The sequence below is a fragment of the Thermobia domestica genome, chromosome 15 (genome assembly GCF_964235325.1).
Source record: "Thermobia domestica chromosome 15, izTheDome1.hap1.1, whole genome shotgun sequence".
NCBI classification, from domain to species: Eukaryota; Metazoa; Arthropoda; class Insecta; order Zygentoma; family Lepismatidae; genus Thermobia; species Thermobia domestica.
The window spans coordinates 150,198,409-150,342,587 of NC_137468.1; the positions used below are offsets into that span (position 1 = coordinate 150,198,409).

The window sequence follows — 144,179 nt, forward strand, 5'->3', positions numbered from 1 at the left end:
AAAAAAAAAAAAAAAACCTTTATTACACCGAAGTCGAAAGCGGTGTCCTTTCCGAGTTAAGAGCGCGGGAAAGTGCTGAAAATTAAACTTCGAGGATTAATAACGCAAAAACTTATAGTATTAGAAGCAGTATGGTGAATTTCAGAGGAAACTCTACTTATTTTCGAAAAATGACACATTCAAGCTGCTCAGGAAATTACGCAAGATTTCATTAAACTTTGTCCCATTCAATCCACAATTATCTATGAGACCTTGACTTAATTTATGAAATTCTGTACTTACTGTGGCCGTTCACACAAATGTAAATTCCAATAATAATAATAATAATAATAATAATAATAATAATAATAATAATAATAATAATAATAATAATAATAATAATAATAATAATAATAATGTCAAGAAGATGTGAAAAAGTCTTTGCAGATCAGCTGTCCTGAGAGATTTTTTTTTTCGCATCAGGCAAATGTCGGAATCTAACTTGTAGGCCCCAAAGTAGTCTTCTCTGCAATGTCTTTAACGAAGGATGTTATTCCTCTGACATCTTTGTCATGAAACCGGACATGCCATAACAACAGTGGCGTAGCAATGGCCTTTGGCGCCCCTAGGCAAAATCCCTAGTGGCGCTCCTCACCCATCGAATAGGCCCAATGCATGACCATCTATAACTTAAGCGTACGGGCAGAAAGAGTCATAAACCTAAAATTATCAGTGGGAGGGTATTGACCGTTTTTCTTTTAAAAGTAAACTGGACAGGGTGTCCTGTTCATTAAAAATATACTCATGTAAAATACTGACTTCTTTGCAGTGGTAGTGTAAAAAAAACAGTAATATATCCAGAGCCGTAGCTACGAAGGGAGAGGAGTGAGACTGTTGCCCCGGGCGCTGATAGCAAGAGGGCCCCGAACGAGCAAGAAGAAAAGAAAAGTGTTGGAAATGAGTAGGTGATGTGTCGTCCCGAAAAGTATGAGCACCCTATTAAATCAATATTTTGTCGGTTTGCAAAGAAAGAGATTTCATAAATTTTCTTGCTCGCTCCGGTTGCAACTCAAACGTTTCAACAGGAGTCACAATAAGCTTTTACTTATTACTTAAAGCATGTTATTGTCAGGGGTGTAGCTAGCAGGTTTATGTAGGAGGGGCCAGTCGTTTTTCAGGGGGGGGCAGCTACAAAGCCAAAAGAAATTATGTTGCAGCTAGTTTTTTGAGGCATGAAAAAAAGGAAAATTTTGGTTTCCTTCCGGGAAACTAAAATACACTGCTTTCTAGCTTATTATTATTATTATTATTATTATTATTATTATTATTATTATTATTATTATTATTATTATTATTATTCGCTTTTTCTCCATAAATTATATTCCAGGTAGTTTTTATTATGTTTAACCAATAAGTACTGTCCCGCGCCAAACATACCTTTGTGCATAACTATTTCAGTTTAAGCCCTTGCACACAGGCCCTCAATCTACATAAAGCTAATTTTCTTTGAAATTTCACTTATTTTCTTTAAAATTTCCTGACAAATGTATTTATTTATTATTCGTGACTAAAAGGAAAAACATAATTATTTTATTTAATAGTTCATTTTTAAATCATTCAATTTTAACAAGTTTTCGTTTACATCAATCTAACTAGCTTATTTTAATCTAATCAAGAGCTGAGTAATACCGTACAAGTATAGAAAATAAATTATTTTATTAACATCTATGTCTCATTTCCTGTTCTAGGGGCCGTCCACATATTACGTAACGCTATTTTTGACCAATTTTTACCCCCTCCCTCCTGCTTGTCTCATTTCGTAACGCAAGGCCGAACCCCTCCCCTTTGTTACGTAACACTTTCTGATTTTTGTTTTTTCATTATTTTGATTATTTTAGGGGTTATTACAAAAACAACAACAACAACAACAAAAAAAAAAACTATTTGTAATGGTGGGACTTTTATTACAAAGTGCTTATATTATTGTGAATATATTTGTAGCCTTTTCGCCAACAAATCAAAGTATTAGAAAATGGTAGACTCGTAATAATATTTTATCAACATAAGGTTGTTTAATTAACCAATCATAATTCTTCAATACTACTGTCGTTTCCCCAAGGAGATCGCACCCATCATTTTAGGTCACTGGTGATTGGCAAGGAGAAACTACTGCAGAAGATGCAGTTAAAACAGGATTTAAAGAAATAACATCGACCTCTTCTTCCGAGATCCAGGATGCTTCGTGCATTTGAAGTTCGACAGTGTCAACGGTGCAAAGTTCTGTTCCTCCTCGACCATGGATTCGAAGTGGCTGAACACGTGAAGGAACAGAACATCTCGTTTGTGCACAAACTTTCGAGCATCTTCTTTGGACTTCGGACTTCAGTTTACCACTTTACAAATTCTTTTTTTCCTAAATTAGTGCGAGAATGCGAATAAACTATATTTCTTCAGAAATATTCAAATCCAAAAATAATAATAAAAAGTAGTACGACATTAATATCCGACGAATTAGGTTTTTAACATCCTTAGGTCTGCAAATCGTGCATCGTTCCGTCGCGGAAAATATTATTTCAGGAAAAAGTGTTTCTTCTGTTTCAAATGCAAAACTTCTTCGAAGAAAAGAGTGGGTAATGATTCGAATCAGAAGTTTTAAATAATATTATCAGAAATAGCGATACAAGTGGGAGCGCGAAGGAATTTTAAAGCGGTGGTTAGGATCACTAACAACTAACTCCAGAAACGCGTGTGGCGTGAATGCAATGCTGCGATAGCCACACAACAGAGTTTTATTGTATTGTAATACACACAGGGTTCTTGACCAGTCATGCTGGTGTCTAGTGCGTCTTCGAATCCCTTCTGTATGATTCAATTTATATAGTCTATAGTTCGCAACTTTTCAAAATAATGGAAATATTTATCTATCTATATATCTATATATACAGGGTGAACGGTAGCTACGTGGACGAACATGGATGGGTGATAGTATATCTTAAAAAAAGCAAAAAAGTCCTAGTGAACATGGGGGAAGTCCCGTCCCGTTTAGGAATGACAGTGTGTTGAAAGCGTGGGAACATGAACTTCAGAGGCCAACAGCCTAGAAACAACACATCGTAGAGAAAAAAAAGAAATATTTGAGTTTTACGTACCACGGTTATGCCGGTTAGGCTAAAGGAGACGGTGATTATGAGAAATGAATGAAATGGTGGAATGAAGAAAGTGGGAGGAAACGGGAGAACCCCGAGAAAACCCACGCACACAGCGTTTGTCCACCACGAAGCTCACTTAGCGGGAGCAGGGTTTGAACCCGATACCCCATGCACCAGAGGTGAACGCTCTACCACTGAGCCACCGCGGCCCCCCACACATCGTAGAGAGTGTGGTTAAAAACTTCACTTAGAAAGTCGTACCTACTGTATTGAAAAATACATATTTGAAAACGCAGCTACGTGTGCGCACGGAATTAGCAACGTGTGACATTTCTTTCCTTTACAGCATGTCCGGGAAGCCCTCCGTTCTTTTGGGGAATCCCGTGGGCATGCATAGCTATTAGTACCATTGTTTTATGGCAGTATTTATAGTACACAGGGCCGTGCTGGGATACTAATGAGGGATACTAATATATATATATATATATATATATATATATATATATATATATATATATATATATATATATATATATAGAGAGAGAGAGAGAGAGAGAGACTTTGAAAGAAAGTATGGGTGCCATTTTATATCAAAATTACCACCAAATTTGTTTTAGTGTTAACGTAAATAGCTAACCTCGATTCGAAATCCTCTTTACTACAGAAAAACTTTTTAGTTCCTATAATAACATTTCTGTCAAATAAAAAGATGATAAATGTATCAACAACTTAATATAGCACGCCTATGGACGCAGGTGGCTCATTGTCGCGTTTACAAAAGCTCTCCATTGATTTCTGTTCTTAGAAAACTGAACCCAGTTTCTATTTTATATTTCAATCTCTGCGAGAGCCATTTTAATATTGTTCTCCCATCTGCGCCTCGATCTTCCTACCGGTCATTTTCCTATTTGGATTTCCAGTTACAACTTCAAAAGCGTTTCTAATTTCTTCCATTCTGGCTACATAAAATGACCATTTGAGCCTCCTAGACTTGATGACCCTAACAATGTTTGTTAAACGGTATAAAATTATGCAGTTCCTCCTTATGAAGTTTCCGCCTTTCCTCATTCCCGTTCATTTTAGAGTTCGAATATTGGTTTAAGAATCTTGTTTTCAAATACTTTCAGTCTGCGATTTTCTCTCAGTCAGTTACCATGCTTCGCAACCATACAGCACAACAGGCATGATTATCGTTTTATATTTTGAGCTACAAATTCCTCAACAGAATTAGCGACAACAAAAGATTTTTAACTGAATAATAGCACGAAATCCCTGCTTTCAGTTGACATCAATTTTTTTAGTGATTATGGTTTTGGTCTGTTAATAATGATCCTAGGTATTTGAAAGTATCCACTTTGTCGAAAGAAAATATTATTTGGTATTTTTATGCATCAATAAAATGCAGTATTACGATCCCGACAAACTTCCATTTATTCAGTTTTCTCTGCATTTACTTTTAAGCCTATATCCCTGGAAGCGTTAAGATTTCTGCATTCCTTTCTATTATTCTGTCATTACTTATTAAATTTACATCATCAGCATACGCCATAACCTGGCAAATACAATTCCTGATTGCTGTCTTTGATTTTCCTTATCGTGTTCTCCAGAACAAAGTTAACTAATAATGACGACAACACATCTCCTTGTTTCAGGTCATTTTCAAACGTGAAAGCTCGTGAACAAGAATTTCTCTACTGGAACCTTACTTTGGGATTCATTTAAACATATCTTAATTAATCTACCTTTTCCGGTATTGCAAATTCTGTAAGCATGTTGTACAATGTTCCCTCCTACCAGAGTCTAAAGTCAATAATTGATGTGCCAGGATGTTGTATTCTCTCATTTCTTTGCAAGTATTAGTCTAATGGTAAATATTTGGTCGATAGTTGATCGATTTTACCAAAATCCGTTCTGATAATCTCTAATAATTTCATCTGCGTATGGAGTCAATCTTACTAATACAATGTTTAAGACGATTTATTGAATGTTGATAGAAGAGAAATGCCTCGGTAACTATTAAATCTGTTTTGTTGCTTTTCTTCTGAACTGGAACAATGATTGATTCTCTTCAATCTTGTGGTAATTCCTCCTTGTTACAGATAATGAGAATGAGTTTGTGTACCTTGCTCTACAATTTTTCCCCTCCAGCTAAAATTAAGTCAAGCAGAATTTCGTCTATACCCGGAGAGGTGTGTTTATTTTTTAAATAGCGATTTCTATTTCTGTCTGGTTAGGTTCTGGAATATACGGTTATGCTGCATGCATTTCACTTTCTGCACGCGCATTAGTTTTTGGCTATGTGTTAAGCAAATCGTCAAAGAAATCTTTCCATCTATTTAAGATGCTATCTGAGAGAACTGTTCCTTTAGGTTTCTTTAATATATAAGCACGAAGTTGATAGCCTTTCTTAAGTCCGTTGATGCATTTATACATGTCCGGAATGTTTTTATTTTTTACTATTATCTTCAAGTTAATTAATTCTAGCTTTCAAAAGTCGCGTTTCTTTGTTCTAAAAGTTTTAGAAGTTTTCTGTCAGGTGACAATGAAATTTTATGCAGTTATTTCGTTCGGATTTTGTAGCCAACGCAGTTTCATCTGTTTTCTCTTCTCTGCTACTTTAGTACATTCCTGGTTGAACCCTGGTTTGTTCCTACGTAATTCTGCGCGCCCCAATATTTCTTTTGCGAAAATTTTAATGTTATCACTAATTTCAACCAAGTATCTTGAACACTAGTGCACTCCGAAACTTCTAAACCGAGAATATATTTGACACTTCAATCTGGCTCCCCTCTCACCTGACTCTCCTTTATTTAAAAAAAAATTAAACCGCTTCGTTTTCAGATATTGAATATTTCCTTTATTCAACGATAGTCTCTCTCTTACTATCACAATCAACTCCTCTGAACGACCGAACATCAGTTGTGATGTGCAGAGTGTTCTTTTCTGTCTACTAAAACATGATCAGTTTGAATATGTGTTTTCCATCTGATGAAGTCCAAGTATATTTATGAATGTCGCGATGTTGGAATTTTATAATCTTCACGATAAGGTTCACAGTTCACGAGTCTAATGCCGTTGTCACAACCTTCCTTATACAAATATTTATTCCCTAAAATCGGTTTGAAAATACCCTCTGCTACCTTCGCATTGAAACCGCCTAACAGAATTTTCATATGGTATTGCAGGAGATGATCAAATACCCGTTCTATTCTTTCGTAAAAACTGTATTTTTTTAATCGCCATCTTTATTTTCTGTTGGGGCATGTGCATTTAAAATAATATTACACTACCGACCATTAAGAAAAGTAAAAGAAAATATATAATTAACAAATTCAACCTATGTAATTGCTGATATTACGTATTGGTTTGTGAATGGAAAGCCCTGTTTCTAGTTGGTAATTTTTAATTTGTTCCCCGTAAAAGAACGTAAAATTTCCCGACTTGGCTCCTCCATTTCCTTCTCATCTAACTTCCTGATATCCCACTAGATCCAATCTCTATTTCTAAACTCATTTTTTACAAATTTTAACGCTCCTGCCCTATAGAGACTTTTTACATTTCATGTTCCAAATCTTATGTCGATTTTACTTTGTGGAATTCGTGCCAAGTTATCAATTCTGATCCGAGGATTCTGCGAACTTATCTGAAGAATCCTTTTTTTACAGGATGAGGTTGTTAGCCTCACACCAAATTCTCAAGCTGGATTATCACCTCTTGTCTGTCGGCGACTGCTTATTCAGTATATTCGCAGCTAACCTCTATATCCCGGAGGCCTTCTCCTCGATCCATAACCTGAGGACGCGCCGTGCCGTGGTGACAGGAAGACCACATTTTACGGAAATTAATACAGCTATATTTCAGAAATACAACAGGTACTGATTATCCGAACACTGCTTTAAAACACAAAGGAACAATCAATATGCTCGCATATATGGATGCATGTTAAGACTGTGAAAGCTTCGATGCCGTAAAAATCGTAAATTAGAGACTAGTGTCAGTATAGTATTACATAAATGCATCGTACGTTTGACTATCCGAACTATTCTTGATGTATTACATTGTTTCGTTTTATAACTACATAACTTTATAATATTTTTGTAAGTGATTATACTCTTTACTGTTCTCTGCCAATAGCAACTATATGAATTTATAATACAAAACTGAAATATAGAATAAAATAAAAAAAATAATGTGATATTTCGCAGGGCATCTTATGTAAAGGGCGCCTTGCATTTTTCACATGTTCTGTACTACCAGTCAGTATTTGAATTTATTAAACAAAGCTGGTATACAGGATAAATAAAACCACTTATCTATAATGTGATGTTTCGTAGGGCGCCTATTGTAAAGGGCGCACTGTACCTTTCAAGGGTTCTTCGCCAACAGTAACTGTGTGTATTTATTGTACAGAACTGCGCTATACAGAAGAGTAAATAAAATCGTTCATCTTTGATGTGGTCTCGGAAGGGCGCCTAATGTAAAGGGCGCACTGCACTTTCACGGGTTCTTTACCAATAAAATTGTAAGAATTTATTACTAAAAACTTGTACCATTATTTATAGTGTGATATTTTGGAGGGCGCACCGGCACACGTCCCGGTGTCCCGGTGGGCCAGCACGGGCCTGATAGTACATTGTTGAAACGTTTGTCTTCAAAGTGTCAAATATGAATCGCAGTAAATTGTGTAATCTGCTGTAAAAAAATAATAAAAAAATAAATAAAAAATAAACCATACTGTTTGCTGATTGGTATAAGGAGGATATACCATACTATTTTTCGATTGGTATGGTAAAATAGTATTTTTCCATACTATTTTAGCGTAAATTATTAATTATATGTAAACGTTGTTATTTTTAAGTGACTGAAGAGAGGTGATCTTACAATGATGTTTTAAAAACTGGTCATTTGGCGGGGCCAGGAAATCATTTCGGGGGCCTGGCTCCGTTCCCCCCCCCGTGGCTACACCCCTGGTTATTGTATATGATTTCTTAATGAGAATGTGATATACAAAGTGCCGAGTGTACTTATAGTGTACGCAGGAGCACGTTCAAAATCACAAACGGTCAAAATGTGAAATATTTAGATGTTTTGATGGTGATGAATTTGATTAGTTAATCACGCTTTTCTACCCAATCGGATTAATCACGACGGTGAGAATTAAGATACGGAAATGAGAGGAGTGAATTGACACACACAAGCTGATGTTTGTGCAGGTATATTAAAAATGAAGGTAAACAAAGGGAATGATAACATCTTCGAACTTGAAGCAATTTGTAGAGTAGGAGCTTAAGGAGTCAGGACTTAACCCAATTTCGTCTTTTTCAAAGACTGATTTTTGAAATTCCATTGACATATGAAATGCTTCCAATTTGAAGGAATTTATTGGGATAATTTCTCCATACTTGTATCGCCAGGACCTTTTTTTTTTTTTTTTTTTTGTGCATCCGTATCTAGTTGTGTGATATTTTATCTACATACATACATACAAAATATAAACGTATTTTTAATATGTTAATTAATAATAAGTAACCTTAAATTCAGAACTTTCATTTATTAATAGTCAAGTAATTACTGTAACTTCAAAGATTTGTAGTAGCCAAGTATATTTTGGATTTTAAATACAAACATTAAACAAATCGTTCATCTCCATTGATCAATATTGAGAAATTCAAAAAGAAGACTCCTTCTGAATTTCCGTTACGTTTTATAAAATATTTTTACCGTAAAAGAATCGAAATTAGAATGCTATTTGTGTGGTCATTTTAATAGCACGTATTTTCCAATGTATAGAAATTTCATTTCTTATGGATGGTATGAAACGTGGTAAATAGTTGCAAATTTCCATAAGTGTTCTCCAAGTGGATTTGTATACAACCAAAGGTAGTTCTGTCAAATATAACAAAAAGTCCAAAGTAAGAGTCTTGAAAAGATCTCTTATTTGTGACAGAATACATGATGATCACTTTTGGCTGTTGCAATGGTCTATCCAAACAGCTAGATAAAAATTCAGCGTAGCATAACTACAAAAGCTGCTTTCATATATGTGTATAAAAAAGTAAAACTTGGTAACGTGAGTGTAGGAGCGCCGAATTCTACTTCGCCCCGGGCGCCGAAACTTCTAGATATTGCTCTGAATGTATCAACCAGTATTACCAAAAGGATTTCAAATGAATTTATCTATGTAGTATGTTACGATTTTACATAATTATAAAATAAATAATAAACTTTGTGAAACTGCTTATAAGCTTTTTTTCTATTTTCATTTTTTTTTTTTTTTTGATCGACAAATTGTATGCAAAATCAGAAGTGTTTCCTTCTCACTTTTGCTTCCGCAATCAGAGCAGGAATGTCCAATTCATTATCAAAATTTTCACCCGGTCAAAGTGTCTTTTTGGCTCACCCCCACCCCCACACACACCTAGTTCTAGCATATATTTTACATTTTATTACAGTGATACTAGAAAATATGTTCCAAAATTCACTTTGGGGTGCTCGTTTGGGCACGCCCTGACGTTGGCGCCCCGAGCAGTTGCCCGGTTTGCCCGACCCTTGGTGCTTGTGCTTGGTTCGGTGTAGGCTCAGTACGTAGCAATTGTGCTATGCCTCATGGCAACGCTTTTTTAAAACTCGTTTTAATCCAGATCTTATAGGTCATAGAATCTGTCATTATTGTTGAAGCCTTTTGCGCAGGGGAATTTCATTTAAAGTTAATAAGCTTAATACATGTAATATAGGACTGATACCGTATTAATACGGGAGGATTAATTTCTTAATCATACAATCAAACCTCGACGAGTTTGCAGTAATACCAATAATTTGATTATAATAAACTGCAAGTGAAGTGAGCAGGAATTTTTATTCTTGCCATGTTCAGAAATGAAAACCGCGAAAACTTGGGTCTCCGTTTATATAATTTATTTATTTTTTTAAAAAATTAAAAACCTGAGACACCCCGTAAGATACCGAAACGGCCTGCACCCGTAGCCAGTGCCTACCCTATTGCTATGCCACTGCATAACAAACTATAATTTCAGGCAAATCTTGTAAGCAGGGGGTGGGTCCTGGGGGTCCGGCCCCCGAAATTTAGACTTTTGTGTAAATTTAGCCTAATTTTAGGGACAATGTTAGGAATTTTAATATAAAATACCCTCATATTGAATTTGAACCCCTTCCGAAATAAATTCCTGCGTACGTTACTACTTGTAGGGCTATCAGCCAGGTGAAGGCATTGACATCGGACGTTTCGAATGTAGTCATTGCATTCATCTTCTAGGATTGTGATGAAGAGACTGAGTCAAGTTAAGTGAAATCTGGGCCCCCAAAGGGGGAAGGGACGTCTAGCCTTTAAACGGCTACTTCTTCCAATGTGTATATTTTCTGTTGATGTATTTATTGCGGATAGAATGTTCTGGGAGTTAAGGTATATTTTGTGTAGATAGGATTTTATACAGGAGGCAGGCTTAATCATCTTAGATAGTTCTGAATCATATTCTTTAAGATCGTCCAGATTGTTTGCTCATACACGCGGAGAACAAGCAAAGCCCACATGGAACTCAATTGAAAAACTTTTTATTCTGGTTGGCTGAGGGATGCTGACTTCTGATTGGGTATTGTTGTGATTCTCTGCTGGTTATCTCATTGAGCAGTATGTCATGGTTCCCTAGCTGTATATCTGCTTTATCAGCTTAGATCAGGTTGAGGTGAAGGTGTATTATGTGTTTGAGTTTTTCGGTTAGTTTTCTCCTGGTGTGACGACCTTTTTCATCTGATTGTCAGCATTCTGGAATGATCAATCTGGGGATCGGCTACTTTCCGTTCTGTGATTATTAGCTTTGCAGGTGCTCAGTGGGGTCCCTTTTGATTGAGTTTTAAGTTTTCTTCTGGTTATAATATGTAGTTGTTTTCCTGAATAGTACTCTGGTTTGCTCTATAACATGGTTTTCTTTACCTTTCTGTATGTTTTCTTCTGTTCATCTTTACATCTGAATGTGGCTGTGTAGGTATATATGTGCAGCAGCAATTATTTTCAGCCATTTTTTTTTTGACTATTTCCTTGTTTGCTAGTAAGTGAGCAGTTGTGTTGATCCCGTAGTGCAGGTGCTATCGCGGCATCAGAATAACTATAGACGGAGATAGGTGATCCCGTAGCTGGAGAGAAGATAGCTTCTAGAGACAAACCTTCTTCAGAAGGTGGATCCCTTTCAGGAGTGTTTGCGTCGACCTCTCTGGCGAGAGCTGGAAAGACTCCTTTGTTTTCCTCTATTTGTTGATCTTCTACGTATAACGTCTATTGCCTGTTTTTGCTTAGAATGTTTCTACTCCTTGCGTTCCATGGCGATTTTATATATATCCTTTTTTTTTTTAAATTCCTGCGTGGATCTAAAAAGGGCCTTAACACTTTGTCGCTCTGCTTCGAGTAGTTTTCAAGGTGGGTAGGTGTTTGTAGAGCTACGATGTTGTAGGTGTGTGTGCGTGTAGTTGTTTGTGGGTGTAACTAGAGTGTCTTCACTTTTGGGATAAGCTTAGCCTACTTGTTCTCCGACTGTCGGCAAGGCCTGTGTATGCAAGAGTGAGTACTCTAAGCTTGGTCAATCAAGAGTGATAGGGGAGCAAATAGTTAAACCTCTCCGTTCGGTTTGTTTAACGTCAATACTGTCTCGTGGACTGCAGCTTGCCTCTCCCAGTCCATGGAGCACTTGCATTATGAGACCGGAGATGTGGGCATGCATATATGGTAATTATTTAGAGGCGGAGCTATGAATTGGCTGAGGGAAATGCTGGCTTTGGAAATGCTGGCCTTGTGATTGGCTGGGGGAAATGCTGGCTTCTGGTTGGCTGAAGGATGCTGGCTGCTGATTGGCTATTGTTGTGGCTACAAGAAATGGCTTTGTTCAATCTTTTTTGTTCCTGGAAAGGGTCTACCAGATAAGGTTGAATTATAACTCATTGTCTCTATCGAAACTGTTCCTTTCACGTGAGAGACACTCCTTCCTGTATTACCCTGTCCCAAAAATTGCTGCACTTGGCTACTATGGTGGTATTAGTAAAATCAATTGTGTCCACCCGATTTTTCGTGTTGCTGAAGTCTTATGTAGATGTTGTGTTCTTTGCATCGTTATTCTATTGTACGTCCAGTTTATCCTTAGTATGATCTGCCACATTCACATGGTATACGATATACATCAGGAGTGCGCAAGTGATAGTTGGCTTTCACTGACTTGATATAGACTGGAGGTTTGTGAATAACTCTTATACCATGTCTGACAAGACAAGAATTGTGCTGAGTTTGTCAAAGGTGCGGCCTTTGGTTTGGGATTGCGTTTGATATTTCTTCGTTGAATTTCAGTCGAGTTTCTCTCTGTAGTAAGTAGAAACAAATCCACTTGATGATTGTAGTCGGTAGATTGAGGTTGGCCAGCTTGTGAATTAATCCATGCCACACGGTATAAATGCACTGCTTAAGTCAAACAAAAGGTTTAATAGTTTCATTTTGATAATTTGTGCGTCATTGTATATTCTGATGATATGTTGTAGAGTTCTGTGAGTGAGTTGGTTAAGAGTTTCAGGTAATTTCCTTGTGTATGACAGTAATCTTGTCTTCGCCTGGGCTTTTCCTTTTGAGTACCTCAGTTCTGTGTGAGTTATCTTATTGAGCAGTATATCATGGTTCCCTGAGTGTATATCTGCTTTATCAGCTTTGATCAGGTTGAGATGGAGGTGCATTATATATTTGAATTTTTCGGTAAATTTTCTTCTGGTGTGATGACCTTTTTGATTTGATTGTTAACGTTCTGGAAGGGTCTGGCATCGACTACTTCCGGTTCTGTGGGTAGGTGTTTGTTTTCTTGGTGTAAGTAGCCCCTTGGTATAACACCGTAACGTATCCAGAGGTACGATGTTGTTGATGTTTCATGCTTCTTTTTGATTATGTTCTATCCATTTTAGGATAATTTCTTTTTTGAATGTAGAATGTACATAGTCTGCTCGACATTTAAGTTGAATTTCAGCCATCTCCCTCTTTTGGTTTTTGAGATAAGTGGAGGAATTATTCGTTTCTCATTGATTTTCCATTGACATTAAAGTTTCGCGCATTTTGACTATGTTTCGTCCATTTTAGGAAATTTGCTTTCAAAGTATAGAATCTACATAGTCTTTTCTACATTTAAGATGAATTTCAGCTATCTCCCCCAAAGTCTGTTCACATCATTGCAACTGGATAGACCCTTTAGAGTTGTCAATTAAAGAAACAAGCACCTGAAATCGTCTTAAAATTTTCATTTTAAATGTTTTTAAAAATCTCACTCCTGGCAAATCAAAATTCCCTGACTTAGGAGAATTCCCTGTCTTCTCAAATTATCTGATATTTACGTCTTCCAGATTTGTCAGCATCCTGAAGTCCCAAGAATAGAAGTTCTATTACCTGCAGATGAAACTAGGAACTATTCTAGATGAGATATAGGAAGACACTCTGGCTATTTTAGAGCTCCCTCATAATCATATTGTTAGCGAAACCACTTTAGCGTAAGAGACCTGGGTTCGATTTCTGTTGAAAACTCATGTGGTTCGGATCCCAGCTCAAGCTGTAGGTTCACGTCTCATATAACTGGTAGGTTGATGCTGAAAAGGACGCTAAACCCAAACTCAATTAATTCTGGCTGTTTTATTCAACAGTATAACTAAAGAATCCTGTAATATTAGTTAATAATGACATTGTCACTGATCGAAGAGTTGTTTGCAAATAATATTCCTTATTTGAAAGGGATTCAGCTCGATTTATAGCAACCTCAAGAGGTAATAGCGAGTAACTACCAATGAAAGTTTTAGGTAGCTCAAGAACAGGATGTGGGATGAAAAATGTGAAACTGATCTCCTTGGAAGTCATTTCGTGTTCTTGAGTATCTCTTGAATAAAACTCAAGAATTTAAAAGAGTTAAAATGATCAGAGTCTTGGCTAAATATCCGAAAACAAATATGTAACATTTAAGAAATCATAGTGAAAGTAGGGTCGTCAAGTCTAGGAGGCTTAGGTGGGCAGGTCACGTAGCTAGAATGGAAGAAAGTAGAAACGCTTTCAAAGTCTTGAATGGAAGACCAATCGGAAAACGACCATTAGAAAGATCTAGGCGCAGATCTGAGGACAATATTAAGATGGATCTCGCAGAGACAGGAATACAAAGTACAAAGTGGATGCAGTTAGCTAAGGATAGAAGTCAGTGGAGAGCTTTTGTGAACGCGGTGTTGAACCTCCGGGTTCCATAGGCCATAGAGTTAGTTAGTTAGGTAGTGAAAGTAGATAAATTGGGATGCTTTCAGTCTATTCAACTTAGAATTCATTAAAATCCATTAAAGTAACATTGGCACAAGACGGCAAGAAGAATCCTAAAACGCATAATGCTCACATGAGTACACAGGCGGCCAGCGGTGGCTGGGTAGAACATTCACCTCTGGTGCTTGGGGTCCCTGGTTCGATCCCAGCTCGCGCCAAGTGAGCTTTGTGGTGAACAAACACCGTGTGCGTGTTTTTTCTCGGGGTTCTCCCGTTTCCTCCCACTTTCTTCATTCATTTCTCTCATCATCTCCTTTAGCGTATCCGGCATAATCGTGGGATGTAAAACTCAAATATTTCATTTCATTTTCATGAGTACACAAAACATTATCAAGTACCATTTCCTACATGTACTTCGTATCAATACTACGCCTTTAAGCGAAGGAAGGAGCTATAAGACGTTCCGGGTAACAAGGGCGAAGTCAACCAAAGTTTCTCTATCAGTTAGTTACGCGTATTACTTCTATTACTATTCTTACTGAAATTTCTATTATTATTATTATTATTATTATTACTTTGGATAAATAAAAAATGACCTGATGTTTGCTCTTACTACAGGGAACGCCTCATATAAACTCATAATCAATAGCAACTTCAGGAAAAAGGCAAATTTTAAAATATCTGATGGACAACCATTTCAAGCTGAACAATAGTCTGTTAAAACACTGATTTCAGTGATATTTCCTGCGTTGTTACGGAAATGTTTTCTTTGTTTCTCGAATTTATCAAATTCAAATTTATCTAAACTAAACTAATCATTTTATCATATTAGAATTTAAAAATGTTATGAAATACATGTAAGTCATCAAATAATTAAGATATTACTATGTAATGATAAACATTAGCATTTATGAAAAATAAATAAATACTGTAAAAATAAGTGACTAACAGATAATAATAATAAAAACTGTTTCAAATAGCCAATGTTTTTATTTTCAACTCAATAATAAGGTTTTTATAAATGTCAGTTAACAAAAATCTTCAAGGATACATGAAGATTTCTATTCCCATTTTCTTTTTCCACAGATATATATTTCTTCTATCTCACTGCTTGATCACAAAAAGAATTTAACACATTCCGTAGTCACAATGTGTCAAAATTAACTTCAGAGTGCCACAACGTTTCATTCTGCTGTTGACTTGCCAATACTTTTATTCGAATTATAATCTTCTTCTTCTTTTATAGTCCAAGTATGGAGAAAACACCAATGCAATGCACTATTTAAAACTTTTACATATATGCATTCAGCCTTCATTATTTTCAAGTACCAGTCTTTGGTAAAGTATCAGATACCAAATTTCTCAAGAATTTGAAGTACCAGATTATTCTAGTACCAAATTTCTTTTGTTTACAGGTTCTTAAGTTTCATGATACAGTGTACTTTCCAATTACATTAACAAGTTAGGATTGCCTCTTTTATTTATTTACAACTTTCAATGCTACATAAGGTCAGTTTATATGGTAAGCAACTTTTTAAAAAATAAACATTAACTTTACATACTGTACGTATATTCTTTAAAAAATTCATATACTTCTTATTTATTTCTACAGTAAAGCTAAACACAAAATAGGGTGGGACATATTGATTAGTACAATAAGTTTCAGAAGTGATTTCTGCTTATAAATACCTAAGATATATATACTTTCGCAAAATAACTTTACAGTGTAATGTATTAAAAATAGTTCAAAACGAAAACTGAAACTTAACTGTGTCTACTTAAATCGAATTAGCACGTAAAATTATATATATATATATATATGAAAAATCTTATTACAGTAAACCCTTGATTTAACGGACTTCGGATTTGAGAACAGAATTTCACAAATGTAGTTGGGTGAAAGAAACTGATGAGGTAAAATTTCGGCCACATTTTTGAAAGACGTGGCTGAGAATGCGATTGTAGTATAGCAGTGATTCGTATTATTAGACAGTACATCAGTGATTATTAAGAAACAACATTCAACGGGAAGGCAACGGAAGCTTGGGGCTTTTTCTCACCATTGTAATACGCTGGTTACTGATTTTGAGCTTTCGGTTACTGATATGGTATGTACATGAAATATTTGAAATTTACACTTACATTATACAGCACAATTTCAAGCATAATATTCTATTTTAAATATTGTTCACAACGCAATTCACAAATTAAAGGACTTCTGATTTCAAGGACACCTTATCGCTTCAATTAGTCCGTGAAATAAAGAGTTTACTGTATTACTTTTGAAATTCAATATTTCGGTTGTAGTATTCAAACTGAACACAACCTTTGAAAGTCTCTCCAAAACAAGTATTCCATACATTAATAAAAGTTGTAGAAAAAGTACCTGAATTTGGAAGTCATTGTTGATTTTTCAGTGCTGCTAGCTGTGTTTTCTACTTCCTGTTCCTGTATTCACGATAATTATATAATAACGAATATCATATTCTGTCTCAATCTCCGTACCTGAGTTTAGTGATTAATGTTAAGCCAAGATATTAAAACAACACGCGAGCACACTGGCAGTATAAAAAACAGCAGTAAGCTGTGAAAACGACTTCCGCAAATTTAGTTACGTTTTCAACAACTTCTTACTTTTCTTTAAATATTTATAGAACACCTTTTCATATTCTTTCACTCCAACTTTCTCTAAAGATCACGACTAACAACTACAGCTGAAATATTAAGTTTCGAAAGTGATAATATGATTTCTGAGGCAAGATTTTTATTATAGAAAATTGAAACTAGTAATTATTTGGTTAAGAATGAACAAGCTAATCAACAGTTATAAATATAGAGAAATATGTACGTGAGAAAAAATTCACTGGAACACGTGTTTAATGAACAAGAAAAGTATGGTTTCGTGCATTTTTTACGTAATTCTTTTAAAAAATATTTGTACTAAGTGGAAAAGATTGAACATAAATATAGAAAGCCGCAATGACAGTACACAAATCATACAAAAGATACAGTGATAAGAGATAATCTTAATGGAATGAAATTATCTTTGAATTCGGCTTCAAAAAGTTATTACTATTAGTTCGTTCTTCAATTTCGCTTTTGCGTTCACGATTCAGAGTTGTCAAGGAATGAGTGCTGTTAATTCTTTAGTGACTTACAAAAGTTTCTCTGCAGTCTGTTATCTCAAATGTTAATGTTAATAGAATTATTATTAAAACTGATGATTTTACATTTTCAATTACTACAAAGAAAGATTAATAAATGCTCAAGTAACAAGTGTGAAACGTTAAAATGATGCCTTTTCATGGTGATGTTATTCTGCTACTTTGTAGTTAATTCAAATACAGTATAGGATGGAAGCTTTCCTTTAAGTATCGATTTTACTATAACAGCGTTTTGTTGAATGAAAGAAACTACTGTAACTAGTAGTCAAGAGCATATTTTTCCATTATGAACTTTTTCAACAGGTTTAAGACAAATAAGCTAATTTAAGCATGACTGTCGGTAACCCAAAAGGAATGATATTCTCTAAACAGGCAACGAAACCGAAGACAAATTGGTTTATTTGCCCACAAGTTATTGGCAAAAGAACGAGTAAAGAAGTATAGCCCTTTGCAGGAGGCGACTTATAATGTGGATTAATATTGGGATAAAATAGATGATATATGGCTCAGGCTTTACTATTTGATATATATGATATAGTGGTAGTTTCGAAGTCTATACTCAATTGTGTAGTGACTTGTGTGATAAATTTCATTTCTATATTTCGGACACGAACTTTATATTCCCGTTTAATAATAATAATAATATGTATGCTTAATGTTATTATAAAAGTGTCCTTGTATTTATTAACAGTATATTTTCTTGAAATATATATATATATATATATATATATATATATATATATATATATATATATATATATTGTTTCCAGTAATATTAAAATTTTTATAACATTGTACCCAAGAACAATACAATAGAAACAATATGGCCAAACCTACATTAAAAGTTGCCATTTCACTTTTACTTACGTTGAACTTTCTTTGAAGGAAAATATTTGCTCTCATCTACAGCTTCCTTGATTTTCACTGTCTCAACTATGAACTTAACTTAGAATCAAATTAATTCGTGTATACACAACAGTCAAGTGCAAACTAAATCCACAAAAATCGACTTGCCCAACAATACTCTTTCACTATTTCATACCTCCATTTCTCACTACTTTACAGAAAAATATAATTTCGGCGAAATGTTTTATATTAGCTCACTTGCTCTCGTATAATAAACAATAATTAGAGCACGATAACTATTTTACATAGCACTTCCTAAAGCGAAAGCAATACTATACTTTGTAACTCAAACAACTTGACACATTTAAAATTTTCTAATGCAATTTTCTGGTGAAAATAAGAAAACTGTTTTTCCAACATGCAACTCAATAAATTAGAAGAATGCATTTTCTTCTATTGAACCACAACGAAAAAATAAAAATCAACAGAGTTGAATACATACAATATAAAAGACCAGGTTAGATCATCAAGAGCAGTATTTTTGGCTAACGTGATTTAAATTTTACTGTTTTGTTCTATTAATGATTATAGTTTCTTGCATTGTAGATAATAAATCTTATCATTTGTAAGATTTGTTATTATTACTACTATTTCAAAATAATGTATATAGACATGGAAAGCCACAATCACAATATACACAGTCACAGAAATACTAAGATGAGATGTATTTAACAATATACTAGGAAAAAAAAAAGTTATTCTGCAAGATGAAATTTCTTAGATGCCAGATCACGTTAAGAGGCCTAATCACTGTGAAATTAAAATGCCGCTAATTATGTGACATCTTCAAATAGATAAAAGATAATCGAAATGTGGGACAAGACCGCGCTAGACAATATTATTTTGCATAAGGTACCGTTATCAAGAGTCACCTAGTAGCGTTCCGTTTGACGCCATTTACAAACGCGAAAATAAATTACGATTTTTTAAATGACTGGAAATCGAAAGCAGATAAGTGAGTCGTGATAATGGTATCTCATGTAAAATTATATCGCCTAGCAAGCTCTTGTTCCACTTTTCGATTATCTTTTATCTATTTGAAGATATCACATAATTACTGTAAAATTAGCGGTACGAACAGTTACAACCCAAAGTAACGTTATCTATGCCAAAGTTCAAATTTCTGTCTAGCAACTATTATTAAAGTAAAACACATGATTACATGTGTACACGAGTAGCCGTATAATACGATGTACACAATATATAAAAAAAATATCAAGGAAACAATATATTTATGGAAAATAAAAGAGTGCATTTACATGTTTGAATGTAAGCTCTTGCAGTAACGAAAACGAAATAAATGTAATATTTTACTTGCAGGTGCTTTATAAATGTAAAAACGTCAACGTATTTGAAAGGTATTTCAACTCTTCTTTTTTTCCAAAGCTATGTAATTTTCTTATTCGCAAGTATTCACGTATTTTAACATTGATTTTAGGTTTAAGTGTATCTTGGCTTTTTTCCTTTCTTTGAAAAACAAAAATATTTCAATCGATTAGCAAGAGATGTGTACTTAAATTACTTCTAAGGAGCATGTTAAACGCATAACTAATTAACGTATTTTTACAATTATTTTTTATCGATTTCTCGTGTTCGTGGGTTTTCATACTTCACATGAAGTCCTGAATTGTCTATTTAGGTTTACGAAACTCTTTTGAGACCGCAATTCATAGTATAACTCCTATGTCTTTCCTTTTCGATAATCAATTTAAAAAAAAGTTCTTTTATTTTTGAAGTCCATTTACTCAAATTGTTTCCGTAAGTAGCAATTGCTTTCCTGTGAAAGTACAAGAAAGTCTATAACAACAAGCAGTAAAGTAAATCCCGTACCAAACTAAGAGTTTAATATATATACATTAAGGAAAATAATGCATTAAAGTATTATACATTATTTTCTGATTTTGCACAGGTTATATTAATTACAAACTTCTGAGAAGTGCCGTAAATGTATAAGTACCGAATACATCTTTGATCACATGTCGTTTTGAACGAACAGAATAATTGAAATGATTTTTAAATAAGGAATATTGATATACCATGAATAATATTGCACACAACAGTACTTAGAAGATTTATACGTACTTGTGTCATCTCCAAACTTACCTTCGAAGAGATTTTGCCCGAATGACAGCATTTTCTGAAAATGCATGTATTCACATTAACTTCTGAATATTTACTCAGTTTGCAATGAGCTTTTGGTCACCATTTTGAATTCGATCAATAAATTTTCCAACCGAAAGCTTGACATTCTTAACCTGGTCCTATGCATACTTATAGTTACAAAACACAAGTGTAAACTATTACAACAAAAAGATTAGTAAAGGGTTATTCAGAAACCGCGCCGGTTTTGGATCGTCTGGCAAATTTTTGTTTCTCGGTTGCCGACATTCTTTTGCCCTACCCACAAACATTCCGATTGTCGCTTTAGTCTGAATTTCTAGCATTTCTTCAGTCTCTGTCTAGCCATGGAGCAGTTTACTATAGTACAACGTGTGCTAATTGTGAAAACTTTTTATCAGAACAGAGAAAGTTATGCAACAACTGTCAGGCGACTTCGTGCGGTTCTAGGACGAAATGAGGCGCCGAATGAATCAACAGTTCGCAGTTATGAAAAGGTTCATCAAAACGGTTTCAACGGTTGTCGTTATGGTGGTCGTTGAGCCAAACATTGCGGTAGTTCGTGACAGTGTGGATGTTAGTCCAATGAAATCGGTTCCTCGCCGTTCCCAAGAATTGGGCATAGGCTGTTCTTCGGTACATAGAATTCTCCAGTATGATCTCCATTACCTGAAATCGAAATGTGTGATGAACATGTTTATGAATTTTGTTAGTGTGTTTCAAAAAAAGCAAGTTCATAATTTGATGTAACAAAACGGGCGCGCTTTTTGAATAACCCTATATAAACAACCTATGTCTTGTTTTCTTTTCTTTCTTCATTTTAAATTATACATAGCGATTATGAAGAGTAACTGCGCAAGAAAGAAAAGGCTTCCTTTCTTTGCTTAAACATTACGACAATCATGAAACCAATTTTATAATACAAAACATCAAACGTTTTCTTTACAACAAATTGTAAAGTAATTTTTATTTTGAAAATGAAAACATAAAAATAAAAATATATCTATCTCAATAGTAGATGATATTTTTTGGCTGCATAAATTTGGTAAAAAGAAACAGCCTCATATTATTAATGGAAAAATAAATCTTTTTTTTCTTTCTTTTAGAAAGAATTATTAAGTTCATACTTTTTATGAAAGAATTAAGGCAGCTTTTTAATTCTGAATTGTTCAGAAGATTTTTTCTTTGTATGTCACTACACAATTCATTTATGTAAATTAATAACGCCACATACAGCATGAAGAGACATAGTTCTTCACTTGATTGAGCCAAACTCATAGCGTAAACTCAGCACATAACTACATAGCATAATCGTGCTCTTAACACACAAAACATACACATTTACTAATTACAGTGACACCCAAAACACTTTGATGCTTTTTTTTTTTTTTTTTTTTTTTTTTAAATCCTGGAAAACGTACATTCTCCCAATTCAAGTATGGCTACTTGGTAATGACCGAAAAGTACTTTCTATTGATCTATTTGGAAGTTCTATCCTGAATGCACTTCGTATTGATTCCGAAAGCTACGGTCTACTTCCACATCCACATCCGATACACTTACACAAAATACGTCCTCTTCTTCATCTGAAGAGAGGAGATCGACCACAGGAACTACACATTCCGATTCTTCTTCATCCGAAGAACAAATATCAACAACAGGAATTATACATACTTGTGGAATAAACGTTTTTTCTATGCTGTCGGAAGTTGCAGTCTCACTCATACTTGTGCTTACAATTTTTGGACTAGAAGTTTTGTTATTTGACAGTTCATTTGCGTCCGGAAGCCATATTGTACAGATTTGTGGTTCTGGTTCATGACGATCTCCTGTGCTTACAACAGGACTTAGGCTGCGCTTTTCTTCAGCAAGCGTTGACTTCTGTGTCGTTACTTCCGGCCTGAGACCCTCGGTATTTAATCTTTGGTTTGTATATCGACGTATCTGATTTTGAGATAATTTGTCCACTTTAACTCCAAGTCTATGACACTTTCTTAACAATTGGCGACTTCTTTTGTTTAACCCTAAAGAAAAAAAAAAAATGGAACATCATTTAACATGTATTACACAGGATGTGCAACATTATTTACAAATCATTATATATTACATAGGAAATTAGTTATTTGAATTTATAAAGAATTTAATGAGCATAACGATACACAAAATATCCTGTAACTGGCATTTTATCCAAATTACCTACTTTATCAACGAACTTAAAAAGTTCGTTACTGAATTCTCTCTCTCTCTCAGTGTGTGTGTGTGTGTGTGTGTCTGTTATTTGCAATTTTTTTCAATTTGGAGCCCTTCATTCGAGAAAACATCAAAAAACTATCTGAGAAAACAGGGCCGGATTAAGGGAGGGGTTTAGGAGGGCTATAACCCCGGGCCACCAGATGGGCACGAGCCTCCACTCTGGTTAAAATCTCAACTGGCTATCTAAAAAGAATCATGTAGAATCATGATACAATCATCATCATAATAAAATAAAATATGACCAAAAATATGAAACATATTCACTTAACTCTCTCACTGTACTTTCACAGAAATGTATTACGTGAAGTCAGCAGGGGCCATATATTTTTTCTAGCCTCGGGCCTCCACATGAGTTAATCCAGCCCTGTGAGAAAGTGATGGAATTCTTCGCGTCACTCTTACCGTTCCCGAGATATTTACCAAAAGAGTTCCGATTTCGGGAGATTTAAGGAGCCATAGGCTCGGGAAGCATAAGTTATAGAGAGATGATACTGGTGTTGATCAATAGCTAAGAGGATGGTGAACATTTTACTACAAAATAGTAACCTGTGACCAATGGCTACCAGTTAATATTGGTACCAAAATGTTTACCATCCTTTTAGGTATTGATCAACACCAATATCATCTCTCTATGACTTACCGTTGCCGACATATTGGCCAAAAAAAAACAGTTTCGATTTCGGGAGATTTAAGGAGCCATATCTCGGGAACCGTAAGTCATAGAAAGATCATATTGGTGTTGATAAATACCTAAGAAGACGGTGAACATTTTGGTGCCAAATAGTAACTGATGGCCACTGGCCAATTGGCCACCGTTCCCCAGATATTGGCCGAAAAAATTCAAATTTCTGGAGATTTAAGGAGCCATATCTCGAAAACCATAAGTCATAGAGAGATGATATTCTGCGAATTTTTGCGAGAAACAGAAGAAGGTGCGGATAAAAAGATTTCCTTTTGCAAGTAGGAACAATCACAGTTATCCTTCCCGTTCCATCTCTCTATTCTTTTTAAGTTCGTTCTGGCAATGTTCTTAGAGGATTCTCAACTCGGTTTTATATACGTATATATATATATATATATATATATATTCGAAATTTATGAAGCTTTTAACAGCAGTACAGTTTAATGGTAACTTTTCTTAATGGAAAACAACGAAATTCCAAGGAAAATCCTAAATATGGATGAACCTCCTTCGATTATCTAAACTATTGCAAAATGACATAGGGAAATAATTTTCTAGAGCTGGAGGGGTTTGTAGATTGCACCATTGAGAAAAGACAACAACGTATAATGTGCACTTGTAAACTGCTAAAACTATTTTATTAGACGACACTGCAACGATCTTCAACCTATGATAAAGAAAAGAGATTCTTAGATTTTCTGGAATTTGTTTCACTCTTGCTACCGTGACTAGTAAATTCATCAACACGTTTGTTCAGTGTGACGGAACACGATATAATGATATGCCCCAAGCAGGGGCGTCATTTAGGGGGGCAGGGAGGGGCAATTGCTCCCACCCTGAGTTTGAGATTTCTATAGATTTTATCAATAAAACAGTAGTAAATCAATGAAATACGCGAAATTTTACTTATATCAAGGGGTTCCCCCCCCCAAGCAAAATCTGAAATGACGCTCCTGGCCCCAAGATAGGAAATTATCATGCAGATAACAAATCTAGAACTGAAGTATATGGTTTTTGTGCTGAACAAAATTTTAAACGAAGTCTTCAAAACATTTGGGCTTCCAGTTTTAACCTTTACAGATAGTGTAATATGATCTTAATGTCTGAAATTAAAAACAAAGGGGTATCTATAGTATTTACAATTTATTTAATAAATTGCTCATCCATCCAAAGTTACGTCTCATCTCACCTTGTAACCAACATGATAGAGTATGCTATCTCTACTAATGGCTGTAGTTCTTTTATTAACAGTTACTTAGTGCTACTATTTCAAAGTTTTGTCTTTTTACCACCTTTTATTTATAGGTCGATATCCTATAGAGGGACGAAGCTTCGATTAATCAAGTTATTTACAAGAGCATTCAGAAAGTAACTTTCCCGTCCCATAGCTAAGAAACCGTATGTTGCGCGAAGCAACTGTGAGCACGTGAGAGAGTAAGGTCCTAGCATGACGCATGCACCAGCGGAACTTCCCTAGTGCTCTCAGTAGCGTCGTGGCAGTGGTTGAAGATGGACGTTCCTATTCCAGCTTCTGCCGTATGTGAAGTGCGAGCAGTCATAAAGTTTCTGAAAGCACAGGGCATAGCACCGATTGAAATCCATCGTCAGCTGTATCGTTGGAAAAATGTCAATGCTGACCCCATGCGCTTGCTTTGTGTTCTAGAGTCAGTTGCTTCGACACCCACCTGGCACACAACTTCTTGAACAATAGGCGCTCCATGACAATGGGTCCAATAAGGAGCGGGAAATCTGTAGGAACTGCTTGCTCATGACGTTAGACCCATAGACCTGGCATAGCTGACGATGGATTTCAATCAGCGCTATCCCTGTGCATTTCACAACTTAATCACTGCTCGCACTTTACATGCGGCGGAAGCTGGAATAGGTACATCCATCTTCAACCACTGCCACGATGCTACTGAGAGCACTAGGGAAGTTCCGCTGGAGCATGCGCCAAGTTAGGATCTTACTCTCTCACGTGCACGCAGTCGCTTCACGCAACATGCAGTTTCCTAGCTATGGGACGCATAGGAAAGTTACTTTCTGGTTGCGCCTCGTATTTAAGTGAAGAGAAGAAAAATAATTTTGGAAACTTTTGTTCTAAACTTAAAAATATTTGATTCCTCAAATCTGACAAATATAAACTAATCTTAAATCACTCCAATCAAATCAACAAGATTGCTACAAATAAATGACCACTTTGAATAAACAATTTATTCATTTTCTGCACATGAAGGGCATAATTTCTCGTATTACATCTGTACCTACTAATCTATACTCAGATCACACTTGAACACATTTGCACCGAATTTTTCATCAGCCAAAACTTATCTACTACGCTCAGGCTTAAATATAACCCCTTTTGCGTACAACATATTTCCACCCATACAGGCTCCACATCTACTTACAGATTCTCTTTGCAACAAAGGCTTACCTACCATGCTCAGGCGCATATAACCCTTTTGCTTGTAATACATGCTTCACTACGATTCTCAGGTCACATTTAAACTTGACTATTTACAACTCAATTTTTAACCTATTTTCATCTCGCAAAACATCAGACTATTCAGTTAGTGGTTGGTCCACCTAAATTCCAGACTTCTATCCTTACAAATGATACACTGGTCTACATCACTAATAGCCATAATCTCATTTATCAACCTTTTATTCAGCCACCAAACTATCTATAAGCAACACGCAGCTTGTACCAACTTTGATTAACTCCATTGTACACTTCATTCGGTAGTTTTTCAGAAAATACTTTTTGCTTAAAGGTTTTTAGGCAGGCTGCATTAGTTAACAGAAGTTTTAAAAATTGCACTGATTTTACTACGGAATGTTGAAGCCATATAAAATGATGGCAAGAGCAAGATCTATATTATGCTTTGTGGTAGCATTCATTTTGTCACAAAACCTGATATCTGTCATTTAGCCGCGGAAGATTTAGAACTGATAGTGTGGGGCATTCTTGATGAGATGAGGGAGGCAGATTGACTATTGACGACAACGGGAACTGATCGCAAAGTTTGAGCTGGAACTAGAAGTGGAAAGGATAGAACTGGAAGTCTCTGTCTCAAGTGAAGGCTACTGGTAGTGGTTTGAGAGCTTTCCTGGAGCTGGAATGTTTAGTGCAAACTTTCCTGTGAGCTTTCAGATTCCTTTATTGTATTGTTTGTAGTTACTCCACATTCACAACACTCGGCACGTAGTAATCCGAATAAATCCAAGTTGCTCTTACACGGCATGAGATCTACTGCTCCGATTCGTAGTACTGTGAATATTGTAGCGTGTCCGTCACTTAGACACAAACATACACAAGTTCTGAAATCACAACTAAGTATTCAAAAACATAATACAAAAGATTTCTTCAAACTTGCTAGTTGTATTAACTGAAGCGAAGTCTAAACTTTCAGTGTTTATATTAATAACAGAGACTGTGGAAGAGCATATGTAGCATGTAGGTACTACTACTTTCAGTTTTACCGCCATTGCAGTCTGCGGAAGGGAAAGAGCATTGGAAACTGAAACCGACTGGACAGCCAACAGCAAGTAACACTGTAACTACAGAAAGCCTTTTGATCCAGCGACTAGAAATTAATAGTATTATTGTTACATTGCACAATCGTCTCTCATTTCACCATGGTTTGTCCCGCTTAAAACTTTTGTCGAGCATAGAGGGTTTAAAACGTAAAACGATGAAATTGTTTTTAAACATAACCATGCTTGCAAATTGTAATACTTATTTATACAGGCAAGGCTACTTTATGAAGCTAATATGGCAATTTATAAAACTGCAAAATCCAGCGAAAGCCCACACAAATTTGGAAGGAACTTTTTGTCTTTTTCTTTATGCCAAATCAGTTATAGCACGAAAAACGTTATATTTCAATTTGTAGATTCGTTTTTAGTTTTACGTACTTTACGTATTTTACGGTCATGTAGAAAACCTTTTTTTACGCGTAATTACCAAATTCTGACTGTGGGTAGTTTTCATTCAATCTATCGACAAATATTGAAAATCTCTTTTGCCTTGTTGTCCAATGAATTATGAGTAATCCTCATTTCAATCTATGACAAACATCGAGAAACTATTTTTTGCTTGTTGTTCAATGATTTGTGGGTAGTCTTCCTTTCAATCTACCGACAAACTATTTTTTGTTTGTTGTTCAATGATTTGTGGGTAGTCTTTATTTCAATCTATTGACAAATACTGAAACATTCTATTTCTGCCTTGTTCAATGAACTGTGGTAGTCTTCATTTCAATCTATGTTCTCACTATAACACTCTCCACGCAGGTCGAATATCTTCCAAATATAAATTTTATCATATAGCTATACTCACTCACTTTTACTACATAACACACACTCACTATACTACATAAGGGCCGCGGTGACTCAGTGGTACAGCGTTCACCTCTGGTGTATGGGATCCCTGGTTCGATCCCAGCTCGTGCCAAGTGAACTTGGTGGTGGAGTGCGTGGGTTTCCTCGGTGTTCTTCCGTTTCCTCCCGCTTTCTTCATTCCACCATTTCATTCATTATCATCATCACCGTCTCCTTTAGCCCAGCTGGCGTAACTGTGGGACGTAAAACTGAAAGATTTCACTTCACTATGCTACATAATTTCATATATACGAATCTTCTCTTGTAATATAAAAAGAACACGCACTGATTTTGAAAAATAAAATTTTTAAAAATAGAAAATACATAAAATAAAAATAAGGAATAATTTCTTGAAAGGTCGACTTTCGTTGGAATATCATTGGAACTGTTGCCATGACCTGCAACAATTCATTTGTGATTGAAATTTTAGTCCATACTACTACAAAATATAACATATGTAACATTATTACTATAAAAATGAAAACAAATACTGTTGCTTACCTGTAGCAATTGTTAAGAGACGTTCTCTTCTTTGTTTTTTATTGAAACAATACATATGGCTCCACTGACCCTTTCCTTTTCGTTTATTCTTCCATGTCACTTGCCAATTAGATTCTGGACTTACACGTCCCTCGTGAACCTGTCCATTCGACCGTCTGGCAGTATCACTAGGACGGGGAGTATCTTTATGAACGGGAGTATCTTTAGGAACACAATACTCTTCATAATTATTACTTCTCCATTGACCAGTTAATCTTAGGCGGATCTCTTCATAAAGAGCTAAGCCCAGAGGCGATGAGAAAGGAATGGCAGCATATCTATTTAAGTGAAAGCGACGACACACTAGTCTCTTTTGAGATGATGGTTTATCACTGGGTGAGGGTTCATCTGCCTTCACTAAACGGAAATACTTCATAAACTCCACCTGAAAAACAGAAAGCGGAATGTCTACCTAAACATATAGGGTCGGGCACGAGTCACTTGACAAAAAATGCATTTGAAATTAATTATTTATCACATAGGAAACTAAGAAATTATTATAATTACTAATAGACCATATGGAACACACTGTTAATAATAACAATCTTACAGAGAGAGAGAAAAAAAAGAATTAGAATTGGAAGGAACATTATTTACGTTAATAAATAATTAAAATTATTACAAGTTATATCGCAACATCAGGTTAGGTTACTTAAGTCAAATGTTCAAAGTGTCCTGCATCATTTTCAATGTACAAATTACATCTTTTAAGCACACTAGAAATACAATATTACCTCAGTCAAGTTTGGTTTATATTACATGAAATTTTCTCAATATCGAAACCGGAAATATAGAAATGTGCTTCCACTTCCACTTTTAGTAGAGAGATTAGGGTAGAGATAGAATATATATTCTTAGAACGCTTAATTCATTGCAGTAAACTGTTTCTCGCTTTTTATTAATGTTTTTAGGAAGTCTAATATCTTCGGACGGAAGAAGTGAAAAAGACGTAAGTTCCAGAATAGCGCAGGCTAAACAAGCATTCAATAGGAAAGAGAACTGCTAATATCAAGAAATATGTCGTTGGACGTTCGTAAACGATTTATTATGACTGGTATGAAGCGGATCAGAGACGTGGTCATTGAGAAAAGCTAAATTATCCAAGCTGGAAGCATTTGAAATGTGGTGTTGGCGCAGAATTCTGTGCATATCATGGACCGAAAGGAAAAGGAATGAAGACGTACTAAAGGAAGCTAATGAAGGACGACAGATCATGAAGATAATAGGAGAAAGAAGAAACAGCATGCGTGACCATATTACTCGGCAATCTGATTGGATCACTGTGCTGATAGAGGGAAAGGCAGAAAGAATACAAAGGATAAAATATCTAGTTGCAGTTACGAAGAGACCTTATCAAAGTATAAAACAGCTCTCCATCTTGCCCACCAAGCTATGTTAGAGGAGAGAAAGAAGATTCTATAGTGATCAACGTTAAAATTTAAGTGATTTATTTGTACCATTTTTGGTATGAATAGAAGGTTAAAAGAGAAAATGGTACCTATTCTTAGAACGCTAAATTGATTCTAGGAAAGAAAGCCGTGTCTCGCTTTCTCTTGTCGCTTTTACTCTATATAGACCAATATTGATACCAGGAGTTGTAGTGGACTTTTATCTCTTCCGGTTTTAGTAGTGTGTTAAAGATGTAGATGAAATAAATTCTTGGAACGCTTAATCGATTACAGAAAATAGCTTCTCGCGATCTACTACTCTTTTTACTCTATAGTGATGAACATTGAAACCGGAAATGGTTCATTTCTACCACTTCCGGTTTAAATATAATTTCCATCAATGAGCTCGTCTCCTAATTTCCGACCCTCTACCTCCTAGCTAAAGTTTATTCTGATTATCAAGTAATTCTTGAGAATATTTGCCTCCTGGACAGGTGTAGATACGGACAGAAAGTAGAATTAAAACAATCTATGAGTAAAGTACACTGTTTCATTAAAGGAATTCATATGTAATATTTCGTTAACTATCTACATTTCTTGGCTTCATCATACTAGTACACAGTGATGAAGCCATGATGTATAGATAGTTCACAAAACTGTTACATATGAATTATTTTAGTAAAACGTTGTGCTTTGCTAAGAGATTGTTTCAATTCTACTTTAAGTTACTATAAAACAAAGCTCTCATGGACCAGATACTTAAACGGGAAGCAAATATATAAAGGAGTTTTGGTAAACAAAACTCGTTAATCAATGAATTACTTAAAAGAAAATAGAGAAAACAATTACTCAGACCAAAAAAGTGGTACATTATACGATCTTTCGCTAAACTTTTCATTAGGCAGGTGGGGAAGGGGGGGGAGTGAGGAGAGAGAGAGAGAGAGAGAGAGAAAAGCGCCTAGAGTGGAATGCACAGTATGAAGTGTTATTAGGTTGAAACACAGGCGGAACTAGAGGGGGGCCAGGAGGTGCCGGTACCCCAGAAGCAAAGCTTTCTCTCCCCAGAATTTTTCTACTGGACGAAAATAATGTTATTAATTTACCTCAATTTACGCATAACAATTTTAATGACGTTTCGCCATTCGACATGTTTAATAGTGTCAATATTCGTCCGCCCATTGATTTTTTTTTTTTTTTTTTTTTAATATGGTCTGGTGCCTGGATGTAATAAAATCCCTGAGTCAATGTGATAGTGGGCATTATAGCGACCTCTCAATTTGCACTATATGCATTTTTTAAAAAAAATTAATAGCTTTATTACGTAAATTATTTTTGTATTGATGTAGTAAGTTTTTCTTGTTTACATATGTATGAAAAACCAGTCTTCAGTCTTATTGTTATTATTTTATTTACAGCATAGTAATGTTTGAATAGTTAAGATTCTCAGAGCAAATTACTAAGGTACACTAAGAAAACAGAAAGGAAAGAAAAACGCCGAACTCTTGAACTGCTAAACTCAAGCAATTACTTTTTACATACAAGCATATAATACCCATTCAAAAGTCAGTATTCAATATTGTTTGTTACTTTTCCTCCTCCTTCTTCTTCTTATTATTATTTATGAACTGAAGTTTGTAGTAACATTCTTAAGGTATATACTGCGATTAGGCGCGGACTCAGAAATTTTTGTGCAGGGTGTCAAAAGTTGGGAGGGGTACAATATTGCAAGACACAGACACGACGTTATTCTGTATTAGATCCGAGTAAACGATAAATAATTTCCAAGTAGCAAACGTTGTGCACTCCAGGAAAACTTTTTATTTTATTTTATTTATTTATTTTATTTTATTTTATTTTATTTTATTTTATTATTTTTTTTTTTTTTTTGTATTTTGCTTTTGAAAAGGGAGTATATTTGTGCTATGCTAAAGACAAAAATATGCTCCTAATAACCTGATATTTTAGTTTCACACTGTAAAAGTTACATGGGTATCGCAGCAATAACATGCAGTGTTCGTAGTTTGAGGGAAATTTCCCTAATCTACAGAAATTGCGTAGGTAAATTTAGCTAAAAGGGAAAAAGGGCATTTTTTGATATAACGTGAAAATCCAGGGAAATTCTCGCGCTTATTGATTGGTCAATATAAATACTTAAAATTTTTCTTGTTCTTCAGAAATAAACCAATAATAATTTCACTGTTAAATCAAGTACAGTTTTATTAAGGAAGTGCACACATGTCTGCCAAGTTACTAAGATTTCATGCAGTCCAAATCGGATGGACTTTCCATGAGTGCTCCCTGGTACAAACAAAACACAATCTTTTCCTTTTAAATAAGTTTTTTGAGGGTGCGGGTCCAGTGAAACCCTTCGTGGGTATCCCCTGGCAGTAATCATATTTCCTGACAGTTGACGTTAACGATGTAACTACAATACGCTAAGAAAGCTCATACGTATTGAGAATATTACAAGAGTTGACATATATTCTCTCTCTCTTCTTTCTCTTTCTAAATTATTGGGATAAATTATTGGGAATTATTGGGTTAAAATATTGGGATCAACATTATTATCAAACAATTCCGCTGGTTCATTAAAGTTAAATTTCATTAAAAGTTTGTTGTTTTAAATTTTACAACCACTTCTGCTTGTCCATCAGGGCCACTTATCATACGTCTTCCCGAAAATTTTAAATTGTAAGGTGTGTAATATTTTATTGAAAAGATAATGGGAAATATCTTTTATACGAACACGAGTCCCTCAAGTCCGTCTACAAGTCTTCTCCTCCCGTATTGTTGACCTGCTTTTCTCTAATTGTATGTTTTTTTTTTTTTAATTTAAGATTTACGGGAAGTTAGCCAACTATATTTCTCCGGTTGTTCGGTAGTTTTATATACCGTATTTGTTTTTTTATGTTTAAAAATGTTTTGTGTATAAAAATTGATTGTATTTCTTTGTTCGCAAAGATTTGTGTAATTAAGCTGCAAAACTAGTAAACGACAATGATTTATCGTAAAACTTAAAATGAAAAGATTTTACACTTTACTTTAAATACACTGAATAAATATTAGCCCATGACTGATTTTTAAAAAGTTATAATTTTAAATTATGTCATTGCTTGTATATTTCTTTGTGTTTCTACTGTATGTAAGAGGAGGGATAAAAGTAAAAGGGAACGTGGGAAGACACTGTTCAACCACTTCCAAAACTATCTACGGCGTCCCTACACTTCCTAAAAAAAAATTCAATGGGCAAAGGTAGGCACGGGGGACGCCGTAACGTCATCCATCCCCCTACCTTTTCAGATTCACTTTTACCCGTGTAAAAGTAAACTGAGACCATGACGGTTAACGTTTACGAATAACGTATTTTCGCTCAGAATTGTGCGACTAAAACAGTAATAGAAAATTATGAATTTCCATAACTAGCGTAGATTTTAAGTAGTTATTTAGTAGCAACGGAATATAGGGTATATACAATTTTAAGAAAATTTTTGATATAATAGATTTTCACTGTACTGTTACATGACAATGTTGTGTCAAGAGAACTAAATAACTTGAAGAGTTGATAATGAGTGCGGGGTAAGGGGGACTCAAAAGGATATATATAAACATCATAACAAGGTCTTCTAATAAAGATTTTCCCAATTTTCAGAACTAAGGGGCGCCAAATTTTATATACAGACGGATCTGTCCCAGATCTAATCACGCACGATGCAGTTTTCCCTATTTTCTGTTTGGAGAAGAATTGGTGGAGTTGAAATGTGTGCACTCTTCTGGCTGTTCTAAGAATGTCTGATTTTTATGTAACGAACATGACGTATTTGTTATGAGGGCTTATGTAACAGTGAGGGAATAAATACCTAGGCAATGGAATGGTTGAAGGATATTCCTTTAAGGACATCCTCTTCCTCTGTTTTTATCCGGAATTTGATATTAAACCCGACAACGAGTGCTTACAAGTAGTATACATAAATATATATAGGTTGTTTTAAAAATGGCGCCCACGGATCACAGAGCACTATTCTACAGGCCAAAATAAAGCGAAAATGTTATATGATGGTATGCTCTCCAAGGCCTCTTTCAACCGCAATGGGGAATCAAAATTTCACAATGTGGGAACGTCGCAGATTAACTTGAAGCCATTAACATTACCCTACGAATACAAGTAGTTGAATCGATTGCTACACTAATAAGTGATGCTAATGTTAATTAATATGGACTTTAGTTGCAATTTGTAAAGAATCGATATAACTATTTGATAGATTGGTAGATCTAATATATGGTTCTTTATTTGCGGCGCTGCCACATAGTGTAATTTGTGTCTCCAGACAAGGACTCGAAAAGTATGCAAATGCAAATTTTTAGATTTATTTTGACTTGTAGAATAGTACTGTATGGTCCGTGGGCGCCATTTTTTTAAAACACCATATATATATTAGGATTAGGAATTAGATATCTGGGCTTTAGACATCTATAGCCACGTTAGCCCGTCAACGTATGAGGAATGACGTCCCTCTCCGGAAAACTGGGACGGAAGTAGTAGCCTAGGACTATTATGTGAGGTACTGCCTGGTCTGAATAGGAAAACCCCGGAAAATCTCACTCAGAACGACTGGCCTGAAAAAGCTTTCACACTTTTTCGACCGGGTGTTCCAACGGGGAATTGAATTGGATCGCTCGCACCAAAAACGAAACGGTTAGCGGTTACGCTATGCGGGCTGTATATGAAACGGGAGTGACTGCAATGAAAAAGGATATTACATGCGGTTGAAACCAAGGAGGAAGGAGATTCACGATGGGATGGTAATATTCTGTATGTATTTTCCTATCTCTTTCTGAAGAACTTCACGAATCTGGGGAAATATTTTGAGGGTACTCACGCGGAAAGCACTGTTATGGTGGATTGTATGTTACTTGAAAGCTGCACGAGTATCGAAGATAGTTGTTTGTTTGCTCATATTTAGCATCAGCATCAAGGTTATATAAGACAGGATCTACAGTTTAAGTTGAAATTAGAAACATCTTAATGCGTTCAAATTTTATAATGTTCTTCACTGGGAATCGAACCCAATACCACGTGTACGAAACGCGCACGCCCTAGCTCCTAGACCAGTGGGAAGAGGGCACAACTGATTCACAACTATGAGAACTGTGGAAAGTGTGTGCTACTTTGTAGTGGGGAAGTCAAACTGGTCGCGAATATAGGACTTTAGGTTTCTGGCATTTCTCTGGTAAAGGTTTTTTTTTAAAATTATATATATAGATAGATAGATAAATAGATATATTTAAGGCAGTGAGCGTGTAGAAGTTTCGGTATACAATTTTACGGCGGATAGGGAAAGACTATCTACTTTCAACTTAGTAACATTATTACATAGTCCTGCATTCCAACATGGTTCTGCCTCGAAATTTTACAACTACTTCTCTTCTCTTCCTTCTCTCTCTACTTGTTTTCCTCGCAATAGGATGAAACATTGCTCAAACCGTACTTTTTCAATTTAGTGATTATGTTGTCACTATTTTCTGCTAACCCTGTATATAACAAAGAAGAAGTGAAAATAGAAAATAAGAAGAAATTAATTACTGGAGAAAAATCACACACACGCAATATATTTATAATGTATTTTTTTCAGTGTATATGATTATACTTTTAGTACTAGGAATTTATTATAGTATATAACATGTTGTTAATGTAGTATGTTTAGTGTTCTACAGGGCGGCTTAAAAGTAGGTATACATACCTGCATTGATCAAGTATAACATACTAGTTTATGGGTTTATTTCTTCGGCTCCTCGAGCTTAAGATGTAAGTAAAAACACATTAAGAACAAATAATAAAGAAACTAAGTCTACTTGATGGATAACAATTAGAAATCCTATAAAATGCAATTAGCTGATCAGCACGGTACTGTATATCTACTTTTGGGCCACCCTGTACAGTAAATAAACTTCGATATGAGTACGAACACAAACCAACAGAGCTCTCACTCTATGTAGCGGACATACAGGGTTCATTATGAAAGTAATGAGCATTGCTTTAGAAAAACTGTTTTATTGTTCCGATTGTTACAAATGTTTAAAATTCCTCAAAATACGCTCCTTCTGCATCGACACACTTCTGGAGACGTGTTTTCCACGCCTGGAAAGCATCTTTAAAGTCCTCGGCTGGAATGGCTTTTAAAAACCTTATAACATGGGCTTGAATGTTCTGCACGGAGTCCCAATGTTTTCCTTTGAGATGTCTCTTCAAACGGGGAAACAAAAAAAGTCACTAGGAGCCAGGTCAGGACTATAGGGGGGTGAGGAACCACTGGGATTCTGCTCCGGGCCAGGAAGTCGACGACAGTGAAGGCGGTGTGACTTGGTGCATTGTCGTGGTGTAGTTTCATTGAGTCTTTGATGTCACTTCGAACGCGGGCGACCCTGCGTTTCAGTCTCTTGAGCACTTCTAGATAAAATCCTGCGTTGACAGGTTGTCCTGGTGGCACAAACTCGAAATGGATGATTCCTCGAACGTCGAAGAAGACAATGAGCATGGTTTTGATTCGGGATTTGCTCATGCGCGCCTTTTTGGAGTGGGGGGAGAATGAGGTGTGCCACTCTGCCTTTTGGATTCTGGATCGTATTCGAACATCCAGGATTCGTCTCCAGTTACGACCGAGTCTAAAATGTCTGGATCACTTTCATACAATGCCAACAACTCCTTGCAGCGCAAAACTCGAAGTTCTTTTAGTTCGTTCGTCAACCCTTCGGCATAAGTTTCGCACAGACCTTTCGCATTTGCAGGCCCTCGGTCACTATCCCATGTACCGCAAATATTGACATGTTTAGGGTGTCCGCGATTTGTTGAATGCTCACACGCCGGTCTGAGCGCAACACTTCACGCACACGATTAACGTTGTTGTCGGTCCTGGCCGTTGTTGAGCCAGAACGGGGCTCGTCGGCGACCTCCTCCCGACCCTCCTTGAACGACTTGTGCCATTTTCCGACCTGGGATCTTGACAAACACTCCTGTTTGTAGGCCTCCTTCAGCATCTGGTAAGTTTCCGTAGCATTCTTACCAAACTTGACGCAAAATTTTATGGCGCAGCGTTGTTCGAGCGAACCCTCCATCGCGCCGTGTTACAACTTGTAAAAATGTGCTTCATGCGGATCGACATCCACACGCTGTCACTGCTCGCAGCAGATTGACTCCGGGCGCGTTTGGAAGGACAGACCACCCACTACTTTTTCCGCGCCGGCAGCGCGCGCTGCGGTGGATTGTTGAGTCAGGATTGCTCAAACCGTAATCATGCTCATTACTTTCATAATGAACTCTGTAATACACTTAAATTTTCATCTCAATGAATCTGCAGAAAACGTCTATAAACAAGTCAAACAAATCAGAACAGAAGCAAACCAGCTGCAGTTATAAGTAAAGATCTGAAAAGTTACGTCGTCATCACGAGAATAGAATGTCTTCAGACCACAGAAGAAAAATTAAGTAGTTGTAACGCCTAATTTGCCTATTGCTCATTTTACCTTTACACAACACAATTAAAAGAAAGAAGACGTTCCCGTTAAATGCTTCATCAGACTGACAGACAGACAGAGAGAAAGAAAGAAAATAATAATAAGCAAACGAACATTATTATGAGAAGTCCAGTTCGGAGCAATATTAAGCTCTACAGTAATGTGAGTATTCCCCAGGGTTTGCCCAAGTAGCCCCCCCCTCCCCTTAAAAAAAAGGAAACATCTTAAAACCCATTTGGGTTTCGGAACTTTCTGGGTTTGGTACAACTAAGATGATCACATTGAAATTGATTTTTATCACATTTTGGACTTTCCTTGGGCGAATTAGATGCTTTCCCGTTAAGGTATACAACATCCAAGAATAATACCTTTATAAAGTTCTGATTGAATTAAAAAAAAAAAGCCTTAGCTTGAGATAATTATAGAACAAATTAATTTATGGATTATGCTTATAGCCTATTTGTAGTAAAATATGCAATTTTATATTTTAGGAAATACTTTCCGTGAATAATGTGCTCGCCGACTCGGCAATGCCGAGAGACGTTATATCTCATACGTTTGACGGGTTCAAGGCCATAGATGCAGGTATTACCAGTAAATATGTAGTGCATTCGTAAAACTATTAGCATTATTTTTGATTACCTTTGATGGTAACACAAGTATTTTTCAGTAAAATTTGGTTTTCCGACAACAACAATTTAGTTCAGTTATTTGTTGCTGCTCTTCAAATAAGTATTCTGTAGAATGAACATCAGCAACGGCATAAAAATTGTCAAATTTAAGAAACTTAATGCTCAAAATTCCGAAAACTACGTAACGCTTATTATTTCAAGTGCTGGATTCAAACTTCCGTACTAGTGGAAGTTTCGATAAACAGTAAAGAAAGCTGCATTTTCGGGAAAAATTTGTCGTGAAAGAAATGCTAGAGAAATTCACGCAATTGAACGCACAAAGCATCGGAAGTGAATACTTCAACAATAAAACTATTTATTTTATGCTGAAAGATATTTAATTTCATTTGAGACGTTGTACAACATTTATTTTATAAAATATGAATTACATCTTTGTTTTAAATTAATATATTTGGTATTCATATTTGGCGAACGTCACTGAAGCTCCTGGGATGACTCGATCTACATTTGTTCGTTTGTCTGCTTGTACCACACATACTACAGATTACAACTTTCGGTCTTTTAAGTTTAAATTTTCACGCTACAAGCATGAGACACACTAAATTTCCTGTATAGATTTTGGCGGCATACCAACTTAAAATTTCAAAATAGCGGGTAACCACGCTACAGGGTAAATTTTCGGATTTTTAAGTTGAAAGTTTGAGGATAGAAGAACGAGACATTCTAAATTTGCTGTATAGATTTTCTCGACGATCTTATGTAAGATTTCAAAATGGCGGCCATATTTTCAAAGTGATTAGAAAATTGTTGCAAGCTGTGACAATGACAATCACATTTTAACACTTTAACCCTAAAGACATTGAAATATTTCGACAAAACTCATATAGGCCCACGTGGGTTGAAGTTTTTTTTCCAAAGCTGCATTTTTCAAACCCTCGTTATCAAACTTTTCGACTACATTCCTCAATTATATGAGTAGCTTCGAAGATTGCCTTGAAAAAATACAAACTCTCTTTATGATCTAGCGGAAAACTCGATTGTCTAACGATTATCATTACAGCATAAAAAATAAGAGAGAATACAAAAAAAGACACAAAATGTCACCAAATGTAAAAGATATTTGGTGAAAAGAAATAGTAATAAATTATATTATTTTGGATTGAAAAAAACTCTACTTGAAAAAATAATTTTGATCGTAAATAAATATTTTGCACTTACTTGGTTTGTGTATGACAAGTCCTCTTCTGAGCTTAATTCGTACGATGACTCAGGTGACTGCTCTTCGACTCTGCATTGCTTGTCATGCTCCTAATTAATCGAATAAATGTCCACATTAATAAAACTGAATTATGATACATATTAAATATTATATCAAGAAATGTAATACTGTGGAAAATAGTAACTGGTTCAACAACAGTGTTACGTTTTTTATTAATACGAGAAATGATACTGCAGTGTAACTTCTTGTACTTTAACCATTATTGCTTTTATTTAAATGGAATCAAGTTTAGTTTATTTCGAACATACAACTGTTCTATGTATAATAACAAATATTTCCCAATGCAGTCACTCAACTATTTTGTACTTTATGGATAATGCATGCAGTGGAAACCATTTATGCGAAATCAAAACATACTGTACTACCTTCGATACTGACAAATGATCGAAACAAATAGCGTAAAGCTTAGGGTGAGATATACAGGGTGTATCAAAAGTCCAGTGCCACAGGTCAGCTCCGTTATGAGTAAATATACGAGAAAATGGCAAGAGGAGGAAGTTGGAAATAGTTGCTTTTCAGTCAAAAAGAGTGGAATTTTTGCAATCGCACCAACCGTCTGCACTCCACATTGAAAAGGTGCCCTATATTAAATGAGTTGAGTTGAATTTGAGTTTAACGTCCCGTTCAGCAGCGAGGCTATATGAGACGTGGACCTACTGATTAACGTGGAATCCGAACCACATGAGCTCCCGCCGGGAATCGAACCCGGGTCTCCCACGCCAAATGCGCGTACGCTAACCGCTTAGCCAAGGAGAAACTCCCCTATATTAAATGAAAAATCAACGTTTGTAGTTGGGCAGGCCCTCTTTATACCAACAATACAGTATTTCAGAAACAGATTCGAGGTGCTCTAAGTTCCCTCACACATCAATATGCACGCTTCCGTGTCATTTTTCGTTCTATTTCGTTCCATTTCGTGTCATTTCGCTTACGTTCTATTCGAACAGCCTGCTAAACTGGAAACATTGATTTCTCATTTGATATAAGGTGTTTTACAAGTGTGGACTCTAAAAGGCTGGTTCAATTGGAAGAATTCCATTATTTTAGACTGAAAACTATCTATTTGCAACAAATTTCCTCTCTTTCCATTTTTTTGGATTGAAAGATCTATTATATTTCAGTTAAAAAGTTTCATGTACGTCTTATATCTGGAGAACTACATACAGTGTAGCAATATCAAACTATCACTTAACTCAGTATGATGTGCTTATTCCGTAAAAAATAAGAGAACTCGATTTAGACGCTGTTCAATACTTTTGTGGCCCCTGATCCAAAAATACATCAAAAGATCCAATATATTTCAATCAAAAATTTTCTTGTAGGTCTTATATCTGAAGAACTACATATAGCGTAGCCAAACGCAAACTATCACTTAACTCAGTATGATGTGCTTATTCCGTAAAAGATACGAAAACTCGATTTAGGGGCCGTTCAAAAATCCAATCCAAAAACTAACTATTGGCCAAGATCACAATCTTTTGATCCTTTTTTTTTTTTTTTTTTGATCATTTCTAAAAATCTTGTTTTTTATCTTTACTCATAACGGAGTTGGTCTCTAGTCCCGGACTTTTGATACACCCGGTACAATTCACAAAATGCACGAAAGTACGCACAGTTTCACACAGGGTTGGCAAAAAGCATGGCTTTTATTGAAAAATTTTTTTTTGGTTTAAGCCTTTTTTTTTTCTGGTTTAAACCATTTTTTTTTTTGGTTTAAATAATTTGCTCTATGCATTTGTATCGCATATGGACAGAAATAAGCTTGTTTCAATTTGGTGTTATTATGCAACAACCGGGTTATGCTGGAAGAGGTCACATAAGCTTAAAGCGGAGTCCAAACTGTTTCTCGACTTACATCCGAAACAAACTGTCCTCCATTTGAACTCGAAACCGAACAAATGTGATACGTCTGCCGACTCACTCACAAAGGACTCCTGATACGTTGTACTGATCTTTACATACTTTTAATATGATTGTCAAATTGTCAAGTCATTTGAGAAGGACAAAAAGAAACAGTTGCACAAGTGAAACCATTATACAGAATTACATATGGACAATTTCAAAATATTGCAGAGTACAGAAGAACTAATTAAGTCCAAGTTAGTTCACTACGACTTTTATTAGTCCAAGTTAGAGAAATACAACGACTTAATTTGCGTATCAGTAAGAAAAGTGAATAAAGATATGAATTATTTAAGTCCACTTTGGTTCTGACCCATTTATACATAAATAGATACCAAAGATACTTCTGATTTCAGTAAATGCCTCTTGTGGGATTTGTAAGACCCCCCCCCCCTCCAAAAGTACGGTATTTCGATGTATTTTATCAATAGTAAACATTATTAAAGCGAAACAATATTTAGAATTTTTCTTTGATTGCAATTGCATAACAATAACAACAAACTAAAAAAATCACAAAATAAACATTCATAAATTTATTAAAAAAAAGTTACTTTTTGTAGTATAATCTCTGAGTAATGAATGGGGAATTTAGGTCTGAATATAATACGAATAATATGCGGGAGTGACATGCGATAACTTACAAATGCGTGTTCATCAAGATTTTACGAACACTTACACTTTTACGAACAATTTTCGTTTCTTGGTTTAAACCATGGTTTAAACTACCTTGGATTAAACCAGCCAACCCTGGTTTCACACACAATAATTATGTTTTTCAACTGATTCTTGTTCTACGTTCTTATGCAACAACGATGTTATGAACGACAAAATCTATTATTTAGTCGATTCGAGTCAAACTGGAACTGAGTTCGATTCTCGATTGTTGAGTTCAAAGGAAGGAATAGCTCTTTCTCTGTTCCCCTACAGAGGCCTTCACGCCACGCCAGAAGTTCAGGTCATAACGTAACACTAACACAAATGAGTAATTAAGTTATAGTAATTCAGTGCATTAGTAGCTACTGAGGAATAAAGATTATTATGTGATTGAGAGGTCAATTGGAATTATAGTTTGAGGCTCTTTTAGTAATTGTTACATGCCGGAAATAGGGGTGGTTGAATCACATTTTAGACTGTCGTGCGTTTTATGAGATACGTACATCAACGGATATAGTCTGATCTGTTAAGAATAAGATCGTCAATGAGTATGTGTATATGTATATGTATGAAACTTGGCAGATTGAAAGTACTTCAGTATTCAATTCGTTTTAAGATCGGGTGCCAAAATTTTGTGGCCACCGTTTTGAAACGCCGCCATATTGGATTTTTTTGGGAATGTTCTCTTGAAAGATATTATCTCGGTAAAAAATGATCCGATTTTGATGATTTTTTTTCAAAAGTATAAGTTAAACCTGAATGTAATCGATTATAACAGTAATGAAGACAGGGGAATATAATAAAAACGAGAAAATTAGAAATATTTAAGATTTTATAAAACATATTTACATATAAATGAATTTTTCGGGCTTAATTAAAAAAAGAATCATCAAAATCGGATCATTGGTTACGGAGATAATGATCTTTAAAGAGAACATTCCAAAAAAAATAAGTATGGCGGCGTTTCAAAATGGTGGCCAGAAAAGTTTGGCACCCAAACCTAATACGAATTGAATACCGAAGTCTTTCAATCTGCCAAGTTTCATACTTGGGTCCGGCCTGTCACGATACGTGCCTTTTTTGCTGTTAACAGACCAGACTAATATTATGGTGAAATGTTCACAACCTATAAGTAATTATTGGTATAGGAGTTTTAGGCTTGAGTGGTGGTTATTCATGGACTCTTTATTATTATTTATTGTTATTTATTTTATTGCGTTAGTTCTCTAAACACGTAACAATAACAATGAGTAAATGCTACGATTATTCGTATAGTTTACTTTACCTTATACGGCTTACTTTTATGTTTACGTTTATTCTGAAAAGCTGTTTTATTTACTTTTCTCTACTACATGCTTAGTTGTAACTATGAGTATGAAATAACGTAATCTTGACATTGTAGATCGCCAGCAGCAAACAAACTCTGAAGGGGTCTACAGTTTTCAAGATTGAAAGAGCCCTAGGATTATACGAGTTAAAATTCCAAGATGTACTTTTATTTACCATCCATGCATCCTTTATTACCTTCATCTCATTGAGATTGTTGAATTCTGCATCACATTTATCACACAGATACACATCGATTGACGGTGGAAGCACCATCATTCTGGCTTTGGTTCGAGACGGGTCAGTTCTAGGAAGTAAAGTCTTGCGAGGACTTTCTATCTTCACATCATAAAACTGTGAAAACAAAAAGTAATAAAATTACTTAACAATACACTCTATTACTCTCTTCAGTCATTTAGGCTTGTTTCTCATTTATAATATACGCCGCTTGAAGAGTGAACTTATCACTAACCTTCGAAAGGAAAAAAAAAAAAAAAAAGAAAATGTACTCACTATGTTATTCAGTATTTTTCTGTAATTAAATTCAATCAAATATGTTAAACGTTTTTTTTTTTTTTTTTGGTAGATAGCGGTGAGAAGTTTTAATACGGAAAGGAGGGGGTGTATGGGAACAGGTAGTCCTATCTATATATTAAAATGCTACGTTTATATGTTTGTGCTAGAAATCTAGAGAGGTCTGAGGAATGCTTTCAGGTCTCATCCTAAGCGAAGAGAAAATTTCAACCTATATCTTTTCGAAGAAGAAAGCGGCCAACGTAGCTGGGTACAGACTGACAAGATGTACCGGGATAAGGAGTCAATCTCTACCAGGTGCTAACGGCTTCCTCGGAGGACGTATGAGCGGACAGAGGTTAGGGCCTTAAAGAGGAGAAACTGTCTATAAGGCGGATGAACCATATAGTGGTCAACGATATAGAGATGTGAAAAGGAAATAGGAATTCTACCACTTTTTTTTTCTTTTTTTTCAGAAGAGACAAAGGAGCAGAATAAACAACGATGGTTCTTTCTGAGATAAAATATTCTGGAGGTAAAATAGCCCCCCTGTTCGAATTTCCGGATAGAAACTATTCTAGGACGAATCTTCAAAGGAGAAAATAATAACTTCACTTCAGCACAGGAATCTGGAACGTACGAACTTTGCGACGAGTAGGTGAACTTGAAAATGTAAACGTGAAAATGGGTTAATGTAAAATGAAAATACTGGGTTTGAGTGAAGTGCGATGGTTAGAAAAAGGTGAAATTGTATCGGGAAATTACACAATATTCGTATTGGGGTGGCGTTAAGGCCGAGCATGGCTATCGCAATAGCAATGAGGAATGAAATAGCAAAAAACGTAACCAAAGTGAAATGCTGCAATGACCGCTTAGTGCTTCTTATGCTCAGTGCAAAACTAGGGAAGACTGGCAGATAGTATATATATATATACATATATATGTATATATATATATACTATCACATAAGTATGGTTTTTCTAGTTTCCCCGAGGATATACAAATAATATTTTCAGTTTTCGGGCTATGTAAGTAGATGTACATCGTACGAAATTAGAACTCTTTGGTTATGCAACCTGGTTTACCAGCAATTAGCTGAATGCTAAAATAAGATGCAAGCATGGGATTCAAACCACAGAACTAATGACCTGCATATTGTAGAAGAGTATGTATATAAAATTAGGTATCCTATTGACTCAGAGGATATCTACGTATGGCTGTGTCTAGGGTATAATTACTCAAATAAATTTCACTCCAATTCCTGTTAATTAAGTCTCGTGTTCTTGACACTTTATTTTTAAGAAAATTCAATTAAATTTGTTTCTTTCTCTAACGGTGGATAATTTGAGACCTAACTTAGATCTCGCAAAGCTAACTCTGGAGATATAGTTCCTAATCTTCAGACAATAACCAAGAAAATAGACAGTAATTGTGCTAAAATTTTCTCTAATATTCATGCACCTTTTTGCATTCACTTACACGCATTTCATATGCTTATAATTTTAAAAGCTTCTTCAGCAACTATCCAAAACCTGGCCTAATACTTACTCGTCACACAGTCTACCAGGCTGGGCTACTAAATACAGGATGCTGTCTAAATGAAAATTCCCTTACATAGGGAAATATTTTCTCAATATGGAACAGGTAAATTCAAAAGTGTAACATAAATAAACATATAGGCCCTCAAACTCTATTATTTAAGAGTAAGATCCATCACACACTATCCAGCAGGCCGTATACTCCACTTGTCTTCTTGGGACTCGAACCCAAAAGCATAGGATCTGACAATTTTTCCTACAGCTGGCTTCATTTTAAACCAAACTCTAAAAGGAGTAGGATTTATTACAAATTATTAAAATTTCTTAATTAATTCTCTTAGTCAAGAAGAAACCTACTCATTGGTTATCTCTACCAAAACCCTATCTTCAAATGAAGCACTGGTTTCCATGTAGAGCACTGAGACTTCTAACTCAGAATTACTCATCTGGGTTCTACCACAAAACTAAGTCCTAGGGCCCTATTATTCGCTATAAACTACTATACCAGCACTGAAGTGTCTGTCAGCAAAATGTGCTGTGATATGATCTTCAACGTGCCTTCAAACAAATGAAAAAAAAAAAAATGAAATGAAATCTTTAAGTTTTACGTCCCACGGTTATGCCGGTTAGGCTAAAGGAGACGGTGATAATAAGTAATGAATGAAATGGTGGAATGAAGGAAGTGGGAGGAAACGGGAGAACCCCGAGGAAACCCACGCACACGGTGTTTGTCCACCACAAAGTTCACTTGGCCGGGGCTGGGATCGAACCCGGGACCCATCAAACAAAGGACTTCTATATCAAAATGAAGATGATAAAAAAAAATGGCCTTCATTCGTATTTATAGGCATCGAATAAAGGGATGCTTCTTTCCTTCTCTTACAAAAATTACATAGCTAAAACTAAGGAGGAATCTTCGACGTCTAAAGCCAAGGAGGAACCTTGCTGGCTGGAAAGCAAGAATCTTTCTCCCTCCTTCCTACAAACTGGCTGGTTATATTTGAAAAATAAAACTTCTTAAAGGAAAGAAAGAGTTTTCGTTTACGATTATTAACTGCACTAAATGGAATATAAAAATATACGGAACAATAAGAATACATTACATTTTAACACAAATTAAATACAACAAATTAATTTTATCCAGGCCTGAAATTTACTTATAGTAATTAACATCTGTATTTATATTTAACAATTATTTTATTATATTACAAGCAGGTGGTACAAAGTGTCACTTGCAAATGCAGCCCCCAAAGAACTAATAACAGTAATTTAACCTTCGTGGCTATAAATTTCTTTCGATCAGAATACTTAGTGCACAAAATAAAAAATAAATAAAAAAAAAACTTCAACTGCGTACTCACTACTTCAGACTCCTAGTCTCGAACAGTTCATTTGTATTTAAAATAATTCACAAACACTGAATAAAATTTAAACACACAAATTGCAATAAAAGCAAAATTAAAAGAGTTTTTGGGCAATTAGTGCCTCGAATTCAATGTCTAAGAGTTTCGTGCTGTCTTTTCGTATTAATATTTGCATCACATACCATTTCACAACATATTAGAACATGTAAATAATTATTATCATCATCAGGATTATGAAATTACATACCAAAACACCTTTATGCCTCGATTCTATTTTACCTGACAGAGATCTCGGTCCTTTCCATGTATTGTCGGGCAGGGATTTTTTTTTGATATAAACTCAATATGCACCGAGATCAATAGTCTCTCTCCGACTTGAACTCTGTCTCACTCCTGGATGGTCGTTCAGGGTCAGAAACTTTTCTCCCGACTGTACGCAATTCCTACAGATCGTAAGTTTGAAGTATTGTTTTCTTTGTTACAGAAGAGTTTTCATTTTATAATCTGCGTTTTGCTCTTCTTTTGTTATTCCATTGGGAGTTAACATGACACAAAAGCTGTAATGACTGGTTGTTCAGGATTCGGTCTGGCTGAAAAGTGGACCGACCTAGTAGCCTTCTTGTAGAAACAGTAATTCATACTTGGATCGTTCTGGTAACTCGCTTCAAACGACTCTCGAGGTGGCAAATGCAAAAATAAACTAAAATATAAACATATTGACTTCATTGACTTCACTATGGTCAAAGAAACCGTACATTACAGGATCGGCAGGGTAACTAATATTTTGCCCTCTCTTTGACTTTTCCTCCTGTGAAATTTAGTGCATGAATGGAGCATTCAGCTGTAGAAAGCGAGTTTAGAATTTTGGAGGTACGACAAGTTGTTTCAACATGTCTGCGTTAGATTTCATTTCTTTACCCGTCCAGATGTTCTTTATTATAGCAGCTATTTGCTTCTCAATGGACCATGGTCCATTATATCTGTTAAGACGAGAAGACGTAATTTCTGTGTTGGCTCGGAAATTCATAAATCCTAATTCATACATGCTGTCCTACTTTAAAATGATTTTTCTACTACCTTTGTTATAAATTTTCTTGTATTCTTTATGCCGCTTTGTTTGTACTTTATTCGATCTATCACGAGCAATCTGCATTCGTTGCATAACATCATTTACATATTTGGCGTACTTTTGCTTTTCAATTGGCGATCTTCCCGATTAATTGATACTTTTCTTATTTGCGACTTAGTAACGGATGAGGGAAATTCCTTCCAAACTGAAGTTTAAAAGGTATATAGATCTCGTGGTCTTTCTCTAGAGTTTAATGCAAATTAAATTATCTTCACATCCTCACTCAATTATTAGATAGGCCCAAGAGGGGTTTTACATCTTTTATCACATTTCCTGAATGATTTGACTTCGCCGTATACCACCTTGTTATAATACCTCACGCCAAGCCTTGAGAGTTTTCCACTAAATTTCAGAAATAAATATCGAATGATTATCGCGTATCAGACAAGAACAGTAGCCGAACTCTAAAAGAAACTAATGATGCAATTTATCATTCTTCTCGGAGTCTCTTATAGGATACAATGAACTGGTGAAAGCATCTCTATCAGTATTAAACAATACCTGTATTCCTTCTTACTAAATGTCAAGGGGCCAAGATTGTCAATATATACCGAGACATTCGGGAGGTCTATTTAACTACTTCGTATCTCTCTGAACTAACTTGGTGTTAGTAATTTCTTTAACCCTTAACGGTTCACTATCTTTTCTGTCTGTTTCCGGCACTGCTTGCAAAACAATATATCCACAGACTATCTTTCGCGTAAAAATTACCAGAGTTGTCACCAGGAGGTAATAGCTTCTCTGGATCGCGGAAAGTATGTACAGAAATAACCACAAGGAAAAATACCTAAAAATAATAGTCTTCAAACGCAATAGGCAAGATCAAAAAATATGTAGCCAAATGGTTACGAAAACTCGTTAAGGGTTAAATACTGTACGTGGGACGCAACTTCTCACAAAATCTTGAAAATCTTTTCGCATTTTGGCCAAAAATAGTGATTTCTAACTATTCTGTAAGTTTCTAAAAATGATGGATAACCACATTCCCCCGCAATGTCTGCATTATAGCACACCGATGCTCTAAGAATAGGTGGTAACCAAACTGCAATATTTTCTTCCTCTTGAAAATTTACACGGCGAATGAGAATGTCATCATCTGAAAAATACGTTATGCGATCTATTTTTTAAAGTTTATCTCGTGTCTTGGATAATTTTTCAGCTTCCCCATGGGCAAATTTAATTAACTTACTAAGGAAAGAGTTTGCACACTGAAAGATCTTCGTCAAACTGTTTAAAGTAATTAAAATGCCATCTTCTACATTTTCTTTGATTACCTACGAAAGCATTCAATAAAGTAGGTCGGCTAAAAGCTTTCTTTTCTCTGAAGCAGAGATATTAATTTCACTTTTGTAAATTTTTCTCCCTCTTTACACGGTTCATTTGGCCCAATACTTCCTTAATAAGGTTACTACTATTAAAATCCACTATTAAAAGATCATTAGAAGATATTTAGTATCTACAACTCCCTACCTTCAGTATGAACCTTAAAAAGACCAGTGTCTTACTCTTTGGTTGGGAGATTTCTCTCTGCTGCATCCGAATCCTTAAACGCGGGAACTTCTGTATACTTGCTCTCAATTCTAGATAAATAATCTACAGCTTGTTTTCTGCGTTACGGGAGTGTAAAATTACTGTGAAACGGTGCTCCAAGGTTAGATTAATGCAACATACTTTGTCGATTTGATGAGCGAAATCAAACCTTTATTGTCCGGTATACCTAACCAAAGCATGAATCAAATTTCTAATCTTTCTAACGAGGTAATAATAGACTTAAGTTCCAGATATATTGAACTATATTTTGTTGAGGAACATAGACTGCGGGACCCATATGGAACGGCGGACATCTCATCTAGATCTCTGACAGAGTGTACTCAGTTGCAATCCTTGAACAGTCAATAAAAAAATATAAACCAGCTTGTTCAATTTCAGCAACGAAAGTTTTGGATCCTCATTCAAAGGCCGATGTAATTTATTCAGTGTCTCATCGTGCTGTCTCCTAGTTAAATTTCACGATTTGTTTAAGCAATGTTGTTAACGGGCTAAAATATCAGATATTTTTCATGCTAAAGTGATAAAATTAAAGAAGCCAATTAATCGATATAACAGTTCAACATACTTTGGAAGATTAATCTGAGCCCCGTTCTAATCTTTTCTTCTGTACAGCTTATTCTTTCGACTTTAATTTTAAAACCTAAAAAGTATCTCCTTACAAAAACAGCCTTGTTTAGACTTAATATCAGACTTGATTCTTTATCCTACACAAAATAGCGTCTAAAATTTACAATGATTCTTTCGGGAAATCCGCATTCAAAACTAAATCATCGTAATCGAAGATGACTTTAGTGAAATGTAATTCCTTAATTATTTGCAACAGATTGTGAAAGTAAACGGCAAATCCTTTAGGCCATAACAACCTCGAATAAATTTATATATTCCCTTATGAGTAATAAAGCCTGTAGTCTTGGCTATCTGGACGTAAGTCAAAAGCGCCGTACACATTTTAAATCGAAAATACAAAATCACGATTTATTTCCTAAATATGCCAAAGTTTAAGCTTGGGATAAAACATGACTGGAGCACCATTAGCAGGTTCATTGTTCTACAGTTTAGAACAAGCTTATGTGTGCCATACCGTTTACTATTCAAAATAGTAACACTTATACAATTACAATTTCATCTATTTGTGTATCCGCCTATATTTGATCCTAAACATTGGATATTATCGTTTCCTTTGACAACAAAGGGCGTTGACGTGTCAAAATGGTTTCGGGTCTTTTATTGCAATGTGGCGGTGTATCAAATGTGAAACGAGGCTTGCTTAAAAAAAAACACTTGTGCTTTAGCAAAACTTCACTCTCTCTATAAGGTTGACTTGTACTCTTTCTAGCATTCATTAAGAATGGCAGTTTTCTGTCCTATAAACAAACTTTCAATGGCATTTACACCTTACTGTTGGAAAGGTTTATCAAAAATACGAAATGGCGATGGTGACGTGGGAAAGGTACCAATCCCAGGCATCTGGGTAAAAGTTTCTGATCCCAGTGCAAGAAACAGGAAACGAAATCAAATGGTGACTTAACGCGTACCATTGGATCCAGGATGATACAAGAGTATTTTGACATGTACGCGGTATTTCTACGCGGAAGTGGATATTGAACGATAAATATAGGCAGGAAGCGGAAACGAACAAGCCCCATCGGGCATGTATGGGGCTCCCGAATTGGGTTGGACTCTTCCGGCTTGTGATTCAACTATGGGTTTGGTAGCCGTGTAAGGTTATCCTAGGAATGTGGGTAACGGGGACGTGGGTGGGAGATGAGTTTGGCTTACAACGCTCGAGGAATATGCCTGCAGAACATGGCAGGCCTTGATTCGGTAGCAAGGTTGCCTCCATGCCCCCACCAGTAGGTAACTGGTAGGCACTCAGGACTTAGGTCTGGCTGCGCAGTGGGCGTATCCCACTCCCGTAGAGAATAAAGATTACATTGCAATTACAAATCAAGATTGAGCGACACACTTTGATGGAATACATTGTGCACGAGAACATATCGTCCCAGATTGAGGAATTAAGGGCTGGATGCATCTAGTGGTGATGGTCCAAAATTTAGGCCGAACACCCGCAACACGTCTTGTGAGGCTTGTGCAAGTAGACCATTTTCATCTAATGGTAATCGTTTATGACCATTCTCCAGAAGCTATGGATAGTAGTATCCTACTTTTAAAAAGATTTTGGCAACAGATGAAAGATTTAACCAGACCTTGGACTGAATTTCTTCCGTTGTTGTCCCTTTCGGTAAAGAGAATTGTAAATTCTCTCTAAATCTGAACATGCTGCCTTCACAATTAGACGTTTGTGATGCGCTTATGATTGATAGCGTACTTCCAGAATCAAGGAAAAGGAGACAGTGTCTGTTTACAGCAGTATTGCGAATTAGTGGTTCTTTGGTCCAAACATGCCGTTCAGACGAGATTGAAAGTGTAAAAAATGGTCCTTTTCCTTTTTGCTTCTAGCGAGGGTGTATTCTTTTACCTCTTCGCCTGTTTTCTTTCTGCACGCGCAGGTAAAGCTTTCTTGTTTCCCTTTGTTCCTTTTTCTCCGCTAACTTATAATTAGCTTCCTTATTTCTTCATCTTGTTTCTCAGAAGCTATGAATCGGGTAATAAAATTTCCACCTTGAAAATGTCATCCGGTTTGTTCTAAATGCAACTCTATTTCTGTTTTCTTTAATAAATTAAGTACAAACACGACTCCAAGATTCAGTTCAGGAACAATATTACATTTCTATATATACGACCGCTTGTGAATAAAATCTGGGGTAGATAATCTGCTTGGTAAAAAAGGAACCTGTGGTAAGTGAAATCACCTGTTCCTTATCTCTTTGGTGGCTGCTCTTCAGGCGTCGCCAATGTGCTCGCTAACAAGAGATAAGTCACTGTCACTGTCAAGATAAAATCGCAACGCTTGCAATAAAAATATCCAAAAATGTAACGGGAACAATTTTTCTTCCCAGTTTTTTAAAACCATTTTCCTCGCACAGCCGGCTAATCCCTCTCTTTGTCTATTATTCTTTATGCTCTGATTTTCCATCCGAAATTTGAAACTTTTGTAGCCCTCAACTTTAGAGAAATTTCATTTCATAATGCATTTAATATGCTTGTTTTTCTTCTGAAAAAGCAGGATCGAGGGATTCCAGTTGAAGTTTGGGAACTTAATCTAATACAGGGTTCTTTCCCCAAAAGTGCTAATTCATTCTGATTTTCATCAACTTATTTACATATTCGTATATTTAAGCTCTTTTACGAGATACAATCGTACCTCCAGTGCGTTTGATTCTAAGTCAATGAGGGTGATAAATTCCTTCTCATAAATGTAAATCCTGTATTTAGGACACGCTTTCAAAATTTTCTTTACTTGCTCTGTTCCATTGGAGGAATTTTGCAACCTAGAGTACAAAATTGCCATAACGCGAACGAATTCCTTCCTTAGTCCGATATTAAGCCTTTAGTTGAAAGGATCTTGTCTTCCTGAATGCCTCTTCGTCTAAGGCCTGATGTATTTAATGCAGTAAGTTTTTTGTCAACATATTTCCAGGTATTTGAAATAATCTACCTTTTCTAATCTCATAACTTGATCTTTTGACTATAGTTTTCATTCCATGTTTCCTATGTAGAATATTTGGTTCATTTCTCGTTATAATAACCGTAATATATGCATATGTGATCTTATTAATGATCTGCTCTCCAATTTTCATTACTGTTTTTCTTCATTAAACATTCACTGTAAATGCTGAATAATTGGGGGTGATATACCATATTCCTGGTTGACTACTTTTATAAGCTCAACACTATTGTATTCTCCTGGATTAAAATGCAATTTTTCCTCTATATAGATTGTGAATAAGTCGTCTCACAGTTGATCTCGATAACTTTAAGTATTCTCAGAAGTTTGGTTCAATTGACACAGTCGAAAGCTTTCTGTCAGTCGATGAAGCACAAACGAAACATCTTTACGTCAAAAACTCCTGATATAACTCATCAACCTAATAGCATCTTTGTTGCCTTTTCTCTCCCGGAATCCAAATTGTTCTTCCTCTAAAATCTCTTCTACTATACTTCATATTCACCTGTTCAGTATGCGTTGGATATTTTCAGTGAGGAAAATAAGGCTAATGTTTCTTTGATTACTGAATTTCTTTGCCTGCCTTTTTCTTGGGCAATGCTCCCATTGCAACATCAAGAAAATTCTTCGGCCATTCTCCACTCAGGTAGATCTTGTAAATAAGTATAGTCATTTTTGTAGCTGCATTGTTTTCTAATCTTTTGAACCAATATGCTGGTATGTTCGCGTTTCCATTAGCCTTCTTCCTCACATGTCCTTGAAAATTTTCAATGTACTAGGTACTTTTTGTTTATCATCCATCTCTTCCTCGTCTTCGATGGTAATATCTTTGGGGTGGTTCCTCTGTTCATACAGATCCATTACGTATTATTCCCACAATCTTTGATGGTCAGTGACTACATGATTTTGCTGATCTTCGGTTCCAAACATGCGTATATTTTTGTTAGCTTTCACTCCTAATTCTTGTCGTTTCTGATAGAACATATTTGCATCGTTGAAGTTTCATTATTTCTTTACATATCTCTTCCACGTACTTCCCTTTGTTTGTCCGTCAATCTCCCCAATTCATTACTGATCTTGCTTATTCTATTGATGCTCGTAGTTTTCGGCTTTCTATGTTCCTCCATCTTGTTAAGTACTGCTTCAGTTACTCATGTTTTTCTTGGTGGTCTTTGTAGCCTGCCAATGTTATTGTGGAGGTGTCTAGTAGAACGTGATTAACTTTTCCCTAGCTATTTCTAACACGGTGTAACATATTGCCAATTGCACAGAACTTTCCTTCAATTTCTTCTTTCGCATCATTATCCACACTTCTCAGTCGCCCTAATTTCCATTTTCGAATTATTCTCCAATCGTTCCTGATTAATTTTAACCAAAGTTGTGCTTCCTCAACTAGGAGATTGTGATGTGGATCAACGTCCGCTGCCGATAGAGTATTCACATCTCATACACTATTCCTCAAACACTGTTTCACAAAATGCAATCGATTTGGTAGCGTTTCTTATCTCCCAGACTTTTTCAAGTGTAGAGCTCCATTTTTCTTTTCTTAAACTGCGTATTCCACACCACTATATCACACTGCCTACAGAAGTCGATAATCATCCGGCTCGTGTGTTTCCCCGCGTAGCCCAAATGATCGTACCACATTATTTGCAGCTCCTCCCACTACGAATAGAAGTCTACCATATGGCGTTGATCTTACCTTTTCCCTGTTGAGTAATATATCACTAACCTCGACTCAATATATATTACTTCTACTTCATCATGATCGGTTGTTGGCATATGCACTTGCATTATCACAATCTGCATTGTTCATGCACTTACGTTTACTGCAGCATTCCATTGTGGTTACGCTTATTTCCTTCCTCATTCCTATTGCGACAATCATTCTCTACCTTAATAAAACCCGAATACAATATTGTATAATTTCCCAGCACTATCTGATCTTTTTTGACTATCTCCTTCATTTATACCTGCTATGTTCACTTTACATTTGTTCATTTGCACTTATTCATTTTGAAGTTTACACCCACGTCGTTAAGTTCGTGCGTTGCAGGTTCCCATGCTGAAAAATGAAGTTATGATTTTCACCTTGGATGATTCTACCCGGAGTAATCCCCACTCGGAGATCCGAACAAGGAACTATTTACCACCGAAATGTTCTACCTCCGGAAGAACGATCATTGTATTTATTTTCCTCCTTCGTCCCGCTTGAGAAAAATAATGTAGTGATATTCTCATTTCCTTTTCACATCTCCATGTTGACGACATTCTGGTTCATTTAGCCTCTTAGGACAGTTTACCGTTCTAAAAGCAAGAAGGTGCCCTGACCTCTACCCGCTGTTTCGTCGTCCGAGGAGGTCGTTGGCACCTGGTAGAAGCTGACTGCCTATTTCGGTAGTCGGTCGCCCCCACCTACATTGCCTGCCTAAGACGATATCCCGTTTTCTTCCGCGAGGAGGTGCGTGTTAGGAGTTCCCATTCATTTAGGACGAAACCAGACGGCATTCCTCAAACCTCTCCAGTACTTTTAGAAAGCATTTTGCAGGGTGTCTACTAAAATTCCAAAATGAAATTTCGTGACCTTTTATTTACCAAATCATAAAATATTCTAACATTTTGAAGAACAAATTTGGGTGCGAATTAGGCCGAATTTTCATCCATGCAATAGAAACGTACTTTGCTTGCGATTTGGTAGCGTTTAAACCCGACCATAGACATTTTTGGTGGTGAATTTTGACGATTCATAGAACAAAATTTTCTAATCTGTACTTACATTTGTACAGTTAAAAAAAATCGTGATCCAAAAGCTAAATTTCGTGACTTTTTCGTGACTTTCATGACCGTTTTCTGATTTCGTGACTTTTTCGTGACCGATAGACACCCTGTTTTGTCATTCAGGAAAACTTTTGGAGAGCACTAGTAAACTTCATACGCATGTGAGATATTGTCAAATGATACATCAAGTAAATACTGTCAAAGTAATGGCTTTGCTAGCTTGTTGTACAAGTAACTATTTTGCTGGAGATGCATTGCTACAGCCTTGATCCTTATATTAGCAAAATTGAGTTTCTGATTAAAGTAATTCTGAAAGACTATCCTATCTCGAATACAAAAACATGTAAGCTCACAAAACAGTGTTGTCAAAGTATAAAATTATACCTCAGTAAGTTTGTAAAGGATTCCGATCCGAAACATTCAAATCAAGGATCAAAGTTAAAGTTATATGCTCCAAATTATCCTTAAAATTTGAACAGTGCGATGCATTACACACATTCTTTTTAACTGTTTTCTGATCAACTTTCTTGTGTATTTAAAGAGATCTATTGGTATATTCGGACACAACAAGCGAGATTAAGTACCAAGAAACTCACTTCAGAACATGAAGTTTATTCCTAGGATATCTGGGAAAATAACGAACGTATTAATTCATATTTGAATGATGGTATGCTTTCTCCAGTTTCTGTCAAGAGAAAATATAGTGTCTCCTTCTTGTCTCATGTACTTGACAATGAAATGAAGAGAACGAAACCTACAAAACCTACAGAACGACTTCAATATACAAAAAGTATTATTTCCTGAGAGTTCCACCGCTACCATACAGCTATTAGATGAGGCTGTAATGAGATATCAAATGTACTTACTACGTTGCCATCAATGAAGTTCCATGTAAAGTATGTCAACGTAAAAGCAAGCTGTTGCTTTGGTTTACATCGAATATTGTCTTGCTTTCGTAGTCACTTACCACATTAATCCAAACTTCACATTGAAGAATTGCTGCACTATTTGACACCTACGTAATATTTATGGATATTGTTCACTTTGTCATTTGAACATTTTATTATGCAGTTCTTACTACTAGATGATTTTCTACCCTTTGAAAAACTTAAACACTACTTTTACTTACACAACAACGTACAGAATTATTATTTTAACATTATTTGTGTGATATTGTATTTGACGATATCTTGTATGTGTATGAGGCTTTCTAATGTTTTGTAAATTTTACTGAATGGCAAAACCAAACAAAACAAAAACATAAAATAGTGATAAGATCTGAACCCTAATCTGCCCCGTACGAATTCAGTACGCTAACCACAAGACCATATCGAGAACTGATATGGAAACGAATTTTATTTTATCTGGTTTTCACCTCACTCTCTTCCTGGCCTGATTTTTTGATGACTATTTTCGTTAATTCACTGTGATACTCTATAATATGTATGTTTGAAATATTTTCATACGAGAAATTTGTTTTATTGGGTAGGAAATTATTCCACTCGGATTGGAAAAGAATGTTATATTCTAACAACACTGTTGTATCATTGTTCATATTTTCGTACTTGGAATTAGTAGTTTATGCAACTACTTTAGTCAGAAGTTATTATTTTTTTCGTGTATTTTGTAATTTATGCATCCAAACCGTAGCAATCAGTCTGCTCAAATAACTTTTACAGTCTGTAACACTTCTACGTATTAGACAAATATTTTTGTTTATCATTATGGAGTGGTATTATGTATGTAATAACATGACGTAGTGCAATTTGAAAATAAAACAGCATTCCAAGTTTGCAACACTGCACTACAGCATTTGTGACAATGACTTTGGATAGTCTCAATGGTATGTATAAGGTTTTTAAGATTTCTTACAGATTGCTTGAATACACTTGAAGATATTTGAATTTCTCTTAAAACGTTACCATTGTCCGGGCGTACTTCTCTCTACCTTTTATTGTGCCAAAAGTTCATTTCTGAAATAGTAATTGTAGCTTTCCTAATGTCGGAATAAATATAGTTGCTCTCGGGCTAGCACCCAGGTGAATTTCAAGTTGTCCGACATTTCGAGAACTAGCAACAGGGTTCTCATAATCAGGGTTCAATTATGAGATAGCAAAAACAATGTTTTCTTGTACGTGATAACAAAGAAAAGGGGGAATGTGACTGATCGATAGAGACGTCCAATCAGCGTTAATCTATCACCTCATTCTGATTGGTCGGTTGTCTGAGTTCGAACGAAGATCCTGGTTGGCTGTTTTATTTTTGTTCTTTTTTCAATGAATGAAACCCATGTTTGGCTGAGTTGAAAGCCTGACCCCTGTTAAGGTTGCCTTGTTTCAATATTGCTATGGCTTCCTTGACTTGTCTCTCCTAGATTCCTGAACACTTTAGTACCAAAGTGGTTTCCGAAAACGAGATGTTATGTCCCTCAGTGATGCTATGTTCTACCAATCCCCATTGGCACCTAAAAGACTGAAATATCTTATACCTTCAGAGCGGCTACCTATATCAGTTTTCAGATTATGCCAAAACCATTTTGTAGCTGGGAAGCATTGCTGTTTAGAAGGAAGGTAAATCTACTACCCGTGTTTATAACACGTCATCACACGCAATAGTAATATGTTGGAAGTTTATTTGACCACATTATTTATTAAGGAAACATTCACGAATATACTCTATAAGCTAAAGAAGGGACTTTGAAATGATTACCAAATAATTAAAGTACTGATATGGTGTGAAAATGGTACTTAAGAACACAGAAAAATTTATAGACATGTTTGTCCTAAATTCGTATATCCTTATTGACCCTAGTGGAAAACTGATTTTAACAAAGAGGAATATAAATTCTTCAGAGGATGAAGATAATTTGTAATTATATTTCTGGAAGTTCAAACTCTATCGAAAAGAATGCTTTTTCGAAGGAAACTGTCTCGGGTACCTGCATTGATCCCTGACCTGAGCAGTGATGATCATACAATAGAACTGGAGCATTCTAATGAAAACGGAAAGCGATGTTACGATACGATATTAGTTTAGATAACAGGAGTGGCATACTGAGTAATCATCTTTGAGATGTGTCTCATGAAGTTGTAGATCCTTAAGACATAGAGCGTATTACAACTAGTGTTGATGGGAAAATGTGAATTGAACCTTAAATGGCAGGTTTTGTAATCGTTTTGAAGACGCATGGATGGTATTGCATACGGCGCTGTACATTAGAAAATATGAGGGTTTATCTCATTATAGCAGTTTCCTATTATGCTACAGCATCATGTCCTTTGGGGGTCAACGAATACATGGATTGTACTATTACATCAATTGTAAATACGTGGGAGCGTTTGAGACTACTAGTGAGTTAGCAGTTTGGTGAATCATCAGTTCATCACAATTCAAGGGCTACCAGATGTTATATATGGTCTTCCTATATATGTGGGAAAATTAAAATGTTAGATGGTGATTGTGCAGAGCATGAGAAAATTGAAGTTTGGAAAAAACTTGTAGTCGATGTCAATAAGTAATAGCCATAATATTCTCTAACGTGACTAGGAAAATAATTAGTTAGAGCACTGTACTATTTGCTAGATAGGTTTTCTATAATGCGTTCATCGATTACTACCAAGATCGTGTACAGGAACTTGAAAATATTAAGAAAATCAGTACCATATTAGTCACATCATACTCTACACACTTTAAAAGCACCCCGAATGAAATACACTGTTTCACGACACACGAAAATTTTGTTTCCAGAAGTCCCACTAACAGAAGTTGATTATAATGTCAGAGAAATTTGATGGATGTCATATTTCTCATTAATCGTTGTCTGAAATATAATTAATTAGACTCGTAACTGTACTATTCTTTCATATTTAATTTTAGGGCGAATATTGTTCAGATCTTGTGAAACTAAAATAAAATAAATAAAATGGACACATTATGTTAGTTACATTCAAAAAGGAGGAAGAATTTTCATAAATGCTTGAAAATTTGAAAATCGGAAGTGTTCCGTTGGATATAGAATTTTCTTTGCTCTCTATAATTACTAGTTTCCTGCAACACAAGTTGTTACAAAGTCTGAGAGATTTAATAAATCAATATCTTTGTAAGTCAGTCCAATTATTATATCTAGTTTTACACCAATACTCTTTAATACTGTCAAAAAATCACGTACGAACATAACCAACTTTACTTACACCTACTTTACCTAGACAGAGTTTAAAATATGGTTGTCAAAACAAATCGTTCTTATCGAAGTTTAAACATTGTATACTATAGTGGAGTGACAAAGGATGGTGGTGTTTTAGTTCAGCATAGAACGTTTTCTTTTAAAGATCGATTTATATGTAACACTAATTCAACAAACTGAAAATTTGAGGAAATTTTCTTTTTAGCTGAATTATTAGTTTCGAAAACTGTTAATATTTGAGAAAAATCATACATCAAAAGGTAGATTATTAATTATTTTGAAATTTTACAGTCACCTGATGAATGTATCTAATAATCCACTCGTTCATATTTTACACAAATTACCGTTCCCTCCATTAGTTCAAAAGAATCACTATCCACCAAATGAAGCTTCACTTCCCTAGTGTTAACAAACAGTATTCACGTCAAACCCTTTACCATCATTCAATACAGTTAATTCCTTATAGTACATCCTTGGAGTGCACCGGCTTTTACATAATGCAATATCTGTGAAAAGTTTTGAGTGTTGAAGCTGATGGTAGCTTTGTATTATGTAGAGTCATATTGGATCATGTTTTGGAGCCCACTACATGAGTGGATTAATATATTACAACCGCTGTAATATACGTGAGAATAATGGAAAATCATAATACAGCTTCGGAGTTGACGTTTGAAGAACATCGAATTTTATATTATGTGTGTGGTACGCGAGAAAAGATCATGGTACGGCTCTGAAGAATTGTCGATGAAGAGCCAGAATCAAAAAGTAGTGGTTAATAAATTAAAAATACTGTTCAATTTTAACAATGATATTTGAATATTTCAATGAAGTTACCTTTTAAACGTTGAAAAAAAAAAAAAAAAAACAATTCTGATAAACCGTCTATTATTTCGTGTCACATATTACCTCTTCTCTACTTTTCCTTTTACACGAGAAAAATCACTAAAATTTAATATTTTGTCAATTTCAATTCTAAGAAACAATATTTACATATAAACAATAATAAAACGACAGAAGCAACTACAGATTTCATGTATAGAAGCGACGTTATACATGTAGCTGAAAGCAGATTCCTTCTCCCCATTTTATCAAAATTATTACAAAGTGTAATTCAATTAAATTGAAATTTAATGAAAAAGCATCCACATTTATTCGTAGCTCTTCAGGTTTTTTTTTTTGTGTGTGTGTGTGTCCTTGCTTTCTCCTACATGTATCATTCACTGCAAATAGCAAGTCTCAACGATGGCTAAATTTTACTGTTGGAAACTTAATCCTAGCATACTTAATGTTTCTAAACGAAGTTAATTAACTTACACAGGATATTCACTTAAACCGTAACAAAATTAGACGGTAATACAAATTCTATAAAAATAAATGTTATCTCTAGTTGCGATACGACTTACAAAACACTTATTACCAAAACTGTCCTGCATTCAGGTAGTTCGTTCAGTTCCACGAAAAACAGGCAATAGATGATTATTGTTGTGAATTCTACATGATTTAAAAAGAATACTTTTAAGTGTACTTAATCAACCTATATCTGATTTAATCATTATTGAACGTAATAGAAACGCAAATGTCGGCATAAAATGTTAAACAGGGTAATCTTATTAAAGTTAAGAACACTGTTAATAGCTTTACAATCCTGAGAGGAGCCACGGAGGGTGATCTTTAGTCAGGCAATTTTAAAATTATCAGAAATTAGTAATAAATAACAGAGAAAACGGTATTTAAAAGTATTTATGCTTCATTTCTACTTGAGATATTTTCATTCCTAGATTTCCTTTACAAAATTTGTTGAGCAGTTACTGCATCACAGCGAAACTCGGATACTTTGGTACAAAATATGCCAATTTCTAAGTAATTTCTCGAATTGCCTTTAAAGGTTTTATTGCTTTCGAGATAAGTATCCTTAATTTGAATTTTCCTCTTTGATTCATATTTGTAAAATCTTTTACATTATTTATGATGTTCTTTAGGCGATAGAATACTTTAGGTGCAACATTTTTTTCGACCACTTTGTATAATGTTTCACTATGATTTAATCACTGATACAAATTGTAAAATTAAAAAAAATAGTTTTTACACTATATTGATAACATCTTTAGAAAACACCTATATAATCTATGTTAATCTTATTCAGAAAAAAATGTGCAAAATAAGCAAGTGTAAGATTCTTCTATTCCTTATTGGTAAATTGTATTTATAATTTTATCACTAAGTACAGTTGCATAATATAAGCTTCTAAAAACATTTGCACAAAATCTGCAGCTATAAGCTTTTTCTAATTAATATCGATAAATTGTAATAATATATGCTAACAAAAAATTAAGTTTCTCGATCTTTTGCAGAACATTTTAGAAAATATGTAGATAGCAAATGTACAACTTAAACTAAATTCATTAATATCTCCAGAAGATGCGGAGTTTGATTGTGATCGAGATACAAATACAAATTGTATCTTAAACTAATACAAAGAACATTCACACAGACGGTGCACATATAAGGTTTTTTCCCTTATTATTGGTTATTATGATCTAGATTTTTTCAACAACACTACTATAAGTTATCATTACAACAATTCTTAGATCATGAGACCTGAGTTCAAACCCGATAGGACTTCACCGAATTCAGAGTCATGTTTCAGATAACCTTAATTGATAAATAACATTCTAACTAAACAGTGATACAAAATTTCTACACGAATCATTAATCATCTGAAATTTCTCAAATAAGTATTTCTCCTTATAATTAATCCATTTACCTAATACGAGAAACTGATTGCATTAAGAATTCATATCACACTTACTCTGCACTCATTACGGAAGGTGACAATGAGTTTTCCAGTCTCCTTAAGAAACAGCGACGTTGTACCATCCCAATTATCATAGTACTTCAGAAACGTAGGCGGAATTTCTGCCAGCATATTGGACAACTGCAGAAGGAACTCGACTTCATAGTATGCGTAGCAACGCCGTACTAAATTCTTTAAAGATAATAACCAATTGCTCTGGAAAGATACAGAATTAAGATATGCAAAACACAATTTAAAAACATTTTTTAATCAAGTATTACGTCAATTGTTTACAAAATGGATGCAAATAAAGGATGAAAAATAATAAGTATATTGCTTTATCTATGTTTAAACCGAATCTTTACCATGCATATCTTATTCTGTTTGATATGAGGACCTAAACAAAACAGGGGTAAAAAATATATATGATTTATTAGGAATGTACAGCTTACAGTAATTTAAAGAAATTGTACTTAACTGACAGAGTACTTAAGCATTTTCTTGCAGCACAATAATGTAAAGTCGCAGCAACTGTGTACTCAATTTGACAGCTTTGACGGGGACAAATAGCTTCGTTGCTGACGTCCTCATTGAACTCTAATCAATCAATGAAGCATTTGACAGCTTGATGTTTATTGACCTTCAGCAAATAATGGCACGGATATCTAGGTGATAGCGGGGGCAGAGAAAAGACCAGTAGGGAAGGACGCGTCCCTATTGTGTTGATAGTAACGGAGCTGTTAAGACTTTCGTGTCATGACTCAAAATGACAAAAAGAGCTTCACCGCAAGCAATGTGATGAAAATTTAGTGAGTACTTTTGGGTACATTCCCCTTTACGAGACAGTATTGGATATTGGTTTGGAGTTTAAAAGGGGTCATATGTCACCTCATTCCGGATGACCTAACATTGCACTGATACAAGAAAAAAAAGCTGTCAGGGAAATCCCCACACTTCTTTTCTGGAGATATAAACAACTCTCAGCATTGGGTAAATAACAGGGCATACAATTGTGTATGAAAACTTACGTGTCAGAAAAAGTTGCTAGGTCCCACATTCATTCAGGGAAATAGAGGCGGGTGGTGTAAAGCTATATTGAAGAAATTCATTCAAGGTTCAAGTTGTGATTACAACATCCTTACAGGTGACGAAACGTGAATTTACCATAATGGTCCCTTTAGAAAACAGCAATCGCAAGTGTGGTATTTTGAGAATGAAGAATTCATACCGAAAGTGAAGAGACCTCGGAGTGTTGAGAAGAAAATGTTTGTATCTCTTTCACGCGACAGTTGAACGAGAACAGATGTACAGTGAATGCTAAGTGGTACTCAACAGTTTGCTATCCTAATATGTTCAAAAACAGGAAGACCCAACATGCTAGATTAAAACTTGGTCATTTACTATTTATCATGATAATGGAATTGTTGTTTGAACTGCAGATTTTTTTAGCCGCGAAGCCTGTTGCCACCTTCACCTTATTGGCCAGATTTGGCAGTAATAAACAGCGTTTGATGTGAATCTATTGACACATTATTTGATCATGGTTCACATCCTCTGTGAAGTCCAATTATGCCATGAATAAAATATCAAGTGTTGTTTTTCCGTTTCCTTTTATAATATTAGCCGAAAGTACCCTATCTCTTTAAAATATTACTTCCTTTCATGTCTGCCCTTCTACCCATATTCTCATAGCTATTGAGTAGTTACGGAAAGTCCTATAGACGGTTAACACATTTCCTCTTTTCATAGTATAACAATGAGAGATTATGAGAGCTATCTCTTACAATATGAGCTATGATACTGAGTAAGCTTCCATTATTCATGTTTCTATCTAATGTTTGCCATGTTTCTCTAGATATTATGTGCTCCATTTTCTTATATTTTGCCATCGGATTTGGTGTTTCTATGGAAACGTCAACGGGAGAAGCAAGGACAAGAATGAATTTCTCTAATATTATAAACCTTGACAAGAACTCGCCATCAGCTTATCTATACGTAATGGAACAGAAATTCAGCAAGGTGTATTCCATACTCTCTAAAAGAGAGAACAGCGCAACTTATATAAAAATCTACTTTGCAACTACTAGTAAATACGAAATCACGAAACAGCGCAGCAGTGTTAGTTACTCATTTAACAATTTTAATATAGTGTTGCAAATATAATGCAACACTAATTCCAATGTTTTAAAGTATGGTACTGGCAGCGTATTACACAAGAAGAGATCGTAATTTTACAAAATCGTATTAGATTCAAGAAATATTAACAGAATAACGAAAATAAGCTAGTCAGTTGCCTGACATACAGGAAGCTATATTCCTCTTGGGGGACGAAAATGTAGTCTATTTTTCATATTTGTAATGCCTCCGAGCATACATCCACAACAAAAGATTGTAAAAAATTACAGGCATGGTTACATGCTAGGAATATATCAATCTTTGGGAGGATATTATGGGCACAGCTGCATAGTTCTCTATCTTTCATATTAAATAGAATGATGCAAATGCTGCTTGCGGAATGTTACTTTAAGATTGTTATCGTGTAGGATGACAATATTGTAAGCGAGATTGAGGAGCAAGTTCAGAAATTTGCAGATTGTACTTTAAAAATTGAGAAAATAGTATATTGCGCTCAATTTAAACAAAGTATAATTATTTGTAAAATCTTTTGATTTTCTGGGATTTGATGTAGAGACTGTGAATGTGTCTTGTGGTCTTGAAAACGTTAAGATGGTCAAACAGATAAAAGACTTAGGGATACCAAAGATTTTAAAGGGTTCTAGGTATTTGTAATTATTCTAGATCAGCTATATCAAATCTTTGTAAATTATACTCCTTTAACGAAGCTGTTGCGAAAAATGAGAGGTTAAAATGGAAAGTTGAATGCTAGAACAAGGTAATAAAACTATACACTATTTGTGGATCTATTTTATACACTATTTTATCTATTTGTGGATACATTGGGTATTGCAACGGAATCTGATATTTCAGACAAGACAGACGGAAAGAAGTTACGAATTATTGCTCATGGTTCTAAGAACCCGCTATAATTCACAAGGACAATATAATAGTACTATGAGGGAACTTCTTGGAATATTAATTTGTAGAGAGATATTTGAAAAATACTTGCTGAGTGGTTTACGGTGTTCGTATATACTTAATATAATTTATTATTTCTTGTTTTTCAAGTTTCTAAAGCGCCTGCAATGATTTCCCGATGAATAAACAGAATTTTTAGATTTCTTATAGTTTTGAGAAATTTAAAGATCTTGTATGGAGACTATTTTGTCGCACAGATAATGATTATACACTCTCGTACAAATACGAGCGAAGTACTTCGACGAGTGAACGTTATTCCTTAGAAGAACAGGAAGACAACGGATTTATGAAATTCAAAATGAGTGATACAAAATTGGATTGGCTTTTAGGAATTGCCTCGAGAAATCAATATAACAGCTTTGGATAATAGTTAGTTTGAAAGAAGAAAAGATGGTATTAATGTTATACCGAGATGTATTTTACAAGTCTGATAAGAAAACAAGGATTTAAAGAATTATTTTTCCTTGAAGATTATGATTCACACGGAAAAGAAAAGCCCGTGAATCAAATTACTAACCTAGAATTTATGAAAGTCCAAGATGAATTGGGAAATAAAGCTTTTTTAATGGAGAATTAGTTTTGGAGCGAAAGAAGTGGACCCGAATTAAGCAATTAGTTGAAGTGTAACTTCTTCATGATAATGGCCTCTTCAAGATGATAAGTGAGGTTCTGTCACTGTACCGTGAAGTGACCACCATTAATAACGTACACACAATCTTCGGGAAAATATGACATATCAAGAGATTTTAAACCTTTGAAAAGGGAAGCCTTTTTTCTTCTCCCCTAATGATATGCTATCAAATAAGGATAGTGGGTTTGGTGCAAGTTCGTACTTAAAGCACTTTCTCTGTTCCTGACAATTTTTAACAAGTATCCTATTCAGTATGGACTGAAATACTGTGACGTCACATCTTTCTATTTGCTATGGTAATCGCTATTTTCTTTTTTAAACAACATTGGATTCGGATCCCAATCGAAAGTGAAAATAATGTATTCGGGATTACAGACGTTCGAGTAAAAGAAATATTTGTATTAAAAAATATTTCCAATGAACAAAACAAACAAAAAATATATAGAAAAACAATTAAGTAACACATTAAGCACTGAAACTAAAATTAACAAGTCCACATGTCTTGTGAAATTTTCCGTTTGACATCGTACATTTTGTGTATTTGTACGTTAACTCTTAAAGCGTAATCTTCTTTATCATTGGATATTAAATTTAAACCCTGGAATATTTTGATTTAATAGTATCGGAAACGTTACTATGATGTATATGTATGTGAACAGAATTACTATGTAACAGTTGTTTAAAATCTATGATGAAACAATCATAATTGGATGCTTTCATATTAAGTTAATAGGGAATATAAGAAAATATCCGACGCGTCTACTGTGGTTTAAATTGAAAATTTCCAGCACACATATAACTACAAGCCTAGTGTTTCTTTCTGTACCGACTATAATGCTGTACCGATTACAATTTTGTAAACGGGTTGTAAAAGGTGATTGTAAGAAATGTATAAGCATTTATGGAATTAATATTATTCTAAAAATAGACAAAGATTTTTCCTTTTAGTCACATACTCATACTATTTTTTGTGTCGACAGTTTGTCAATATGCACATCAGAGATTTTGTTGTGCATAATTGCTTCTACTAACGATGAATTACATTCTAATGGTGATAACTTTAATTATACGATTTCTACCGTATTATGGTGTCGGCAGACGTAAGTTACTCTTTCTGAATTACTAGATATTTAAGTTAATTATCGTAATAATAGCCCTCATATTCTTAATCTGAAATTTCCCGAACTTCATCTTAAAGTATTGTATAAACGTGAATTGTTTTATAACCATTTTTCTTGTTTATACCAGTGTTCCCAATGTATATATTTTTACTAGACGGTTGTATAGTAAAATTAATGGTAATCACCATGTTGACAGAGAGGAAGTGATGATATTGTTTCAGTCTATTGGCAGGTATTGTTTCGTTGTTTATGACGAGCTCAAAGTTCATTGCTGCTAGGGATATTACTTCATCTTTTCTGTGAATGATTATAGTACTGAAATCTTTTCCCTCTTTTGCGGATAAGGAATTCATTCCCTTTTCTAAAGCTTGCTCACCGGTTACTGTATCACCTGGAACCAGTTCTGAAGCGATATTGATTGGTTCTCTGGATTCTTTTGATGAAATTAATTATATTCCAACAGTCACTTGTAAAAGTTTTCTGCATCCCGGTGGTTCTGAATCTGTCGAGATTCGCTCTTCATTACGCTCGTCAGAGGATGTAAAAGTAACATTTGGCCCACCCACATATTTTATTGGGATATTCAGCGATTGTTCTATAACCATATTAGTGGATACTCTCGAAGAATATCTTTTTGGGTAACGAACAGAAAAGTTTTCCTTGTGAAGATTTCAGTCTTGTGTTGATATTCAATGTTCGTATTCAAATATCAATTGAGGGTATAGGTGAGCACATTTTCGTACAAATTGTAGTCTGCTGCACGAAACACAGCGATCGTAAATTTACTATCTGCCGATTTACTTTTCTACAGCAACACTAATTGAAAAAGAGGATTCTTTAGACAAGTTTCCGAAAATTCCCTTCAGATTTCCTTATACTAAACATTATAAACAACGACCGTACACCTATTCAATGTCTGTTTTATGGTGAATTAAAGCCATATAACACGCATGTCGCCTGAAGTGAAATGAAATCAATTCCTTTTGCTAAAAGCTTTCGTAGTTGTTTAAACAGTTTAGTAAGCACAAGAATAAGAGCTGCTAATTTTTGTTTTCGTTGCAATAATATGTAACTTACAGAATATCTGTATGTATTAATGTACTTTTACAATTTGTGGGTTTGATTTTCATGTATTGTTACGTTACACACACAAAACAGGAATTTCGGACGTTAAATGTTAAAAAAAAATCCTGCCATTACTACTACAGACAACTGCTACACATTATATGAAAGTTTATCTTATTGCGATTCTAAAGAAACGCAATTTGTATCAATCGATCAATTAATGGACCTACCACATCCGATTACATCAAAATGTGCAACCTCCTTCGAAAACATTTAGAGCTCAGCCAGTTTCCAATACGGTGGCTTGACCACAACGTCTATTTTGGGGAATTTATATAATTTGAGTTTGAAAGCTGTAAGAATGTTCCTACAAACTCTAATGCCTCGTTGAGCCTATAATGACTCGACTGTAAGGGTTTGATACAAAATACTGAAATTTCCAGTTAGCAAACATATCTTTTAATTTTATGGAAACACTATAGCAATAGTTCTTCACCAGTCTATAGTAAGTGTCAAAGAAATTTCAAGAAGCATTCTAAAGATCCTGCTCGATGCTCAGCTTGTGAGAAACTATGCCCAAGGTGCAAAGCTGAAAATATTTTTGCTTTCATCTGTGTAGAAACGCTACGGTTATCAGAGTTGGTTCAAACCTTCAAAACCATTCAATTTTCTTAAGTCCTTGAAGTTTATAATTATAGCAGTAGATTTCAATCTGGTATACGGGGTATTTCCAATTTCTGTCTGCTCTTGAATGAAGCTGCTGAAAACTTATGAAATGTGGATATGAACATTGCTGCGGAAAGTATATCTATTGAATAAGTTTACAGAAATTGAGAAAATACATTATGAGACTACGTCTCCCGTGCAAGATCTAGTTAGTATATACGACGTTCCCCAGACACTTTAGGAGTTATACACAATTTGTTTTGGAAAAGAAAGCAAAGAATTACGAATATGTATTAAAAAGCTCTTAGTTTGAAGGACATACCATAACGTACCTAACATTGTTGTATTGAAAAGTCGCAGATGTGAATAGTGAGTATGGTTAGCAACCCGAAAGAGGAACTGAAGCTTAAGAGTAAAGACGACTTTAAAGTGAATGTTTAAGAGTTGGAAGAGTTGACAAAATGCTTGTCGGCACAAATAAATAAAAATGATGGTAATTTTTACAGGCTACAGGTAGAACCTGAGAACTGAAGAATAGATTTTTCTACTGGTTGTATTTTTGTTAAGTGAGTTCCGAGAGGATACTGACCAGTACTTATGTTGATACAGAACTTTGGTTAAAGCTACAGTAAATGCTTTGTAGGACATGATGAACCGTTATCAAGGACTGTTTATATTATGAGAAATATGTTGGTCGTAGAGGAGATAATTATACATAGCCATGTTAAAAGGCCATGGTAATTTTGGGACTAAGATATATATACTTTAGTAAGAAAAAGTGAGAATAACGATTAAAATTAAAAATAAATACATATTTAAAATAAAATAGAAGTTCTTTCTGGTTCTCTGTTTTGTTCGGTAGGCTAAAGACAAAAAACTTTACTCAGAATATTCATTAAACCTATAACACACACACACACTTGTATTACATTAATGTGTAACACATTTGTGATGATGATTTGTCTATTTTTCCTAGTGGATATTAGCTTGTTTGGAATACTCTTCCTTCCTCTTTAAGTGCTTAAGACATTAAGTACTTCCTTCGATCAGGGTTTGTATTCTTTTGAACTTTTTTTTTTAAATACATCCCTGTCAATTTTCATTTATGTCACCGTTATATTTTTTGAATATTTTGTTCGACGACAAATTCTAGCCCAGTTATCCTTACTACTTAAGTGAAGTAAATAAGCAAAGAAAAAATATGATAATTCCTTTACTCTGTGGTTCTAAAAGGCATGTGAGAAACTAGAAATCAACTAGTTCAACTGGGAGGATAGATTATGTACTAAGAGTGATACTACGTATACAAGAGATTTAATAGCGTTATTACACAGACATTCAACAGCACATGACAATTAAAATATCTACAACAAACGCAATTGGATTTTTGATAGTATCAAACAGGCAGATGCTTCACAAAGTTTAAGCTACTAAGGCAAGAAATCATTATTTTTTGCGTTTTTCACTTCATAAGTTTCTGTAATCCGATATATCTACTATGTATTCTCAGTCTACCCTTTTAAACTGAATATTGATTAGTTTATCACAATACCGCTTCTTTTTACTCAAACATTTTTTTTTTACTTCAATTTGTATTTTTATTTGATTAGAATTCAGACAAGGAGTCGTGTTTGAACAGGATAATATTTTTTCCATTTTTATTTAGTTCAATCTTGGGGATCCTATGATTCAATGACATATTTATTTCTTTTACTTCTAACAAGCATGCATTAAAGTAGTTTCATTTCATATAAATGATGATTGCCTTCTATGTCCTTCCGTTCAAGTTTATTTCTTTCAAACATCAGTCATATAAATATACTTGGTATTACCATCCTACTATCTTTGATTTCAGTTTATATATCTTAAAGTTTAATTATACTATACAATAAAATAGTTATTTTATTATTACCGGCAGTAACAATGTTACGCTCCAAAGACGGTTGGTTAGTTTAGATTTTGAAGCCCGGTTTCAGCATCGGCCTAACGTGGGATTCAAACCACATGAGCTTCAACTGCAAATGAAACCTGTCTCTCGCCTCGAAAGAGAATACGGTAGTTACATAATCACGAGGAAGAAATATTCTTCAAAAAATTATTCCTTCGCCTGAAAATGTTTTGTCCGTTCGCTTGTATCCACCGTAGATTCTGAGTATTTAGTCAATGTACTATTTCTATGTCCCCAAATGCCTAGACATTTCGTTCCATTTGTACTATATTTCATCAGCAGTTTTTTTCAAGTTCAATTATACCATTGAATAAGATTTTATTCTTTTTCACCAAAATGTTTCTGCTGTCCTAAGTTAGCTATATCTTCTTTCACCTAAGAAGGATTTGTTCATTCCTTGCATGTATTAAGTCCATAATAGAGATTTTATACCGACTTAAATAGCTAGGTCATTTCTACAATTCTAATTCATACTATATGAAGATACCTCTCTCACTGCAGATTATACCACTGAAAGGAATGGCATTGAAATATTACTATTTCATCATATAGTTTTTCTTAGACCTGGGAAGACGTACTTTTCTTCGTTACCTCTTGGATACTTAGTTTTTTTTTTTTTTTGCTATTTAAACAGCTAAAATATTTTCATTCTCCACACTCGATCACAATTAATACTTTTGCTGACTCGACTGATGCCATGCTATAACTTTCGTTTCTCTCTATTTACACAGTCAAATGATTGTATCATATATACACTATATACAGGGTATTCGGAATGGCACCGACGGTTTTTAAAAGTGTATAGTTTTAATATGGCCACAGATACAAAGCAGAAACATCCATATTGAAGGAAAACTTGAAAAGTTTTGTTCAGCAAATTTTCATACTTGAACAACTACCGGCGACGGCACTAGTATCGCCGATAAACAGAAATGGCGTCGGCAGTAGAAAAGACCCAATCTGTGTGTTTGTTTGCAGACAAAAAGTGTTGTTCAAGTTCAACGAAACTTTTGACGTATTTACCACAAGGATCCTCCATCACGAAACAGTATCCAGGCGTGGGAGGAACAATTTTTATCAACGGGGAGTGTAGTGAAACAACACAGCGGTGGTAAATCGCGTGTCAGAAGAAAATGTGGGAGCAATTAGAGAGTGTTTCTCACATAGCCCGAGGAAGTCAATTCGCGCAGCGAGCAGGCAATTGGCAATTTCAAAGTCAACAGTTCACGATGTGGTACACAAACGATTACGTTTGCGCGTGTATAAGGTGCAATTGTTGCAAGTAATTAAGCCCAACGATAAGCCACAGAGAGCAGCATTTGCTACTGAAATTCTGGACAGGGTTGATTATGACCATAATTTCTTACTGAATGTTGTTTTCTCTGATGAGGCAATTTTTCAGTTGTCTGGCTGTGTTAACAGACACAATGTTAGGATATGGGGGATCTGAGAATCCGCATGCGTACATGAAGCATTCTAGAGACAGTCCCAAATTGAATGTTTGGTGTGCTTTAACACATAATGCAGTTATAGGCCCCTTCTTTTTCATAGAACAAACCTTAACAGGAAATGAGTTCTTAGACATGCTTTAACACTTTGCTGTTCCTCAGTTACAACATTTGCAACCTCAAGTGATATTCCAATTGGATGGTGTCTCGCCACATTAGAGCCTACAAGTGAGGGAATATCTTGATACTGAATTTCCTGGCCGTTGGATAGGTCATGACGGGACAATCAGGTGACTTCCACGCTCTCTTGATGTTAACCCTGGACTTCTTCCTGTGGAGGTAAGTGAAAGACCTTGTGTGTTCTGGTGAAATGGTGCGTAACCTTGATGAACTGAAGAACCGTATTAGGAATGCGATTGCTTCAGTAACACCTGAGATGTTACGGAATATGTGGAGAGATTGAGTTCAGGCTAGATATTGTAAGAGTTACAAATGGAGCTCACATGAAGTTACACTGAATTAGAACGACTTGTAATACCAAATAAACTTTTCGAGTTCTTTAAAATATGTTTTTTTTTCTTCTGTATCTGACCATATTAAAACTATACACTTTTAAAAAACCGTCAGTCCCATTCCGGACAATCTATATATCTTTTTCCTGTTGATGAGGATTGTCTTTTTCTGCTTCTTCTTATAGATACTGTGCAATTCTTTGAAGTCTGCCTTGTTACTCAAAACGTTAAAACATTCTAAATCCGTCGTACTATATTTGATCGAGATAGATATCCATTCTACTGCGACGTATATCACTGATTATATTTGTAGGATTTTTAGAGGTATTTCCTGTTAACAGATTCTACCTTTAAATCATGATTTCTTTTCCACTACTGAGAAGGCACTATTATTCACCTCACTTTTGTTGTGGTTAAGTAATTTATCAATATTTCATTATTACCTATGTAAGTGACTATAATTTCACTCCAGTCACATATGTATCTAATCAGGAGCTCATTCGTGGTGATATGTAGCGTGCAGGATCCAGACTCAATTCTTGTCAGTAAATAAGAAATAAGAAGTATCTTGCAGTGAATAAATAATGGTTTTGGTTTAGTGTCGTCCAATATATAAATGTCTTCCAAGACAAGTATTGGAATTTCGCAGCTTGTGCTTCATTTTCTCATGCCTGAGATTTTGTAGGTCCATGCTGTCCTTAAGGTATATAGTAGTTCGTTAATACAGGGTTAAATTATTTTAATTCCGGTTTTACTATATTCCATTTACGGCTACGACTACATTTCCAGTTCAATAGTATAAAAATAGGTATACTGCGCCATTTCACTCTTTTCAATTATGTAACTGCTTTGCTTTTAACATTTTTGAGGTTGTATTAGACTACTCAGGTAACTAAACAGCTGGTTTGTAGTGCTTTTAATGCAAAGAATGAATGCCGTTTTGCAAGTACAAACGCGCAACATGTATTTTACCATTAGGCATTCCTTGGAATGATACATTACAATCTTGGATTTGACGGAAATTTCGCAGTCCGCGATGTTTTGGAGAATATTTTGAAGGGAGATGAACGATGGAAGACTAGAATATAGTCATGGCTGGCATCCTCACGCGAAGTTTTAATAGGATGCCACCAGGGAAGATTAAAACCCTTTACTGTGTCCGGAATGAAAAAGCCTTTTCTGTGCCCCATTTCCTTTCTGTCTTTTCTCTATATCTAGGTCAATGTATGCATAACGATTTCACATATATTTTCTCTCTCTCTCTCTGTGATCACATTAAATTTGATTCATGAGCATGTGAGCTTTTCTTGGTAGTACTAATTATTTGTTTTGGGAAAGTCTTGTTTCTTCTTTCTTCCTTCTCTGTTTTCATTTTTGTTTTTTATATACTTCCTCCCTCTTTTGAAACTATCTTTAATGGTATTGAGCCGCTCCTAGTGATAGAACAAATATTTATATACGCGCGTCAAACCTAGGTATACCTTGCTGGCCAGGTTACACACTAGCACTGTCTATTTTTGCTTGCTTCCCAAGCCCGAGCAGTGTGTGTGTAATTGAGAAGTAATATGTCGACTAACTATACTAAAATTCATTTCAAGTTTGTTACTGTTGGGCGTTAGCTCGCATTATTCTTCGGTGTTGCAATCGGTTTTCGAAAGTTCTTGTTACGAATATTTTCCATTTACATATCGTTGCATAAAAATATCAGTTAGACATTTCTCTACACATTGTATTGATCACTCGCGTCGAGCTTTTCGGAAGGCATTCTACCATGAGTTTTTAGCTTTTACATCGTTAGTTAATGTAAGCTGTGTGTAAAAATTATTCCGTTATAGCTCGTTTTTGGTGTTATATACATATATCGGACTAATAGAACACTGCAAATAGTATTATCAGGAACTGCATAAGCAAAGTCTACAATGATAGTATAGAAGTTCGCTCATTAATCGCCACTTGCCTTTATTGTTTTTGTTAACGACATACACAGGGCAGTTGGCAAGGAATTTCTCAGGTGAGTAAAACTTAATTGTATTCCCTGGAGCTACTTGTTTAGGTACAATGTATGCCACATATGCTGTAGAGTAAGCTGTATTGACTGAAATCTAAGTTCGAGTTCTTTATGAAAGACTGAAATTTCGAAGAAGGAAGAATTCGTTACATCCATTCTTGAGGTATGTTCTTGACATTGCAATAATCACACTTGGTGGTATATTTTTAAATAATCACTATTCTCACGCCCGGTCTGGAAGGCAACAACAACCAAGTCAGGCATGTTACAATGTAAACTGTTGAACTTCGTAGTAACATCGAACTCCAAGTTGATTCCTATGACGTTCCATATAGTGATACGTATGAAAGTCGACAGGCAGGTGCATATTCTTGAGGACATTAGCCTTAACTTTTATGGCGCCACCTCACATTTGGCACCCTGATCTTTAGTTTTAATATTAAGGTTTCCTGCACGTGCTAGCATGGAATAGTCGTATGTTCTATCATGGTTTTTGGATTTCCATCGGTAGAACAGAATGTTATCGTTCACGCTTTGTTTAAGTGTTGCTGGCAATCTTTTCTTCAACACAATTTTCCTATAGTTACTCAAGAAGCCGAACAGTAGGCGCAATGGGAATAGCACCGTAATTCTTTTTTAGAAAAACTTAGACCATTAGGAAGACTTAGGCGCAGATGGGAGGACAATATTAAGATGGATCTCGCAGAGATAGGAATACAAAGTAGAAACTGGATGCAATTAGCTAAGGATAGAAGTCAGTGGAGAGCTTTTGTGAACGCGGCACTGAACCTCCGGGTTCCATAGGCCATATAGTTAGTTAGTTAGTTAGTTAGACATAGTGACTAGACCTACAGCCTTTAATATTCTGTCTCAGGCTTGGGGAAATACCTTTTTTAGGTGAGGAATTAGATACGCAGTACAGAGCCCAATAAGAGCGACTTGTTTAGGATAACACGTTCTGGAATGTACTGATGCAACTTTAAACGTAGTTGGGAAAGTTCCTGCTAAATGTAGCAGTCATGCTTGAAGAAGTTTTTATTTCAGGAACATGAGCTTTACGAGGAGGACTGTGTGGTGCATGTAGTGATACAATGAAACTCATTGCACTCTGGAAAGAATGGCCATCAGGCATCATCAGAAATTTTAAGCCAATTGCCTACGGATAACATCACCAAACTTTTGGTTTCTATCCCCGATTATATTATGACTGTAAAGGGTTCGCAGTTTAGATATAGGGGTATACCATCATACGAATCGAAAATGGAGACACGATGACTATGCTTCCAGTGACACATACAGTGATTATCCACATTGCCTGATACATCTAAGTTTACTATAGAACATTAATTTATCTGCGATGATAAAGAAAGAAGTTCATTCGTCATAAACGCTCACTGAAGTTCTTAATCTGCAGCTTACTTGTTAGACGTACAATATCGGTAAATGTGAGCGCTCTTTTAAATTGCTAGTCGGTTTCCTGCGACACGCTAGGTCTGTACCACTTGCACGTTCAGAGAATTGAAGCTTCAACCATCTGATTATGATGTTTCTGCTCAGCTAGTTCCTCTCCTTTTCACATCGACATTCTCTTGGCTGTACGCGTTAACGCACCAAGAATGGCTACCAAGGCAGATATGGTAATAATAAAGACGCCGATTTGTCATTCTTTAAGCCTATTTAGCTGAGGTAAATAGGCTTATGAGCTCAGTGTAAATTCAATGTTAACACTCACTACACTCTCCGTTCCTGTTGTGTAAGTATCGGTTTGGCCAAGTGCAGCTTATTAGGTACAATTTCAAACTTAATGCCTTTGGTATTCATTACGCGCCTCTCAGGTATTTTTATACACCCGATTCTATCTTCGTTTTAGTGTTCATAGGTAAAGTAATTAAAATGCGGGCAATCTTTTACCTATACTGGCATCATTGCTAACATGACCAAAAGCTTTATGCTCCAGTTCCTTACCTGCTCTACGCCTAGAATCCACAATGTTTAAGTTCTTACAAGCAACATCATCCTCTGTAAAAGCCCGATCCAAGCTCTTCATTCTCCGGTCATCTTTGCTTAATTTTTAATCGAAACAAGTGCCTGGGCCGCAAAACTGATTATCTGGAATATGTATTTCACAGGGAAGCTTATTAAAGACACTATCGAGCAAACGGCTACTTTCCTTCATAAATCTTCCAAAATCCGGCGGCTGTAAGCAAATTGTCTTAATTAGGTAACCCATATCCTTACGATCATACAATGAATTTAAATAACCGAGACGCAATCATATCCATGATATTATTCATATATCATAAAGATCGATAGCCTGCCATATCGTCTCCAGCAATAACAAAGAACTGACCCAGAAGCTTCCTGGCATCATCCAATCCGATAAATTCTTATGGCAGTAATATATATTTCATAATTCTTCCTCAATATCTTTTCCATTCGCTTCGTGTTTGGTGGTTTCCTCTACCTCAAACCAAATAGCTTGGATGAAATTTTGATACTTATCACTGTATAAAGATTTGATTGTTTTCGTCTTGGATCGTTTTTGTGAAACAACACATCGACCAATTTAAGCATGTCTGCGTAGGCTTCATAATCTGTTTCGATGTAATCATCGGGTTGCTTCTGTGTTGGCAACTCACATAACCCTTGAGTATCCGCCTGTTTGCACGCAATCGTCGCATATGATATCACCACAATCGAAATGCACGTTCCAGCTACCAATCATCCAATAAATAACACCGTGTTTGTTTATAAAGTATAACCCAAACAATTTTTGTCTGCCTTCTTGGTGCTTAGATAACGTGTAGCTAGTGTTCCTAGTTTCGTAGGTGTTAGAGTATCGTCTTTAGAAGCTACAAGGGCTAAAGAAGCAGTAATGGAATGATGCTCTGCTTGCATAAGTACCTTCTCAAATAAGATTTTAAGTGACGTTTGTGGATAACCTTGAATGTTTTGAGCGGCTGCAGTTATGAGCTCGGAAATCAAGCTCCTGTTCTCATCTGTTATATCTATAATTTCCTGCTCTAAAGTTGCGATCACACCAGTAATTCATTCTTTCACATTTGCCTCTCATAATAACTTCGATGTTTCTCCTTTTGCCTTTTAAACAGCTTCGCTTTGTAGTCTTGCAGTTTAATGTTTTCATCTGAAAGCTTTACGTTAACGTTAATCGTTCATTAGTTTGGTAAATTATTATGTGCGATCGATCTTCGTTAACTCGTTGGAGCAATCGTAATGAATCGATTGATTGGATTACGATACCTACCCTCATCAAGCTTTCATGTCAAGCACATGGTTAGAAACACACATGGTTCACTCCATGTTTAGCGTAACTTCTTGAACGTCACCAGCCGTATACTCATCATAAATTTACCTGAAGTTAGTGTCACCTTTTCGGAATAAACACAGGAAAGTTAGTGTCTCGAATAAGCTGTTTGGGAACCTTACTAAACGTTTGAACAAGGTAGTTATGTACTTCATCCTGACTCTCCAGAATGTAGTCATTGAAGACTACAACCGACTTACATAAATAGTTCTCCAATGGGATAACCGGTGGTAGCTAAGTGTAACCATGTTCACTTTTAATGTTGTAAATACTCAAGTTGATTACATACTCAGGCTACTACAAGCTCTTGGGGAACACGTAGACACTTTCCTTTCCAGTTAAGCCTTCCGGTACTCAATACAAAGTTACCGCTGCAGAGGATATTGCTGTGAACATCACCAATGACTGGTTGAAACTTCTGGCAAACGTAAGTCTCCTTATTGTCAGCATGCTTTAGACCTTTAAACCGTAACTTCAGATCAACCTACGATAGTGATGATGATACTTACCCACCTAACGTATAACTCATTGTTATTATTATTTTGTGAAATATGTATCAGGGTATTTTGTTCACATCAACTCAGGATCACAAAATCAACCTAAAATCAGTTCTCTATTCCAATCACTCAAGTGACACATTGGAGGTTTGGTAGGGAGAACCTTAGCAGCTCAAAAGATTTCAGTGGATTAGTTTGGCGTGAAGCTTTAGCCGAATCTATGCTTGATTTTACTGATCCAACATAGCTGTCAACTTCAAACTTAGGGTTTGACCGTTGGGAGCTATCCCTTTTGCCGTACACTCTAGCCAAGTCCCTTTTCGTCTTGCTCGCCTACGTATACAGAGCTCATATTAATTGTGATGTGCTGCATGTGGTTAACAAATAATACGTTGACCCATTTGTAGTTGGTTTGTAAAGCATTTCAACATCAGGTTATGAAGCGTGCGATTTAAGCGTTCAATCATAACTGCTTTCAGTTAGCTATGAGATGAGTAGTGCTTCATGTTATAGGCTTTCACAAACTTAATGAAGCACTGAATTTTAAAATTCACGGCCTCGGTTCAGATCAGTACGAAAATGCTTTTGTTTTTTGCAATACCGAATGGAATGCATGGCTAACTTACCAGTTTTATCTTTACAGGATGGGCCCTACTATTTTACTCAAACTGTTGATAACGTTGAACAGGTACATTTGTTTAAGTTTTACGAGGTCCTTCAAGGTATTAGAAGCCATCTTCACTAAATCAGCCACCCATAGGCTGATGATGCCTTTAGTTATAACAAGTTTTAATAATACCGTTTAACAGATCTATGAAATTTACTAACGATCTGTTCACGTACTGAGAGAATTTCTTTTTAGGGAAATGAATAACAGATTGGTAAAACTGAATGCTCTGCAGGGAAAAAAATATTACTGTACAATGATTTTACCATTCACATGGACATCATATATGCATTCATATTAATTTCTTCATATTCTCACTGTATAAATCAAGTGGTACGCTATAATTTAAATGTTGGTTTGGGCTGTAGATTTTAATGAGAGGGAATTGCTTATGCTTTTTTAGTCAGATACAAGCTTACAATTATGACACCGGCTTCGAAATGGATTTCACAGTAGGGATATTTACATAAGGGATATGCCATACCAGCGTCTCGCTGTCTATTGAAGTCACATTCCGTCTGGATTATTGAATATAGCATATACGTTTTAAGCATGTGAGACCTCTTGATCTCAGCTTTACGTTACCTCCTTATTGTACAGACCTCACTCTATTTTGTTGTTGAGTTTAGTTTCTAATTTAGCAAGCTTTGCCCTGATATTATTCTGTTGGGTTTGGCATAAGTTTAGTTTGTACAGTACTGATTTAATTTATATTGGCATTGTTAGGTAAGGTGGCTAAGGTGTTGCTTATAATATATTTCCCCTTTAAGTGCAGATACAATTGCATTTGCTTCTTGGACTGGTACCAACTTGGAGTGTTCTTGAATGGGCTGCCTAAGTTGATGTTGAAACTGTTGAAATCAACTTTACTGCGTATAGGTTTTCTAGTGAGTAGCAAGAAAACACTTGATTAAAGCGTCAGAATTTGACTCTTCAACATGCTGACTATGTCAAGTAAATCTTCGGCATTTTATCGGCTTTCTTAATACTTGTACTTCAAGAGATGTGGGTAACGTACTTATTTATTCTCTCTCCAATGGAAGTCAAGCGTTCCCTTATCATCTCAAGATTCTTTGTTCATAGTAGTGAGTTCAAATTTGTTTGGAGCGTTGTCAGGTCGCTCTCCCTTTCTGAAGGGATCCCACAGTCTGTCTGAATGTGCTCCAAAGAAATTAAATTGGTTGGTAAATTCAATCTGTTAACTCATTTTTTAAGCTCAGATAAAGAATCCTTTCTGACCTCTTGTAGAATAGATTGAACGGCGTGTTGGAGCGCTTTGTAGTGAAGTTTGATGATCTCGGATATTCAGCTTGTAATGTCTCGAATTCTCTGGCCTTGCTTTGAATTTCGGAGCTGTTATCAAGTGTTAGCTGGCTAATGTTATTACGAAGTGTCCTGAGCCCTTCCTTGAATTAATTTACACTCGACTGAAGGTTTGATTTTAACTCGTTAAAAATGACGACGGAATCTTTCAGTTTAATGTCCCACGGTTATGAAAGACAGATGATTAAGGCAAATGAATAATGGTGGAAGAATTGGTGGAATGAGATTGTGGGAGGAAATGGGAGTACTACCAAAAAACTACAGACACTGGCCACCACACTTATTTTGCCGGGGATCCAACTAGGAACCTCATGCACTACAAGTAGGTGCTCTACCATTGAGACATCATGCCTCCTTGAACTTATTGGATTCTTAGCTATAGTTGTCTTTAAGTAGTCGCCAAGGATTTATGTATTGTTTGCATTAGTTAATGTGTCAACTGTTTCGTGAAGGTTTTAAACCTGTGTAATGGAAATAAATTGATCCTGCAAAAACTTCAGCTCGTTATTAAAACCCACAATAATGGCACGGATTTCATTTACGTTAATTTTACATGGCTAGCATGGTTTTGGATTGATTATCAAACCTCTTCAATACCTCCAGCAGTGCTACTTGTGCTGAAGCGAATTCTTTGCTTATGTCACTGTGGACATTAGATACAGCACTTAACTCAGCTTTCAATCTTGAAAGCCATTAATCTAAAAGTGTTAGTGGGTTTGTGTTGGCATTTGGTGACATGGAAAGCGTAGGGTGTTCAAGCTTCTGATAACGTCTGTGCCTAAACAGATCTGTCGGCATGATGTGGAATTTTTATCCGAGTGTAGTAAGTGTCAACAGTTACTAAAAAGCATAGAGTTTACATCTGACGGTTTACTAGTTGTTTATGAGACATGTATGCTATAGTCTAGAATATATCGTTTGTCGTCATTATCTAAAAGTATCTTAAAAATACATACAGTATTTATGTCATGGTGGTGTGATTCCAACTATGTTTTGCTGCTTTATTATGCTCTACTTGTTTTTAACAGCTTCTGAAGTCCGCCATGGTTGTACTCTTGGTTACATTGCAGTGAAATCTTTCACTTGCTTCTTCTGTACCCCGACTTCGAGTGAAGCACATATATTTTAGCTCTCAGACCAGTAAGCTCAATAATTGGGTCTTTCTCCATCATCTTCATTTTACTCGGGATCTTCTAGTTTTCTTCCTACAAGAATACTGTAGGAAATTATACTTGGGATAGTCTGATGTGACAAATTCACCAAGTATAGCCAGCATGTTGAAAGATCTCTGTAAAGTGTCTTAGATGAATGAATCGATGTCCATATATGCAAGTTAAATGTCACTGCGCCATTTGGGTTTCATGAGATCATAGTGGAACCTGGAATTAGAAATGTTGAGCGGTCCGAGAACTGGTGAACCTATGTATACGGGTTTTACCAGTGTCACCGATAGCAACGTCATATGGAACAATGAATGCAAGCTGATGGTTATACGTCCCTTCAGTCTTAAGATGTGTGAATTCTACTAGCTTGTTACATTCCTATTGATCGAATAGAAGTTACAAGTTCACGTATTTCCTCACGCCCTTCATTGTTTTACCTTGAAGTTGTTGTTTAGCAGCTTGTAGAAATCATTGTCGAAATAGATTCTTTCTTCAATGTTTGCTTCTATTAAATTAATTCAATGTACAAAGCTAACAACTTTGAACGCTCGAATCGCAATATCGTATGTATTTGGTAAGTATTAAGACCTGCATCAAATACTAATGTAGCATACGATAATGCACCATGTAAAGCGATCTGGAGTGTAAAGTAAAAGCAGTATTGTGTTTACCATTAGATGGTTTCTCATTCACGAGGCCACTTAATCGGAGTGTTCCTCACGGAACCTGACTGGATAATGTAAGTCTACCTCAAGGAAACAGCCTTCAGATTGATCCTTTATTCACTGCATATATATATATATATATATTCGACATATTACTGGATTCCGCGTTGTGGAACGTAGTCACACATTGCATAGCCATACAAGTTATATATGTCGAAATACATGAAATTCGATCCTAAAAATGGATTGTATGTAACGGCATGAAGATTGCATTTCCATGCTTTCACCTCAAATAGTCTGATCCATGAACATGTACGTATTAATATCTATCATAATATCCACCTTTATCCCCGTACACTTTAACATTGCAATCTCGATTAGAACCGATGATGTGTACATGTAAGCAGTATCTAACATGTAGGTCTGCATACAATTTGTTCGAGAGTCTTCCCATAGGTCAGATGTAAGAAGAAAGTCTCTTAAAAATGGTCATGAAAATCGCCCAATAATTAGATTTCATTCCGTATATACTTGGCATAATTATATGGCTACATTCGCTTCCACTTAAATTACTATCGAATATATGTTTAGGGCCTGTTTGTCAGTGAATTTCTCGGAACCATCGATATACTCAGAACAAAATATACCCTTCCGCTTGAAGTAAGTTGTCACTATCAACTTAGTAGTTGTCACTTGCAGCTCACGTTCGATTAGTACTTTACTAATGTCTTAAGGATAAATGGAAGGATTCCATATGAGTAAACGAAACGTTATTCAATGAACCCCGAACAGAATACATTTTGAGAATCTATGTGAGTCTCTTTATCTTAAGCTATCACCTTGAATTTTGCCGGTGTTATTCTTAACTCCGTTATGAACAGCCGTGCGTCGCAACGATTTGCGTTGAGGAAGAAATGCGAAGTAACATTGTCTCTGTATTTGTAGGTTGTAGTTGTTACATATGCTGCTCATCCGTTATGTGACCATGTTCTACTTTGTACTTACTGTATGTAAATTTCTGACTGATTAATTACAATGTGTTAACACAATATATTCATTGCATTTTTCTATCGTTCAATTGGTTTTATCTGACAATGTTTGATCGCAATAAGACTCAACTCGTATTTCATGCATCATAAAAGGTGTTTAGCCAGGCTTGGTTCGCGTATGCTGTTTCATCTATACATGATTATTCTATGGAAGATGGGATCTTCGTTGGACCAACAAATTATGTATGCACGACTACATCCTTCATGATGCTGAAGCTTAACTGTAGATGAAGCTCTTCAGTTATTTTACAACCACTCACGGCCTTAAGCAGTCGAAATCAGTAACTATACAATATGAAGCTTTAGCAGTGATCTGTAGCTGCCAACTCACAAAGGCTCTGATCTCGCAGAGGCATAATAGTGCGTGTAGAACGATGTTGCTATTTGTTTTTGGCTGTACCAGTACAGTGGGAGTGTAAGGAGCTAGTGACATTCATACGTCTTTAGACTCGACTGACATATAAGAGCAACTTGAATTGTTGCATATGTTGCTGCCATCGGTGAAGATATTCAAACCCATAACTAGAATGCAGACAAAGAAAATACTATAGTTGCTGGGTAACTTTACGAATAATGACCTTAAGATTATATTAACTTTTAAGGGCTCTATTGTTTACCATTGAAAGTAAGCAATCTGGTTCAACTTGTTGCAGAAATCTGTGTAACACAAACCCAGCCCATTGAGTTGTAGTACTATGAAAAGTTATTTTTGGAGCGTGCTCAAAATCTGAGTATGCTATGTTGCAGGAATTTATTATTGCTCACTTCTTCCCTCAATTTAAGGCTTTTGTTTACATATTTTGACATGATTTGATATTAGACTTTGAGATAGTCTTAACACAAAACATACAACTAAAGATGAGCATGGTAATGTTATGATCTCGTATGTAAATGTACTACGACTACTTTTGATGTTACCTCAATGAAAGCCAGTAAGTAGTCCGTACTTAAATTATTATAGACATTAAATCAAAATATTATGCAATATATACTGAATATGCACTTGTATGTGATTGTGTATTTATTTACGTGCGTGAAGATAGGAGCGAACACTAAATAACACTTAAATAATACGATTGCCTCACTGCTTCTAATGCTACCTCGATTGTTTACTATGCATAGTATATGCACTGCAACAATACAAACTATTGTATATGGTTAGGTAGTAAACACATTGTTCTGTATCTATGGAAGCAGAAACTCTATGTTTGGAGGAACCCAGATGTTCTGAGGTCAGCGATGGTTTTCGATTAGTATTTTCCACTGTGATGGACACCTACGGTTCTTTTTATTCACAGTTATTTCATGCTGTCTTCATTGGAGTGACGCAACACTGTTATTTTTTCAGTGACATATCAAGTAGCAACCTCATTAGGAGGCTTCCTATTTTCATTATTACCATTATTTTTATTACTTTTGAACTATTCGAAGCTGTTCAGTTGAATTAAATTGCAAAGTGGAAATTATGTTTCTAATCGATCAGGCTAATAAAACTATCAAGCAATTCCCTAGACGGATTCGAACCTAATTATCGCCTGAACCAAGGTTACTAGGTTGTTACCGCAACTGCTTAACCTAGAGAGACAAGAAACAATGTAAAAAATATATCATATATTCACAAGTGCTTATCTACTGTCAGAAGAAACCAATTACATTCACTTTTATCAATCGTTAATACATCACTATCAAAAGATTCTATTGTGCTGACAACTATTGGCAAATCAAACAAACAACATTTACTTTCATCAACTGCTAATAGATGTTATTTATACATAAATCATTCACCATTTAAATTATTTTGGGTATTAGGTAGGTACAACAAATCTGTATCTTGGTTTCTATTAGAAAGAGATAGAAGAGCAAACAACAGATATTATAGACGCAAAATACATATACCCTTCTGTGTCTAGCTTTTACAACGATGTGTAGGCAAGAAAAAAATTACTCGAGTCTGAAAGAGTAATAAAGGAGGGAACAAAGGAGAGACGGGAACAGAGTGGACAGACAAAGATAGGACAGAGATAGAAGGCTTCCTTGTTGGCTCCATAGCTATTGGTTAATAATACGAGAACTTTCATTCATGCTAAGTTAGAAAAAAACTGAGTAGAAAGCTCATGCATACACTGAACTAGATATAGAAGAGTGGAAAAGAGAAAAACAAAAAAACACCTTCTCGAGAAAACTTCACTTTCTACGTTTCGTGTCACTATCAAACAGTTCATTAGATTTTTTTAAAATATGGGTTTGGAAATGAATGTCAATTCCAAGAAGAGGGACATAGAGGTGCCCGATGTTCAAATTTATATCCAGCATTTGTACCTGCAAAAAGTCTTCCTACTTTGCATTTAAACACTAAAAAATGGCGGTGTAAATACCTGGTAGAATAACCCAAGAATGATGAGAAACAAAGCTTTTACAATAACTGAAAAACACGCCGAGCAGAACAGTATGCTTACTATTCAGGTCTATTCGTAGCAGAATTGATCTTGGTGGTACGTCTTTTAATAAGATAATGATAGTTTCAATTCTTTTGACGTTTCTCTCTTTCCCTGATCTTACCTTTGTACAGGGTGTCCAATATACAATGCAACCCGGAGTTTGGGATAGTAGAACTTTTGAACTTGAAGTGATACACGAATAATGGGCACCCAAAGTTTGTTTTTCATATTTTTTTAGCAATTGCATACTGTAGACGGATCGTTAGCACACCTTTTCATGCACTGAAACATCAGCAGGGTTGTCAATCCAGAGTATTAATTTATTGAAACTACGATTTCCCTAGTTCCCCCTTACAGAGGCCTCATCCGATTAGTTATCGGTAGAAATGAAAAGTTCTTTTTCCTACTCCACAGTTTCCAAGCTAATCCAACTAAACAAACTGAAAATTAACGACAGAACATCCATACGTATGAGTCAATTTACATGTTTTGCATTACATTTTCGGTTACATCTTGTAACACTGTGGTTTCTTTCAATTGTTGATTCCTAGTTTAAAAATATATGCATGAACAAGACTTCATTTACGTATAACCATTATTTGTGTATCACTTAAGGTTCAAAACTTCTACTACCCCAAACTCAGGGTTGCATTGAACACCCTGTATCATGTACTATAACTTTTTATATAGCTGACCATTTCGTCCAGTTTCCTTATAGATATTACATTGATTCTTGAAATACTCTTTTTAACCCATCAAAACGTATATGTATTTTGTACTTTCATTCGTACTACATTATCAAAATTGGTCTCTCGAATTACACTACTAACATTCTAACTTTTTGGTAGGTTGACTTGAAGTTTACCGTTTCTTTCAGCGTAGTGGGCCTGTATGTTAACGTAGAATATGAACTACATGGCCTTTAACTGTGAATCGAACTCATGTTTCTTCTGTCTAAGAGATGTACTATATAGTTACGAGGAAGCTCATTTTCTTGTAGTTTTGTTTTTACTATTTGGCAAAATAAATATTTGAGTGGTCGTATTACGTATTGCTTCTTTTTGGGAGGCTTTTGCATACTGGTATGTTAAGAGCTTTCCCGTTTTTCTTAAGTTGGAACATTCTATTTCCCGTACTTGAGGTAAATGTGTAGCACAAAAGTTAACATTCAGGACTAGTAGAACGAAACCTACGAAAAATTCGAAAGGGTGACATGTAAATACTGCGAAATTATCTCGTTTAACTGAAAACAAAAAAAAAAAAAAAAAAAAAAAGATCAAATAATCAGGAATCTCTATCCTCCTAGCCAGTTAAAATTTTGTTTATTTCTTCCTTTATCGCAGATACAAGTTTACGCAATCGGCTTCGTACTTTTCATCCTTTAAAGTATATAGTAGAAAACTTGCTGGCATTACTGATTATGCTCAACTTATCAACCTCTTACCTTGTTAAATCATTAGTCACTAACCAAAGATTATTTCGATACCTAATAATCTTAACATGTATCGTATATCAATTTCGACAATTATAAAATCTTGATAAAGTATCTTGCATCCTACGTCGTTCTATTGGTAAGTACCAATTAATAACAGACTCGGTAGAGAATATTTCCGGTAAACAGCTACAGTTAATTACTATCTTCAAAGGAATTGCACGTACTAATATGTCACTCAGTGAGATTAGCATCAATATCAATCGATACCACCTACAACTTACATAAAATTTGGTGGCAGCGGTGGAATATCTGCCTTACATTATCAGTATCGATGATATATGGCCATTACAGTAGTACTCTTTCTAACTGAGAAGGCTGTTTTCATAGTGGATATTTAAGATTCATCGAAGTATTGTTTATACTTATCTAGTATTATTTTCATACATATGAAGAGAATGCCAATTACTTCATTTCACATGAATATTCAGGAACTCACTAAAGTATTATTTCTTACTATCGAAACAGCTGTGACATTCACACAGACTCCGCAAGGACTGGTTAATACTTAACGTGTTTCTTTGTATTTCTACATCCAATATTCTGAATGGAGTGATGAATTACTCTCTTATATCTGATGAGGTTCAACTTCACAGACATTTAGTAACTTACTGAAGTGCAGCTTCGATATAATCAATGAGTAAATCTGCTGTTTTTGAAGTTCAATTATAACAAAAACGAGTCTAATGTTCTCATTTACAGGTTTACCATTGTAACACATACGTGGTCAGATCACATGTTCGTGCTGGTAAATTTTTAAGACTAATATCCTGTTCCTCATGGGTATTTTAATTCCTTTAAATGATGTTTCGAATTATTTAAATAACACTACGAGATTTGCAGCACCATGATGCTTCTCTTCCATTTCTACTATGAAGCCATCTAATGTTCAATTATGGCGCTGAGCAAGGAAAATTATTTTGTTTTTACCATTTTTTCTGCGTAATCAAATCGTACGTTCGTAATATTCAACATTTTAAGCCCGAAAAAGATATTGCCTTTGTTCGTTTGCATCTGTGTACTTATATATCAAAATACTTCTTTTACATTTTAACCGCTACGACACTTGTATTTCCATCATACTGCTTCCGTCAGGTGCAGTGTTCCCGTTAAAATTTAATGAAGATATTAAGCGAATATTGATTCTACTGTAATCTTACAAGTACGAAATGAAAAACAATATTTACTGGATAAAACAATTCTGTTACATACCTGTAGCTCCCCTTATCTACGTAATCACCACCTTTATTTAAACATTTCTGGCTTCTATTAGTTTCAAAATCTCCACGTTATACTCTTCTGCTGAAAGTTCATTAAGCCAAGTAGCCAGGGGTTTCAATGTTTCATGTACAATGCAATTAATATGACTGAACAATTCCATGATTATATTTTCAAGTGATTGTACTTCGCGACGCTGATTTTCTTTGTCAAGGGATGAATTCACGTGATGACAATCAAGGTCGTTCCCAGGAGCGCTGCATGAACCAACATCTAATCATATATCCGAAATATCAAAGCATAGATTCTTCTCCAAACGTGACACTGACATGTATTTTTGTTTCACTTTCGCTTTTGTGGCGCGCAAGCACTGTATGCGTGGGTTTTGTAGGGGTTCTCGTTTCATTATTCCATCGTTATCATCTACTTCAGCAACATTGTCTTTCTTACGCTCGGTACAAAATCGTGGACGTTGATGGGCAAATTCCCAGGAAAATATTTTTAGAAATATTCCCAGAATTTATGTTTAAATACAAAGAATTGCTCTCTATTACTATATTATGATTTCAAGCTTCGTTTTGTATCACGCTATATTCATTAGTTGTTTCCAGAGGATTCTTTAAAATGTATATTCTAAACTGTATAATGTTATTTTATTACCTTTAGAGAGTACGCATAAACGTATATATAGTTACAGTATGTTTCATGCGAGTAAATATGTTGGAAAAACATTGGTATAGGAAGTTACTTTTACATCGCTAAAGAGTTTAAATTTATATGTAAGTAGATTTTCTATACTTCACCCTACTATTGATAATATAAACATATTAAATTCTTAAATGTTACAAACAAATTAGGTTGGAAATGAAATCCTTAAGTTTAACGTCCCACGATTATGCCGGTGAGGCTAAAGGAGTCGGTGATGATGAGATGAGGGAAATGGTGGAATGAAAGTGGGAGGAAACGGGAAAACCCCGACAAAACCTACGAGCACGGTGTTTGTCCACCACAAAGTCCACACGGCGCGAGCTGGGATCGAACCAGGAACCCCAAGCACCATAGGTGAACGTTCTACCAGTGAGCCACCGCGCCCCATCACAAATTAGGTTGGGTAACTGCCAGAAAACACAAACCTCACCATTTTATCAACATTTGCGCACACATATTTATGTCCACAATATTTGGAAACTACTGACTTATCTTTAAAATTTTGCATCTAATACTGTCACATGCGACCTTTCTTCCTACCAATTTCTCGAAGTTTCATGTCAATTCCACGTTAGGGAAGTCCGAATACCTACTGAGAAATTCGTGCGAGACAGCAGACAGACCGACGTCTATTAGTAACGATGGCTCGGTGTATATTGATAATACTTTATCTCTACTTCTGCAGAACTTCTACATTATTTACAAACTGGTTCCTTCTCACCATTTGTACATTAGTACTTTGCTACTTTCTAATGCAAATGGAAATGGAATTTAAAAATATATACATATTATTAATTAGGTGCATTAAGTAGAATCAACGAATTTCAATTTTTAATCACTAAATTATTTAGAACTTAGAAGTAAATTAAAATGAAAATAATTAGTCATATGATTCTTATAATTTGGAAAATAGTGGTGGAAATAAATTCCCTCCCGGGAATTTATATGCCTGGGGGAAGAAAACCCAGAATATTCCCATTTTTCATTTTCCTTCCCACTGTCCATCACTAACGTTCAGTGGTTACATTGAAGTGTTTTTTGTTCCTATATAAAACTCACTAGCACGCGGAAATATAGTTTTGAAGTCTGTATGGTTTTGCATATATAAAGTTTGACATCCTACGAAAATGTGAAATGAAGTTTTAGCTACAAGCAAGATTGACGAATATTTGAATTCTTTTGCAAGATGTTACGTAAGTTGTATTTTCAGGTTGTCAGAAATTATTTCATCTACATCTGTAGCATGGAACGTAAACACGGATTCTGTCATTTGCATTTCAGTTTATTTATGCTGCCTTCTTTTTTTACCATAGTAGTACGTTGAAATATTGTTCTTATATTACTGTGAAAATAATGCGGGAATCAGGTTAAGATGTTTAATTCTCTACAGTTGGTCTAGCTATTTTGAATACAAGTTATTTTGTTATTCTTGCTGTGTTATGTATTATGTGCATTGTTATTTCTTATTCATGAGAAAAATTTGCAGATAATATTGCGATTTTTACGCGTGTGGCTGCATTCGAACTTTGATATAGATATACGAAATGTAGGTATATATGAATTATGGCAAACGTTAATCTTCGTTTTCTACGTTTACAGATTTAAAGGGTGACATTTATGAGCTCGCCTTTTCTTAACGTTCGTGCATCTTGTATCACTTAATTTCACTGATATTTCGGTTACTTTAAATTAACATTAGAAGTGCACTCATAAAGGAATATACTATTCTTACAGTTCCACTCAACTAAATACGTTTATATAGCAACTGTCAAAAGCTGTACCAAAATGGTAATACTCTTCATCACTGCTGTTTGATTTTTACACCTTTACATTATTTCTATGCTCTGATATTCCTTGCCTTTCCTGCAAAAAGACAGCAAATGCAAATTCCATGTGTAATGACAGTATTTTATTGTTGTATGGAGATTACAAATATAGTAGCATTCCTCAGAAATTAAGCATATAATTATAGAAGAAATGACCATAAAAAGTACACAATGCATGACTTACCGATGTAGTATTTTTCAGTAAATGCAGACTAGGACTAAAGGAAACTTCTGGTGGCCACCACACAGGCTTCCTTTCCTTTCTATTAAATACTGAATGTCCCAATAAACTTCGTATCATGAAAGGAATGAAATTCTTGAGTTGAGCCTGCAAAGAGGTGAGAAAATATAAATAATATTGGTATACATATACGGTACAGTACTGCCAACCGTACATGGTTACTTTTTCAAAGCACAATTTTGCGTTAAAGTAAATTTGACTCAAAAATTGTACAACATATACTTAACAGCTGAATATTGAGTGACAATATTTGAGGAGTATAAAATTATGAACGCGAGCTTTTAACCGTCATCCCTCCTAGTTTACGCGTTCAAAATGCACGATTAGTACCTGCGATACATATTTTAACTTGATAAGCGTTCAATATGAGAATCTGTGTCGCACTTTTCATTTAATATGAATTGAAAAGCACTTGGTCGATAATCCTCACGCATGGCTCTAGTTGTGGATGACATCGCAAGCTGGTCGTTCACAATATCTTGAAGGAAATGAGATACCAGTTACGCAGTGTATACTAAGTCTGTGAAGGATTAATACAATAGTATAGTTTCTAAAATTCACACAAAAGAGAATAGTATTTTCATAAATTATTTTTAAGGTATTTCTTTTCCTTCCTGGAACAAATAGTGTCTGTTCTATACATACACATTGAACACACCCAAGTATCTGATCAATTTACAGATAAATCCAAGCAACAAATGACCCTTTTCTATTTTATCTCAAAAAACCTTATCTATTTTCCCACTCCAATGTTAGTATTTATCACTCCCATTTTTGAAGATACAGCACACGTGAGATCGATACAATATTTGCGATATATATATGTTACGGCTAATTTGAAATTAAAAAAGTGCTACCTAAGTATTTTAACAAAGGACAACGTTAGTTGTACGTTTACATTTGATGCAACTGATGACTATGAATAATATTGGGTAACATGAAGCCTTGCCACGTCTGAGAAACTACACATGGTATTAAAATATCAATTATTGAATTGGGAAAAGTCAAAACTGTTTCCAAAAGTTATTAAATGTTAACCGATTGTACTTATTTTTGTACAGATTATCATATAATACTGGTATGCATGGAGATATATATTAATGAATTCTTTTCAGACCAATATCATGCAATTGATACTATTTGATTTGGATTCCACAGTAAGTTGCGAGCCTCGTCTTACAGCTTGCTGAAGTGATATTATTTCCTTACTCACCAACCAAACAAGAAAAGTAAACTTCTGACTAGCACCGATATAGCGACAGGCAATTTGAACGAAGCTTATCGTTAAAATTATCATATAAGAGCATATACGAAAAACTCGTTTTACCGTTGCTATTGATGAACTCGATATATTTTCTACACTGTTCAGCTTCTGTTTTTTTGTTCCTATAGTTTACATGGATTTACCTTCTTAATTAACGTGAATAAAAGTACATTATACCGGTAATGGTCATTTGCACTTCAGATTTCAAAACTGCAAAGTACTTATCGGTGTAATTCGGAACTGAAACGTATTACCAGTATTTCTAACGCATTGTTTTACATATAGTAATTGACTTTATATTTTTTTTCCACTGGGATTTTAATATTAAATACACAATTTACAGTATCAAATCTATTCAAAAACTGCCTATCAAATTAAGGCTGAACAGTTAAAATAATATGCGGAATTTATAATTTAATTTTTATTAAGAATGTTTTTCCTATTATGTTTTAATTTGAGATCTCATTTGTTTTTCAACGCTTAAATACCAAGAATATTCGTCTTAATATGACACTTAAAAATATTTTCTTTAATTTTCTCCTCTCTCAAGACGACTTGATTCGAAATTTCAATTTTATTCGACTCTCATTATTTTATAATGTGCTGGCCATTCAACAATGTAGGTATATTTCTAAATATTTGATTTGATTGTAATTACTTGTGTTCTACTAATTTAAAGCATTACATTTTATCTCTAGAACTTCTTATAATCTCGAGATTTTTCAAGATATATTTTATTTTTGTTCTACATAAAGAAGTTAGTATACATCTTTTTTAACAGGTTAAGCGGCACATTTTCCCCTTCCAAATTTACCCTTTCATCACTAAACTATACTCTTACCATCGTGATCTTTTCTAAACACGTTGGACTACCATCTGCGAACAACAGAGGCAGATTTGATGCTAAAACATCTGGTTTGGAAGTAGACTTATCTTCGGCCATTTTGTGTTCCAAAAGCTACTTGTCAAATACGGATTTGGGTGACGCAATTTTTTCAAGCAATCGTTCCTTTAATCATTACGGTTCCTAGAAAAATAAAACATATAAATATGACAAAACTCTTTCCAGTATACGGAAGACAAACACTCTTAATAATACTGGAACATTTACATGATATGAAGCATGAGAACTTTAAGAAGCGAGCATGAAATTGACATTTGTAGGAATATTTGAATTTATTTCCTTGCAAACCATGCATATAACAGCAATTATTTGCTACTCTCAAACACACAACACTCAAAACGATTACAAAATATTCACGCGAAAAATACAGCAATGAACTGTTATAACCACTGTGTACAGTGGAAAAGGAAGTACTAAGATATTATGCAGAAGAGAAAAAATGAAATGAAATCTATAGCTTTATGTCCCACGGTTAGGCTAAAGGAGACGGGGATGATGAGAGATGAGTGAAATGAAGAAAGGGGGAGGAAACGGGAGAACCCCGGAAAAACCCACCAGCACGGTGTTTGTCCACCCCAGTCCCCACGGTGCGTCGAACCAGGGACCCCAAGCACCGGAGGTGAACGCTCTACTACTGAGTATGCAGAAGAGAGAACGAGTGTTGCAAATTAAGCAACAACTACCGGTGCGATGACAAATATAAAGTTGAATTTTTCAAATAAGTGAGAATACCAAATGGTGAATTATTTGACTCTGTATATGACAGTCTTGTTTAAATGTGATTTTATTCATACATAGTGTTGTAATGTTGCTTCTGTAATTGATAAATAATCTTTCAATAATGCCCACTAATTTCGGGCGTTTTGTCCGGTAGACAGTTTGTATGTCACTCGTTTTACCTCCTGAATATTCCTTCACTATCTGAGTTAGCATCGACGAAAGTTGAAATTCACAGGAAGTACGGCATAAATTGGTTTGGAGTTTGGTCAAGATTTTTAATAATGAAAAATAAGAGTTTTATGCAAAGTGTGTGTGGTACTGCTTAAATTTAGAAAACTATTTCAATCTTCACACTGAACATCTAACATCTGTAATAAGGTTGGACTTCTCATTGTTATTGCTGGTCAATATGATCTCCATTATACTATCGTTAATGCATCAACGTATTAGCTTTTAGTTTTTAAACCCGAAGAGTTGATGCCTATGTTCGGGTAAATTGATTTCTTATTTGGATTTATTGGGATAATAGTAGGCAATAGAAATTTTATCCATTGGTACTTTTCATTATATACAGATTTTATCATGTAACCACATATACTTGATTTCTATAACTCAAATACAATTCGACATGCAATATTGAGGCAAATGGACAGAGAATTGAGAGAGATCCATATACGAAATTTATATATGGGATAAGAAAAATCTTTCAGTTTAACGTCCCACAATTAATCGCTATTAATAGTCACGACTTTTTAAATGGGGGACATTTTGTTTGAAAACTACAGCAATTGTTTCATTACTCCTACTGCTTATCGTAAGTAGCTCATTTCACTGAAGGGATCATCCACGTAGAAATCATGACGTAATATTGTGTTGTAAAAGGATAATTAATTTCATAATTCGCTAACTCACAATTCCATTATTATGATCTTCAACTACTAATAGTCATTTACTGTCATACTCTTAACCAGCTATTTGCTCACTTATAATTCCCTGTATCAAACAGTACTTGAATGTGATATCCCAAATCTTTGATAAGAGAAAGAAAATTTACCTCAGCAAGACAACAATGATATCAGATGTTATGCCTGAGACAGTCTTTCCGTAACTAAACTTTATAAAGTGGTATCATATGTAAGCTTTTGTTTAACGAAGTTTTTACTAAGAAAATCTCTAATACCAGTCTATGAATTTTCTCTAGACAGTAATTTCGTTAAAATGATATACACAGACAATTAAGATCTTATAGGAAGAAATTCCATTCTATTGTTAGCTTTATTTCACGTACACTGAATCAACTTAGCTAATTGTCGCTACGAAAATGTAAACAAGGAGTTTTTTTCTCTATATATTCTCTACCTCTGCTGACAGTACTTTAATTGACTGAAATGAATTTTTCAATTACACAAACATATTTTCTTTCCTTGAACTCCTCATAATGTCTATCTTCGTAACGTCAGCCTTTTAAACATCCATGAGTATGTTGTTTGCACAAACTACTTCACCTAACAACAACTGATCCCTTAAATTTTCCTCTAAACGACAGGAATATTCTTAAAATGCTGATTTTTCAATTCTAACACAAAAATGGTGATATTTTGATTCATTGAATGAAAACAGACTTTCATACATTTACTTTAGCCGCAAATTATTTTTGCATGGCCTCAACTAATTCTGCATACGATTTATCGGCATTAGATGAAGGCCAACAAATATTACATACTTGTCCATAAGCATTCGTTCCTATGAAGATGGTCAACGTAGATTCTTTCCTATATTCTGAAATCTGTGATGCTTTACGAAGATGGTCAAATCTCTACAAATAACTTTGTTTCTTATCGGTTTCATTATTGAATGAAGGGAAATTTGGTAACGTAGCACTTCTGATAACATAGACTCCGTTCTTCAATAATTCTAATCGACTGCACCAAAAAAGTGTTAGCTTAATTTCAAGTATAGTTAATCAACTAACAAACAGCCTAGTAACATACACAGGAATTACTTCTACCTCTTTATTCTATATTTGTGCCCGACAGCACTCTATAACTAATTGAAATGAAGTCGTCAATTACACAAACATAATACATTTTTCTTACTCAAATTCCTTATAATGTCCATCTTCGTAATGTCACTCTTTAGACGTTCGTGAGAACATTGCTTGCACATACTACTTCACCTAACAACGTAACTCTCACCAATTCGCGAAGCCTGCTCCATATCCTATATCTATGACGTCGGATTTATGTTGGATCGGGAAAAAGAAACCATATTTCAGTTCTCTTCTATTTACTCAATGCTAAATTACTGTGGACTTCTACTAGAACCTAATAATTCTAAATTTACTTAATAAAGATTTCTCTTAACGACTAATAACGTCTTCGCAGAATTTTTATGTATTTGCTGTTATTTTACAAGTTAATACACTAGTTAACTGAACATTACTTGTAAGAATAAATGAATTAAAGTTGAAATCAAGATTGCATATTAGGGTCGTTACTAAATAAAATATTAAAAGTTTTATAACTTATTTCGAACTTACTTAGTTCTTGTTTGCACAACAATAATTTTTCTTTTCCAGAATTGGCATTGTGTCAGATCACGGACATTTCGTGCCCGTTGCATGTTCTTCAACCAATTATCAACTGTGTCAAAATGGAATGTAATTGACTGTAAACATGAATAATTAGCTATAAATTCTGATAAGGAGTCCCAAGTTGAACTACCTAAATAATTAGGGAAAATTAGACAGCTAATTAACAACTTGAAATAACTACTATGTGCGCACCTGTTCGCGTAGTGGCGCACCGGAGTAGTCCCTACGTTTTCCAAATAAAATTTTATATTCTGAAATACGTCACTTGATTTCAAAGTCTCTCAAGACCCTGATGTAACATTAAGTGTTAGCTTCTGGAACGGCTTTGATTTGGAATTTAGTCTACTAGTTTTCGTTCTCGTAAAGATTAAATTAAACCTCTGCAGTTTACGAATTATTTTGTCCTCACATCCAGATCCTTGAGCGAGAGTATAGGTAGGGATGTTGCTGTGGCTGTACAGTGGTCGGTCATCCAAAAATAAAACATGCATAACATTCGCAGTTGCTCTTCAGAGATCGACAAGAACATTTCATGTAACTTCAGGCGTCAGCTTACTGGTCACCTTCTGAGAACGTTGAACTTCTATATAACTTGAATGCGGGATACCTAAAAAGAATTTCAAACACTTACTAGCTCTTGGCTTTGTATTTATGAATGCGCTCATTGTTTTGCTGCACTTTCTCTTCCGTTGTTAATGTATCCCGAAAATTCAAGTTTCTGGTAAAGTTCAGAGAAAAATTGTTTATGTGGAAGACTTTCTCTGGATGTTCGTGTAGAGTTCTCGCGAAACATAAACTGCTATTTAACAATATTCTATCAAACCTTCGGGTGCCTCTCCCGAACAATTTGTAAATTGTTTCCTGGAATACAGGCAAGAAGCATTGCAGTCCATCTGGATACTACTTTCATACAGTATTGTCCGCCTAAATAGACGAAATTCGCGTACTAGTATGTATCAGGATGTAAAGCTAGCCCATAATCGGATGTACAATAAAAAAGGACAATGCTATTCCTCCATTAATTCTCACGGGATACCTACCAGAGGTTATACTTGGGCTTTAGGGGAGATAATTGTAGCATTTAGTTCTGTGAAGTCCAGCATAGGTCTCATTCCTCCCGACAATTTCCGCGGTGTATTGAATTCAATAAATGGATGAACTCTCCTGCGCTATCCCATGTTGGACAGTGTTAGTTTCCCCAATCGTTGTTCAAATTCTTTCCATATCGATTGAGGGACGTTATAGCCTGCTTACCACCGGTTAATTCTTCGCTAAGAGTAACATCCACCGCAGATTCACCCTAATGTTATCCGGTAATGTCTCTTCCATTGCTTAGTTTCTATAAACCTTTTCCCGTAACATTAGACTCAGGATTTATTAATCACTAAACGGCGCGACAAACATCTTGGCATTTCAAGGCGGCGCTCCAAGTTTCCTTTAAATGCTGCTAGCAAATGAGAGGCCAGCGGTATTGCCACGTTTATATTGTACACAACCACGTCTATCCTTGCCACCTGATCGCGCTGTAGTTTGTCTACTTAGCTATAGCCACACCCATTTCCCACTTAGCAACGACGCACCAGAGCTTGCGTTTTATTCGTTTAGCTGAAATGCCAAGATGTTTGCCACAGGCTTTAGATACTTTAGTATCTACGACCAATAGTGGTATTGAAATGACTCGTATGGACAACTACATAAAGCGTGATTTGGAAATATAAATAATGACCATAAAGGAGTCATTTCTGAAGGATATCACTTATAAGCATATCTGTCTTCAAAGGTTTTATGACAAACAAAGAGATCTCAAAAAGAGATGGTCAACGAGCAGCAGATTTACCATCTGTAGTCTCACTACATTGAAATTTTCAGTACCAGCAAACGTGCTTAATAGGGCATTCGAATGTGGTTTTAATTATGCAGATAAAAATTCTACCTCCATTTGTTTCCAGTCTATCGCTAAGGGGGTTGAATTCCGCTCCTGAATCTATCACACAGGTAATAATGTCACCGATGCTGTCCTATATTGTGAATGACGAGTAAGAATATAATGGAAGGCATATCATTTTCATTAATCTTGTTTCCAATTAGAAATGACATAATATAAAAATTCTTCATTGGCAGTCAAGAAGCTTTTTTTATCTTCTATTATGGAGGCTGTAATAATACGATCGCAACCAGTCTCTCATTTCTGGCTGAAAGTTCAGTTGATTTTGATTTTGGACTCGGCAGTGGGTAAGTTACTGTAGCAACCGCGCTGCCTGTTGTGTTCTAGTTCCTTTCATTATTGATAGCCTCTTCTTGCCAAGTATTTCAGTTCCTATTACTATTATTAACGAAATTTCTGTGAGGTGATTTAGTACACGGATTTCGGAAGTCGGGTTTAATCCAAGTCTCTAATTACCACGTTCTACCTGAAATGACTTGAATAATTATAATTATTGTATTTGTTTCTCTGTAGAAAGGTTTACAACATCTCTGCCAATTGAATATTTCGTTTGTATAAAACAAATGTTTCCTTCTGAAGAAATTCACCCTTAGCAAAATCAATGGTTTTCGATCCTTCTGGTCGGTATGTAACTACTATAATCGGTTGTGTGGTAATCTTCCATACCTGCAAGTCGCAACAATTCGTGAACCGTTCGACTAAGTGTGTATCAAGATTTTAGCTGGGATACAATCAAATACGATGTCAATTATCTCGTTCTCGTGAATCTATGTCGCCGATGAAATCATAATTACTGAGGTCAACCGTGTCCATCCACTTTGCGCCGGCTTATTTCTTCAAGCAACGTTGGGTTACAAGTTTCCACTTTTCGGTGAGATCAAGGACATCCAACGTCCGCGTTAACTTCTATGGTGATAGTTGCCTTACCAGTTTAGCTGCTCACCGGACCTCGGAAAATTACGGGGGTTAGTTTTATGGTATTTCATACACTCGCCTTGTAGTTTTACTCTATCCGACCTACCATACGTTACACTATTGTCGAGTGATTGAACTACCTCATGATTCACTTCATTTTGAATGAGACACAGAGAAGCTACATTTGGATCCGCTACACGTTGCCGTTACTAAATCAACACCCAGAGGATATACGAATGCCGCAATCGTACGTACAAAATATAACGGGTTTGGCATTCCCTTATCTCCCAGTGTGCTCCTGATTACCGTCTTGATAATGTTGCTGATACTAGTATTCATGGAAACAACGTGAAAAATTGGAATTTTCGTTGAACTCTATTCTCTTTTCGCTCAATCGAAGATATGGGTTCTCTTCTTTCTCTTTCAAGTATCATCTTCCTTTTCTTGTCCATTGTTTGTAATTTCCGGGTTACCTCTTCTTTCAATCTGGTAAATTTCTTTGTAAACTACATTTATTTTATTTACAGTAATTTACTTTTCTCTTCTCATCATTCGTCTTTACAGCCTCAATACTTTGGTTAACCCTTCATATTGTTATATCGTTATTTGCATGCTTCTTTCAAATTTGTCCATTTTCAGTTCTTCACTTCTTGCAATCAGTGTTTTAACTATTCCTACGAAGTATTGGATGGCTACTTGAGTTCCACTTTCTCCCTCCATCTTGTTGCCTCGGAAATGTAAATTTTTTTACCTGCTGAGTACTTTGCTTACCCACTTGAAGCCTGTCCATTCGGATTAATATTGTTTCCTTTATGGTCTTGTAGTTCAATGCTTAAATTCTGCCAACAAAATTTGCAAGATACTAGAAAATTGACTTTTTTCAGAATTACCATTGGTTTCGTGTTCTTTAATGCTCTTGACAATCATTCACTTTTATCGACCATTGTTCCTTTAGTCTAAAGTACATTAGTGTGTGACGTTCACTCAATTTACAATTATTTACATTTTTTGGTTACGAAAGTAGGAAACATATTTGTTTAGTAAGAATTTTAATCCAAAATTAGAAAAGACGTTTACGAATGAACCAAACAATTTGGCTGTTTGTTTTTGTTTTTCATTTATTTCCGATCTAGGATGCAATGTTACTAATTTTAATACTTCTTTTATTCAAATGTTAACTTTATGCTTCCCAAAAACAGAAAAGAGCAGTATGTGATAATTCAATTGCGAGATATAACACCAGAAAAATATACCTCTTTGCAGTGAGGAATTGCTTCTATGCTAAGTTAGAATAATAAGCTTGCTTTACATCTAGTCCGTGTTAGCACTAGAACAAAACATGAATGCATATGCCCTCCATGATTTAAATTTGGTAATCTGACAGCTGCAATTAGAGTACTAGCTTCCTAGAAAACTATCCATGTAACGAAGTTACAGTCCGTATCTAGATATAAGATCTTTTCAAAAATCCGTGGGCATTTATACTATAATTGTGTACATATACCTACTCCATAAAAATACGTCGCTGACCATCACAAATAACTATATAAATGCTGAAGCTCTTCTACCAACCTCTTTTCATTAAACAACATTTATTACATAAACTCGATAGAGATGAAATTCTAGAGAGAGATTAGGTCACGGCAGAACTTAAATTGTTTTATAAATCACTTCCATTCTCATTTCAATATTTCAGGGATCCTTCGTAGTTTCTCAATAAGAAAACATCACACTAAATGTCTCTGTACAGAAATTGGAAAAAATTATGCAATGCTTTCACAAGTCATTCCATAGCCTTTAATGCTTTATTTTCAACTGTAGCATTGATTTTGGGCTACATTGGTTAATTTGTTTTTCCCGAAGCAAATTCACAGTCGTGGGCCTAGGTTCAAGCACTCCAATTCCTACTAATATCTGCAACGTTCACTTCTGTTTCTTAATACCTTTGGTAACTTTTACTTCAATACTTATATATCTATATTTCAAAACAGTATTTACTTATCATTTCACCTGTACTTTGTTAATGTTTTCCTTAGTAATAAAACTAACTTACCTTTAACTGCTACATGCTTGGACACCTTGTTGATAACTGGCAATTGAGAAGCACTTGAATACCTGCCCCTTTTTCAACTCACAAATCCGCTCATTTTCATTTAATAACTTGAATTATCTGTGCATGGTAGTTAATATTTATTGGAGAGCTTCACGCTTTTAGTTTACACAAGATTGAAATTCATAATTTAGTTCACGTTTTGGATAATTCACTTATGTGTTAAAAAAGACAAAATACAATGGAGGTTTATATGTGTTCGGTTATAATGTTTATACTAGCCTGTTAAATATTTCTTGGGATGTGCTTTTGCAATAAATTAGTGGTTATTTTCTAAAACTAGAAGAAAATATTGGAGTTCATTTGCGCTACGTAATCGAATTTCTGCAAAACAGTATCCATTTGAAAGCAGGCGTCTATTAATAATCTGAAGAAATAACATGTGTGAAGCTTTGATTTCTTTTGTACGTTACTGGATTGCCGGTAGCTTATTTTCATGTTTAATGCTCGTGGATAGGCTAGATGTGTTATAATACATTTTTCTTTTCTATTTATGTTCGATTACGATTAAATTAGGCTTAATTTATTAAAATGAAGTGACTCATAACGAACATGAATCAGTAATCCTCTCTTTAGACTTTTTACAAGTAAAAGTTTTATATCTTTATAAAGAATTACTTCCGTGGTTGGCATGAGTTTGGCGGAAATCAACAATTTCTGTCAATGTGGCATGCGCAATTCACAACTCGAAATTAATACGAGTCAAGTAGAATGCTAATGTTATTGCTGTTTAATGTATGTTTTCGGCGGATGTTAGGGAGGGCTTGGGAATCCTCACTGACTATACTAATTTTGAGATTTTTACTTTATATACTTTCCATGCATTTCAATGCTTTACCTTTTGAGAATTTGTTCATGAAAAAAATCTACAATGGTTACTTCTAATGATTACAATCCTGAAAAATTGAATAGTCGATAATTATGGTGATTCCACGTGCTATTGTTCGAGTTATTATTGTGTCAGTGTTGTTTGAGTGGTCTTGGAGAAAATTAATCTTAACAGTACGTTGAATGCCCCAAAGACTGCTTTATTTGATCAATTAATATTAATATTAATATCAACCAGCCCATTGAGAATGCTTGATCATAAGTAACATATACTTCGTCATCATAGTGTGTTGTTTTGGTTATTACATAGTATGTTGTTTTACCATCTTTAACTAATGGTTCATAGTCTGATGCATTGCATAGGTTAGTGATGTAATGTGGATGAATAATATGCATGTGTTCTCTATGCGTAATGGTATTAGTATCAAGCATTTGTTTATTCACTGACACTGGTGATATTTAAGAGGCAATTTTTTCTTTTGAATGTAGTGAGTTGGGATGGGTCTTCTGTTCTTATGAAGAAAATTGTATTTTGATTTTTTTAATGGTAAATACAGTTTTAACATGCATGTATAGAAATGGGTTGTCGGAAGGACGTGTAACAGGAAGTATTACGTTGTTACCGTTTTCCAACTTTTTGCATTGGTTATTTACTCCGTGACTTAAAACTAGTTGCTTGATTATTCTTCCCCTTCTTTATAATTAAGTCCTCCCGATTAATACTACCAACGGAACTGATTTTGAAGATCTGATTAGCCTATTGACGATACCAACTAAGGAAGTCTACCACTTTTGAATTTCACCGATGAAATGGAAAGGGGCAAAATCCTTAGTTTGCATGGTTCATAGATTAATCAAATCTTATAAGTGTATCCTTGATTTTGTCATTCTTTTCACCTTTATATTAAGTCCTGTGTTCTACTAACCAAGGAACTTATTTTGAAGATTTGAATAATCTATGATCCACGCCAACTAAGGAAGTTTACCCTTTTCCAATTTCACTGGATACGGTTGAAAGATACTATTTATTCCATAACTCAAGCACACAAGTTGGAGTTGGTTGATTCAGCAAGGGCTGGAGAAAGGCGCGTGAGACTATTTACGGCTTACACAGACATAAATTCAAGTCTACCAATCATGTATACTGTATGCATGTTTCCTTTCTTGAAAATTTTACAGTAGGAATGATCAAATTATACATGTTGTTTCTCCCTTACTACTTCACTTGCATTACATGCTTCCTGTCTTGTGAATTTATAGTAAGAATGATTCCATTATTTATATTGTTTCTGTCTTTCCACTTCACTTGCAGGTAATAATGCATGTTTAAATAACTTCTTAGCCTTTCTACAAAACTACATTAGTAGCATGAATTGGCAACTGCTAGTATGAATTTCTAAAGCATTAGACGACAATTTTGTACAAAACGCTTTAATAGTCATATTTATTGTATTTCCACTTAGCTTCACCTGTACCTAAGTTCCCCACTTATCTTACCTTAGTAACCAAACCTAACACAGTTTAGTATCCTATTCTAACCAATTCAAACAATGGCAAGCTTTTTGGACATTTCATTCATTTTATTCGATTCAGTGATTTGGCACTTTCGGTTCCGGTTTTCGGAACGTATGTCCTTCTAGATTTGTTACTGCTGTCAAGTCACGTGCTGACATACTGTTGCTTTTCTGTTGGTGCACGGCAGTGTGAATATGAGTTGACGTAATGATAGTATTGTTCATGTGCTCTTGTTTTTAATTTGACCATGTACTTTGTCGGTCTTAGAGGAGTATTTCGCGCGTATTGTCATGCTAGTTTCTGCTCTGTGTTCAGCTGTTTTCTTGGCAACACATGTCTAATGTAGTAGTTGTTCATTTATATTGGTTGCTAATATTAGTATGTGTCAATAAATTTAACCTATTTTTCAGTGGCTATTCGTACTTAGTTGTAAATGGAAACATTTAACTGTAAGCCATTCCTCTAATTTAATCGATCCTATTAGCAGGGCATGCACACAAAATACTGAGAACGTTTCGTGCCACTAGAAAAGGAGTTTGAGCAGTACACGTGGTTCACAAAGAATGGTGATGAAGTTCGGCTATTATTTATGGAATGGGGAAATTTTCTTCTAGTTATAATATTGGGAAGAAGTACTTATTCACGAATCAACCTGCCGAACTATATTTACCACACTGAAATTTCACGTATTTATTTCAATTTTAATTAAAATACATCGTTGGTTCTGGTCAAGGGGTCTGAAGGCGTTCCCTTTCAGATATATAATTTTGTGAATGTTCGTATTAATTTTAGTATTTCTTTTTGATTTTTCACGGGGTGTGGGACTTGCCCTTTCACACATTATTTAATATGCAATTCATATTTTTCACTCATTCTCTTCTGTCTTTTTACTTTGGCCTTCGGGTTTCTTATTGTCTCTTGTGGGCCTTTTATAGCAGACGAGAAATATGGTGATTCTTTACACAGGTTTTTCTGTTAGTTTAGACATTACACACTTAAACTTTAGATAAAATTAGAACTGTGTTACGATGGGAAATTAGCATGTTTCTAAATCTATCAGGATATGAATTTGGCAACGTTTAAAATAATTGAAGAAACATAAGTCTACACCATCATGATTTCTAGCCTATTCGATTCATGAGGAACTGGTTCCTAGTATTAATTAATGAAGTGTTTTGAAGAACCAGTTCCCTGCGAATTGATTTAATGAATGAAATGGGCATCCGATGAATCGATTCATTAAATGAAATGAGCATTCTACGAATCGATTCATTAAATGGAATGAGCATCCCACGAATCGATTCATTTAATGAAATGAGCACCCTATGGATCGATTTATTGAATGAAATGAGCACCCTACGAATCGATTCATTGAATGAAAGGAGTGCCCTATGGGTCGATTCATTGAATGGAATGAGCACCCTATGGATCGATTCATTGAATGAAATGAGCACCCTACGAATCGATTCATTGAATGAAATGAGCTCCCTATGGATAGATTCATTGAATGAAATGAGCAAAAAACTTGCCCCACAAACTCCAGGTAGTTTAACTCTTAGTTATAAATTCTATTTCCAGTATTATTTATCTGAATTTATCTTTGAATAGCGAGTATTGAATTTTTCACATTGACAGATAATATCACACAGTTCATAGGCACAACATATTTTTTCCCGTTTTGTAATTTTTCATGTGATTCACTGAAAATTATCTTGACTTGTGAATACACTTACACACTGAAAAAACATTTTGCCATGTGGAAAATAATTCACTTTATTTCGCTTCGTTCAAATGCTTTAGTTAATATATTAAACGGTGTGATGTTCATACTGAAGAAATATTGAAAATGCATCTTTCAACACACAATAAATTAGTTTAAATTGAAACCAGATATTAGAGTTGATATTTCCAAGCATTACTGTGAAGATTTTTCAGTACTTACATTCTGGCGGTTTCTCATATTCTTGCCCACCTATCTGCACGTCGCTTCCTCTGCTTGTAAAACAAAATACTTTCGAGATCCAGGATTGCCAACTAAAGCTACCTATTTTAACTAGATGACGGATTTGAAAATAGTAGTGTGTGTCTTGTCAATTTGCTATACTGTAAGTAAATAAACTCCGATAAAGAGTATCATAGTTGTGATTTTATGAATTTGGATTTCATTAATTTGGAGAACACTATTTCCCTCGGCATATAACAAAGTAGCTTATAATTAATAAATTCCTAACATCTATTTCATTTCTATCGTTGTTTACACTTCTGATAGCAACTGCTCTGACGAAACAGAAAACAAATGAAGAGCTTTTGTAAATTCCTGAATCGTTTGATCTGTATCGCTCCGTAGCACTTTCTATCGTAACATGGGCTTAGATGTTTTATCAGGTGTCCTCTGTACCAGATTTCACAAAAGATTGCGGAGCATAACACGAAATGAAACGTCCAACATCAAATATAACTACTATGCTTTCATCGCAAAATAAAATGCAAGGTTTGCATTGCGTTGACGCAAACCGTTATTAATTAAGCCCGAGATCTGAAGGGGAACATGTAATAGAAATTCCCCCCAAAAAATTGTGGGTTGAAAACAACGGGGAAAAAATTCAAAATGTCGCTATTTTAGAGAAACTTGGGATTTAATTCGAAATACTCGGCATAGTGCTTATAATGACTTACTGTATTTTTTTTTCGATCTCCTGCTGTATATAGAATTTTAGGAAGACTAGTACGGAAAGATATCCGCAAAGACACATTGCATTATGGAATGAAGGCTTGGATCTCATTAAATAAATGAAACTTTGTTAATGTAACTTTTAAAAACTGCGTTTTGTTTTGCAAAAATTGTAAAAGTATTTGTATTTCATTGTAGATTTTGCATTGCATTGTGATTTGAAAATTTTGAGAAGGCAGATAAGAAAAGTTGCCATGAGAACTTTTGGAAAATGAAATGCGTGGGCAACATTACTTTTGCGACAACTCAATCCAAACCAAAGTGTGCTTTTTAGTTTGCGATAATTGTCATAGGAGTATTAAGTTCAGTAATGTTTACAAAGACTGATCCTAAATATAATTCTTCGCGTATGCGTTTCTACTATATTTTTCGTACAGATTAACGTTAAAGACAAACGTAAAAATTGATCAAAACGTACAGATGTATAATAGGCCATCAAATTAAATCAAAATTCCTTCAGTTTTCATGAATGAAATGATACCCTAAAGTATTTTGCACTGTTATTTACATGGCACGTATACAAAAGAATTGTGTGGAGATTGAAATATTAGTGGACATAAATACTATACAAAACAATTATTTATGCGGAATGCACCAATTTTTTTTGGGGGGGGGGGAGTTAAAGTAGTTGCTAAGAAATTCTGTGGTACCGATACTCTTCTGATGGAATATCCATAACCCTATGTGTACTGAGTGATAATATGCGTGCAAACCAATGTACTACGAAAGCTATCTTTCAAGGAAAGGAACACGCATCTACTTGAGCTAATCTGGTTCATGACACCACCTAGGAATAGTTCTCATATAAATGATAATTTTCGGTTATGGAAAAGGATTGTATAGAATATTGATTTCCACTATTGGAGCATTTCTGCACAATGCAGGAAGCCAGTATTTTATATTTACAAGTGTAATATTGCAAATGTCAAATCATTACTAGGACTATAGTAGGTTAAAATTTGTGGTTGTGGTTTCAAGTGTTCGTTGCACTATATCGTTTATACACATACATATTGCCCGCTGACGCGCCTGCTTCCTATGGACACGCTTCCGCACGGCCGCTTGTTGCATACCTGCCCCTTTTTGGGTTAGATACTAGGGGAAGCGATGGTACAGTGAGACAGAAAAAATGTAAATGCTATAATTTCATTAAGAAAGTGTATTATTGAAGTAACCTACTGACAACAATAAAACATTGGACGATAATCATTAACAAATGCTATAATAGATGCAGGTTTTGTACGGATTTTACAAAAAAATAATATTAAAAATTGTCTCACTGTTCTTACCTCGCTACCTGGGTTCCAACAGTGAGATATTGCCATTTTTGGAGAAAATAAAGGTCAGTTTTGCAGATACAGATACTTAAAATTATTTGTGAAATGTGGCTACAAACTAGTGACCTAAACGTAAGAACATTAAAAGTTCATTTTTTTTTTAAATATGTAAGACAGTACAGTGAGACATAGTAACATCGAAAAAAAATTATCATCATAAAGTAGACATGAATGGCAAATATTATAATTGTTGATTACCAACGAACAATATTTCTGCATAACATTTATTAACGGACATTCAAGGAATCAAGGTTTACAGAAAACGAGAAAATGACTGCTGCCTCTTTGTCGTCACACAACACTTTGGATTAGGTAATAAACATGAGGACCATAAGGGGAGAGGAGGGGACATTGGTACGATTTTTACTTCCCCGAGTTTTTGAACGTATCGTCAGCTTGAGAAACATGCATTTTTCCCTACTTAAACTGTGACTCTTTAGCCATATTTACAAAGTACAATATTGTTTCTATTAGTGCCCTATCTGGAGTAAATTACATTATACGAAAGGTCTGCAATCTGTACCAATCCTCCACATGTAGGGGCAGATTGGTACTGGTCTCTGGCAGATTGGTACAAGCAAAGTGAAATATCACACAGACTTTTTGATAATAGAGATAACATTTTTTGTTTTATTTTTCCATGAAATATTATGAGATATAATATTCTATTAAACTTCCTTAAAAACATGTTTCATAAAAAAATGTGAAGATTTGTAAAAGTCTTTGGTAATTAAAGAAATCTAATTCAATCTGTTACAAAAAAAAATAAAATAAATAAAATAAAATAAAATGAAATAAAATAAAATAAAATAAAATAAAAAGTCCAATGCTTGTTTGTGTTCTCATCAAAATTTAAAATTTCCGCAAGCTATTTAGAAAGATAAAAACGTACTATAAATGAGGTTCTGTCTCTATAAGGTAAAATAGAAGTAAACAATCCAAGGGCTACCTACAGTTTACAAACTTTTAAAATTTTTCATATCTCAACTTCTAACTGGAAAATATATAATTTTAGTTTGAGCGTACCTCTTGTCTCCAAAGGAGGCAGAGCTATGTTATTATAAAGGTAACCAAGAAAGTTCTGTCGCTATTCACCCACAACCTTCGAACACCTATAGAGGAGGGTGGGCCAGAATGAGACAAAAAGTAGTAAATCAGTAATATTTTGTTTAATAGAATCTATAAAATTAAGAACCTAAGTTATAATGAGAATTTGGTTCATTGTGGACATACAGCATGTATAGTCTCCGTTTGTATCATTGTGGCCCATCATAGGGCCACAGTAAGGATTAAAAACAAAAACAAAGAATAACATGGTCTTAAATAAAAACAAAGCAACTTAAAGCCTTAATAATAAAAACAAAGCAACTTATGGTTTCTCTTGCGAAACAACATAATTTTAAACTGTTAAGGCTCGACATGCGCTTATATAGTTAACGGATGTTAAGCAAATCGAAGTTGTACTCGAATGTCACAAAAGATTGCAATCTCTTTGTAGATCCTAAACGTTTCGGATTTGGTAATATCATTTTCACATCGGACAGATGAACTAATGCTACATCTGGAACATGAGGAAACGAAAAGTAGCCTTCATATTTTACGCACTTTCTTAAAAGAGTAACTTGTAAATCATTATCATTGTCTTTTGACGTGTTAACCTTTGCGATGTAAAAAATGTTTCTAGGTCCTGTGAATTCAACCAACAAAATCATCAACTTCTGGATCACGTTCAAACTCTTGAAAACCACTAGGATCAACATGCGGAAATGTAGGGCTCGTATCAGGAAATTCTATGTCACCACTGCTTGATGAAATGTTAATGTCACATTCATCGTCGCTATCAGAGGAAATGAAATCATATTCGTTTCTTTTCTTGTTGCAAGGACATAAACCTTTACACACATCAGATGATTTCCGTTTGCGCAATTGTCTTTCTTCTAGCTTCTTTTGAATTTTCTGTTTCTCAGGCGTGTCAGTTGGAATTATGCTTGACGCTTTCGTGCGACCAGTCGCAGCTCGTTTCCTTTTACCAGCTTTAGGGAATCCTTTGAAAAGGACTGGACTGATAAATTTGGAAGTGTTACTTTCAATAGGGTTTTTGGTTTGTATGCCTATTTCTATACTTGCTCCTAATACACTAGACCTGAAAAGTCTTCAACACTTTCAGTACAAACTACTATTGGGGGACTTTCACTGACTGCTGGAGCTGTTATATCATTTGAGTTATCACAAGGATCACGATCAGTCACATAACTGGTAAGAAAGTCATCAGCAGTGAATATTTCACTATCGAATGGAAAAATTCCCGTTTTTTAAGGCCAGATTTGATGTTTGGTGTTGTCATAAAGCGTTCGTAAGCTACCCCAGCACAGGCAGCAATGTCGTAAATTGTCATTGGCGTTCCAGGGTGATGCAGCAACCACGAGTCGACAGCTGCATTATAATGAGCTTTAAATGAATAAAACACAATCACATCCAACAGCTGTAGTTTATTGTTACAGTGTGGTGGTAAAGTGACTACAATCACGCCATTTTCTATAGCAACATTCAACGCCTCAATACTCAAATGGTTCTCATGATTATCATATATAAGAATGGTTGGATTGTCCTTTGAAGAGCCACTGTGTTTAATGAGATATCTCATCACTTCAGGAAACACTTCACCTGTCATCCATCCAGAGCTAGGTACTAACCTTAGAGTTCTGGGGGGGGCACCGCAAATCATGTCTGGCTTGAAGGTTTTTCGAGGGAAGATCATTGCTGGTGGCAAAGTATTTCCCGATACACTTATAATACAGCATATTGTGGCCAAGACACCTCGTTCTCCACTTGTACACTTGCTCACTTGTTTCACGCCTTTCGGTGCTAAAATCTTTCTAGGTTTCTGCGCTGTTGAAGTTGAGGTTTCATCTAAATTATAGATGCGAGTTCCATATAGAAAACTTTTCAAACCAAGCGTACGCATTCTCTAAATTTTCAAGGAACTTAGTAACATTATTCGTATTGAATGAAGTTGCACGCGAGATACTGCAGCCCTCAGGCTGACGAATACTTAAGTGGGGATGACGCTTTAAAAACCCTTGCATCCAATCAAATGAATCTGGAACTGTCTTATTATTTATTTTAGCCATTTCGTAAGCTAGTTCCCTGAAATCCTTGGTGGATTTGCCATAACACATTTTTGGGCACTGTATCATGTAGTCCGCTAAAGAGATTTCTTCTGCTTCACTGAACACTTGTCTGCTATTATAAAGAAAGATGTATGAATTTAACATTCGAATTTAACTTACCTGTATTCTTAGAGGATCACCACAAAACGACGTACTGAATAATTTGCCGAAAAATTACTTTCGATGTGAATTTCTAACACATGTGTCGTTCTGCTAACACCATAACTTACAGCCATTTGCAATGTGGACTTGTGGGTAGGTTTTGTATTTATCAATTTACACTGTAGATGGTGACATAATTCATCCATGCAAATTAGAGATAACTCAAACGTCTCACTGTGGCCCGTGTCTCATTGTGACCCATTCTCCCCTTCGTCACATAAGACGTGCCTGGAAGATCAAAAATAGTCTCATCAGCATCGACGACCTTTCCAACGTTCTGAAAGGTCATGGATTCCATCGCTGTACAGCAGGTGATAATCGGATGATACAATGTCCGAGCAGTATGGCGGATGAAGTGTTGTTTCCCATCTAAGGCATAGAATGGTGTCCCGGGTAGTGATGGGCAGTGGGAATATTCCCGGTGGGAAGGAATTTAAAAATGGGAATATTCCCGGTTTTTTCCCCTGGCCTATAAATTCCCGGGAAGGAATTTATTTCCATTTCTGTACTTTACCTTCCAAATTATAAGAACCATATGACTAATTACTTTATTTCAATATGTTATGATTTACTTCTAGGTTTTAAAGACTTTGGAGGTTAAAAAATGTAAAATTATTTGACGGTACTTTATATAACTAATAATATGATTTTTTAAAGTTCCATTTCCATTTGCACTAAAAAGTAGGGTAATTGTTTAGTGTTGGAGGCCAAAACTAGCAAAAAGTATGATGATTTACGGAAGAAATTAGTTGATAGTGATGTTCAAGTAGTCAAGAAAGTATCGAACATATTTTTTTAAGGCAGTAGGGAATTTATACAAAACGGAAAGGTAAGTGGAAGTGATTTATGTGAGAAAAGAAAGTGAATTGTTGGTAACGAAAATAGAAAACAACGTGCCATGCGGGGTCCAAGCCGCGTTCATTCGCTAACGCTCGCTCTGCAATGCTGTCTGAATTTAATGTTGGTATCGTAATTTAACGTATGAAACCATAAGACAACCGCATCGGAATAGAATATCGCAAAAAAGTAGGTGCATAAGCTGGCCCCCAATGCTAAAGAACAGCCAAAATTAGCAAATTACAAATTTACAAATAATGAAAAGGAACCATTATGTAAAGTAATATAGAATTATGTAGAAATAGAGATGAAGTACTATTAGTAATAGATGTCGGTCTGTCTCCTCTCTCTGACTCGAATTTCTAAAGAGGTACTCGGACTTCTTTTACATGAATTAACGTATGGAATTTCGAGAAATATGTAGGATGAAAGGTCGTGTATGGCAATGTTACGTGCTAAAATATAAAGATAAGTAGGTATCTTGCAAATTTTGTGAACATACGTAAATATGTATTCGCAAATGTTGATAAATTGGTGAGACATGTATCTTCTCAGTGGCGGCCGGTGGTTTGTGGTTTCGGGTGTTGCAGTACGAACGATCGGAGACAGAAGATATAAAGTGGACTCATTGACTAATCAGCATAACTTTAGATGCAAATGCTATGTGACATGTTAAATTAAATAAAAATCTGTTTTTTTAAAAATAAATAATGCAGAACATTTAATCCGATTAATCACCTTATTTAATTAGTAAGTTCATTCTTCTCTCTTTGATTGGAACAAATCTGCCTAATACATGCTGGTTGAACTCTAGTATTCTTATTGTCACGTCTTTTTTGATGGAAAGCATAACCAATGGTGATAACCTTTTTTTGACATTCAATTTCTTGAAAGTGTCATTTTTTTTTATGTGAAAAAGAACTTTTCTTCTTTTACTGACGCCATAGGTACAGTTAATATTAATTGCAGAAACTTTGTAGATTCACTAAATATTTTTCTAGATTTTTGTGAACAATTCATTCTAGCAAACTCAGTCCCTGACAGTGATCCGAATTCCTCTTCAGTGTAGACTAAAGAGAGTTCGTAGCAAAGATTAATGTTATAAAAAAATGTACATTGAACACGCTTTATTCACAATTTATCTAGGAAAATTTCAAATAAATTGTGGAAATGTACCTAGTGCATACAACATTACTGCCATAAGGTGTCCTGTAAACTTAAACCGTTTTTTTTTTTCGAACACTCTCCTGAATTGCACTTTGCTTGTTTTGTCTAAGCCTTAATTGTAAGTTTTTTTCTCAGTTGAAAGCTGGGCAATTCTTTTTGTAAGTTATTTACAGAAGTCATGATATGCAATTCATTCAGAATTTGTAGGTTATGTACAGAATTAAAGCACACACAATAAAATTAATAACTAATAACCAAAACAGCTGATACAAAAGAGATACTACACTCTGTAAAGAAAAAATAGCGACACTTGCTCTAATATGGTTTTCTCAACATACTTTAATCAATATGAATTTTTACATGAATTCCTGATAATATTACAAGGCATATTCCTAATGAGCAGTTCATTCTTAATACTTGCGGCAGAGTTTCAGGCTTTTGACATGAATTTGGTGAATTTATATGCATATATAAGTAGCTATGTGTGTTTTGAGCAAAATCGTTTGTAGGAAGAGTAATTCATAAAACTGAAAAAGATCAACAACAATAGCAGAAAACAAGAAATGGAATTTCTTTAGGGTAAGACATATTGTGTGCAAACATCGAGAAGTACGATACACCAAACTAGTATTTTGTATGTGCACCATGGGCTTCCCGCATTGGTAACAAAGCTATTGCAAAATGCAACCTCGATATCACGGAATAACACCCGGATTATCTGTTCCTTGAATTCCATTCTATTTGAGATAGTTGTCTATTGAAATTTCTACTCATATCGATCCACAAATTTTCAACTGGATTCATGTCGGGTGAGTTTGTAGGCCACACGAGTCTCTAAATAGTCATATTCTTGAACCACGTATTAACAATTTTGGCTCGGTGACATGAAGCATTATCGTCCTGGGAAAGGAAGTAGTCCATATCTTCTTCAGAAAAGTCATCTTTAGCTGTTGTAAGAACTTTACGTGCCAGAATTTGAAGATATTTTCGTGCATCAAACGATCCTTCACATATATCCGTCGTTCTGACGTCTTTAACGGTGAACCATGCCCATATCATCACTCAGTAACTGAATATTTGAATCTCTTAAACAAAATCATTGTCAAGTTCCTTGCTTGTTCGTATCCACAACTTCACACCACTATCGTTTCCCACTATTCTAAACTTCTTATCAATGAAGAAAACGACATGCTTTCAGTTGTCATAAGTCCAAGTTGCATATCGACTCACAAAACTACTTGTTGAAGTCCTCTGTGTTTTGTCAGTTTCGACTTTCTACGCGGTTTTTTCTTTGTAATATCCTCTTCATACAGTCAAGACAATACAGTTGTGCAAGTAACTGCAGTTCCAAGATCATGTCAAACTACAAAAGCGATTTTTGGGGAAATCACTCATTAAATCTGCGGTGCTATTGATTTCATTTAGCAATCTGCTCTGGGTGATGCTTTCTTTTTTCTTTCACACTGTTGACGAAGGGACGATTTGTTATGCTGTTTGCACTTGTGAATTACTCTTCCTGCCGTAGAATGATGGATTTTCAGAATTCCATCTATTCTTTTAGAGATTTGCCACAACTCACATTTCTTACCCATCTTATTTGTTTACAGTCCACATGTAGCAACAATATCACACACAAACAACACTGCACAACAAAAATTTTGCCACTTGACACACTGTCCAAACAATGAGAAAGCAAAGAACAATCATAAAATGCTATTTACCTCAGCCTACACATTACAAATGCAATGCAGAATTCTTACTACAATAATTTACGAGACGCACTCAGTGCCATCTACCGAAAATACTAGTGATACACAAACAATTGACAAGCGATGTCCTACACCACAGGTGTCACAGATAACGCAAATGAACTATCCCACTCTTCATTTCCTTCTATTCCTCTTCTAACGGGCTGCAACTATGGTTTTCTGTGTAAGTTAGTTTAAGAATTGAGGTGTCGCTATTTTTTCTTTACAGAGTGTAGTATATGAATTGCGAATGCCACATATTCATACATAGGGCTGTAAACTGGCCGGCTTTTCATTGGCCTGGCCGGAAAAATTGCTGTTATTTTGATTAAAGCCGGTGACGGGTACAAACTTCTCACCAGCCCCTTTATAACAGTTTTTTTTTTTTTTCAAATTTGTATCTAGTTCGAAGTACAGATATTGAAAAGTTAACTGTCATTCTGTAAACTCAAAACTGTTACCTTTCACCATCTATCAACGATTAATATATTTTTTTCACCTGTTTAGAAAATTTTAGAGATATGACAGGGACTGTATCAGGGAAAATTTGAAATTTACTTTCAAGGAATTTTATACATTTATTAAGAGTGGAAAAGGACTTCTTAAAGCAATTTCCTATAGTTGAAGTAGAGACTATATGTTTAAAGAGTGAATTTCATTTTCCAAATCCAAAATTGTCACGTAAAGATTATTATAATTTTGTTCATCTGTTTCGATAATTTTAAAGGAATGGTAGTTATTGGTAAATACAATAAATTGATCAATTTCAGTTTCTCATTTATAGCACAATGTATCTATTAAGCTTATTAGTGAATGTTCTAAGGACATACAGAATATATGTGTTAATGCACTTTCGTTCACGATAGTACATTTCCTTTCCATGGATAGGTCCAAACAGAGATACTTCACGCTGAGACCTATATCACAGAGAATTTTGAAGAAATGTCGTTTTTTTTATTTTACAGAGTTGGCAATCCTATTCATATATCAACACACACACACACACACACACACTTGTGTGTGAAAGAAAAAAGAACTACATTCCAAATCATGCGTCTTGGTTGTTACGCAATGCACGATGAACACAATATACTTCCACATGAGGCAAAACAATGTTTATCAACGTTCTGGAAAGCAACCTTGAAACCCGCCAGATATAGGAACATGTTAGCTGGGAGGGGTCCAAAGTATTTAAGGAAGGTCCAATACGTCTACGTAATAACGAACCTGTCTTTTACTGTACCCGAAAAGATAAGTAATTCTTAATTACTGTCACCTATATTTTTAGAAAAAATGATAGAAAGATTATTTCTATAAGAAAAGAAAGAGTACATGATGAGGCGTAAAATAAAATACTTAGCTTACATCAATCATTTCTCTGTTAAACAAGTATAGTTCGTTAAGAAAGTCTACAAATGCTAGTCGAGTTTCGAAATTTTTGGGAGGTCCGGACCCGGTGGACCCCCTCGTGGCTACGCCTCTGAGCATTGCTAACTAGTCCCAAATTCAATGTGGCGTTCCCCACTATACAGTTCTATAGAGTATAAAATATATTTATTTTATTAAAGAAATATGTATATACTAATATACTATCCACAGAGGGGGGGGGGGGGGAGGATTTTGCATATTGACTTATTAATATTTGGTTCACATATTACTGTAGAAGAAATTTTCATTATCTATATAAGCTACGAATTAACTTGTAAATGCGGATCTACTTTCATTTGATTTCTGCTCTACTATATATTTTCTTTTTTTATTTTGTAATTCTGCTATCACTTTTATTAATTGTCATTATATTGATTTGCTTCAGTATAAGTACCGTAATATAAAAATATGAATGCATAAAAACAAGTTCCATTTGTTAATTGCTAGTGAAATAAAATTCAGAAAGCTTATTTAGCGCGAAGAACCTTCTCATTCACTGGAAACCGTGTTGTGTTGCAGAAGCACTGCAACGACCAGTCCCTTTAACTTCTGAGATAGGAGAAAGGAGGCTTAACATTTGCTCCAATTCCCGCGCTGAAGGAATCTGGTCGTTGCATGCTCGCTGCAACACAATATAAATTAGAGACTCTGTGACGGATTATTTTTCGCTTTTTAAAACGGATTAATGAAATGGACAGTTAGAGAAGTAAAAAGATATGTTATTTAAAGTATATATGGGAGTATTAGAAAGTATTTTTTTCTGTTCTTACTACTATTGCTAATAATTTTTTTTCTTGAAATACTTTGGTCGTTGCGCAACGCTGCAACACTAACATTAGCCGCCACTGTATCTTCTAGCATTTACCCAATCTAATTGGTTTATAACATTTATAAATTTAATGTGTTTATAATATCAGTAACAGAGTGAAGTTGAGCAAATCCACTTACATATAAATTTAAACTATTACTATATATTTTTTCACACATATTTAATTGATAGAACATATTGTAAATAAATATACATTTATGCGTTCTCTCTAAATATAATAAAGTAACATAGTACCGTTCAGAATATATAGATTTTAAAGAATCCTCTGTGGACAACAGTAATAATATGCTGTGATATATAAATTAATTCAACTTTGAAATCATAATATAGCAATAGAATGCAATTTTTTTTCTGATTGTATATAAATTCCCGGCTAAATTCCCATTTTCGGAATCTTCCCGGGAATTTACCCATCAGTAGTCCCGGGTCATCCTATCCACGTGAGGCTTAGCGTTGTCCTGTAACAGGAGGACTCCTTTGTGATTCAAATGTGCTGCCTTCGTAGTTTTGAGTTGTTCTTGAATACAAACCAACTGCTATCAGTACACAGTTGTACTGATATTCTGACAAGCTGGTAGCAGCTCCCGATTCACGATGCCACGAGCATTCCACCAAACACACAGAAAGACCTTCTTCTGGTGCAGTGTTGGTTTCTGCTGTTTTGGAACCGGTTCATGACCTTTGATAACGGCGCCTTGGAGCTTCGTACAGGACCCACTTCTCATCATATGTCAACATGCTGTCTAGGAATGGCTCCTTCCTCAGACAATTTAGCAAAGAAACACATGCATCTGCTCACGTTGCCTTCTGGCTCGAATCCAATTATGTGGTACCCATCGACTCAACTTGCGGTGCTTCCCAAGTTGATGGAGGTGCTGCCGAACGGTTTCTTCACTCACACTGAATTGTAGTATCAGCTCCTCACATGTCTGGCCACTGTTCGCCTTAAAGCTAGTTTTAGACGGAAGCATTTATCGTAGCATTTCTCGTAACAGATGTGCTGCCAAAAATTTCATATAATATTCTATGGCATCAAAAGTATATGTTGCTTTTAAACGGTAGCATTTTGATAAGCATCTGTCGTGACGTAGCAAACAAATCACTGGAGAAGAGCGCAATTATGGCTCCGAAATTAAGCGTGAGGTAGCTAAAGCTATAGTAATTGTAACAACAGTTCTCGCCGGTCATATTAGAAAACGAAAATCACAAAGAAGTATGTGGAAAAAGAGCATCCCTACTCCAACTCATTTTTCTTTACTACCATTCAATTTTCCACACAAAACAAAGAGCATGGATATTTGGCACAAAATCTTTCGCTTCTTTTTAAAACACCACGTCACTGCAATCGGACCAAAAATGCTGGGGAAAATGTCTCGAAATAGAGCAGGTTCTATCGACAAGAAATGCCATAGGATATGCCATGGCATGGGAAATGCTATAGCATTTGCTACTTTACACGGTAGGATATCGATGATACGATTTTTGCTACGATAAATGCTACGATAAATGCTTCAGTCAAAACTAGCCTAATTGCTGCCTGAAGACCTTCATTTTGTACATGTGTTGGTCTTCCGGCACGTGATGCTTCTTCCAGTGTTTCGTCACCGTCTTTAAACGTGTTAAGCCGCCGTTGCACTGTCCGCGTAGTCACGACACCCTTACCAAGACCTGGCAAAGTAACAGAACTTTCTTGGTTCCCTTTGTAATATTAAAGTTTCAACAACTTCGCCGAATAACTTTCAAATAGGTTGCTAAAAGTTGAATAAATATGACAATACTATACGCTGGCTTTTAGCGTCCATGTACAAACATATATTTGAGGTTTGTTTTGCTAGACATGTGCCTATTAAAATCACTCGCATGTTATGACTTGGGGGAAGAATCTTCACATTTTTGCTATCATGGCTCCTAAATGGTTAAACAGTTTTCAATTCGAAAGTTTGTGTACCTATCGGCTATACCTATAGCTCCGGAAAGTCGGAAATATAATAAAAGGAAATATTTCCATATTATTTTGGTTGATTTATTTTCATGCTTTGATTACGGAAATCAAGCGATCAAACTAGAGATAGCCTATTATTAGTAACTTTTTCTACTTGATGTTAATCACAATGAAAACTGTGATACGTGGCAAATACACAAAGAGTAGTCTAGCCTTATAATTACAAATGGAAGGGGCAGATTGGTACAGAGCAGTGGGGGGACATTGGTCCGTACCAATCCACCCCACATGGATGTGTGCTAATGTGCCCCAACAACTTCAGGATCATTAATTCCTATAACTGAAAAATTACTCCACGCAGGGCAATTGAACATAATTGAAATTATTTGTAAAGAATTACGCTTTCATGCAACATACATAAATTTTCAAAAATCCAGTGCTTATTACAAATATAAGCTTACAAAAACATAAGTGAAAAGTTACTTTTGCTCTAAGAAATCAATTTCTTTCCGCATAGAGAAAATAACGCTGCGTCCATCCATCAACTGTGCTTCACGATGTTCGTTTGGCACCAATGTTGCCAACACTATACTATTGTCCATTTACCTCTTCACAGTGGAAAAATATCTACCTCGTACATATGTGCCCCGTGTACCAATGTACCTCCCTCTCCCCTATACATTTGGACACCAGTTGAATCTCACACTGACGATGAATTTGGCCCAAGACACGGAGGTGAAACAGGCGTAGGTTCTGTGTCCTTTTCTGGATCGAAATCCATAGGTGTGACCGTGCTTAGCAAGAAATCACTGTCATTGAAAATATGTCTGTCGTACGGAAAAATTCCTGTTTTCTTGAAGGCAGAAACTATATTCAGTGGAGTCATTGCTCGTGGATATGCTATTCGCACACAAGATGTGATGTTGTGATTATGAACTTTTCTCCAGGATGAGGCATCATCCATGAATCAACAGCAGCAGCATATGTGTGGAAGGGTTTCAGTAATCCAACAACCAAGGGTTGAAGTTTGTGCAATCAGACGGAAATGTCAACACTGTGATACCGTTCTCCTTATACAGATCTAATGTATCAACTGATAAATGACTTCCGTGATTATCCATTAAGAGAAGAGCAGGATTTTCCTTCGAAAACGTTGCATGTTTAATGTAATACTTAATAACTTCAACAAAATATTCGGAGTTGATCCAGCCGCGTTTCGCTGCAAGTCCTTTACAGCCTGGTGGAGCACCAATAATCATAGATGGTTTAAATTCGGTTCTCGGAAAAAATCATAGTAGATGGTATGCTGTTCCCTGTGGCACATAAATACAACAAGTAGTGACCAGTGTTCCACGTTCTCCACTAGTTGCCTTAGAAACTTGCTTCTCACCTTTCTTAGCCAACACTTTCAAACCCTTTTGTACAGTCGAAGTACCAGTCTCATCCAAATTAAATACACACGAACCATTTGCGAAACTTGCGTTACGGATCATGACTTCGTGAAGATTATTAAAAAATAACTTTACAGCAGCCTTACTAAAACCAGCAGCTCTACCTAAACTACACCATTCCGGTGTTCTTAAGGATAGCTAAGGAAACCTTCTTCGAAATATTTTCATCCAGTTCTCTGATGCTAATTCTTCTTTTCTCCATGATTGTGAGATTTTCAAATTATTTTTCAACGCGAGTTGAAATGCTAAGCGTCTGCATTCTTTCAAAGACAATCCATAGAATTGTTTTGAGCACTTTATAATGTACAGACAAAGTTATTTTTCTAGATCCGGTGGGAAAATTTGATTAACTCGATATTTTGGACCTATTCTTGTATTCTGATTTCTCTTGAAAGCTTGAACGTATCTGCTCAATGTTTGAAACATTACATCTTTAATATTAGCAGCTTCTCGAAGAGATTTGCCGTCATTGACAACAAGAAGCACCACCTCCCTCATTGTTTCTGCTGATGTTCTTCTTTCTATTATCTTCTCGGCTCTTTCGTCGAGGCATTGTTATCTGCAACGACAAGAAACATAGATACTGTTATAATACTTTTAAAAATAATAGTTCCTTCATAATCTATGACAGAACATACTATTATAAGTTTCATTGTGGCCTGTGGCCAGCCCCACAACCAGCTACAGAAGTCTGGGGGGCACACATATGTTACTGGGGCACAAGTCATTAAGACCTATTTTACAAACATAAATTATGTTTCTGTATTAATATAGCACATGATGTATTGAAGTCTGGGGAGCATGTTCCATTTTTAAGCCTTTGCTACGTAGCTAGATATGTGCTAGCAATTCTTCTGCTAAAATTTTTCGTAATCACATAGATTTAGTTAATGAAGTTAAAACACAACTGAATATTGTTGGTCTACATCTGCGAAACAAAACCAATAATATTCAGATCGTAAGCTCAAGATTCTGACATTCTTTTTCCGCGATGGTCACACTATTAAACTGGAATATGCGGTTTGTTCAATAGTGTTATTTATTCGTCCATGAAAATATTCATTTTATTATTATTATTATTATTATTATTATTATTATTATTATTATTATTTTGAAATTGCTTCCCCATTCTGCCGCCTCTAGAAAATTCCAATGGCGCTCCTTACGCTACAATATCTTCATGTGATGACCGACAAGACATATACATGAAATTTTAACATATAACATTGTTTCAAAATCCATGTCTCACTATTCCTAAAATGCTTCTGTCTCACTTTTTTTTTTTTGCTAAGATGATAACGAACCACTCTGACCTCAAACGGGAAAAATGGAAACTACTCAAAGGACACGAACTGGATAGCTTAAATCCTTTACTAACTAACGGTAATAACCAGAAATGTTTAAAATAGAAGGTAGTAACTTCAGATGAATTTGACCAAGTTCGAATTCTCATTTTCTGGTCGGAAAAACTAGTAAATTTACATATTTCCTTACCATTTGCTTGCACTGAGGTGCCGCTACCCTAACCTCGCTCGTCCATCTGCAAGCACACTTTGATCAGAGATACCAAACAAGCGTTGTAAATTTACTAAATATTGTCATTGTCTCACTGTTCTGTCCGTCTCACTGCACCACTGTTTCTCCTATTCTTGCTCTTTGACGACCACCCAGCACAAATTATTGTGTTTTACAATACAATCGTTTTAATGGCATACACCTGTTCGAGTATTTATATCGTATATTGGATTTGCAGCCACGAGTGCAACACCTACTTTAAGTAGCAACTTGTAAGGCACTACGAATGAATTTTGTGATGAAATAATTGCATATAATAGGATAGCATGTAATCATGTTCATGGAACATCTGTTTCTACTTATATTATTAGTCTGTATCCAATTATTGGAGCATGCAATTGGGCAATAAGAATTTATAACATCTTGGTGAATCATCGAATGCAAGAACAATAATTTTCTTAAAATTTAGGGGACAAGCTATCCTTACGAACCTAGCCGATAGTATTGTATAATAAATTGTCAAGAAAGTATTTACTTCTATCTTTACCCAGTGGCGAAGCGTTATTCCACAAGTAGGATAAACCCGATAAACTAATATTCACATTTAGCTTCACTACAAATATTTTGAAGTGCAGTTCATACTTTCTTCTGTCTGAGATTTGAGGGAGGATGAGGGTAATTTCCTTCTCACTTGTTGTTTTCATTTCCTGCATATTTGAAAATGGAGGGAGAGGAAAAGAAAGTACACTCTTACAGCTATCAAATTTCTTGGATTAACGTTTGTTACTTGGATCTCCCACTTTAAAGTAAGTACAATACTGCATTTAATTAATGCATCACGTGATAATGACCGCTAGAAATGTTAACGCTCAGAAGGAATTTCATTTGAATCATGCAAGATATACTGTATTCTATGCAGTGGCGTATTTAAGGGGTGGCTTCAGGGCTTAAGCACTCACCAAAAATTTATCGCAATTTTATACATATTGCAGAATTTTTCACATTTCGAGGAATAAAATTAGCAAAGCCCGTCCCCAAACAAGCAAAACTGATTCTATGAAATGGGAAAGACAACTAAAATTACGCCAAATATTATTATTTTATCCTGCATAGCAGTGTTTGGTAAATTTATACGTATGTTTAATGTATCACACTTACATTTTACAAGCTAGGTAGAAAATGTAGAAAGAAAACAGGTACTCTGAATAACTCCTGAGAGTATATACCTAAATTAAACAAGCGATCACTAATAGAAACACATAATTCTACACTGAAAGTTTTTATTCTATGTTAAAGAAAATACATATATTATATATGATTATTATAATATATTTATAATGTTTATAATACATTAGCATTGAAAGATGCCCTTAACGCTAAAACTAAACTCACAGAGGCGAGCCTTAGCACCTTCTCAGCAATGTGTGCAATCCCAGCGATAATAGCTTCGCTCCTTGAGCAGCATAACCCTTAAACCTGTCTAGCGAGCTGGTGGCATTTTCGCTGATCCCAAGAGGTTCATCCAATACATGGCTGATGTAGCACTAGTATTGGCCGCGTACCGATGACGTCACAAAGTTTCAAGTTCAATCTGCTACTTCACTCCTTGCTTTCGTTTCGCTGTTTCGTGTTGTGTGTGCGCGTGTTTAAAAGGAGAGAGAGGGGTTTATCAATATTATTATTTGTGAAATATATTGCATTATAATTCTTAATTTATGTTCACCTTTTACGCGGTACAAATATATTGGCCTTAAATAAGTCTTCGTCTATATAAAAGTTTAAAAGAAACGCACTGCACATGAATGTTATTACTGTCTACAATTTTAACATTTTTATTGGATCACATATTAGCTGATGGTGCTCACAATGAATACATTGGCTTTTGCAGAAGTAGTGCACTGTGAAATACAATACCTTCTTTTAAATTCACATTTACATACAGAACTTGGGTTCCACTCACTTGATGATGCAAAATTAAAACTTTGCATTGTTGATTTTATCATGTACAAAAATGTTTCTCAAATTAACTTTACATTAAACACTTCAGTTCGTTTTTATTCGAATTCAAGATTAGGTCTGGTTTAGAAATATTTTGCGATAAATAGCGTTGTAGTGTCTTTATAGATAAGCTATGCTCTGTTCAATTCCAAGAGAAATGCCCACCAACTTGAGCTAGATGGCCATCTGTGCCGGCTCTAGACATTTCTAGCATTGCTTGTTAACCGCATAAGGATACCATCTGGAGCGTACAATGTAAATTTCATTACATTTCATTGGAGTTTAGCGTCCTTTCAATACCACGGTTATAATGAGATATAGACCTACTTCTTTACGTGGAATCCGAACCACATGAGATTACTCCGGGAATCGGATCCGGACCTCCCGGGCCAAAGATGCGTACGTTAACGATATACCCACGAGATAATTTCAATGTAAGATTACCCATATTTTTCTTTGGAACGAATATACTAGGGTCAACTTTACATCGCCTTAAACTTTAAACCAGTGGTATCCAAGGGCCCGCCTCCTGGAGGGGACTTGAACGACAAGCGAGAGGATCACAAGCTCATGACAGAAAGAAACTATAAAATCTATATATATAAAAGAGAACGTACAAATCCTTTGTGAACTCATCACGCTAATACGGCTGAACCGATTTCTTTCATTTTTGGGGGGTTGTTAGGATTTGGACCCTAGATGGTTTTTATCATATCACTTTAATTTTTAATTACCAGTGTCTTGAGATAATGGACCATTCAAGTCTCCATAGTTCATCATAGGTAAAAATAAACGTATGTATATGCAACCCGCATGACCACGTGACTCGGCGGGTTAACATAAATGACAGGCGCTTGCAATTTGAAAGCGAAAAAGTAAAAATTATCTAAGTAACAAAGTTTATTGCGTTCCGGGGTGACCGCAGCGAAGCGGGGTGAACGCTGCTAGTTATCTATAAACTTAAGAGGTGTTATGTGTTTGATATTTTGTCTTTGATAAACTCCCATTCGAGATTTTAAGAACTAAATACTTAATAAACACAAACAAATGAAAATATGGTGAGTGGTTTGAGGTTTTTAGTCCCGTTCAGCAGTAAAGCTATATGAGACGTGACGCTGCAGCTTAATGTAAAATCCTAACTACATACGTTTCGCCGGGAATCAAACTCAAGTCTCCCGCGTCGAAGACTCCTATGCTAATCATATACCCACGGAGGAACTACAGATAATAAATATAGTTATTATATTATCGTTATTATTACTATTATTGAAAATTTGAGGTTTCAAAGCAGAATCTATAATCATAGATGGATCATACAAAAAAAAGCACATATGGCGAATGAACGGGAGGGAGGTTAGCGTGAAGTAGATGCCAGGTAGACGATTATAACAGTGTAACAATCATTATCAATCCATTATCTCCTATTATATTTTTAAATATTTGGTAATAGTCCTAATGCAAAATAGAGTTTTTATTATCAGAAACTTGCGTTCAGGAATGCACCGATGGAGGTGATCCGAGAGTCTGGATCCCCCAGAACTTACATTTTAAGAAAATTAGCACAATTTCAAGGGGCAAATGCACAAAATTATTTGCATTTTGTAGGCTACTCCGAAAAATCTTCAGACCCAAAAGAGAAATCTTGGGTGTGTTAACCTGTACGTGCCTGCACAATGGCAGATTACCTTGTCCACGAGCTGGCAGATATGCACTTTGTTTATGGAGAGGCAAAGAAAAATAGCCCATAGGGGAGGTGTTTATATTGTGACCGTCATCCTCAAAGGAGAGTAGTTTTCCCTATATTTTTTCCATGCCTCCATATTCGCCTTCAAGAGATAAGTTTTCTTCAATTTCCCCTACGTGTCTTGAGCCGTGGCAAAAATGCAAACTAAAGCTCACACCCTCAGAACATGGCTTATCTCAAATGACACTACAACGCCATTTGCCGCAAAATACTTCTAAATCTGATCTACTCTTAGATTCAAATGAAGACGGACGGGGTGTTTAATGTAAAGTTAGTTTGAGAAACATTTTTGTACATGGTAAAAGTAACAAGGACAAGGCGTTTTTAATTTTGCATCATCAAGTGAGTGGAACCCAGGTTCTGTATGTAAATTTGAATTTAAAAGAAGGTATTGTATTTCACAGTGCACTACTTCTGCAAAAACCATTGTATTCATTGTGAGCACCATCAGCTAATATGTGATCCAATAAAAATGTTAAAATTGTAGACAGTTATAACATTCATATGTAGTGCGTTTTTTAAAAACTTTTATATGGACGAAGACTTATTTAAGGACAATAAATTTGTATTGCGTAAAAGGTGAATATAAATTAAGAATTATAATGTAATATATTTCACAAATAATAATATTGATAAACTCTTCTCTCCCCTTTTAAACACGCACACACACAACACGTAAACAGAGAAACAAAAGCAAGGAGTAAAGTAGGAGATTGTACTTGAAACTTTGTGACGTCATCGGTCATCGGTACGGTATGTCTACCTCAGCCATGTATTGGATGAACCTCTTGGGATCAGCGAAAATGCCACCAGCTCGCTAGACAGGTTTAAGGGTTATGCTGCTCAAGGAGCGAAGCTATTATCGCTGGGGATTGCACACATTGTTGAGAAGGTGCGAAAGCTCGCCTCTGTGAGTTTAGTTTTAGCGTTAATGCCGTGTCTAGCGTTTTCAGCTGAGATAATCACTATATAATAACATGGTGAACTTCTTTCCAAAATATTATGAAAATTATTTGTTAGAGGCGCAACTGTTGCCAAGTTTCCAGTTTTTCGCCGAGTTTGCGGTCTATATTCTAGTTTGTTGTATAAAACGTCTTTGAACAGGACCGGAAGCGAAATGCTTTTAACGAAACTATTGAATTCAATACAAGAATAATGTCAGTGTTGATATAATTTTCATCATTTTGTCTTTGAATTGCCATGAACAAAAGTCTTGTTCAACTGTGTAAAAATTGTTTAAGCTAAAGTAGGTTAGGTTAGTATGGGATAGGTTTAGTTGCGATAGGGGATTATGGTCGTCCACTCGTGTCCAAAAGATACAAGTGCGCATTCGAAGTATACGTGTTTCCGGAACTGACGTAACCTAGTGCGCTTCAAAAGGTCCAAGTTCACAAGTTTCTGAGTGCACAGTACGTAGTGGGCAAGGAGGTACTGTCCCCTTCAGAGGAGAATACAAGTGCGGGATGAGGAAGCGGGGAGCAGAGGGTATAGTTGTTGCCCTCTGAAAAGTTCTACGATAGTTTATTATTCTCCAAAAGCAAACTTTTTTTCAGAGTTGCCAGGTATATGGTGAATGCAATGTTTGTGTAGAAATCCAAAGAAATGTTCCCTTCTGATCATTTGGAGGGAGGAGATGCTGTAAATCAAGCTTCAGTGACACCTGACACATGGCTAGCCAGCAGTTAAAGAGCAGAGAAATCCCATCTTCCTGTTAGTCTTTAAAATGAAGGAGAAAAAAAAAGCGTTTGAAAAACATCAATGAATATATTGTATTTGAGAGTAAATATGCTACTCATTTTGCTAGTTGAATTTATTAGAGTACAGGGAGAGTCTGGAGAGATTGTTTGAAAAAATAAATACAAATTATTTGACACTTTTTTCATTCTCGATACTTCCATAGTCAGAAAATAAAATTATAAATCAATTTACCTCGCATCACCATTGAATTTATACTTCTTGCAGCTAGCATTCATTATCGACTCGAACAACTTTATTATTATTATTATTGTTATTATTATTATTATTATTATTATTATTATTATTATTATTATTATTATTATTATTATTATTATTATTATTATTATTATTATTATTATTATTACAGTGAAACCTCTCTAAAGCGGACAGGCGTGGGGAATCAAAAATTGTCCGCTATAGAGAGGTGTCCGCCTTAAAGAGGTTTCAATATTTTCTTACGTAAATTAGTAAACATTGTAATATGCAATTAGAAAAAAAAATATTTTTGTATGAATCATGTATTTACGATTATTATTAAAATGTTACTACCTGCATTATCCTCTGCCATCCAATACTCTGTGTTTGAGGCACAACATGGAAATAAGATGTTATAGTTCTTTGCATTTTACATTTATCATTACTTACTGCGTTTTCAGTATGTTCTTTAATTTGTGGATTAATTGCAGTCCAGTAGTGTCTTTTTTTGAGACACCGCGAGCAAGAACTACCGAACTTGTCTTCTGCTTAGAGATTCCAGCGGGACAGCAGAATGTGCCATCCCAAATAGAGGGCAACTGTCAATCACTTTTGTGTCTAAAACAAGTTGGGTGGGAATAGAATGGAAGTAAAGGACATGAGAGTGTTGTTCAACAGAGAATCTTTATCTGGGTTGTTGAGCAGACAGTTGAGGAAGCAAAATGTTGTCAAAATACTTCCTTGGTGACACATGTATGAATTACTAAAAATGTATTTTACAGTACTTTTCAACTTGTTTCTAGAGAAAGTGTCCGTAATACGGAGGTAAATAGTAGTACCTATTAAAGACAGAAAAGACTGTCCATGTCCATACTAGAGAGTGTCCGCTTTAGAGAGGTTTGCCAATATGTTTTCTCCTGTTATAGTCTTTGGGGATTAAAAATATGTCCGTTAAGAAAGGTATCAGCTTTATAAAGGTGTCCGTTAGTAAAGGTTTCACTATATTATTATTATTATTATTATTATTATTATTATTATTATTATTATTATTATTATTATTATTATTATCTCATATTTTGGTTTAAAGTAGTTTTAAACTTAAAAATTTGACAGGATCTGTGATTACTGTCCTTCTTGGTGATTACCCGTTTGTTAATTTCGTAGCTTTCTTCCTGAAGAAGAATATCATCATGGTTTATTACCTAAAGGAATTAGCTGTTATTCTTACAGTTCCCAAAACTTTCTTACAGCACTTACGAACATTAATGATGGAAATGCAAATCGGGATAATTTATACAAAACTGAAGGGTAGTTACTGGGATACATATAGTAAGTAGTTGAAACATGAATGCAAATGTTTGCTTTTGATTGGTCAAAACAGGAAATTGTCAACAAATGTTTATCTTGTCGGTGTAACAGCTGCCTACAGTTTTTAAAGGAAGTTTTTCCAAACATTTTTTTTTAAAAATAGTTTTAGTTTTGTTAACAAAATTTCAATAACTAATTGTCAATGATTACTCAAAATATAACTTCCTTTCTTTTTTAATATCGTATCGAGATACTTGTAATTACGGTTATGAAACAACTATCCAACAACTTACCAACGTGAGCGATTTGATCCAAAATTATCCATTTCAGTTGCAGTTATGCTTGGCTAATAAGGCAAATTTAGGGGCACTTGATCAGATTTGACTCGGAATCTGAACAAATTTCACACTGATTAAAATTATATACATATTAATAGAAATACTTATCAGGCATACAAACAAGCACTAGAATTTAGTAATAAACGGAATGAGAAATTCTGAAAGATTAGTGAAAAACAGAAATTAAAAAAACTCGAGCAGAAACAGAAAGGTAACAATCAAATGATATTTCTAACATTCTGATATAAGAAATAAATTACAAATTAAGAATACTTTTTTAAAATGCTCACTTTTTAAAGGTTGAACAAAGAAGGATTAAAAATGGAATACAATGCAAGCAATTACATACATTATAACCACCCCACCCGCAGCAATAAAAAATCTTTCTTTAACTTCAGCCATCATATCTTAAATATATGCCTCTTTATCTTAACCCTATAATACCCCGCGTTACATATATGTAACATTGGGATTTTACTTCTTTATATTGATACAATGGTGTTTTGCTGCTAATACCCACTGTGACACATCTGTAACAGTACGCTCAACACCACTTAGTGGATTATTGCTGAACTTTTTGTCATTTGGTCCTCCCACAAGTACTTGAAAACATATCTTTTTGCCTCTATGATATCACACTCTGGGTATTATAGGGTTAAATATAATATACACTACTTTTTTCGATTATGAAGTGGTGCTTTGTTGATGATTAACGAAAAGTAATTAGAAAACTTTTTCGAGTTCATCTTTTTAGTTGTTTCAGTTTGCGGCTCACATAAAACCAAAGACTTCTTCAACTCTAGACTAAATCATAACTAAAGGGAAAGGCCAGGCCGGTAGCCAGACCAAAAATGTAGGGGGTAGGCGGTAGAAATTACGGAGGCCCGATCCAACCATATTATAGTTCATCTACATATTATAGTTCATTTGCAAACCTACCGTGAACATTTTAGGGGTCCGGCCCTCCTAGACCCCCTTGGATAAGTATAAAATAACTAAGAGGAACTTACGATAGAGCAAAACCCGTGCAACGATCTGACGGACAGCTATGTCTAATAAGTGCAATAAAAAGAGTTCTCTAAAGAACTTTCTTACCACACGACCGGGATCAAGACATACTTTTTTTTTTTTGAAGGGGGGGTGTCTTGGAAAATGTTTTGCATTTATCTATTTTAATTGCGTCATAATGCTTTTATGGATAATAGATTTAGCTGAGACATTATTATTAATTAATATTCTTATGTATAAGTTTATATGTAGAAAGGTGAGAAAACTTGCGATTGTTGGACATCAAAATGCCACTACACTAAACTTCACATTGTTTCCTTTGTTGGCATCTTGCACGATACTTTTATCTCAAATCTAAATACTTGCTTACATTTTATGACATAAAATGAGGAAGAAAGTGGTTCAAGCTTTTCTAAGTGTCGGTCCCAGTATTTGTCTGATATTATGAAAAAGGAAAACAGGAAGAGTTTGGGCATTTGGTATCCAACATAGAGGCGGGATCTCGGTCAAATGAAACGAAAAAGTTGCAGTTAATATTCTTAGTTTTTTCTATATTCTAATACTTTCTATGGATGAATTGTCAATAAGTGAGAAGATAATCCTTTATCTTGAAGCACGAATGGATACACTTAAAAAAGTTCACTGGGAGGACTTAAAACGAGTTCTAAATTATCGTGAAATGAGAGTATTCTTTACAAATGTGAACCAGTAGCCATGTGATAAATGTGAAACAGATTGTGTCAAGTGCCATGTTGAGAATGGACAATGCACACACGTAACACTATCTGCCCTTCCTTTGCTTCGTTTTCTCCAAAACCCTTCCATTTCAAGAAATAGAGTTAGTCGTGTGTTTGTATATATAAGACTGGCCACCCTGAAAAAGATCTTCACAGCCGGGAGTGGGTGGAGAAACTCAGCTGGAATGGTCGCGAAGATCGAATTCCGTAGACTTGCAACCTCCTGAGATGCGGATGGTACACAGCGTTATTACACTTGTGCACTTGGAAGATGGCGGTTCCTCATAGTAGGAACTACGGTACTGTTAAAATGACGTGTAAAGTTTTAAAAAGCATATTATTATTATTTTTGTTGAGATGAATAAGTTTGTGAGCTAATCTTATAATAATTTACTTGAAAAATATTCAGATTAGTGATTGTATAAGTGAATATTATAATATTACAATAGTAACAAACGTATTTTAGTTATGTTCTAAAATAGTTTAGGCGAAGAAATAATTTCTTTAATATGTTATAAAGACATTTGCGCTTCAGATATTGCACGGTATATGTAGCTTAATTGTGGTAGACTATCGGTAATGGAGCTATTTGCACATAATCATAAACTTTAATTGCATATGCAGTGTTGGAAGTGGGAAAAAAACAGGCGGTATGTTTTATTACGATTTTGACTCGACATACCGGCTATCTAAATGTTGAAATACAGTGAGGGTATGTTGCCTAAAATATTGTCTTTCTATTTACATAATGACTTTAAACCATTCAAGAGCTTGTTTGTAGTTACGGGAGGAGAACATGGAGAGATTTTGATCCCCGCCAATGACTTTCTGAACTTTTAATAATATGTTGTTTTATAGTGAAGTATACACGAAAATACTCTAAAACCTAGTTTTTATATTAACAATACCCTGCGGGGAAACTCTCTACTCGACTGAGGGGTATTCCAAACCCCCGGAAGATCGGCCCCCACAGCAGACAACGCTAAATTTGCCATGCTGAAAACACGACATTAAGGCAAGAAGACACACATACTCATAAAAAAGAAGAAAATGAATATGGTACATCGAAATAGAAACTTGATGAACTTCTTTGAAGATACCTCATTTTAAAAACAAAAGGTAGGGAAAAGATTACAAAAATGTCCGTGTTGGCAACTTTGAAATTATTCCTTAATAAGAAATTATTTTTTTTTTATGTGCATGGATTTATTAAAGATATTTAGCATCTACTCTCCAGTGACGGTATGTCTTCATCACTGAAAAACCAGAGGAGGTTTGCCTTTATCAGTGAAAAACCAGAGGCGGTATGGCATACCACCGCATACCGTCTTACTTCGACCATTGTGCATATGAATTAAAATTATAAGCCTTTAGCGTAGAATAATGATTAGCTAAATTATTTATTACCTTATGGTTACAGCTACAGTTGCAAATGTTAGTTCGTAGGTAGATAGGCCAGATTTTCTAGTTTTGATTCTAAAAAAAGAAAAGAAACGAATTCCTTCCAGATATCATGTTCCCTTGCATTTGGACTGTATTGAACTACCATGATATGCTAATTGCCATAGATTTTGCGTTTATGACAGCTGACTGAAAGTGAAATACAGGTAAAAAATTTCTTTCTACACATTTATCAAAGATTATACAAATTCCTCTTAATTCATATAATCCTATTATTGTACCCACTATAAAACGATTATAAATGAGTAATTCCTTCCGTGTAATTAAACAATGAGAGCTGTTACGTATCATACATGCTGTATTTTTGATAAAATGGTCTCTTAATTTTCATAAAATTCTTTTTATATTAGCAGTTTCTTATGGTTATACATATTTGAACGAGAGAATTTGTTTCGCAACTGAGTAACCATTTTCGCAGTGCTAAGCATGTGGAAGAGAAAGCGGGAGTATATCAAGAGAGATGTAGGGCGCCGAAAGCGTAGTAAAATGCATGCAAGTATTGGAGTGAATACATGTAGGACTTAATTTAAGCAAGCTTAAAAGATAGTAATTTTACATTTTTACCATGTTACTTTTATTAGGGTTATCCACCTTGATGACCCTTATACACTGCTATTTCACAGTGACATGATAGTTTTTTCTTGTAAATTTTGGCTTTCATATTGTTCAACTACACCACTTCTTTCCTTATTATTCTTGTAAGTATCAACTTTTGGTGCAGATTAAGAACATGCAGACACTATTTCGAAGATTTACAGATAAAATTTATAGATTCAGAACGAAAGGATGGAATTTAAGGAACTTAATTATAATGTCTAATCAGTATTCCTGTAACTGAAGCAATACGGAAGAAATAACACAATTACATGATCATTCTTTTGTTGTCTACCGTACAGGGACCAATTATGCACAATATGAACTCTCTAAGATCTTATACATTATGCGTTCCTCAAAGTAATTTTGTGCTACATTATTGTAAATAGCGCTCCTCTCAATACCTTCGGTGTCCTAACGCTCGTTGCCTGTTTTTGCTTGCAATGAACTTCCTAAGTTAATTCGCAACCATGTCATGAACTTCCTAACCACCAGTGCTACTCTCCACCCGGTGTATTGTGCACATAACATAATATGTATATAGTTATTCCTTTACGCTCTGCTCTTCTTAATCTGTGTGTGAGATCTCAAATGACAAATATTTTCATGTATGTTAAAGCTGAAGCCAGGGGCGTCCGAAGAACATTTTCTAGAGGGGCCCATCTCCATGGTTGCTATATTACATCTGGTATTTCTGGTATTTAACATATGTGGTTTGCTATATTACGTATATATTTTCGTGAGCCAGAGGTGGGCTCGAGCCCTACCCTGCCCTCCTTTTCGGGCGCCCATGGCTGAAGGTGTTGGCATACATGGAAGAATCTCTTAAGTCATTTTATGGTTGCCCCATATTGTTAATCTGCAGTTATATCTCTAATATAACTGCAAGTCAGTCATCTAAAAAAAAAAGCACTAGTTTATTTTCTCTAGAACGCGAAAGTCTCCCTTCTTTTGTTATTAATGTTTCACGTTTTACTACGATGACGCGCTGAACAAAGTGCGGAAGAAAAGTTAATTTCATGAAGTGGCACTTCATTTGTAGATTTCGAGCGTGCATACTTGAAGTATGTACTTCGAACTTTTGAACACCGCCTATGTTAGGATTGGTTAGATTAGGTTACTTTAGTAAAATAGGTAAATGCTTGGTTGTTAGATACGTTAGTATAAATACATATTTTCGATTGCAAAATAAATCTGACGACACGCACTCGTCCAAAGGTAAGAATTCAGAAGATGCTGGAAGATAGGTGACGTATTAGTTGTGGCTTTGTATATTAGAATTCCAGCTAGGCTATGTATATACAACGAGCTGTGTGCGCTTTCTGTATCCTTTCCCCTCTGCTCCTGGCTATTTACAAAAGGATTATTGTTTCTTTTATGTATTTTGCATTGGATTTCTCATATTACATTATCAATGAATCAGGTTTTTCAATAGTTATAATGTACATTAACACGAGTGATTATATCTAGTTAACAAAAGATTTAAAGTAATAAAGGTACTCGTCGTATGATTAAAATTGTCGAATTTCGTATTTTGGTAATTTTGGATACGGTCCTCGTTAAAAAAATTTGACTTGCTTTCCTTTTGTGAACAAAATAGATAAACTCCATTCATCGAGGTCTACTGGCTAAAAGCTTTTAAACTTACAATTTAATTGAAAAGATTATTGTCTAACAGAGCGAATTATGATAGCATGTGAGGAATAAGAAAAATAGAACATGAACGCAATGCCTACAATATGAACAGAGACGATTTTCAGAAAAACAATGCTGATCAAACATTTCATGTATAAACAAATTTCTTTGTATACTCGCTACAGATAATTGTAATCAATTTATAGTTTAATAAGAACATAACTGAAATTTTAGAATATTGAGTTATATTGATGGATTCTTTCTTTCTCGTAGTGCCCTGCACACACATTATATATATATATATATATATATATATATATATATATATATATATATATATATATATATATATATATATATATATATATATATATACACGGACCTTAAAGGCAGATGAGAGTAAGTCATTTTTATTAAATTTTCAGGAGAGACAGAAAACAATGACTTCTTTTTGCCTTTAAGTGCCTTCGGACTTATAACCAATTTTAGTTTTGGTATTTGATCAAGTATTCATAATACAACTACAAGCTTTCTAAGAATAAAAATATCAGAACACGCGTTTCAAATGTGGCAATGACTCATTTTCAGAAAAAAATGAGGCACTTCCCTCTGCCTTTAAGGTCCGGATATATATATCTTATCTTGGTGTCAGGAATTTATATGATGTTTCAAAACAACACCGACAAAGTTTGGGAGGTTATTCCTGACACCAAGATAAGACAAAAGTATAGGCTATCCTGGGTCCTGGAATGCTTCCTTTCGGAGTTATAGGCTGCCGGAAACTTGTAAAAATGAATTTTAAAGGCCCATAGCTTCAAAACTACAGGGTGCGGCACGTAAAACCGGCCCGTAAAGTGAATACATAAAATGAAATGTAATGTATTGAATATGATTAACTACAACACATAAATGAAATGTAATGTATTGAATATGACTACTCACCTTCACAGCAGATGCTGAAAGTGTCCTCCGCCCACTTCAACACACATGTGAGCACGATTGAGGAGATTCATATATACCCTCGTCAGTTCTTGTGTTGTAATGCTATTGGTGACATCCTGGATCCTGGTCTTGAGTTCTTCAATTGTGTGTGGATTTGTTTCGTATACTCTTCCCTTTAACAGTCCCCATAAGTAAAAGTCACACGTGGCAAGTCTGGTGACCGAGGAGGCTACAAGCCTTTGCTGATTGTCCTCTCTGGTGTAAACATCTCATGCACAAGGGACAATGATGCAGCTGATGTGTGGCATGTTGCACCGTCCTGCTGAAAGTAACATAACTGACGCTCCTCTTCGGTCAAGTGTGTATAAAACTCCTCCAGGATTCCCATATAACGTCACTGTTCACTGTTGTCTCAAAGAATATGGGCCCAATAACCCGTGTGGCGGAAATGGCACACCAAACACAAATCTTCTCATCATGCAAGGGTACCTGGTGGATTGCGTGTGGATTTTCTGTCGACCAATACCGGTTGTTTTAAGAATTTACGTACCCAGACAGGTGGAACCACGCCTCGTCACTCATGATGAGCATTAGTGGATCCAAGAAACCACTGGCAACATTGCTCAACAGCCATGAACAGAAATGCACCCTCTTCTGCAGGTCAGGCTCCTTCAGTTCTTGCACAACACTTATCCGGTACGGTTTTAACTCCAGTTCCCTTGAAACACGTCTGCAACTTCTCTCACTCGCATGAACCTGTTGACTCAATCTCCTGGTTGACTTTCAAGGACTTCTTGTCATTATCTCCTCCACCTGCATCTTTAATTCAGGTGTGCAGACAGATGGTCGTCTGTTCCTGGGAGCATTTTGAACCGATCCTGTACGCCGCCATTTTTCAATCAATTCCTGAATGGTGCTTTTTGCTCGCATAGAACGTCCTGGAAATTTCTCCCAAAACAAATTCTTTGTTTTCACAAAAGATCCAGTGAGAAACAACTCTTCAACAATGGCAACACGCTCGGGTATCGAATACGGCATTATCACACACTGACACTCACCCGGCTTAACACAACGAGGCCTTTTTCTCAACTGGTTTCGACAAGTTTCACTGGCTGCGGCTGCACGTGACTGCTGCAGGTCACGTAAGTCGACCCGATCTCGACACGCCATCTCTTGGTAGGAAGGTAGATTATTTAAGTGTTGCCAAAAACACAATAAACCAGAATATTACGACGGGCCGGTTTTACGTGCCGCACCCTGTATAAGACCTACTGTACTCGGGTCAAACCTTCACTTGGGAACTAGTGTGTGCTCTATCCAAATATCCAAGTTTCACAAGCTTGCGGTACTTCCGCAACAATTTTTATGGAGGTAGTTGGAAAGTACTTCATATTATATCTCCGTAGTCAAACTCCCTCTATAAAAGTTGTGGTGGAAGCACCTCAGGATTTTGAAACACGCATTTTTGGATAGGATACATAATAGTTCCTCAGTGGTCTTGACCCTACTACGGTAGGCCCCATAGTTTTGAAGCTATGAATCTTTAAAATTAATTTTTTTATGTTTTCGGCAGCCTATAACTCCCAAAGGAAGCATTTGTGCACCCAGAATGATCTATACTTTTCGTCTTATCTTGGTGTCAGGAATCATCTTTCAAACGTTGTCGGTGTTGTTTTGAAACACCCTGTATATATATATAAGAGAACGGCAACAATATAATGAAGAAATGCCTGAAAATGAACAATTGAGGAGAAGGCACAACAAGAGACCAATGTACGGGCTATGTGATGTAAACGTTAGAAAATCTTAAGATGAAACAAGTTTTTTTTATAGCATTAAGAGTTTTTTTAAAGACATTTGGTTGGTATTACCCCACCTTCTGGGTAATGGAAATCAATTAAATTTTCATGGTACTTAAATGTGAGAAATAAAATTCTAAATAACTTTTATCAAAATAAGAGAAATATATTTCTTAAAAATACACCGTTATATTAAGGCTATTGGAAACTACTAACAAGTAAAGGTCAAGTTTGGGTGAATCAGGTTGATTGCCAAGACATATGTGATAGAATAGTACTAAGTGTGCTTAGTATATCAAGGAAGTTTTAGGTGCAAAGCTCAAAGGGTTTTAGGAGATACAGCCAGTAGAACATCACATGGAGGTACATGTTATAGTCGTAATACATAGCCCAAAACATAAGAAAGAAGTCTCTTCCTATTATTTCTTCTAAACTAGTTTATGTTCATGTTTCCAGCATATTTAAGTGATGAAACACAAGAGAAAGTTGTTTCTTTTATAAACACAAAATGGTTTTGTTATTGCATAGAAAAGCTACCAATTACTGCAATCAATATGCAGTTCAGAAAAGAGTGCATGTCTCGCACGGGATACGGACAAAATCTCGCGGCCGAAACATCGCCGCCCAAAATCTCGCCGGCCAAAACCTCGCGGGAGAAAATCTCGCCGGGCCAAAACCTCGCCGCCCAAAACCTCGCGAGACAAAATCTCGCAGGGCCAAAACCTCGCCGCCCAAAATCTCGCCGGGCCAAAACCTCGCCACCCAAAACATCGTGTGGCCAAAACCTCGCCGCGAATGAAACTTTTCTTTAAAATTTACCCAATGAGTTTCTTAATATGCAATTCCAAATTACAAATAATAATAATAATAATAATAATAATAATAATAATAATAATAATAATAATAATAATAATAATATACAAAACATCGTGTGCGTGGGCTTTCTCGGGTTATTCCCGTTTCCTTCCTCTTTCTTTATTCGATCATTTCCTTCACCCTGGTCATCTACGTCTCCTTTAACCTACAGGACATAATCAAGGGAAGTCGTAAAAACTCATATATTATTTCATACTTTCATAAATATTATTAGATTTTTGTTAAAATTATAAGTTTTTGGATGTTTCAAAGTTCACGAAACTACTTTCCTTATGGAGGCTTTCTTTCCCTATAACCAGTTTAAAAACATCCTGTCGCCCTACCTTCACATTGAAATCCTCTAATACAGAAATAGAATTTTCATATGGTATCACGGGACTTGGTCAAATACCCGTGATACTTCTTCTGAAACAGCGTCTTTTATACCGTCATCCTTATCATCTGTTGGAACATTTACATTTTGGTCAGGCGAGATTTTGGGTATGACGATATTTTGGGGCGCGAGGTTTTGGAAGACGAGGTTTTGGCCCGGTGAGATTTTCGCCCGCGAGGTTTTGGGTGGCGAGGTTTTGGCCAGGCGCGGTTTTGGCCCCGCGAGATTTTGGCCGGCGAGGTTTTGCCCAGGCGATATTTTGTCCCGCGAGGTTTTGGGCGGCGAGGTTTTGGCCAGGCGAGGTTTCGGCCCGGCGAGATTTTGGGAGGCGAGGTTTTGGTCCGCGAGGTTCTGGCCGCGAGGTTTTGTACCCAAACCGTCTCGCACAAATACTCTCCTCACAGTGAACACACTTGACAAACGCAATCAAGTCGCACTTGAAACATTTGTCGTTCAGACATTCCGTCAAAGCATTAATCGTAAGGAAAGATCCAACTTCCATGCTCCTCATTCAAGTATCTAGCCTTATAGAAAGCGTATCAAACTATGTTGCGAAAACTAGGAGCACTGAACTGGTAAATTGTGAACGGTTGAAGTTGTACGAACTTGTCACGATGCTAAATATTCAAGTCACTTCCTGTTATTACTGTATCAGTGATGAAACGAAGAAAGACTTTGTATGGACGGAAGAAGTGAACATCCAAAGGCTGAATCATGCCAATACATCCACCAGGTATCAGCTGTTTGATCAATACGCAGCCTTCTGGCACACACTCTGAAGAAAGACTGTCGTATTTGTTTACAGACTATGAATGAAGTAACAGAAGGACTTTCTTCCTATCACCTGGAAGGCTTTTCCACATGACATCCGAATAGAAGGTCTTAAGATCCTGTTTGTTCACGTTCCGTGTTTTACCAGCAAATAAGATTAAGATTATATTAGTGGGATCGGCTGGTTTTACTGCAGGAACCAACCGTTTGATTCAACCACCAGAACATACATGGGATGCAGAATTTCTCCGTCCGTGGACACAATCGGCATTATAATATAGAAAATCCTTTCTCCCTGAACGTTCCGTACGAATGCAATTCCTCGAAGCGACTTTGATTCCCATTGAAGACATTGACAGCTCGAATGTCATCAGTGATCACGTACAGAAATAGACTATAACTTGTACTTCCATGTGACGTTCTAGTTGCTGTATCTCATGAACTCTTTGAGCTTTGTACCTGAAATTTCCCTCACATATTGAGCACTCTTAGTACTACTCTGTCATATATGTCTTGGGCAGGAACTCGATTCACCCTAACGTGACCTTTACTTGTTAGTAGTTTCCAATAGCCTTAATATAACGGTGTATTTTTAAGAAATATATTTCTCTTATTTTGATAAAAGTCATTTAGAATTTTATTTCTCACATTTAAGTACCATGAAAATTTAATTGATTTCCATTACCCAGAAGGTGGGGTAATACCAACCAAATGTCTTTAAAAAAAACTCTTAATGCTATAAAAAAAACTTGTTTCATCTTAAGATTTTCTAACGTTTACATCACATAGCCCGTACATTGGTCTCTTGTTGTGCCTTCTCCTCAATTGTTCATTTTCAGGCATTTCTTCATTATATTGTTGCCGTTCTCTTATATATATATACAGGGTGTTTCAAAACAACACCGACAACGTTTTTCCGAAACTACCTGCTTCTTGCTCTAATTTCACAATGAACACTCTAGTAGGTACCTCCTTTGCATTATAACACTGAATGTATATAATCGGATCCACATGATTCTAACACACAATGTAGAGTGATCTTTTCCTACTGGAATATGTGAAAATCTCAAATTCGCTAAAAAAAAATAGATCTACCTGGTTCTTGTATCCAACCCTTTAATTGTGCTTACTCATAATAGTGTCAAGGTTGTTCAAAAATAATTTGATTTCATTTCGATTAAACATGATCTTGAGCTTAGTGTTAGTCCTTCTGGTTTGCGAACACTGACGGGATTTCTTTTTGCAAAACCCTCCAACCAGTCTTTTCCACCAAGACGAGTGGATTGTGGAAACGTATGGAGGACCTTCATTTTTGCAAATTCAAATGCAACTCGCCGTACTTATAACGGTGCCAGTCTACAAAAGAGGCTGTCCATGAGCTTTTCCTTTCAGTGAACAATTGTTCAGCCGCACTGGAAAATACAGGTCCACGGTATAATTTTGGTTTACCACTTGTTCCACTAAATTTTCGGCTTCGTAGTGTAGTCAAGTGTATGGAATGTTGAACTGCCTACTAGCAGCTCTTATTGTATGTCCGTCGACAAAAACGACAATCTTCTAAAGCTGTGTCGCTGACCAACTTCCTCTGGTCGTTTATCTTTTCCATATAGTAGGCATCTGTAACAAGCAATAGAAAAACCTTAAATCCGGGGCATTGTTTCGAAGAAACGTAATTATTTACAATATGCACGATGCTTAATATTTAAAATAATGTCGGAGAGCACAGATTACATGATCCGGGTTCTCGAAGCAAAATTGTAAGAAATGACATAGAAATAAAAAAGCCCGACAACACGAAGCGTAATAGCGACACAATCTTCGGCGTTCGTCACTTATAGGGAAAGGACATGAACCTATGAACGGGACTACCTAATCAAACCTAGTCCATTCGATAAACATAACAAAGATATGTTCATGCACAAAAAATTCATGCACAAAGTGCCATGGACAACGCATAAGTCCCTGGGGCCATTGACCCTGTTAGTATTAAGAAAATCGTATACTCGTAGTGAAATAGCTATAGCATCAACACTGTTCATTGGAAGTCATGGTTTATATATAGTTCATTCTCTTCAGCATGAAACAAGCTTTCCAAAGGTGTTATGTATTGGGATTCCTAAAGTACATGAACAGGGAAAATTGGGAGAATGTCGGGAAAATTCCCTCTAGAAATCCCTCCCATCAACTTCTGACCCCTTTGGAGTAACCCCGGGTAAAGGCACACAATTCAAATGTATCTCAAAAATAGTATAGGGGTAAGAAATGTGTATATCAAGTTTTCTATTGATAGACGGGATAGATCTGAGGGAAAATCTTGTATACCAATACACGATTTCCTCTCATACCTATTCTGTCTAGCAATACAAAGCTTGGTATACACATTTCTTACCGCTATACTATTTTTTGAGATACATTTGAATTGTGTGCTTTTACCCGGGGTTACTCCAGTGGGATCCAAAGTTGATGGAAGGGATTTCTACAGTGGATTTTCCCGACATTCTCCCAATTTTCCCTGTTCATGTACATTAGGAACCCCAGCTACTAATGCAGAAATAATAAAAGTGGTAAAGAAAATGAAAAGTAAATGGTCAACTGGCGTAGACGGCATACCGCCAAGTATTGTAAAGGAAAGCATTAAATATATTGCTGACCCTCTGTGTTTCCTCATAAATATGTCGTTTTCAAGTGGAGAATTCCCTAGTATATTAAAAATTGCAAAAGTAAAACCAATATATAAAAAAGGCGACAAATCAGCGCTTGAAAATTATAGGCCTATTTAGCTTCTCTCAATTTTCTCAAAAATCTTAGAAACCACAATGAGTGTCCGGCTAGCATCCTTTTTACTTGAACATGATCTAATAACACACGAGCAACATGGCTTCCTACAAGGGAAATCAACGGAAACCGCAATATATAACTTCGTGGAAAGTGTACATAAAAGTTTAGATAGTAAGGAGAAATGTATAGGTGTTTTTCTGGATCTTTCGAAAGCATTTGACTTAGTGTCACATAGAAATCTTCTCTCAAAGCTACAAGATTACGGAATAAGAGGCATTGCATCCAAATGGTTTCAATCGTATCTGAAAAATCGGCAGCAAGTAGTGGAAATTACATACAATAACAGGGATACAAACCAAGCTACACACTACATATCAGAGAAACAAGAAATAACATGTGGAGTGCCACAAGGATCCGTATTAGGGCCGCTATTATTTTTGATATATATTAACGACCTACCAAGTAATATTGCTCCAGCGGAAGCATCCCTTTATGTAGATGACGCTAATATTATAGTAAAAGGTAAAACAAATGAGGTTGTTGAAGGTAGTGCAAACGAAATCCTTTGTAAAATCTCTCACTGGGTTAAAGAAAATAAGCTTAAATTAAATATTGAAAAGACACAATCAATCAATTTTCATCACATGCGCAACAAACATGCACAGCCTGGGAACATTGTAATTCAAAATAATGAAATAGAATATGTAAACTCAACTAAGTTCTTAGGAATTTGGATAGATAAAAATCTTTCCTGGGATGTGCAAATAACTAAGCTTAGTAAAAAATTAAACCAAATATATTTCGCAATTAAAGTTCTTAAAAATGTTTTAAGAGAGTCTACTTTAAAAACAATTTACTTTGGATTATTCCAATCGAATTTAACATATGGTATTATATTTTGGGGAAATACACACAAGGCCAAAGTAATCTTTACGATACAGAAACGAATAATAAGAATGATGGCAACTGCTAAACCAAAAGATCATTGCAAACCAATATTTAAAAAAACTTCGTATACTTCCAGTACCCTGTTTGTATATTTTAAATCTATTGATATTTGTAAAGAAACACGTACAAGGTATCCTTACGCGAGTAGAACAGCAACATGATCATGATACA

The 144,179-nt window shown here is 35.4% G+C and overlaps 2 protein-coding genes across 3 annotated transcripts; both read right to left on the bottom strand.

The window, feature by feature from the left end:
- Window positions 1–15,364: 15,364 nt before the first annotated feature.
- Window positions 15,365–106,726, bottom strand: LOC145671292 (uncharacterized). Of its 2 annotated transcripts, none has more exons than XM_081740248.1 (8): window positions 106,392–106,726; window positions 93,761–93,946; window positions 91,599–91,742; window positions 62,564–62,764; window positions 43,329–43,484; window positions 39,188–39,277; window positions 28,402–28,825; window positions 15,365–22,606 (listed from the first exon to the last, which is right to left on the bottom strand). In XM_081740248.1, exons 2-8 carry the CDS (start codon window positions 93,860–93,862, stop codon window positions 22,074–22,076), a joined length of 1,650 nt encoding a protein of 549 aa, XP_081596374.1. In that variant the 5' UTR covers window positions 93,863–93,946; window positions 106,392–106,726; the 3' UTR covers window positions 15,365–22,073. The 2 variants fall into 2 exon arrangements, with proteins under 2 accessions (XP_081596374.1, XP_081596375.1); XM_081740249.1 differs by lacking the exon at window positions 106,392–106,726 and adding an exon at window positions 106,183–106,356.
- A 4,036-nt stretch (window positions 106,727–110,762) lies between these two features.
- LOC145671647 (uncharacterized) lies at window positions 110,763–111,482 on the bottom strand. The gene has a single exon (XM_081740846.1). It carries the CDS (start codon window positions 111,480–111,482, stop codon window positions 110,763–110,765), a length of 720 nt encoding a protein of 239 aa, XP_081596972.1.
- Window positions 111,483–144,179: the final 32,697 nt, after the last annotated feature.

Bases quoted from the DNA above. Each gene is read 5' to 3' on its own strand.
- LOC145671292 (XM_081740248.1), bottom strand. From the start codon at position 93,862: ATGGCCGAAGATAAGTCTACTTCCAAACCAGATGTTTTAGCATCAAAT. The intron at 43,485-62,563 runs GTAAGTGTGATA...TTGTTTTCACAG, and splicing joins CCTTCCGTAATGAGTGCAGA to TTTTATGATGTGAAGATAGA. The intron at 39,278-43,328 runs GTAATAAAGGAT...TCGATTAATTAG, and splicing joins ACAATCTCAATGAGATGAAG to GAGCATGACAAGCAATGCAG.
- LOC145671647 (XM_081740846.1), bottom strand. From the start codon at position 111,482: ATGCGTACGCTTGGTTTGAAAAGTTTTCTATATGGAACTCGCATCTAT.